This window comes from Accipiter gentilis, chromosome 12 (genome assembly GCF_929443795.1).
Source record: "Accipiter gentilis chromosome 12, bAccGen1.1, whole genome shotgun sequence".
NCBI lineage: Eukaryota > Metazoa > Chordata > Aves > Accipitriformes > Accipitridae > Astur > Astur gentilis.
In genome coordinates, this window is record NC_064891.1 from 31,649,422 (window position 1) to 31,781,512 (window position 132,091).

General features: G+C 44.5%; 1 protein-coding gene across 1 annotated transcript; it reads left to right on the forward strand.

The window, feature by feature from the left end:
* The first annotated feature begins 43,050 nt into the window (after nt 1–43,050).
* Nucleotides 43,051–120,613, forward strand: ELOVL6 (ELOVL fatty acid elongase 6). The gene is made up of 4 exons (XM_049815310.1): nt 43,051–43,181; nt 94,656–94,787; nt 115,812–115,963; nt 117,945–120,613. The coding sequence occupies exons 1-4, from the start codon at nt 43,093–43,095 to the stop codon at nt 118,367–118,369; spliced, it is 798 nt and encodes a 265-aa protein (XP_049671267.1). The 5' UTR covers nt 43,051–43,092; the 3' UTR covers nt 118,370–120,613.
* The last annotated feature ends 11,478 nt before the right edge of the window (nt 120,614–132,091 follow it).

Below are 132,091 nucleotides of genomic sequence, written 5' to 3' on the forward strand. Positions count from 1 at the left end.
GGAGAGGACAGTTTCTTCTCCCTGTTTGCTTCAGTGATCTTAATCACAACGGACGCCGCCGAGGTTGGTGCCAAACCCGGGCTGTGAGAAACGGGCCTCGGTCCGCTTGCAAAGCACCGCAGCCTGGCACCTCCTGGCCTGCAGACGCCCGGGGTGAATGGTCCAGGCTGGCAATGCCTCCTTTCTCTCTCAGTGTGCGCTGAGCTCTTCCCAGCCCGAAGGAGCCCTTGTAGCAGCTGCTTCCAGGAGGGCGACGCTTTTCCTCCGCTGCTGGGGCTGCCCTGCGCCGCAGAGGAGCTGCCTCCTCAGCCACAGCTGCAGGATACCAAATTAGACCTCCTGACCAAATTTAAGAATTAGCGGCGTCTAAAAAGAGTCTCCCTCTCCAAGCTCTGACCATTTCAGCCAAGAGTATGAAACTAAAAAAATCCTATTGATCTCTTTTTTGTCTCTTTCCCTCTGCTGTGCAAGCACGTATCATAAGGCTAAAATCTGGGCCGTGCTGAAGCAGGTGGTAAAATGTCTATTGACTTCAACAGAGCCTGGGTTTTACTTCAGAAATAAACTGCAGAGCTATGCAATAAATGAATTCAACATCCCAGATGCAAACTCATACGTTTTACTGGTTTAAATTGCATTACTCTGGGTTTATAGTAGTGCTATGGGAGCGTAAATTATTCCAGTGATTCCTATATATTATTGAAAATCAGATGCCAAACTTAATCTGCCTAAAATCCAAAACTAGTGACACACAATTCAATTATAAATTGCGTGCAAAATGTGCAAGCTGCCAAAAGTAGCTTCAGTCAAATATGTACCTAGGGGCCCAGTAATGGATACAATGTTATGCTTGCTAGTTTATTGCTGCCTGTACTTTCCTCAATGCATATATCCTTGATTTAGATTTTTACCTAACTGTAGGCTCATTTCTTTCTTCCTAAAATACTTAGAAGGGAACTGAAATGAGAAATTAAAATAATTGTCTAATTTTGTATGAGCAGAAGGCTCTTTGGCATAGATCTACAGTGAAACAGGCATTATTGACAGCTTTGTCAAGTTTCCCATATGGACAGTTTATGCTGATTTCCAGGCAGTTACAAATAATTGAAGTTAAAGATCTCTGTAGCTTGTCCGACAAGGCTGAAACAAGAAACATGTATGTGTCTGACTTAGGACAGCTTATCGTTTATGGTGCTGCTGGTTTGCTTCTCCAAGGAACTGGCAGGTTGTTTTCCAGCACAAAACAGCAGAGGCTAATTTGGGCCCACCAGGAATGATCACAGAAGAGGCTAATTTGGGACTACCAGAAATGATCACAAAGTGACTTTCATAAATGATCACATGATGCAGCCTGAGGAAAGCTGGTGAAATCTGGAAAGATGGAGCAAACCTTTATGTTCAGTATGTGTTCAGCAAGAGCCTGTTTCACCTGGTTTTGCTGTCCTAAATCTCATTTTCAATACGCAGTAAAAACAGTTCTAAGGAAAGGGAAGCTTGCCAGCCCGACTAGACATCTTTTATATGGTGAAGATTGCTATGGCAGTAAAAATCTGTTTATTAAAATCTCTGAGTATGTGTAATTATAGGGTACTGTGTGATGAATAAAGATGAAGTTGGGCATGACTTTTAAAAGACATAATGGTCTTTTAGACACTTTGGGATTGCAGTAACTGTTAGATACCTTGAAAGCTTCCTAGCTCTCATTGGCAATGTATGAACAAAATGGATGTCCCTTGATGACAAAAATTGGCAAAATTACACATGACCAAATCCAACAAGCAGAATCACCACAGCAATTATTCCTAATTTTTTTTGTGCGTACGTGTGACAAGGTTTGCATCATGTGTATTTTATATGTTTGCACCTCTCTTCTAAGTCAATAGGGGCAGGACTAAGAATCTACTGATAACTGATCTGTGTTGTAATTCTGTTGGGTCTGGTTTATGTCTAATGATAAGATTCCTGTGTTTATATAACTTAGACACCTGAAAAGAAAAATGGGAGTTTGGAGCCTCAGGAACTGAGATTTGTATAAGAAGGGAGTTTCTCTTTCTGCTGATTCATAGAAAATAATAGGGCTAAGGGTTGAGAGGTTATCTAGTCCATCCTCCTAAATCAGTGCAAGCCCAGTGCGTTTTGTGCAGACACTGTGGAATTGGGAACAGATGAAGAGCATTTGCATACTCGGAGGTTACTATCATGCTCATTCTTCAGTGTTCTTTTTTTAGACTGCTGCAGTAGTCTCTTCTACACCAGTGCTCCTAACCTTTTCTTCTTCCTCCATAAGGTTTATTAGGGGAGAAAAAACAGTCCAGAATCACCTACTGTTCTGGAAAAAAAGAATCCAAAGTTGATTTTTTTCAGAGAAAACAGATGCAAAATCTTGGATTTCTGCATCTTCAGTCAATACGTTTACCCTCGCATGTCAGACTGGTGCATTTATGGAATGTCACAACGTGCTGCCCTTGTTAGAGGTCTTTAAGGTTAGCTGGTTTGCTGCAAGAAATAGGAATTTTTATCTTCATTGACATATAAGCACTCAGTGAAGCTCAGGCTCATACCTCACTGGTAAGTTTTAATGGGAAACCATACTAGAAAAGTCCACCTCCCAGTAATACCAATGTGGTGCATTTGCTGATTGTTGGGAATGTTCTCTCTGAAAGAAAAGGTCTGAAATATCCATGTTTGCTGCTTAACTTTAAAAAGATGTAACACAGTATGTGGGGCAAGTATAGACAAATACGATGAGTTATTCTCCTGCATTTCTATCTGGCTAGGGACCCTTTGCCTTTTGTTTGTTCTGATAGAAATGTTGAAAATCATGAAACTGAGATAAATGTTATCTCATTTTCCAGGTTGCTGTTTCCCTTCTAGACCCACTACAAATGTATTGATTCAATTGAGTTGATGTAATTAAGAATCTGAAATTGCCTCCGAGCTGTGATACTGCTCAGTTCTTTGCTTCATCTCACAAATAGTCTCATGTTGGAGTTAGTTATATGTCTTATAAATGTATGGCATCTTCGGTAGCAATCGCTTCAACCAGCGCTACGTATGATTTAATTTGAACAGGAAATTCTAGGAGATTCTATGAAATCTAAGGCTAAGCGTAGTAAATAATAATAGTATTTCCTCATAAACCCACAGTCAAGGTGTCCTCTTACTCCTTGCAAACCTTGCCCTGGAGCATTTCTTCCAGTAAATTTTGATCACAACCTACTGAAACAAGTGAGAGTTTTTTGTGTGTACCACACAAAGGATGTGGTACAGTTGTCTTTGGACTACTCTGGTTTTATGTCTCCTCATTGTTGTTCTTAGCCTTCTCCTTCACCTCCTAAGACTTAGCCAGAGTTCTCTGCTGGCAATAAAAGTGCTGGCTTCTGCTAGGCTTCCCAGGGATGAATTTGGCCCACAACCTCAGAATGCTCTCTGAAGCATGTGACTTCTTTCCGAAGTCACTTTGATTGTCATAAAAATCTCATTCAAATATCTAAAAGCCTACTCGCCAGACTCTTAAAAGGCAAGCAGTGATGTAGATGTCCAGAGTTCATCCACTGGTTGCTGCCAGAGTTCAAGACCCAAATATCCTGATTAGCTGTACCTAATTGATGTCTGTAGAAAGAACTAGTGAGCCTTTATAGAGCCAGCACATTAAAAAATCACACTGCATCTTCTCTTCCTCACAAGTACAAATAACAGAATTGTAAACCATATTTTAAAAGTCATTAAAGATACAGAAAATTAACCAACCTAGGTTTTCATTTAGAAAATAATGTTATTTTAAAAAAATCACCTTTGCAAATCCGTTGGAGCAAATCCATCAGACTCATGCTTCTGCACTGCAAAATTTCACCTTAGTGTCTTATCACTTTACACATCAAAAGCAACCACCAAGTGTGTAATCCTTAATGGTTATGAGGAATTTCTCCCTTTCTGAGTCCTAACTTTACTTGCAAGGACCTGGAACGAAACTCTCCTCCACTAAGTGTTCTGTCTTTTAAAATAACTAAGTTTTCATTTAGCCTAAGATTAACTTCTCAAGTATATCATCTTCAGGACAGATAAGGCTTTGATCTCAAAGCAGTAAGTCATGAATCTCTTGCAAAGTCAGTGTGCATTTCCAGAACTCTTTGGGGTTTCCTTAATTTCTATCAATTAATGTATAAATTCTACATTTAATGTGTTTTCTTTTTTTCTCTTCCCTAAAACTTTGTACGTCTTTGTCTGCTGATGGTAATTTCTTTGTCTTTTCTTTACTTTTTGCTTCTTTGAGGAAATCAATTCTCAAGTTTTTAATTAATTCTCCTAGCACTGTCATTATAATTGGCATGACCTTTGAGATTTTACAGTTTTGGTTGATCTAATTGGCCAAGTGACACCTTCCTCATGTTTACTGAATTCCTCTCCTGACTGTAAAAACCCATTTGTTTTGTCTGGGTGACAGAGTTCTCTCAGCTGCAATCCTTGAAATCGTTTCAGAAGAGCTTTTTCTTTCTTATCACTCTCTTCATTCTTTCAAAATAGATTGTATTAATTAGTTTTTAAATCAGAAGTTTAAAGATCTCTGTGTAGTCTCATTCTTATCTCTCCATTCTTTACACTGAGGCTGTCCTCAATTAGGTTGTGATGACTATTTATATCACTCCTCAATGTTCATCTCCAATTATAAATCTGTACAAAGGCCAAGTCTGAATTTACATGGAACATACTTCAGCAGTTCTCATAATATAAATGAGTGAAACGTGTTTAAAGAAACTAAGAGAGACTTGTGAAGGCAATTTAAGGTTCTGTTGAAGTCATTTAAGTTACTGAAGTTCTATTAAAGTGATGAAATCAGAATTTGATGGCAGAATGGGGATTTTACATTAAATTTGGAATCCTAACTATCGGGCTGTGGATTTCTTTTCTGTAATATGGAAAAGAAATAAGAACAGATCTCTTAACATCATTGCACCTAGTTTACAAAAATGTTTTTGTTCATACATGCAAATATAAATGTTAAGATTTGGCTTGGGAATGGATTTTCTCCAGCTACATAAACTGGAAAAAAACTCTACCTGTCTCTTTTCTACCAGCTGAGTATCCATTAACCTCAGGTGACCTTCATATGGTCAGTGTTTTTATCATAAAGCATTTATTTTTAATTGAAAAGCTTGTTTTTAAATACACTACAAGTGAATGGCATGATACATTTAATCTAATAACCCTCTAGATAAAAGGTAGATGCAATCAATAGATTGAAGGCAAGTGAAATCAAGGTAAATGTACAAATGTGAATGGAAGGCAGTAGATTGATCCTCGGATTTCATTCTTGGTTTGTATAAATTATTTATATGGTATCCATTATTTGGATTCTATAAATAACACCCATTTACGTGTTGGTATAATGGCTCTACACAGCAGTATTTTCTCTCCTCCATAAACAATCTGAAGATTGTCTATAGGTGTTCAAACCTTATCATTCGTCTATATGATTAACCCACAGTTGCTTTTGTCTTGCAGTTTCAATGGTATGGAACATATATGTGTATTCTTCAGTCAGATTCTGTTGTGGAGGCTGATTTCAGGATTTCTATAGCAATCTAGAAATATCTACTGCACTGAGGTCTGCAGAGAATTTTAGCCAGAAAACTGCTTATTTCTGGACCCTGATTTCACTTAGGCACTGTCTAGAGCTGTTTTGCTCAGCTACGTCAAGACTGGGGGAACAGTGAAATATCTACGGACAAAATGTGCCTCCAGCATTAGTACCTAACTGCAAATTCAGGGCTTTAATTTTGAGTGCAGCCATCTACATGACACTTCACTCTTCAATCAGCTTTATCAGGTTTTTCCCTCTTTGAGACCTGGGTCTGTGTGCTTCCTTGATTAGGCTCAGGGTGAGGCAATTAGTCTAACTGAAGTTGTAGTAACTGGATAGCCCTAACCAATGGTTGTATTCCTGTGCCTAATGTCATTGGGATTACACCAGTGACTAATTTAATGCAAGTTTAACAAACATAGCCCAACTATAAAGATTGTCTTGTATAAAGCCGAAAATCCCTTCAGCCAGTTCATTAAACAACCTCCATATTGAAGAGCAGTTCAGTGACGCTTTTTTTCCATTTGTAAACATTTGCTTCTTGCTTTAAAAATTCCCATTTATAATGTATCCAATTGCAGATCTAATCTCCAGTCTAGGGTGAACTGTACAATAGCCCCCTTTAAACACTGCAATGTCTTCCCTCTAAGCACTGGATTGGTTCTCTTGTGTGCAAGTTCTGCAAGGACTGGGGACTGTTTTCTCTAACACTTTTCACTAGGTCATAGAATCTCCCTCTTGCTTTCCTGCTAAACAGGACCATGTCTGGGTTAGCATTGGTACTGAAGATAATTGTTGCCTGCTAATGAGGCGCCAGAAATTCTCACAGAATTCTTCAAATCGCAGAACTGTCTGGGAGTTCAGGTTTGTTCATAGTGCTCCCAGAAATATTTGCTTTTCTGGAGGGTTATAGTTATGATTTATATCTTCTTTATAGCTATCTTGAAATGACGGACTTCATGTGGACAATATTGTTCTATGAATGACAGAAAAAACCAGCAGCTGCACTAATAACCTTCTTATTTCTTATACTCCGAGTCAATGTGTCTCAGACAGTGTGTTTTGATCACTGGGGATCAAAGAGGAGGAGTCTGGGATCTTTACAATTGAGTCTAATATCCACCTTGGTGTGACTGATGTCCTGTCAGCAGTTAAAAGTAGCTTTTCTCCTGCTTGTGTAAACACTTAGAAAGGAAGGCACCGCAAAAGGAGATGCATCTGCAAAAGGTTTAAGGAATACTGCTTTAGAGTTTGTATAGAAAATGACACTGTTTCCTGAAAGCTGGTGTTCACGGTCTAAACTCAGAATAGATTCATACAGGTGACGAATCTGATATTAACTGTGAATTTAATGAAGGCAGCTAAAAAAATAAATCCTTGGGATCTATCTGAAATATCCTGATTGTAAATGTCTATTTTGAAGGCACTACTCATATATTTTCCCTTTATCTGTGAAGATCTACACTTGTTTTGATTTAGTACGGTTAACTAGACCAACACACTCTGAGTTCTAAATGGGCTCAGTTTATTTAAAGTTTTCTGAGCATTGAATCTCTAGTATATGAATAACATCAGGCAGTCCGATTTATCAGGAAGAACAACTCCAGTTACTTATTGTGTTTCTAAAATGGCATATATGTAAATGCAGGCTGTGAAAAATATCACTGCATAATAATGTTATGTAACTGTGTTTATCATAAAGAGGGCAATCTGCTATCTACTCTTAATTGCCACTTCCACTATAGTATCTTGGGGCACAGATCTCTTTCTTTCAGCAATACTACTTGTTTGCTAAAACAGTGACTCCCAGTCAGATAAATGGTGCTGTCACCATTATTACAACCTCACAGTCATTTTGTATGTGTAGTATTGGGGCAGGACTTCAAACTACTTATTTAGCCACATGTGTTTCCCTTGTGAGTAGCTGTGCTTCTGGGAATGGCTAATACGCAGTGATGGACTGTATTTTGTTGATAGTGGCTTTTTTTGCATTAACCTCTCTTCAGTTTTATGGGGGTCTGCCTATGGGCAGCTCACGGCAAAGCAAAAGGTTAGACTTTGCAAAGTATGTTGCAGATAAAAGCTATTTGTAGATATTAAGTATTTCTTATTCTGTATTTTCTGTAGTATCTGCATAGTGTGATCACTCCTCTGGCTCTAGTCATCTGTCTGGAGCAGGCAAAAAAAAAAGGAATTCCAGGGAAAAGTAAGCTGAGAGCAAACTGTGGCACGTGGGAGGCCATTTCAAACCATTTTCCTTTAAAAAGAAATGCAGCAAAATTCCTGTCTTTGTATTTGCCTGAAACAGGAGGTGAGCCTTCACAGTGCTGAGATTTCTGCTCTTTCACATCCAACTCCCTATTGGCAAATGTAGTCTTGGTGCCGTGGACTAAGCTCTTATCAATGCCTCTTCAGAGAGACAAGTTGCACTGTCCCAAAGGCACAAACTTCAAGCACATGTAGAGCTCCAAGGATTTCCAGAGAGTGCTGATCCTGTGTTGTCTTCCCTCAATAGACATTGGCTTTGCAGGGAAGTTTGGCTCTCTTTACCTACTTATTTCCTTTGGAGCACCTAGTGCAATGTATTGGGAGGCCCAAACAAGACCACAGCAGCAAAACATTTCATTAGCTGATCTTCCTAGTTCTGTTGAGGAGGAAAAGATGCTTTGAGTGAAGTTTTCCTACATGAGACAGGTCAGAAGCAGAGACAGATGTTCCCACCAAACTAGCGGGGCTACCCCTGCCGTGTCCTTGTGCGCAAGAGCCTCCCTCTCTCAGTTGTCCCTATGGCTAAGACCAGCTAAGACATCAGGAATCCCTCAAAACCCCTCTACAAGTCAGCCAAAACTGAGATGTCACTGTTCAGGGCTATAGCTGCCCATCTTGCAGATCCTATCTGCATTGCTTTCTTAGGGATGTGTTGGTTAAGATAGTACCATAGGATAGGCAGATCCTGCAGAGTGTCCTGGAGTCTGAATCTGGGGCTTTATGGGACATGCTGTGACTCTTCCCTGCAAGGGACTTGGATTTCTCCTGATAAGAAGGACTCTTGCAGCCTCGTTGCTGCACCAGATCCTGCCCATGCCTGGGAAGGGATCACTGAAGACAAGTGGACTTTCTAAGTGAAGACCTTCCTGGTGGCTTTGAATCTGTAGCTGAATCAACAAGGACCATTGTCCTCTGTTAAAACTTAATAAAATAAGCTATTAAACCTAAAGGTTTATTTTATGAGTGATCAAAAATGTGGCCATGTGCTGCTGCCGCTATTGTGCTTATTCACTTGACTCTCTTTCCTACAACTTCCTTGAGATTTATTCTCTTGGTGCCACCATTGAATGGGAAAGCCTGAGACTGTTTGTTGTTTTTATAACTTGACAGTAGGTAGAAAAGGATTATTTTAACACTTGGACATTTAAAACCATTTCTTAAATTTCTGACTTTCAAGAAAGAAAAAAAAATCCATCCCACAAACTCTTAGAATCATAGAGTAGTTTGAGTTGGAAAGGACCTTTAAAGGTCATCTAGTCCAACCCCCCTGCAACGAGCAGGGACAGCTTCAACTAGATCAGGTTGCTCAGAGCCCCGTCCAGCCTGACCTTGAACGTTTCCAGGGTTGGGGCATCTACCGCCTCTCTGGGCAACCTGTCCCAGTGTTTCACCACCCTCATCATAAAAATTTCTTGCTTAGATCTAGTCTAAATCTACTCTCTTTTAGTTTAAAACCATCACCCCTTGTCCTATTGCAACAGGCCCTGCTGAAATGTCTGTCCCCACCTTTCTTATACTCCCTCTTTAAGCTGTGAAAGGCTGCAATAAGGTCTCCCCGGAGCCTTCTCTTCTCCAGGCTGAACAACCCCAACTCTCTCAGCCTACCCTCACAGCAGAGGTGTTCCATCCCGCTGATCATCTTCACGGCCCTCCTCTGGCCCTGCTCTGACAGGTCCACGTCTTTCTTATGTTGAGGGCCTCCAGAGCTGAAGGCAGTACTCCAGGTGGGGTCTCACCAGAGCAGAGTAGAGGGGCAGAATCCCCTCCCTCGACCTGCTGGCCACGCTTCTTTTGATGCAGTCCGGGATATGGTTGGCCTTCTGGGCTGCAAGTGCACATCGCCCACTTATGTCCAGGTTCTCACCCACCAGTACCCCCAAGTCCTTCTCCTCAGGCCTGCTCTCACTCCCTTCATCCCCCATCTTCTATTGACACCGAGGGTTGCCCGACCCAGGTGCAGGACTTGGCCTTGTTGAACCTCATGAGGTTCACATGGGCCCACTTCTTGAGCTTGTCCAGGTCCTTCTGGAGGGCATCCTATCCCTCAAGCATGCCAACCGCACCACCTGGCTTGGTGTTGTGAATCTTAATTTAATTTAATCTCTTGCATCTTAATTTATTCAGCTGGGACTAGATCTCATTGAAGTACTCCAAAGATGTTGACTGTGCTTTTGTCCATAAGGAACAGTTCCCTTCCTCTTAAAATATGATAGTATAGTGCATATTTGCAAAAGGAACTTAGCTGCATTCTAAGCTGGATTCTTTTGGACAAACATAGAGAGAGTCGGGATTTCTGCAAATAGAATAAAACCGTACCTGAAAATATAGTTTAGTGCAAGAATACAAGCTGAGTTATAAAAATATTATTTTTTACAGCTAGTGGGAATTAAACTTTAATTAAATAAAACAGGGAAGGAATTGCTAACTGTAATACACATTAAATTAGCAATGCATCTGACAAAGATACATAATATTCTGGACTATCTTTGCGATTTATAACTACCTAAATTGTTGTTTCACTATTAAGAGGGCTCAGCAAGGTAAAGAGAAGTGGCACAGGAGCAGAAAGCTGAAGGAAAAAAGAGTAAAGGTGAAAGGAGAGAGGAGAGAAAAGCAAGTTATGCAGTAGCAAAAGGAGGGAAGGAGGCCGCCACCAATTCAGCTGAATATACAGCAGCTTGAAAAAAAATATGTTCAAGCTGTGAAAGGCAGCCTCCTATTGGCATCATCAGTGGCCTTTAAAGACACAAGGGAGAAAGGAGGAAAGCTGTCGTGCATCATCCCTTGCCATACCGATTCATACCTGCTGCTGGGGACAGCCCAGCTGGCAGTGGCAGCTGTCTCGGTGGCAAAGAGGTGCTGCTCTGGTTTGTGCTTCTGTCCCTCGAGGCTGGCAAAAGGAGCTGTGGAACAGCGGCTGTGTGACCCTGGGTGCGCCGGACCGAGGGAGTTCCCTTTCACTGAGGGCAAAGTTACTTTCTCCTCAGTTTCACCAGGCTTATGCAGGTGGTGGTTTGGGGGTTTTTGGTGGGGTTTTTTTAAGCTTACGGTGAAAATAGGTCAGTGCAGGAAACAGCTATTATGTCAACTCCTGAGAAATTATTTTTGGATACCGAAACTCTCAGAGTTTTCAAAAAGCAGCTGAGAGAAGAGCTGGTGCTGCAGTATGTGATCAACTTTGTCATTGTCAGAGCTTTCTTCTTATCAACATCTTTGATAACCTTATTTACAAAGGAGTAGTAAAAGTTAATGTTCAGTGTATGGTTTGAATTTCAGCACTGTCAAAATATTACTTTTTTTAGCAGACTTGCAGCTACTTTTCAAGTGTTACCATCAAAGATTCAAGGCAAGTGCCAGAAAGCGGATAGTCAAAACACATATCAGGGTCTTTTGTAGGCTCCACAAAGGCAGGCGTAGCAGTGTCAGACACTGGTGGATGCGGAGGTGACCAGAGCAGCTCCTACTGCCCTGCTCTGCGGCGTTCCTCGAGCAGGTCAGCCAGCTCCTTCTCCCACCCACCCTATCCTGCCTTCTTTGGGGCAGTGGCTGTCCCTTATCATGTGCTTCTGGTGTCCTGCACCACGGGACTCTTAGAGACGCAACTGTGCTACGTCTGGAGTTTTGGAAGGAGTCAGGACGGGTAAGGTAACTTCAGCTATAACACTTTCATTTAGGTGCATTATCACCTCTTGTCTCTAAGCTATATTAAATCTAAGGGCCTCTCTGCCTTATCTGCTGCCAAATAAAAAGGGAGTCCAGATATTCTGGCAAGGTTTATAGGCAGGCTGTAGGATAAAATCTAAAGAAATACAGGCAAAAAAAGCTAGAGACAGCATATTACCAGCCCCTTTTTGATTAAGTTGCTTTACTGGAGAAAATGGTTTATTTTAGGTCATTCCATCTTTCCTCTGTCTCTTGGACGGCAGAGCTGCAGGCAGACAGTAGTAGTCGTAAATGCCAACCTCCTCCTTCCACTGAATTAGCAGAAAGGCAGCATGTCTGCCAGGTGAGTACAATAGAAGAAATTTCTAAGACGGTTTTGAAACGTTCAGTGAGATTGCAGAACCCGGAATGGCAATGCTTCCACAGGCCCCTTAGCACCAGTTTCCTGCTTCACTCAAATAAATTTGTACATTTTAGTCTCCTCCTGCATATTGTGCCCAGTGATCGTAGCAGTAGGTCTTTGCTACCTGCCTACATCCATTTTTAGCAGCTGAGCAGTACCCTTCTGTTTTGAGTTGCATTTTGAAGTAGGAGACAATCTCATGGGAAGCTTCAGCAATCTGAAAGAGCAGTAAGTTAGTTAGTAGTCATGAGATGCTGCTCTGAAGAAATGTAATCCCCACAATTTAAATATTCAAAACACAGCCCTGCAGTTTTGATCAGAAAACAATCTTTCAATTTAGATTGTGCTTCCATCCAGACAGTGGCACAATTTTGGCCGCAAGGGAGGGCCACGGTTTTGCTTTAGCAGAGATGCAAGCAAGGCAGAAGGAAACAAAGCCAAATACTTTACCACACTATTTCCTATTGCTTTTTTAATAGGTCTCCCTAGATTTGATATAGTACGGGTGCTGGAATCAGCCATGCATTTAGCCAGTCCTATAAACCTGTTCAAGGAAACAGAGTAGACCAGATGTAACTCTTCATACTTTTTGCACTTAGTTGTCTGATAGTAAAGAGAATTTGCCACCTATTGTTATCTGATTATATAAAGCAAGCTTGGTAGTACTGCTAGGCACTGATTTAAAGCTGAGATATTCAAGGTCACAAATCCACCATTTACTTATGCGGTCTGTCAAGTGTGGAGGCATATTTATGGGAAAGTGTGGGAGGAAGTCTGTGCATTTCCAGTGACTCTCTCAGACTGTCGGTCAAGGAGCTTTGAACACAAAATTAATTTGATTTTATTTTTAATCCCATTCATTTCTGCCACTGCAGAAGTGTTTGTTTCTCAGATAAGCTTTTGAAACAAGCAGTCATACTGAGGGGAAGACGTGAGGGGCTTGCATTTATTTGAGGCCATTGACCTCCCAGGCTCCCTGTCATTCACACTGATGGAAGTGTGCAAAGAATTAACCCTGGTTCAAATTTCCATCATACTTTGCAGCCTTTTTTTTGTAATCAAATCTGGAAGTTGCTTAGCCACAAATATCTTCATGTCCTGGAAAAAAGCAAATGCACCTTCTTACTGATTATGGATAAATGTTGTGATAAGCATCTCTGGAGGTTTTTTTAAAGGAGAAGAAGATTGATAGTCAACTTTTAAGTGGAAAGATCTCAATGAGTCAGACAAGCTTTGATGCCAAGTTCTGTAATGGAAGTAGGACATACTATCATTTCCGAAGTATTATTACTTTACTCCTTAATTGACAGCACCATGCACATGGGTGAAATCCACCTTCCCCACTAGAACTATATAATAAAAGTCGGGTTGTAGTTTTGTCAGGACAGTGGAGCAGGAGTTATGGCAGCAAAAGGGTGCTTTGCATACTTGAATCAAAATGTAAATATCTAACTGACCTAAAGCAAAGAAGGTAGTCACTCATACTGAAGAGCATGTTCACTCTGGGAAAAGAAGGAAAGTGTCATTGATTTAACTCCAACTCAAAATATTTAACTAACTAATAGTTAATAGTTAATTGCATTCCACTTAAAACACTGTAGGAGATATTGGAATGAAACAGCATTTAGCTGTATCTAGTGTACGGTGATCTAGCATAATATCCTTCAGCTGTATACAGTATCCAGCTGTATATTGGGATTTTTTTAATTTCAGTGTGCAATTTGGGAGGAGAAAAGTGGGCAACAATTCTAGCAGTGTAATTTCCCTTTCATTACTCAATCTTCTCATATATTTTTTCTCCAGTTAGCATCCTATTCTGTCTTAAACACACGAGCAAGTAGTGGGATCAGCTCCAAAATGCCTATTTGTAATTAGCAGCAACGTCGAGTTCCAGCCACCAATTTTTTTGGGATCACCCATGGATAATCAGCACTAGCACTCCCAGGGGAAGCTATGGGCACTGTCCTGCAAGAGCAGCTAATTCAGTTCCAGCCCCAGTTCTGACTGTTACATTAAGCTGTCTGCTTTAACTGCAAAAACCCCTTATTTTTGAGTACAACTTGGAGCAGAATATCTACCCTGTGATATTCACTTTGCATTTTTTTCTGGAAATGGGAATGGAGCTGGGCCAACAACAGCAAAAATCAGCTTTTTGTTTAAGACGTTTCTGTAAACAGAGGGGTAGAGTGCTGGGCATATACATTTCTAAATAGCTAATGAAGCGTGCTTGAAAGATACTATCTCAAGAGCAGGTAAGAAGGGGCTGGGGTCTCCCTTGGCATGTTGTTCTTGGCAAGGCACAGACAGAGCTCTGTGACTCAGCTTCCTTGCTCTGCTGGAAAGATAGGACAAGTCCTCGGTAGATCCAAAGTGCTATTCTCCCTGTGCCTAGGCGGCTCCAAAGACAAACTCAGTTTGTCATGCAGGCTTCTGCCCAGACCACAGTTCTCTCTCTCTACCTACTTACACGGGAGATGGAGTGCTGTCAGCATTATGTTGTATAACTGGCACCATGGTTTTCCCATACTGCTACTGCCAAGGCAAAATCCATTGACTAAAACTGTAACTCAGGGATCTTTGTTCCCCTTAGACTGCTTAAACTGCTTGCTGAAAATGAAATACGTAGTCTGTATGGACACAGGCATTTATGACTGACTGGTGATACCAAGTCTTCAGAGAGAAACATTACACAAGCAGATGGTAGCTGCTTTAAGTTGTCCTTAACCAGAAGAAGAAGGGACCAGCTGGAGTCTTACTAGTGCTTGAAAAGTAAAGGCAGACACTCATTGACATTTCTCTGAACCACCTAGTTTCCAGCAAAATGATTTTTAATGTCTGTTCTGCAGTGCAGTGTTCCAGCTAGGAGCTAGAGCCCAGCATGCAGAAAGGGAAGAAGAGGTTTTATCAGCAGAGACTGATACTGACGTCGTCACTGGCTATGAGCAGAGAAGTTAATTGCCATATAGTTATATGAGAAAGAGACATCTAATTCATGAATTAATTCTTAGCCAGGCATCCCACTGACAACTGTAAAGTGCTGACCGGACTTCTACACTGAAATGTGCAGTAGTTCAAAAGTAGCTAGCATGTGCCTCACGCAATCCCAATTCCCCTAGTGTAGGGTGGCTTGCTTTTTTTTTCAGACTGAAAACTGAACAGCAGCCTAATTTTTTTATACGTTACTCAGGAGTCTCAAAATTTCTCTGATAGTTTAGTGCTCTTTGCAAATTGTTATGCTGCATACGAATGGCTGGTTGCAATAGGGAAAAAATTCCACCGAAACTGGGACTGCTTGGAATTCGAGCACACAGGTTACTTCAATTATATTCTTTTTTTAAAAAAAGAGGATTTTACCTTTTAATTTGGACAGTCCCCTCTCTTCACCAAGCATCATGTATGCCAGGGCCAGCCTAGGAGCAAATCCCAGTCCCTTCCCTTTCTGCTCGCAGTACTTCTAATGAATCCAGGCAGTATTTTGGCCTCTGTTGAAGTACAGCTTTTTAAAGTAATAGAATGGATAATTTTGGAAAATGGCTGGCAGAAGTTCACATGTATATATGCAAGGGCACTGGGCAGATATTGCCAGTTCAGAAATACTGCCAGCGTCCACTTGACTGCTGTCTGGAGAGCAGGCTTCTGCTCCGCTCTTTTGGAAGCTGCGAAGCCGCGGCTGGAGGAGCTCTGCTGCAGTGCTGTGCTCTTCTGTAAAGCCTCTCTGTAGTGTGTGCACCTCATCACTTGCATAACCAATGCCCAGTTGACCACCAGATGGCCTTCGCAGAAGCAAGAAGATAAGGTCAAGGTTTTTATTTCTGATTTGTGGGTAGACACCGTTTCCAGTCCTGCATAATCAGATTGTCTGTGCACCAGCTGATTTCCTAAGGCATAATGTGATTGATGAGTAGAAAATTGCTTACGTTATTATCCTCAAAGCACTACAAAGGTAAGCAACAATCCTCAGTATCCTTCTTGTACACAGGCAGAATAGAGACATGAATTGTTAATCACAGAGGTTCTCCATTCACTCCCAATAGGCACTGCAGGGCAGCGGCATCTCCAGCTGGCTCAGGAGGGCTTAGTTTGCAACAGAGCGGATAACATCTGTGTGTTGTACCCACAATATCATGGAGTGCAGAACGTGCTGCAAAATGGGTTGGAGAAGCTGAATGAGTAACAGAGTGGTTACTCCAACACTGAGTTTTATGCTGCAGTGGCAAAACTGCTGCAGCAACTGCTGCAGCAATAGCTAACCTAAAGGATTCTAACTTAGGTACATCTGCACTATTCTGTCGTTGTGTCAGTGGTGCCTGCCCAAGTGGCAGGGACAGGAATAAAACCCAGGTCATCCAAGTCACTGTCAGGAAGCTAATTACTGAGCTGTGCAACTTTTAGTCTTGGTAATGATAACGATGCTGTACCTCAGCGTTTAGCTCTGCTGTATGTGGAAAACAGCATATACAGGATTGTAGCGGAAGGACTTGTGTCTGGTTTCAGGGAACTAGATGCTGAAAAGCATTTTCAGGTGCTTCCAGCCCCAGTTAGAAGTTGCCCTTCCTGTGCCAGACTGGCACAAGGCTTCCACTCCTCCTCCCACTGGTCCCCTCAGGTCTAGAGAATCCCAAATCCTTCTCTGTTCCCGTCTCACTCTTGCCTCTGCTGCAGCTTGAAGCCATCAGTCTGTGTGTGCATGTGTGTAGGTGAGTGTGCAGTACTACCTCCCACAGCAGCGCCAGGTACCGTGGATGAATAGGTGTGCTATTTCATCAATCAGTTTGCTCAAGGGCTATTTCTTTCTTCCTCACTCCAGGTGAGGCAAAGGATGCTTGCGACTCCGTGTTTGTGTCGCACCGCGTGCTGCTGGGTGACAGACATGACATTTCTGGTTGTGCTCATTCAGCAGACGCGGTGAAGAGAGGAGGATGCTTGGTGTACCCAGAACTATCTTTGTCTTTTTCCTCAATGCTGACAGGTTAGCAGTTACCTTAAAGCCTTCAGAGACTCACAGCGAAGGGCGGACTTGAAAACACACTAACAAATTAGATCCAATTGTCAGCTTCAAATTAGATGGCAGGAATAGTCTTCAGCTCCTCATCAGGGTTCAGGGAAAAGGCAGACCAAAATATTGATGGATTTTGCCTTTCACCATCAATGGAGACTTGTGAAATGCTCTTGTATGTCCTGTAACTATGGGTCACATCTTTTGTTGAAGTAAATCGCCACCCATTTCTTGCCATTGCCAGAAATAGACCACTTTACACAAAGCCCAGATGAGTAGCACTACTTCTGAACATATACATATGCACATATTCACATCAATACATGTTGATTACTGTATTGTTATACATTTCTGTGCCTTTTCAGTCCTCCATTTCCAATCTCTACAGACTGTAATAATGCTGTTTTGTAAATTAAACACTGCTTTACTCAATTCCTTAGTACATTTTAGAAAATGTTAAATGCTTTGTTCAAAATTAGTTGGCATTTGTGATAGCTGCAGAAACTACTCAAGATTCAGAAGAAAAAGTATCAAGCTGTAAGGACCAAGCTGAAGCAGAGCTGTTTCTCACAGCACCCTGGCTGGGGTAGGTTAGCCATTCCATGGGAGCGAGGAGTTTCAGTTCTAGAGGTGCAGGAATAGGTTAAAGCATTATACCTTTGTCAGAGAGTTGTAGACCCAGTGAGCAGTGGAGCTTACATGCATGCAGAAAGCTACAGGTCAGGCTTTAGCAAGGTAGTCATCGGTGGTGGTCTCATTGAATATACCCCCCAAAGAAAGTGGGGCCGAGGGCTATGGAGGAGCCGCCAGTGGTCTCCTGCAGAACCAGGAAGAAAGTAAGAAATGTATGCATCCCCCTCCCAGAATACCACCATCACAGAAAAGGAGAGGGTCATGGTGTATCTCATGAGAAAAGGTGTTTTTACAGTATTCCTTCCCACACAGGTTGAGATGTCAAACCCAAATCATGTCTATTAAATGAATAAAAGTGAGAGTCCTGAGCAGGAGCTATTGTAATGGCTGGATTGACAGGTCAAATCTGCTTAATTCTGTGCCATCACTGATTGTTGCCTTGTAGGGTGCAATCAGGCGTTGGGTGAACAAAGCCAAGAACAGGGTCTTTACTTGTGTAAAACAATCACGTGCTTTTTGCTAGGTGACAGATCAAAAGCATGGTAGGTATTTATGGTTTTTTCCAGCTCCACTTAGAGCCCTGTTTTGGCACAAAATCAGGACATACCTCATTCAGATCTTTGGCCAGCCAGGAAATTTCACCTTTGGTTTCTGACCCAGCCACAGTTCTCCTCATTTCTTTTCCTTCTCCAAGCCAAGTTTCAGCACATCATGGGCAGAGACTCAGGCCCCACATGACAGCATTTAGCTCAGTGTGGAAACCACGGGGGATTGCTGGGTGACAAGAACTGCTAGATAGTCCCTGGGAACTAGTGCAGAAAGAAGAATCGAGGAGCAAAGGAGAAGTTTGTGTGGCTTGCCTCCACACGGGCATACATAAGCCTGTTCTCAGTTGCAGTAGCTGCAGTTGTTCCTGCTACCAAGTCTCAGCTGAAACCATCTGGTTTTACAGTTGAGAAAGGCTGTTTGTGCAAAGTCAAACAGTTGAAGCGTAACATGTTTGGGTAATTTTTGTCCTCACTTTTTGTGTACTATACGTTTTGTGAAAGCAATCCCTTATAAATCTCCATTATGTAAGGCTGTTTTAAAACACTCTTAAGCTCCATGCAGAAAAAATCTCTTTTAATTACATGATCAACTTCTTCCTTTAGTATGCTTTTTTTGCACACTGCATACCTTTCTTTCTACCACATTATCTTCATGGGAGGGTGAAGAATAGCGCTATTTATTGTTCTAGGATGGCAGTTCCATAAATAAAACATATAGTGAGAATTACCATGTCTAAATAGGATTAACATTATTTTTCTACTTATTTCTTAGGTGGATTATTTTTATATAATTTACTCTCATTCACCCTTTCTGTAGCAGCAAAACAGCTTTAAGCTCCTCTAACCTCTTCTCCCCTTCCCCTGCCTGCTGAACATTTTCTTAACACAGAAGTCGCTGAATAAAGCCAGTGGCCAGGTCATGTATGAAACAGGATCTGAAACCTTTTTTTTTTTTTTTTTATCTGGAGCCATAAACTTAAAAGTCTATATCTCTCTCATCCTTTGCTTGTGCTTCCAGCCAGGAAATATGCACTAAATGGGGAGTTCAGGTGGGGAAAAGTGCCCTTCCCGAGGCTGAATTCCCAGGAGAGCTTTTACAGGCTGTGCCAGGAGCATGCTGACGGCAGGGCTGCGTGCATCCTAGGCCCCCCTAGAAAGCTGGACCGTAAGCAGTGGGAAGGGGGTCCTTGCTAGGCCTTGGTCCCAGCTGTGGGAACGGATGCTTTAGGGAGTGCAGCTTGAAGCCTTCACCTCATTTTAAATCCAGGCTGGTGGGAAGCCATTTGAGACACTCCAAGCAGGAACATCGCCCGGAGATAAGGACCACAACTAGCTCCTGTCTCACCAAATCAAACAGAAAAGCCCCAAGGAGCTGGTGCCTTTGCCTTTCACACCACAGGTCACCTCCCTGGAAAGGGTGTATGCAGGCCTCAGACCCCGCACTGAGCTTTGTGCAAGGCCCAGACTAAACGGGCTGTTGGGAGATGCCTGGCGTGTTTGTTCAGGGAACACCTGGGAGAGCTCGTTTTGCAAGTATGATACCCGAGCAAAAATGCCAGTTTGATGGTTTAGAGGGGATTAGTCCCAGAAAGAGAATACAGATGCAATGGGGACACTGCTGCTTCCACGGGTAAGTGGCAATGCCAAGAAATCTTGAGGTCACCTACCCGAAACATAAAACTATCAGTGATAGTTTTGTTAGACAGTCTCTCTGTGTTCCCAGACAAGTCTGAGACATCTTAGACAAAAACTTTGTTAGAAATCTCCATTAAAATGGGAGAAAGAAACTATTTTGCATTCTTGACATCCAGGAGTTTTAAATGAGCTGGTTGAGGACCTTGGTATTTCTAGGATGAATTTTAAATAACTCTTTAGACAAAGAAGAATCTCCAGCGCTATGCCAATGTTTACAATCAGAAGATGGCACGATCCAGATGCTTTCAGCTGCTATTTCTCATTCTGACACTCACTCTGGGTAAAATATTTTAAATGGGATGCAATAAGAAAATAGAGGGGAGAATTAATGGGTTTATAATTATTACTTCTTACTATTTATTAAAGAGCTTAAATGGATAGTTTCATATTTGGAGTAGATTGCTAGATAAAGGTAGGATAAATTTGGATAGCATTGGGGCTATAATGTACTTAGACATCTGGTAAGACATTGACTAGATCTTACATAATATTTTGAATAATAAATAAGAATGCCACAAAATTACCATAGCACATCTTAAAAGTAAGGTGGATGACAGGTCATCAGTCATGGCTATAAGCAGGTAACCATGAACAAGCATATCTGCTTCTAGAGTGGTCAGCTGGTAACTGCTTCTTGGCCATTGACTAACTCCCACTAACCAATAAGGTTTACAACGACAGCAATGTTGGGCTTTGTAAAAGCCATACAGAACGACATGGTTCTCTGGAGAAACTGAGAATAAGCTAAACAATGTAGGCCTTAACCTGGAGTTTATTACACAGATACATGATCTGGGTGCAATTTAGAGTAAAAATGAGCAGAGGAAAGCTTCCTGCATCCCAGAAAGCCGCATCTCTGTAAAGGATTGGAAGGGTGATTTGAGCTGCTTGGGTAATAAGCTCCTCCTTGTCAGGGTAGTGTCTAATGCAGTCCTTGGCTGTATAAACAGAGGTAGCTCAAAGCTCAGTCAAGTGATGATATTTGTGTTGGCACTGGAGAGAGCACTAATGGAATACTGTGTCCAGTTCGGTCATCTGCAGTTCAAGAAGGATATTGGCAAACTGAAATGGGTTCAGAGAAGAGCTATGAGAACAATTAAAAACTGGAAAATATTTATTATGGGCAGAACATCCTGGATCTAGGAGCTAGCATCTATTTTATAAAAAGAAACTTAAAGGGTGACTTATTTGCAGTCCATAAGAGCTTACAAGGGAGGAAATCTTTGGTGATGGGTGTCTGCAGTCTTGAAGCCAGAAAAATGGGACTAGAAATAAGACACAGGATTTAACAGTGAGGCTCTCATTAAGATTTATGGTGGCAATTTGTAAAACTTTTGGTTTTTTTGTCTTACAGGTACACTTAAATGAGAGCTAACATGGGGGAGTGCTGCTCAAGAATCATCCCTGTTGACCTCAGGAGCTATGAATCTGAGAAAACTACTGAGAGTATTTCAAACAATACGTGAGTTAAAATTGCATGATCATTCACACACTCATAAGTACAAGCACGGGGTCAGGGTCTTACCTAAAATCAATTCTTTGCACTGCTTTGAATGTTGAGAAAATTGTTCTAGACTGCTCACATGTACATCGAAAACAGGCACTTTGCAGCACACCAGCTGTCATGAAAGATATAAGAAGGTTCCAGTGTTTGAAGCTAAAATGAAAAAGGAATCCAATATTGGAAGTGAACAGGGTTTGTTGGGCAAATAACACGGGTAGAGTGTGGAGCAATGAGAGTAGTAGAGAAGCCAAGTAACTTCCTGCCATGCCAGGAGGTCTGAGAGGAGTGGGGTTTCACACAAACACTTGAGGGTGAAATGAATCCTAAAAGGAAAATGAATGAGGTAGGGATTTGTGTTAGGCTTGCTTTTTATGCAGGTGTCCTCATTAATGTGAAAGTAAGGGAAACTGCAGATGATGTGAAAGTATAACTGCCCTGGAGGAAATAGAAAAGAAGAGACAAAAAAGCTGTAGAGGATAACAACATGGGCATAGAATAACAGTGTGAGATTCGGGGTGAAAATATGTAAATTAACTCATTGAGGCAGAGGAAGAGATGGAAATAATCCAAAGGAAGGAAAAATCGTTCAGAGCAGCTAGGCTGAAAGATAAGAAATGTGCAAAGATGGGAGCACAGAGCCAGTGAAATGAGTCTGCAGTGTGATACGGTGGCATAAAAGATGGTGTTAGTTCTGCATTTCAGATGTAAAAACACAAGCTCAGAGTCTAGGGTCTACCTGTAGGAAGGTCTGCTGCCAGTTCCCAGGCACAGCATAAGGTAAAGTTGCCCTGCTGATATTCTGCTTTCCTGGGAACAGAAATACCCCTCTGCAAGTTGAAATATCAATAATATAAGGCAGTTTTGGAGTCACTGAAGTGAGTTTGACCAGGACCCAGATGTGGGTCGAGGTATGTTTGGATCAGAATTTATCTGGGGTATTTTGATATTAGACTGGCTTTAGCCAAACTCCCCTTCGCACGTGGAAAAGTGATGTGGATTAGTTTGAGGCATGTTGCTGGAAGTTATTGGCTGAAACTGGGGGAAAATGAAGCTGAAACTGATCTGGAAATCTGGGCCTTCCTTGGTTGTCAGACAAGGGATTTCCCTAGAAAATTTCTAATGACATTTTCACCAGCTTAGATACAGCACTAGCAAAATGTGCAATAAAGAAAAACCTTTCAAAGGCAGGGAGATGGATTAGATGACCCACTAGGCTTTTTCCATCTTTAACTTGCAATGACTTTATGAAAGCACTTTGTCAGCTCTTCACTAACTACTGTGTACTTAGCTCTGATCAGTCCTGTCAGACTATGGTTTGGGAAGTTAGATTTAGCTATAAATTCCTATCTGAATCTCTCTGAAATCTAAAAATAGAATAGTTGAGAATGTATGGGCTGAATTATGGATCAAATGTGTCACTGCAGGAATCAAGGACACAATGTGTGACATTAAACTGATGTCAAAGAAAAATTCTCTACTTGACTACTTCTCTACTCATGGAGTACATTTTTCATGCACAGAGCTCTGTCAAGACATTAGCTAATTAATTCTCACAGGACATCAGTGGGTCATTACTTACACCTCCATTTTTCAGACAGAGAAGAAAGTTTAGAGAATCTTTCCATGTTACAGCTGAAATCAGGAATAGGAGTATCTTGCCCATTGCCCCATGCTGAAGTCTCCAGTCCATACTGCCACCTAATGCCTGTCTAATATATGTGAGAAAACGCAGCAGGTGCTTTGAAAAACAGATGAAGTAGATATTTTCAAACTATCCGCAATGTTTAATAGTTTAAAAAAATTATGATACCCAAATTGATTTCAGGGAGGGAAAAGCAGGAGAATGTCTGATATGAGGTTGATGGGAGTTGCACGGAGAAGCATTGTTTCCTCCCGTAAGAGGTAGCAGACAGCCATCCTGTGCTGGTTTGGTACGAATGTGACCCCTAGCAGCACAGCACACAGCTCAGGCTCTTCTTGCCTTTTTGAACATCGCTAATGGATTACCCTGATACCTCCTGGTTGGGGCGAGCAGTGATTGGGAGAACTTTCCTCATCACTTAGGGGACTTCAGGATTGATATTCCCCACCATTGCTGAGGCAAGCATTGGCATATGAGCTCCTCCTTTCCGGTAGAGGGGGAAACTAGGCCAGCCTGTGAATTGCGAGTCTTCTCGGAGACCTCAGGAGCCCAGGAACCCCAAGCCGTCATTTGCGATTACAGCAGCTGCTTTGCCCTACATACTGATGAGGCCACAAACTTGTCATGGGACCACAATGCCGAATTGCTGCTCCCTCCACAGCAGCAACTTCTATTGCATCATCAGTCACAATTTCATCAGTTTTCAGATCTGCCACAAACAGTTACGGTATCTATTATTCACAGATTCAGCCATAGCGTGGTAATATTCATAGCTACACAGACCTCTGTGTTGCCCCTAGATTGTTTGCAGCTGCTGAAGCAGACGGATGCATCCGCACTGGCACTGGACCAGTAGCAGACAGTTTACGCAGCCGTTGACTGGACACCTGCAAGATGTAAGTGTCCTTGAAACAAAAAGATGTGGCATACTTGTTGCGTTGAGTTAACATTACAGCTCGCTCTCATTACATACCTACCCTCTAGACTAGCTAAGGAAGCATGCTTATAACTAGAGGGTGCAATTAGCAGTTGCTCAGAGGCAGTATAAAGCAATCATACCTCTTTTTGCTCAAATTCTGTAGCAGCTAGAATACTCCATTAACAGTAATATTTGCATGGTCTTGCTACTCATTCAGCAATTTTCCTGTAACTATTAGGTTTTGTTAGCATTAGTTAATAAATCCTGCTATTTTATTGTCCAGGCAGTGCTAACAGCTTTGCCACTGGAAGAAAATAACAAGGGAAAATAAAATGATTTTGTCATCTTGTTGCCATTGTTATGGAGGGGAAATTCTGTTTTGCTATGGTTGATTAACCTTTAAATAGAGGAAAAAATCAGACCTATGCAAGCACTCTGTGTTTTTAAATACAGTATGCTGAATGGAGGGGTTTGCTGACAAGCAGGGGAGCCTTTCATAGTGAAAGCCAAGCTTTTACAATTGCAGACTATTTCTAATTGCCTTTCTGACCATCATTCAGAAATCCCTTATTAATGTAATTAGTGACTTGTCCAAAAGTAGAAATCTATGAGGAGAAATGTAATTCTATGCCTTCGAGGATTTGGAGATTTCACAGTTTGGTTTTACCTTAATTCAAGTGGAAAACCAAAACATTTTGAATCCCCCATGTCAGCACTGAAGGCATCCTTACCCTTGACTAATGTCATCCGCATAGCAGACTCTGCTAGAGCATTCAGTCCCGGAAGTCCCCAAAATTTTGGCCTGCCAGGGATCTGTATGCCAGGCAGACTATCTTCCCTGGCATCTTTTTCACAGGGAAGAGAGCTGCCAAGTGACGGGGAAGTGGGACAAGCAAGAAATCTGCCAAAGAAATCTTGCTTGCTTGCTTTCTAAATTTCACTGGCATGGGCACACATTTGCAAAGCATTTCAGGTTCAGTTAATTCAGCAACTTGTAGTGAGAAGAGAGTTTTCTCTGTTCTGCCCTCCCCCCGGTGGTTCTAATCTTACCAGAAGACGGCTAAAATTACTGATTATCAACTTTCATTAGAAAATGTCAAAGAGAAAAATTCTTAGCCTAATTTTTAAAAGGTAATGACTGCAAACTTTCCCACTGGAATGCTCATACCCCAAGAAATTAGGTTATTTTCCTGTTTCAGTATCTTCCAAAATAGGCCAAATTCAGCTCTGGAGGAAGTAACTGTATTTATTGCAGGAGAATTCAGGTTCATGGGACGTCAGTGGTTTTTTCCAGGACAGCCTTATGTCGTCGTCGTCGTCATCGTCGTTGTTGTTATTGTTATTATTATTCTGTATGGCAGTCCCGCTATGCTACGTAATATAAGAGCACCTAAGAAAAAATACCCTCTACCTCAAAGAAGGTAGATCCCAAGCAGACAAGAGCAGGGAAAGGAGAGGAAGAGAAATTGAAGTTCTTGCATAGGATCATGTGTATAGGCCTTATCGGTCCTTATCGGTCTTCTTCCAACTTTCCCCCACTGCCACTTGAGTTTAAAAAGCAAACGTTTTTGATGGCATCCACCCGCGCCTCAGAGTGCCACAGCGAAGGAGGTGGCGTGTCAGTGCTCTGCTGCCAGGTTTCCAAGTGCATTCCCAAGCAGCCAATTAAAGCAGACAAGATAGGTACCAAAGGAAAAAATAAATATTTGTAAGCCGCCGCCTCGTTACGGAATCCAAGCGCCTGCCTCCTGTCAGAATCACTGAAAGGTTTTTGTAAATGTGTAAGTGCATAAATTGTGTCTGTGTGATTATAGCTACCGTTGCTCCTGGAGAAGCACTGTGCATCTTACTAACTTGCTTTTTAAGTGTAATAATTAAAGGCCTAAGTGAGGACTGTGCAAAATTCAGAGATACTGAAACTAGAACATGGACTTTTACAATCTTAAAGGTGCTGCTGTCCTCCACATTTCTTGGTGGATACCATCCTTTGCCCAGTCATTTGCATTCAGCTGTTTACTAGACCTGGGACAGACTGAATTCAGGAAGAAGCAAAATCGTGGTTTTGCCTAAGAGTGCAGACCCGATTTCTTGCTTGCACAGTCAGGTAGATGCAGTAGTCACTCAAATGTTGAGACTTAGGTACATCAAAAAATCCCTCAGAAGAATAATATCCTATACCTGTGAGGCAGCAGACTTCAACTTGGATTAATTATCAGGGATCAGCTGTAGTTAGCATAAGGGGTATATGCTAGGCTTGGTCATTTTATTGCTGAAGTTATGTGGATACTTGTATTTGTATAATAGGAATACTATGCTTTTTGATTTGCTGCTATTGCTAAACCCAGTACGTAATAGTGTGATTTGTACTGAAATAGCAACTGTGGTGTGTAGACCTCCCCTCTCCCCGTTGAGCAGAAGGTGGGACAGAGGGTATTTCAGACTGATTTCTCCTAAGGCCTTTAATTGTTACTATTTTGTGCTTAGAGGTAAGTTAGAAAGAATATGTATTTCTGAGCCTGACAAAAGAAGCTGAGATCAAATGGTGGATCTTTTTCCTTCTTAGTTACATTGCTGTAACTAACTATGTTACCTGGGAATGCAAAGACAACAGATACAGCAAATGGATTGGAAATGTTCCCAGAATACCTTAATGAAATTAGAAACAAAATAAGCGTTTAAGCAACACACTCATCATCTCTCACAAAGTCATGCACAACAGTTAGTGTGCAGTGCAAAATACAGGAGGAGGGAGTTCTTACAACAGTGACCAGCTTCCATTAAGGAATAAAAAACTAATAACGGAAGGTGTTTGCCTCAACTTCACCATTGATGAGCCTTATTAACAGCAGTGAAGCTTCTCATGAAACTTCAGGTTTCTCAGGTCATTTCAGGGAATAGCAGAAGGCAAAATCTTTCCATTAGGTCGTTGGTTTAAATATAATCCCAGCTGTTAGTGACCAGAGTGCATCACTCTGACAACTGCCTGCTGGCACACATGGCCAACGCTGGCAACCCGGCTCCGATGAGATGAATGTCCAGATCCCAGAGATCACCATGACTGGCTTTACTTCTGCTTTCAAGGAACAGTTGTAGCTGGAAACTGATCTGCCTTTCCACTTGTGGAGGCCAGTAGGATCATGCACATGTCTTTTACTATTTCTTTTCTCTAGACGGCCTTTGGTCCTGAAGTCCGAGACCCTCAAGGACACCTTGCTGCCTCGCTGAAGGGAAAATGCCAGTGCAATAATAGTGAGAAGAAGGAGTCCATTTCATTTGCAAGTGTGCAAGGAATCTGGCTGTAAAAAATAATACCCACAGACCTTTGCAGAATGAGTAAAAACATGCTTTCTGTGCCAAAATTCAAATGCCACCTAGCATTTTGTCTTAAAAGTTGACATTCAGGAAATACTGACCAATTCAAACAGGAACCCACTATTATTAAATGAAATGGAAAATATGTTTGCTTCCCTCAGCACTTAAGAGGAATTGAGGTACCCATTAAAGCTATTGCTTGCTTCAGCTCCTGCATTCAGTGGAGAAAAACATGGTTTCCCCCACAACCTTCTAACTCTATGGCTCCTTATAACCATAACCCTTACAGACTGAGTATCCCATCATAATGCAGTAGGAACATAACAGTTCCTCAACTCTGCCAGTTCCCAGGTGCTTTCATGTAGCTCTTAAAAGCCTGGCACCTTTGGCAGCAAAACCCTCCTTTGTAAAATCTGGGTTGCTGATTTTCCTGGCAGAGCTGAGAAAGTTGTCGGCGGCTGAGCTGCACAGGAGAGCACCTTATTGTTCTGCTTGTCAGATACGATGCCGGGATCATTGCCTGCACGCTTCAGTGCACACCTCACAAATTATAGCTGTACCTGCATGCTGGTTTAATTAGGTACATTCGCGTACAGGGAAGAAGAAATGTTTCAGTGCTGGCTCTGGCAGTACCTATTCCCAGCAATCTGACGTGGAAAGACAGAGTAAAAGGACTCCTTTTCACAAGAGAGCAGAAGAACCAGAAAGGAAATGCACAGTTAAAGCTGGTCAGTGCTTGCTGTTGTAATATCTACAGTGCGGGCTGAAAGATCCAGGGTAGTAGCAGGGGCCTGAGGCATGCACAAGCCATGAGGAAGGCAGGAGAGGAGTGCCAGTGGCACTGCAGGGACGCCACGGCAGGCATGCAGGGCCAGAGAGACATTGGGAACAGAAGCAATGAGCTTGAGGCTGGTCTACAATGGTCTTTTTTTTCCCCCAAATAAAAGAATGGAACCACAAATGAGTATTTCTCTGGTTTTCTGGTAACTGTAGCCTTTAATTTTGAGCTGAAAAGCAAAAAGGAAAACCTTTTCAGAATGAAAATTTGAACCTTTAGGTTTCAAAGGTCTTGAGATGGAATTTTGTATATCCTAAAATAAGTTATTGGGGGCAGAGGGGAGCGCAGGATCCAACCTAATTCAGCTGAATTCATGTGTGATCACCTGAGACTGAATTCTCTATTACACTTAGCTGTGTTTGCTAACAAAATTTCATCCAGCCTTGCCTTTCCCCCCCCCCCCCCCCCCCATAATTAATGTTTATGGTACAACTGTGCTCATGCTGTAGTCTAGAGAGATCCCACATGTCTATGCCTGGCTCTAATGTTACTGCTCATAAATTTGCACTCCTTTTTATTTTTTATTTCTTTCTATTTAACTGAAAATGATTTCTGATCTGAAATACTTTTAGATGTTGAAGAAAAGGTGTTATAAAAAGGACACATTGCATGTTTGAAGATTTGATTTCGGTAAAGACAGATGGGTTTAAAAAGCATTAGCACTTGCTTTGGTCAAATTAGACAAATCTTAACGGAAGATCCAAGAAATATTTCTACCTAGGTGGTGAGGTGTGCTTATAATCTATAGAGCAGGATTTGCCCTTGAAGTGTCTTCTGCAGTTAAGGTCCTTATGCGACTTGTATTTATGAATTATTTGAATAAATGAGATATCAACAAACAGGTCATGGCTTCAGTTCCTTAACATCTGACTGAAGTCACCATTTGTCAGCCAGGCTCTGAAAAGGAGAAGAAAGTGAAGAAACAGATGCTGGAGTAAGGCGGAGATTATTATGGCCAGCAGGAGCACAGGGGCTACAGATACGCTATAAAAGTCCGAAACCTGCATTTCCGTCATCATACTGTACTTGGACTCAGTCTTCCCTGCAGCTTGAGCTACCACACAGCTTTTTTGCAGAGAGGGTTTGTCCTGTTAGAAAAAAAGGGTGGTGACCTTCCAGGCTGAAATTGCAGATGAATGCCTTTCAAAAGGCAGTAGGAAAACTGTCCTTAGTTTCAGCTGTCAAAAATAAAAGGCGTGTCTGTATTACCCATGATATATGCAGGTATATACAGCACTGAATCGATCTCTGGTCCTACTTCATTGCAGTGTTACAAACAGGTAACAATATACAAAGTACTATTTTGTTGCTTGCTACATTGTATTTTACAAAATACCTAGGAGATATTTTACATTAGAGGTAAATGTTGTTTACCTTTAATAAGGTGTATGGTAAAGTAACGTGCATGGTCGTTTAAAACACAGACGTAGAAAAAAAAAATTTTCATTAAGTATTTCTATGCACAATATCAGTGGTGACAAAGTTGAATGAATACAGTTGTTCATCACTCTTCCAAGAATAATTCCCCTTTTCCTCCAGTTTCCTTTCTCTCCTCTCTTCCCGGATCCTCAGTAGTTTTTGTCCCTGCTCTTTGTCTTCTAGTTCAGAGCATAGGCTCCCCTGCGGAGAAAACAGGAGATGAGAAGAGTTTTGCTGTTGATTTCAGAAGGGGCTTGATTTGACTCCAGATCATCTTCCTGGCCATCACAACACAAGAGTAAGGGCCAAAAGATAAAGTCTAGGAGCTTTTATGGAAGTTCAGGGCTTTATTCTAAATGCACTTGGGTGTAGCGTTTCACAGGAAATTTCCAAGGGTCCAGCCAGGCGATACAAATCAAAAGTACGGTCTCACAGCCAGTCTGACCACTTTGCCTGAGACTCAAAATGATGAGGATTTCCTTCAAGCAGTGCTGATCTCAACAAGTGCATCAGGCCTTTGAGGTTAAATGTAGCCCTTGTGAAAGCCAGTCATTAATGTCACTGGAGTTATACCGAGAATGTATTTAGGCCAATGTGCTTGGAAAAATTTGTGATGTAGAAGTACAAAATGCCAAGTGTGGTTGAAAGGTTCTGGGGCATGTATGTGCAGATGGGTAGAAAGATGTGATTTCTTTCTGCTCTGTTTGGTATTTGTTTATTTTATTTTATTAAATTTTTAGAGTAACAATGTATTCTATACAGTATGTAGTGCTGTTTGTCACCTTTATTCCCTCAACTATTCCAAAATCAAGGCTTACTAGTTCTGGGTGAATTGAGAGGTGACAGGTTTCAGGTCACTAAATTGGGAAATAAAACAAAACTGGAAAGTCTGTAGGAGAAAACCACCAGCAAAAAATTCCTAAAAGACTGCTATTATCAGAGCACTGAAGAACAAATATAGAAAAAATATGTCTGTGTTTCCCATTTATCCGAGTGAAACAGCGACGGTGACATACGTAAGCTGTGGGCCTGATACGCTACAAGATCTGTTTACCTAGGCACCAACCCCAGCATGGACACACAGAGCACTGGCTTCAGGGCTCCTGAGGGGACGCTTTAGACTGTCCACAACCAGTCAGTCTGGAAGCTTTCATTTATAGATGCCAGAACGCTATTAATATGGGAGGATTTTCCAGTATCACTCTGCAATTGGATCGAAATCTCTCCCATTGCTATGCATAGACCATAGTAATTGTGTGTGTGCATGAATATTAACTTTCATGGAGCACAATTTCCCTACGAGGAGTCATCCTTTGAAAACGCTTTACTATTCTAAGGTAAATTCAAGGTGGTCCCACACCCCTTCTTGTATGTGAGAGCAGAAACTATCCCCAAAATGCAGATCACGTGCATCAATAAAGGCATCTCAGAGAGACTAAGTCAGTAACACTTTTTATTATTCACTTTGGTCTCTAGGAGGCCTTTGCAAAACCATTTAATGAAAACATGATTTGGGATGTTTGTGCTGGATGTGAAGGTGAAATAGAGTCCTTCCCTACATTGCAGTCAGCAGAGGAAAAACCTGTGATGGAGTTCATAGCAGACTCGGACCAGCTGATGTAACCTGCCCTACCTCCGCTGACTTCCACACAGCTAAAGTGGTTGACCCTCGGTAAAAATCTGCCCCAGTAATTCTGGCCCTCACCCAAATCTCTCTCTTATTAGGAAATGAATTTCATGAATTACCTTCATCCACTTTGTGCCCCTCTTCCTACCTAACCATTTTCCAGAGTAGGACATCCTTCAGTAGAACACATTTCACTAGATTCATTCCCCTAAGGTTTATAAGCAATAAGTCGCACAGGCAGAGCATTGTGTTTGCTGTATCTGTCTGCTTTGTTTAACTCTGCGTGAGCTGTGTTTCCCTGCACAGAAGGAAATAGCTTGCAAGTACCTAACAATACTCAGGACAGCACAAAAGGTGGTACTGAGTGACAAACTCAGCACAGCTCAAACATCCAGTGAAGCCTTGACAAAAGCCTCCCACAGTCCGCATCTTACAGAGCCGAACTCCAAATTACTTCTTGGTGCAACAGTCTTGATTCTCTCTGCCAAATCGAGGAGGAAGCAACACTATGAGCTAGCTCGGCAGCAGGTCCCACTTATCAGGGTTTCCCAGTCCCACGACTGACGCTTGCTTTCCCTCTATTCAATGCAGGAGAGAGATGGAGTGGGCAGCGGGAACGAAAGTGTGCTAGCAGGCTGGAAATTGCTGTACAGAGTGCAGGAATTAATTAAACCCCCACTGGAGAAGAGAGGCACCAACAGAGACTGTTTCTGCTTTCTGTGCCTAAAACTCACCTGGGAGCAGGGCGCCGGAGCTCAGTTGCCTGCCCCTAGGGTTGGTGGGGGGTTTAACCAGCGACCCTCCCGCATCCACCAGTGACACCATTGCAACCAAGAGGCACTTAAAAGTGGCACAGTCGCCCCATCCCTGAAGCAGCAGCCTAGGGAAGCACAGCCTACCTGGCCCTCGGGGGCAGAGGCTGGTAGGAGGGAAGGGGGGCTGTGGATGGCTTCCCTGGACTTTAGCACTGACTGGCACCTTTGCCCAAGCCTGGTTTGGGGGCTGGTCCTTAGGCAGCAGTGTCCAAACCGCAGGCTCCACCAGAGGGCACAGCCACCCAGCAGAAGTGGGGAGCTGGGGCAGTGGCAGAGGCAGCAGCCAGCAGGAGGAGGATGCTCCTGGGAGCAGAGATCCCCCAGCAATTAGCAGGGCTGGCTCCTGCCCACCCCAGCTGCATCCTAAAAGGAGCTGGCGTCCTCTTTTAAAAACACGCTGGTCCCTGCCACTTTCAAAAGAGGCGCAGCATCTGCTTTTGGCTCTGGAGCACATGATCACCTGGTCTGAGAAGGTGAAAGGAAGCTAGCACGGCCAGAATGGCACTTTTTTGCAGTGTTACATTTGATCTTATTCCGGATACATGCACCATGCAGGCTTCTTGAGGTAGCAACCGAGGGTTACCATTTCTTCTCATTGACGTGTTATTAGATCCAGGGGTAACTGATACGAGGTCAGGATTAATGACCGAGATCAGAATTTGGCCCTCATTCTTTATTTGCAAAAACTTCCACTAATTTGGTGACCAGTGTGCTTCAATGATTAACTTTCTCGCATTGCAAGAAACAGAAAAACCACCAGCTCTATCTTATAAGATGACAATTTTTTGTAGCTGTTGTGCCTAGTCCACCTGTGAGCCATGGGGCTGAGGGAAGGGGGGCACAGAGACTTTTCCTCTCTGAGCTGGGACAGCTCTGCCCCCTTTCCCCTCCATTAGCCTGTGCAGCATTTCAAAGGGACCAAAGCAGAGGAAGGGCATCCCTCCTTTTGAGCCAGCATGTGCAGGGAAACTGATATACAACCTTCAGGGAGGTACAAATCAGAGATGCGCCCTCCTTGGGCGAAGGAGAGCTCAGGGATCCCGTCTTCCTAGGATACCTCCCAATGCTCATTTTAGCACTGTGTCCTCCCCAGTCAGGGCTCTCCCTCTGCAGCATAACTAAGCACACTTGTGTTTTCTCCACTTGTCTCAGAAGATCGTCATGGCAAGTACAATCCTCATATTGTACAACATGACAGTATTTAACACCTAGCTACAGCGTGCTAGCATCTTGATCTTTCTTCAGTGATGACCACAAACCACAGACAAGCATTTACACTATTAACAGTATGAATATGGCACATTTTAATTTTGTGGACAATGTATATGGCAGATAAGCAACATAATAATTATGCTTTGTACATAAAGTAACACTTTCCTTCTAAGGCTCTCCAAACTTTTAACACTCAGTAATGAATTTAGTCTCACTGTATCTGCTGTGATGTTGAGAGTTGTTAGTATTGCTCTTCAGAGAAAAATGGAAGCAGAGAAATGACTTGTCAGAAGCATCTTGGAAACTATGCCATTGACTCATTTAGGCTCAGTGAATAAAAATCTTTACGTTCACAGTTTTGGTGTATAACCATAAATTGTGTTTGTGCATGTCTGCTTCTGGGGCCTGACCGAAGTCCAACAAATACTCTGTTGATTCCTGTAATTAAGAATAAGCAGTTTGACCTTTGAAGGCCAAATTATGAGTTTCTGGTGACACAAGTTATACACATATGAAGCAAGTGATGAAATTTCCTGTCTTCTGTGTGTTGGCTTGAACAGATGAATTGCTCAGATAAGAAATGCATTGACTCACTGTCCTTCCTAAGGAAGCTAGTGAAGTACCCTGGATGGAAATGCAAAGAAGCTTCCTTTGGTCAGGTTCTCATGGTGATCAGTGGTCATATCTGACCATATTTGACCTATCAAATCTTCATTTGATAATCATGTGAGCATGCCAGAAAACTCATCTCTCTTCTTTGGATTGTCCTGGAAAAGGGAGAGGGAAATGACTAGGAAAAGGAGTATGGGATCAAAGACAGTGGTATATTTCTGTATCTTCCTATGGAAATGCAATTCTTATCCCTGGAAAGATCTTTCCCAATATCTGCACCTTTAAAAATGCTGAATAAAATCATAGTTCCAGATTTTGTCACCCTTTTTTTCATATTCAATAATACTTAAACAGATATATTCACATCCTACCTTATGTCCATGTGACAGCTTATGGCTTAACCCCTAGTACCAGAACTCTGAAACCCTTAATTTCCAAACCAGGATCACTTCAAACGGAGCCCTCTCCGACATCAACTGCAAGATCAAGCCGAGCAAACGTGAACTTGCCTCTTTCTGGTCAGAGTAGCTGGCCTAGGGCTAATCTGTTTCAAGCATTCTGCTCCTACTAGTGAGAAATTGTTTCTGCCGTAAGCTTGCACTGCTGCAGGCTTATCCCTGGACAACACTTGGCTATAGCAATACTCATTTCCCAATTTACAGATTGGTAGATAGATGACCACTGAAGCCATAAAACAAGATAAAAGATAAAAACAGATAGCTGAAACTGAGAAACAACCTGCTCAGGAATGTATAAAACCCCAACAGAATTAACACTTCACATTTTAGCATCCTTGCCATACTTAGCAGGTGGTCTTCCTTCCCCTGCTCTTCCTGCAGCCCCTGGGCCAAGCTCACTGTTGCAAGAGTTGGCCACTGTAGCCCGCTGGCTCGCTCAGCCCCTTTGAGAGAGAATGCAAGGGGGCATCCCAACTCTAGCTCCACGGCCAGCCACACTACTCACCGCCTCCATGAGCCAGACCTGACCCTTCAGGGAGTCAATGCAATTCACTACCAAAGCTATTTACTTCCTTTTTTTTTTTTTTTAAGATGAGTTACCCACCCACTGTAGTGTGCTGAATAAGCTGACGGAAGGGTCAGGGGAGTGCCAGGGGCAGGGAAGCAGGGGGAGTGCATGACCAACGGGAGAGCTGGGAGCAGAAACTCCCCATCTGTGGTAACCAGGCTGGCTCAGCCCTTCCACTCTGGCAGTCTCTGCCTGCTAGTGTGGCAATCGCTTGGAGGGCAGAGAGCAGGATGACCTGTTACTTTGGAACACTCCTCAAATAGCATTCATCCTCCAGATGACTGGCAGCCTCCAGAAGAGTCATCCCTGCGGTTCCTCTGTTGGAACGCAAAGAGCTTGCAGCACACAAGCATGGTCATGTATGCAACTGCAGGTGTCTTCTTCCATGGGTAGGTGGGCAAGGGTATCCAGCACATCCCTGAGGCCAGGGATTTAGGGGAACAGCTGCTGGAGGCCAGGAAGAATACTGGAACAGCAGTACCAGACGCCCATCTCTCTGAAAATGAGTTGAGACTGAAGCGACTGATGTCAGAGTCCTCGGCAATGACAAAACGTAGCTCCAGCTACACTGATAAAACTGCCTGGGAGATGGGGTCCACCTAGGCTTGAGTAGCAGTGGCAGAGCCTGCCCACAGACTTCCCCATACCTCTGAAAGAGTAACGGCAGATTGAATATACAGCTGGGTACACAGGCTTCCCCTTGACCCTGTCGACTTCCTACAAAAATCGTCTTATCGTCTTAATTTCTTCCTATTTCTTCATGTATTCAATCTAATGCTAACATAGACCACTTTTTTATGCCAACAAAAGCACTTCTGAGGCCAAAAAATACCTCTGTAGTTTAGAAGATGTTCAAAGATGCGTTTAAAAATCAAAGGCAGTCCTTTAAAAACAGGTTCTCTGTGCAACTGTGCAACTACTTTTCTGTACGACTTTTCTTTCTTGTACTCTAAAGTGCACGCGACTCTAAATTGCAAAGTAAAGTTCTTTCATAGGCTATTTTTGTACAGATTCCAGATGGCACAGAGCAAGTGACTTTGCTATGTAAAGCTAAAGATTTTAGAGAAGGTGACTATAAAGATTTACTCAGCTTTTGTACCCCCTTCATCATTGACTGCAGTATTAGTCCAACTGATGAAGTGAAAGAACAAGAGAAAAGCTCAGCAATCATTTCCCATTTACAGGTTTGAAGAATCAGCCTAGGTATCGTTGTATCTTTCTTTCTTTCTATTTTTTTTTTTTTTTTTTGTAAATCCCTAACATAGAATGCAATCAATATTTGTACAGTTAAATGTCACATTGTTACATGCAAGAGTGACGCCTTTTTCCCCTTTCTAATCAGTGAGCCTTTGTGCATACCTGTATGATCTCAGCAGCAGCAGGGAGATTATGCAGCATAATTGATGACTGAGTATTGTCCTTCATTTTAATAATCTCTGCATGGGATTTGTGTAGCACATTCACATTTGATTTAATAACAGTGGTAAGTAATAGTAATCTTAACCATAATAGTTAAGATGAATTAATCCTGTATTGCCTTCCTGTAAATTGCCTTGGGCAAAAAGCCCAAGTGATCGCTTTCATTTTCAAGTGGGCAGCAAGTGGGCTGAGCGCTATGTCCAAATCCCATCCCTGACTCCATTGCCTCAGACAACAAGTGTGTCGCCACAACTCATCCCTGCTGAGGTTAGCAGGAGTTTCCAGGGCCACTGCAAGACACACCACAAAAGCCTGTAGCAGAATCACGATCTGTACGTACTGCAAGCTGTGACAGTTGTGATAGAGCCTATGAGCCCTTTGGCAATACCACTGTTGCATTATCAGGTTTTTTTTAAGGAACGGAGTGAACTGATTTTTTCAGGAGAGAGCACAATATCGGTTGTGCTGGCTCTGGAAGCGGCTAAACCTGCACAGAACAGAAGCAGGTGAAGAGTCCAGGCCTGCTTGATGACACTTTCCTAATCACACTTGGCAAGCAAGCTCCGTGCTAGAGGCTGGAGAAGAGAAGAGGAAGAGGAAGAGGAAGAGGAAGAGAGAGAAGAGAAGAGAAGAGAAGAGAAGAGAAGAGAAGAGAGAAGAGAGAAGAGAGAAGAGAGAAGAGAGAAGAGAGAAGAGAGAAGAGAGAAGAGAGAAGAGAAGAGAAGAGAAGAGAAGAGAAGAGAAGAGAAGAGAAAAGAAAAACCTGACTACAAGATTTTCAGGGTGCCCAGTATTTTGCTCTGCAGCCACTTCATCAAAGTGCCTGTCAGCTTTTTGCTCACTTTCCAAGATCGTGAAATATGCAGAAACAGGCTTTTGAGAAATTCAAAGCATAAAAAATTGTGGAAAGTTAAGGTTGAAGTACACACACTTGTTGTTACTTTTGTATCTCTCCACTCATCACCCAAAATTTACACATACCCACCCATAAATAGACACCTGTAATAACAGCACCAATCACTTGAAGCAGTGCTTTTTGGCTCATTTGTACTGCAAAGTAAAATTAAATTAGTCTTTAGAACGTGATTGCACAGACCCGATGATTTCAACCACTTTTTCCATTTTTAACCTAATTCAATCAAAAACTAATATGTAGGAATGTCAAGCAAACATATGGAGTGACATCGAACACGATAAAAGTCAACTCCTCTTCCAACCTCTACAGTAGACCTTTAGCATGACCTCAGCATGCAAACTTAGGTGGTTCAGTGTAGGCATCCAGCTCCAAACTGACATGCCCGTGTTTGAACTTTTTGCCTTTCGCTTCTTCATCTTGCCTCCTTCTCTTAAAAAACAGATTATTTTTGTTGATCTCTCAGCAATGAAAGGCAATTTATTTTCTCTCAGATTTACTGATATCGTCCAACACAAGGTTGTAGGGAAGGAATTACACTGTTGGTGTCGTGCTCTCCCCGGCTTGTAGGGACGAAGCACTCCACAAGTCTGCAGATGTACTGGCAGATAATGTAGGAAAAAACTCCTGTCTTTTGTCTATGAACGGATACCATCTGGGATATGCTTAGAACTGCTACTAGTGTACGCAAAGATGGGAAATTAAAATTCTGTGATTTATATGAAAATGGCTGTAATGAGGGAGGTCTTGCAGTTGGATTGCATTTTATACACAAGACTTCATGTCCTTCGAAACCACAGAGATTTTCCACTTCTTGCCACAAACCGTGGCCTGGAGCTTCAGCATGAATTGAAAAATGCCTCAGCTTCTTCTGGCTGTGAAGAAAATACTGAGAGGGTCTGAGGAGGTGAACCGTGTGAAGACAAAGATATAATGACCCCACTTGCAACCACAGTGAGGTTTTATCAAGCCAATCTATGCCATAGCCCTGACAATGAGGAGGGGAAGGTTGCCGCAAGGGCTGCACCCTGGAGCTGCTGCCTGGCCCCTGCGGTGCACTCTGCAGCTTGCTTCTGCCCGTCGTCTTTTCTGTTGTAACTGGCATGAGCTGCATTAAAAATATTGCATGAGAGCTTAGACCGAGGTGGTTTCAGAGCACACGGGTGATTTTTCAGTGTGTGATCAAGCCGAAGGCCCTGGGTACTGTAGCACAACGGAACGGGAGTACGTTGAGACATGGATTATTTTATAGACCTGAAAGATTACACAATAATTCTGCTTTAAATTCCCTTATAACATTTTAATACTGATTAGCGCTTACTATTGATTTATTATGAGCTGACACTTCCTGAGAACAAAAATTTGTTTATAGGGCTTGCTTCGGCTTACCACGGCATCTGTCCAAGCAGCTTCCCAGCTGTCTGCGGTTGAGTCCAGGCATAATGCAGTGGCACACACTAACCCGATTTGCAGGCCTGACTTGCCAGGTAGACTTGGGCTGCCCATAAACGTTCCTTGGCCATTTTTTATTTATTCCCTGGCACTTGATGAAACCTTTCATTTTGTTAGGGCCAGTCAGGACCAGCTAGTAGTCCTAGAGAGGTCCCTTACTCATTCTTGATACCAACTCCCATTATCTTATCCGAGGGAACCACCTAATTGTTTCTAGATTATGGGGTATATAGGAGAACCCAGTTTTCCATGGCTTCCATCATTTGTACGTCGATATGCTTTTGAGTATGGCAAAATCAGAGACAGAAGAGATTCAATCCTTTAATGCATTAATTGATACAGCTGGAAAAAAAGCTTTCAAGCACACAAGCCTCCTTCAAGTTTTTGTTTGTTTTAGTAATTGATGTTATGTTTAAATCACAATGTCAACTCTCATTGCCACTTACTATACCTTATGTTGACTTGTCAGCAATATAGCATCTCGTTTCCCAGCAGCTGCTAAGAGTTTAGTTGAGACTTAGCTATACATCAGTACGACAAACTATTCAAAATTACTCTTACAGCAATAGAAGCCTAATGGTTTTTGCAATAAATTAACGCTGTGACAGGGAGGGAGAAAGTATTTGCTTAGTAACAGGAATGATAATGGTAAGGTGCCCAACCTGATTAGATAGTTCTTTGTAAATCCTGAATGAACCTGCTTGCATTATTCAACCGAAGGCTCTTGGGTAAAATGGAAATGGCGTTAACATATATCTGGTAGAAAATGCAGCATTTAGCTGCTACGCCTTCTATACAGCCTTAGGAGACATCCTAAATAAGGGGAATAAAAAGTAATGCTCAATAACTATCCATTTACTGAACAAGATGGGCACCCTATAGAAAAAAAAAAAAAAAAAGAAGGCATGAACATGAATGTGTGCAGAGGCTAAGGCTGTATTCCCTGCCTCTTGAAACGATATCATTCCCTCCACATCCTTTCTCCCGAAAGGTATTTACAACTTTCACTTCAAGTTCCTGCTTTTATGTGGGACTTAATTAAAAGACTTCAAAAATGGTTACATAAAAATTATTTCCCCTTAAAATCGACTATATATTTTTGTTTACTGTTCTTGACTGCAATTGATATAAGCAACTAGAAGCAGGGCTTGCAAACTCCTCAAGGCCAAGAAGATCTTATACTTCTTCCATTGTCCGCACAGATTTTGTGAGTGACCCCAAGCTTTGGTATTACCTTGCAGGTAGTCATGTGCTAGGGGGAATTTTCAGGCAGCCCCCATGAGACTGGGACAGGAAGGGAAGAAGGATCCATTGCAGATTGTTTAACCTATGTAGAAGTCCTGTGAGCTATAGAAAACCTGGAGAAGTCCCTGATGAGCTTTTAAGACTCAGGAATCCCAGTAGGTTTTAGCATTTCGAGGCTGTTACTCTATTTCCTGAAACTGTTACGGCTGATTTTCAAGCGTCGCTGGGGCTTAACTTCTGTGTGATGCCTGCAGTCAGCACTCGCTGATGAGCGCCGAACACCACATAGATGCTTTGTGAGTCTGGGTGGCAGCTGAACTTCCAGGGTAGATATTTCCAGACAGAAACCCTGCGGGCAATAGTCAACCTCATCTGAAGCCCCATGGCCATCCTAACCCTAGAGGAGCCCTTGCCATAGCATTTTATAACCTTCAGCGTCATCCTGTGCACCTCGCCAGCTCTGGCACTCGCTTTGGGAAGCCACCAGTGTAAGGGAGCAGGTCCCAGACCTTCTGGCTAATCTGCCACTTCAGGGTTTCTAAAGTCCATCCATGCAGTCTGGAAACTTTGCATTTGGGGCAATTCTCTTCTGAACAACTGTTCTCCGGGGCAAAGAAACTCCCAGACCGTAAACTTCAACCCACCAGATACTCATGAAATCTTCAGATGGGATAAGCCATTAAGCTACCCAAGTTTCTAATCCAAAAGAGTTTGGAGTTGCAGAAAAAGGGATGTTGATTTGTTGATTTCTGCCCCCCCCCCCCCCCCCCCCCCTTAAAATTTCTGGTAACTGCCTCTCTGTAACAACTCTTAAGACAGAAAAAGTATTTTGCCATTCATGGGACTAAATGTACCAGACACACAAATATTCTCTCAAACTTGGGGTCCAGATTTCCTTGTTTATTTCCTAGTCATTTTTGACCAAAGAGCATTGAAAGACACCAGCATTTGTTGTTTCACACATTAATTTCTCTGCATCTCTGTATTAATATTCAGATGGATGAGCAATATCACCTGAAGCCTTTAACGGAGCAAGTGCTGACGCATGGTGTGGTGAGGGCACCACCAGGAGATATTTCAGCTGGAGGTGGCACATCCATGTATAATCCTACAGAAAGCGCATCCGGAACAGGCTGATGCCTGCCGTGGGGCAGCATTTATCCTCCAGCATGATGGCAAGGAGCAGTCCCGTGGCTCAGAGCCCAAGCATTGCAGCTTGATGAGAGGCGAGGAGCCCTTCAGCCCGTGCTTCATCCAGCCACACCAGGTCATCTGTGGCTGTGCTGGAGATTTCTCCATTCATCTTCCCCCATCTGCCTTCAGGTCCCTGTCCACTGAAACTGCCTGCCGGTGGGGATTTGGAAGACTAACGTGTATCTTTAGGGGCAGCTCTTTTGGAGCAGGAGTGCAAATGAAGTCAGCTTTGCCCAAACACCGCTCCACAAGCCAGTTCAGGGGCCGTAGAAAGGTGAAGTGAAGCAGTTTTGAAAACGCCTGCAGCTCTCTGAGGTTTCTCCATCTGGAAGCGACACTAGGACCGTTTCTCTTCGCCTTTATCTTGTCTATACAGACAGTAATCTCTTTGAGAAAAGGACTATGGGACCTTGATCTGTTGGGGGCCTCTGGGTACAATAGTAATAAATAATAATTTAGCACCGCCTTGCAGTTTCAGCGTGAGCAGCATGACGTTCGGTGCTTTGCTTAAACCCCCCAGTCAGAGGACAATGTGAGAAACTCAGCCCTCATTAGGAAAAAAGAAAAGTTCTAACTGTCAGGAAAAAGGAAGAGAAAAGCTGAAAAACATGCCTCTGAAGAGCATAATAATCAAAATACAAGCAGGAACATCAGGTTAGCTGTTGACGTCCCAAAACTTGAGAGCTCTCTTTTTTTTTTTTTTCTTCTCAGTGCTGGGGTTTAGTGACGTTAAGCACTTCCATGTCAATGAGAACTGAAGTCCACGAGAGTCAAGAGCATGCTGACCTGTGCCGGATCTGCTCGCTTATGGCTGGCTTTCTTGACACAAAAGCTGTTCTTCCTCCTGCCTTCAGCTTGCAAGCTCGGTGGGGGCTGGGACCTCTATTTTAGCCCGGCTCCCACTGTAAAGCACGTCCAGGATGCTGCCGGAGTCAGAGGAGCTCAGCTGGAAACATCAGCATGTGGCAGATGAGACGGGAAGGCGAAATTAAGGATCCGTAAACACGGCGTGCCCTAGCCGCCAGAGGAGCTGAGCGGGTGATAATTCCACTCGGGGGCTCTGCCCCATGCTCCACCAGCCCCCTCCGTCCGAAAACATCCGAAAGGGTGACTCTGCACCGTGGGGAGCCTGGGGCTGCCTCTCGGCAGCGTCCCCCGCGTGGGGACACCCCGCTGCAGCCCCGTCCCCCTGCAGCACTGCCCGGGCACTGGGGGGAGACGGTCGACCCCCGCGGGGGGGGTGGGCAGTCACAGCAGGTGCTCGTGTTGAATTTACATGCAGAAAAGACGGGGGGAGGGAGGGCAGGGTTTTTTTTTTTTTGGGGGGGGGGGCGCATGGGTCGCTTTTCTGGCTAAACCTCAGCTTGCGCTTCTTTATTTTCCCGCGGGGGGGTGGGGGTGGGCAGTCACAGCAGGTGCTCGTGTTGAATTTACATGCAGAAAAGACGGGGGGAGGGAGGGCAGGGTTTTTTTTTTTTTTGGGGGGGGGGGCGCATGGGTCGCTTTTCTGGCTAAACCTCAGCTTGCGCTTCTTTATTTTCCCGCGGGGGGGTGGGGGTGGGCAGTCACAGCAGGTGCTCGTGTTGGATTTACATGCAGAAAAGACGGGGGGAGGGAGGGCAGGGTTTTTTTTTTGGGGGGGGGCTGGGCGCATGGGTCGCTTTTCTGGCTAAACCTCAGCTTGCGCTTCTTTATTTCCCCGGGGGGGGGGGGGGGGGTAGGGCGCGCAGGGCGATTCAGCTCAGGGGTGGGGGGGCTTCCTATTTTCGTAGTGATTTTTGCCGGCCTGGGGCGGCGGGGGGGGGTGGGGGGTGGGGGTGCGGGAAAGTCCTCGGGGCCAGGCCGGAGCGCAGCGCCGGTGCGAAGCGGCTGGGGGTGTGCGAGGGGCGGGTGTCCCGGTCGGCGGCGGGCGGGCACTAAGACCGCGCCGCCCCCCGGGCGCTGCGCGGCGGCCGCAGAAGAGGAGGAGACCGGCGGGCCCGGGAGGAGAGGCGCGGAGGGGAGCGGAGCTATGCTAAACCCGGGGTACCGCTGAGGCGGGGCGGGCCAGGCCAGAGGCGGGGGCTCTCCGGCGGCGGGCGCGCAAGGGGCCCGGCTCCCGAGGCGGCGGCAGGCAGCATTTCGGCGCGGGGAGCGGCTCCGCAGCCACCGGGCCAATGAACATGTCAGTGTTGACTTTGCAGGAATACGAATTCGAGAAGCAGTTCAACGAGCATGCGGCCATCCAGTGGATGCAGGAGAACTGGTGAGTGCCTTCCTCCGGGCCCCGCCGCCCGCCCGGATCGGCGGGGAGGCGCTGAGCCCATCCGGGTGCCGGCTCGGCTCGGCTCGGCTCGGCTCGGCTCGGCTCTGCGCCGCCGTGCTCGGGCACACGGGCGCTGCCGCCGGCTCTACCTGCGCGCCCGGGCGGGGGGCCGACCCGCCGCCTACCCCGCCGGGTTACGCAAGGCCGGGGCATCCTGCCGGCGGGGCGGTGCGGGGCGGTGCGGGCCCCGAGCCCCGCCGCCGCCGCCCCCTCCCGCCGCGCCCCGGCCCTCCGGCTTGCCCGGCGGCGCGGAGCCGCACACGTGCCCCGGTTCTACCCGCGGCCTCCCCCGCCCGTCCCTCCCGCTCCCCGCGCCCCGTCGGACAAGTTACGCGTGTGCTCCCCGCGGAGCCCCTTCTCCTCCCCGCGCCCCCCCCCCCCCCCCTCCCCCAGCTCCTCCGAAAACTTCATTTGCAGCCATGCGGCTATTAACTTTCCCGGCGTGTGCGTGCGGCCGGGGAGCCGGGGCGAGCCGAGCCGCGGCGGGAACCGCCGTGCCGGGGCAGGGGGGCTGGGGGCTGCGCAGAGACCCGCCGGGGCTCCCCGGGCCGCGGCGGCGGCGGCGGCGGCGGCGGCGGCGGGACGGAGCCCCCGCGGACACGCACACGGACGCAGGCACGCAGCCTTGCCCGCCGAAGGGGAGGGCTGCCCCGGGGGCATCCCCGGTCCCGGGCGCGGTCCACGCCGCTCCCCGGGCCGCGGCCGGTAGGGGTGGAGGGAGCGCCTCAGCCCCCTCCCGCGGCGTCTCCCGGGCTGCCCTCGGGGCCGGGATCCTCCTCTCCATCGCGTCCGCCCACGCCTTCCTCCCGGTCCTCGGCCTGGCTTCGTCCACCTGCGCGGGCCTTGCGTTCACGCCTTGCCCGGGCTCACCCACGCCTCGCTGCTGCACCAGCCCCGGCCACCCTCGCCTGGAGCCCGGTCTCGCCCTTCCTGCTGCCGCCGCCGCCGTTGTCTCCCTCCTCAGCTTGCCCCCGACGTTCCCATTGCCCGCGTGCCGTCCCTCGGCGGTGCCCTCTCGGGCTCCCTCGTTCCTGTATGTCCCGAGTGAGGACCTTCCCCGTGCCACCCTCGCGTGACCATGACGGGATAGGACTGTCTCTGGGTCCAAGCCTTGGCGCCTACATTTGCAAGGCAGAACGGTCCCAGATCCTAGGTGGATCTCAGCCAGGGACCTGCTAGAATCCTCCAGTGACTCGTCCGGGGACTTTTAAGGGCAGTATAATTGAAATGACCGTTTCAGTGTGTGTACGTCTCCCTCCGTTCTCCTGCAGGTGAGCTCGTTAGCTCTTGTGGGGTGCCTAGTGTTGCTTATGTTTCAGGAGAAAGAAGATCCCGTAGATATTCTTGGGCTGGGACTGCTGGGTGCTTCCCTTTTTTTTCCACGTTCCAGAAGAAAACCGGCATCGGAATAGGACAAACTGGTAAAAGAGGATGGAGGGAGTGATACTCGAGTGTATATAACAGCCAAATAACCCCGGAGAGAGGCAGTTTAGATTAAAGTACGTGACTAGGAACCAGGACTCCTGCGTCGTCTTCTTGGCTCTCCTGTGCTTCATGGCGTGACCTTGGGAACATTACATAACCTCTCTTAGGCCTCAGTTTCCCCAGCAGGGGAAGACTGAGGGGGGTGACGGTTAGTAATGCTGAAATGCCCTCATGAGGCACTTTGATGACTTAGGTAACGCTTGTCGAGCGCCTTGAAGATGTCAGGTACTATATAAATGCTAAGCAGTGTTATTAAAGACTCCCTGACAGTCTCATGGGCTGCAGAGGTCGCCAGCTGGGACTCCCATAACGCCAGGCTCCTACTTCCCAGGTTCAAAGGAGGAGACCGTCAGTTTTATGCTGCTGCTGTACAGCTAAAGAGACACGGTGATCTGTGCGTGAGTGTTTTTTGGTCTGGGTTTGCCTTCTCTAAGGGAACTGATGAATTAATACCTTTGATTCACGTGAAGGTAAAGGAGAGCGATCTGCTTGTGGCCTGGGAATGTTTCTGGAAACAAAACGGAGTTGTGCCTGCTGAGGTCCCTGTTGTGGCAGGCTTTTCCTGAAAACACTGCTGAAGACTCTTCTGAGTTTCGGGTTAAATTGTGCATTTTTATCTTCAGGAGGTTCGCTCGCCTAATGAAACAGGTCCTGTTCCAGCACTAGAATTTTGAAGGTGAGCGGGGTGAAATACAGCAGCTGAGGGCCGTACAAGAAGGCTTTTCTACTTCATAGCAGGGTGACACAATAGCTTTGCTTACGCAGACATCAGTGGCGGTATGTGGCTTCTCGACTTTGTATGCGTAGCCTTAACGTACACATCATTAATGTAAGGGCCTCCTAAGATGAGGTTGTTAAGTAGTAGTGCGTAGGGATAAACGTGGTTGGTTGTCCTTTGGGCAGAATCGTGGACTTGCTTCAGGAAAGACTGTGGCAGGATTTTGTACTGTCATCGCTGCTTAAATTAGGATGCAAAACCATTACAATGCCTGACATGGAGGTAAACAAATTCTATAGGTGTGGCATTTGTTATTTTACTTCATCTCAGAAATATTTCTTGATATCTTACAAGGCCAAAACAAAAAGGCTGTAGTGTGTTAGGGGGGGATGAAGTGGCTCTAGGGAGTTGACCCTATCTTTGGGATTTTGAGAAGCGTCTTTGGAATCTGACTAGGTCCCATATGGAGACGTAGCCCAGTTTGAGGAAGGACATGAAGCCCTTTACATACCCTCTGGGTTCTGAGCTGGTTAAAGCACTGACAAGCCCTTTTAATTATAACTGCGTAAACCTAAAGCTGGAAAAGCTTGAACGCAAAGCCTAAGGGTAGCGGCATACCCCTAGGTACCGGTATGGTTGGTCTGGATGGATCACGGCGCAAGGAATGAAGTGGCTAGTTCTGTTCAGCCAAGGCTTGCCCCTCCTTTGCCTCTGTCCTCCGAGCCTGCTCCAAGCTCCATCGCTCCCTGGGTCAAGTGCGTGCCCTCTGCACTCGCCGGTCGCTGGCACCCTGGCTTTTCTTCAGCACATCCCCATCCTAGGGTTTGTTTCCTCGCTGTCATCTGCTCCTGGAAAAAATCCCTCTGAGGCTGACATGAATGGAGGCTGGCTGATGGTGAGTCGGTCTAACGGCAGTGACGGAGGTCGTCCTTGCTTCATGCCAGGTGTTCCCGCTTCGCTTTAGGGAGGCCCCTATCCTGCAGCGTGCATCGCGCCGGGACCCTCTTTAGAGCCTGGGCCTAGATTAGCAGTGCTGTAAAGAGGCTACTGTTTTGACACAGGAAAAAGGAATAGTCTGTTCCCTGATACTTATAAGCTGACGGGTTTTGTGCCTCCCTGAATGCTTGGCTTTATGTGTATGCACACCCTTATGGTATAGCCCCCAGACTGCCTGGTTCTCCTGCGGGGAGGCACGAATGGCAGAGTGAGGTTGCAGGCTGCAAAGGCAGACCTGCAGCCTGCTGCTTTCAGGGCGAGAGCCGCCAATTAGTTGTCTTCCCTAAACAAGCAACGACAGGTTTGCAGGAGGTTAAAGAACTAACAGGTCCATTTACTCTCATGAAACTTCTTACGCTTTATGTCGTGGGAAAGCTGTTGCTGTACATTTACGTATAGTGCCATCAGGTAGCTTTTAATGTAAGATACAGTATTGCTTTAAGATAAGATACATTATTTGCACCGTGGGAGGTTTGAGTTCAGTACGATCAGGATTAAGTCAAGTGTTTATTAAAATAATTCCTTAAAATGATTTCTGAAATCAAACTCTCCCAGCACCTCCTCCCAAACTTCTTCAAAGAGGGAAGAGGGATGAAGTAAATAATCTGCAGAGGATTTTTTTTCTTTTTTTTTTTTTTTGCCTTAAACTGCTGCATGAGGATTAATGCAGCTCTAGTCCTTTATTTCTTGTGAATAAATACCTCACTATTTTTGCAGAACATTTGCAGTTCAGTCAGACATACAGCAAAAAGGGTTGCAGCGCTGAGATGCTGATTCCCAGCTGCAGCCAGTGAGGTAGCAAAAACCAGCCGGTGCTTAGGAAAGCAAAAGTGACAGAAATGCATGGACGGAGCGGTGACCGCCGGGGTCCTTCCCCATCGTGCTGCAGAGCGCCAGGTTCGGGCATCAGCACGAAGTGACAGTTGTTCCTGTTATAATTGTCTGGCCAATAATAATTATCTTCAGATGTCTGCTGACGAGGGGCTCGCCAATGGGGAGGCAGGAGGCCTGTGCTGACTGCGCCGAGATTATCTGGGCGAGATGACGTCACGCGAGGGCTTGCCTAAAATCACAGAAACTTTTCCTCTGCTGCTCCGCCGGCTGCTGCAGAGCCCCGGCCATCCCTGCCCCTGGCGCTGCTACCCTCCTGCTGGATGCTGCAGAGCTCGGGCAAGCTCCCCTCGCTCCTTTCTTTTGCCTGTCCTGGCTTTCTCCCCGAAAAGCCAAGGTTTAAGCCTTGGCAGCTGGCAGCGTGCTCGCAGGTAGAAGCGGGAGCCGAGTCGGAGCGAAGGGAGACAAGCGGGATGAAAGCGGGGCTGGTTATTTCCCACAGATGCTGTGGGACTCTGCTGCAGAAACTGGCCGTTGCCGTTAATGAGCTTTCGGTGAAGAGAGAAGCACTGCGTAAGGGCATCTTTTGGGTTTAAAGGGCTGTGGCAACTCAAACTTGACTCTGAAATTGACTTTGTGAACCTTAGATGAGTGTACGTGTTTGTGTATTTGAAAAAAACATCCTGGTGCAGGAAGTTATTTTTAACCTTTTGTTACCAAAACTTTTATGTGGCAAGAGGCAGAGAGTGCAGCCAATGCTGAGAGAAATTTATCCTTGGTGTGATTCTCTTTCGAGTCAAAACTGGGGATAGATGTGGAAGAGCAGAGGGTCAGCTAATTTGGATTTGAAAATGCCCTTGCCTTTTAATAATTCACACAAGCACCATCGTCCTAGACACGTTTGTTTCCTAAATGCAGAACAAGCTCCTCTCGTCCACTTAAGCTACTCTTACCTCATGCAGGAATCAAGAGTGAGAGGCTCTGTGCGTATCTCTCCAGGCATACGTGCTTGGCAGCCAAAAACCGATGTAAATTACTTTTTTTTTTTTTTTTTTTTTTTTTTTTTTCCCTCGTCCCCTGAGCTCTTGCTAAATGCCAGTGAAGGATGTGGAAGGGACGCTGCAGTCGCCCTGTCCTTTTCTCTGTGCTGTGGCAAGGACTCAAAGGGAAGATGTATGAGTTGCTCTTTACCACAGAGAGACTATTTTACTTGAGCAAAATTCAGTCAGCCCAACAATTTAGCCTACCTCCACATTTCATCCCTCAGAGGGGTTTTTTGCTGCTCTCTTGTGCAAACTGGCCATAAAGCTGACAGGGCCACCAGTGCATGGCAGCTTTGGTGCTGCAGAGATTAGAGGGTACCTGCTCCTTTGCCTTTCCTCCATCCCACAGGCCTTTCTGAGCAAAAGACCCATGTGTTGGAGTGTCACGGAGCTTTGGCTCCTTGAAAATACAAGGATGGAGTCTATGGGGAATAACAGTACACGTCCTTTCAGAGTTCGGGTATTTTCTGTCTGTGTGTGTGCTTGGAAAACAAAAAAGAAAAAAAAGGTGGTGGCACAAAAATGTCATTCTGAAGATAAATACAATGGTGTCTTCTGGATTCAGCCTACCACTGAAACATAGGCATTGGCCTTTTGCTTACTCTATCCCTAGAGTATGAACACATCTCTCCTCATGTTGCTTCATTAATTTTTAAGCCTCTGAGAGTGAAGACATCTCTTCTACTTTGTGAAACACCATGTGCTTGTGGGAATAATAAACTTGTAAGAATAGAGGAAGAAGTAATTTAGGAGCTTGCCACCACTTTCAAAAGTGAATATGGACATTCGGGAGCATTTTGGTTTGGGGTAAGAGGTAGGACACTGAATTATTTTGGTACTTTTGAAAAAGTAGCTCATATCCTCAACTAGGCGTACATTGTGAAAGCAGAGAGGTGTTGGTGCAAGCACAGGCTGAGTAGCAAATGGTGGCATGAACCTCTGGAGTCAGTGTGCTTTTTGTGGATGGGTGCGATGGGAAGAATCTGATTTCACCTGGGACTGGGGTGCAGAGTGCCCAGCTATCTCGTTCCTCCTCTAAATCCCCTAGCCCTGTTGAATCACAGGGAGTTTGTCCCTTGGAAGATGGTATTTTCACCTCTGTGACTATTTCTGCTAGCTTGTAGATACAGGCACCCGTGCAGAGACAGACAGACAGACTCCTTCCCTGGATAAATCCACGCGACGTCGATGGGAGGAGGCACCCTGCGCGCTGGTCCAACTTTCCAGTTTGCCAAGCCATAGCTTCACAAGGATACGGTGTTAGGGCTGTTGGGGCAGAGCGAGGCGGATATCCTTTCTGTTACGTGGTAACGTCTCTGCTTGATCAGTCCTGGCAAAAGTGCAACCTGAAATCAACTTCCACAGGCTCTTCTGCACCCCGGGCGAAGGCTGTCTGAGCGCAAAGCGCGTCTTTGGCCAAGGTCATTACCCCACCCGCATAGGACAGCAGTTTGTATGACGACACATGAGTTGCCGTTGGCTGTTTTGCTGTCAGGTTGCACACGCTTCTGGGCTCTTCCTAGGCATCACAGTGGCGTGCCTTTCCCGATTGCCAAATTTGAATCCTACCTTGATGATGAGCCACTGTTATTTAGGTTGGTGCACTTTTTCCTCCTGTTAGTTTGTCTGAGGCGGACGCTACGTGAGCGTGTCCCTTGCAACCTAGAAATCTTTATAAAATGTCTTCTTTAAAAGCAATGAATAAAATTTACCTGAGGACAGCTTCCTCATTCTCCTCCTCCCTCAAAGAGGTGCAGTCTGGTTGTCCATAATCTGGTAAGAGAAGCACTGTAGACAGGCTACAATAATTTGTTAGATTCTGGTCTTTTAACGAAGTTTGTGCTGGTAGGTGTTGCCTTTTAATGGGGCTCAGGGTAAGCAGGAGATCGCTGTGTGTAACTCATTGCGTGGTTAGGGGGTCTCGATTACTCCGTTTTCTGCAATGCCTGACATAACTGGCCTTTTCCCTGACCTCCCTGCTGAAAACACAGGGAGCATTCATGTCCAGTACATCTACTGCTTCTTAAAAAGTCAAACGTGGTTACGTTCCAATTGGTCTCAGCAGAGAAAGGTCTGGCTGAGTATTTAACTCTCAAATTTATGTGCTGCATTTGCCGTCGGTCTCTTCTCCACAGCTATCTGTAGTGGTACTGGGTATAAAAGGATGTTTTGTACTTTTTTTATTCCTTTATGTCATTGCGGAGTCTCTGCCCCTTGCTCAAGAGTCTATCCCAAGCCCTTTTCAGCTGACTTTGATCTGCTGACTCTTAGCGATAAATACAGAGATAAAAAGGGGGAAAAATTTGTAAGGGAAAGGCTGTAGTATTTCTGTCTTCATGACTGTGTTAGCTGGTACCCCTGGTGTGTTGGGAGTCTAGGGCGAAGGGACAGACTGATGGGGAATGCAGAGGCCCTTCTCTGCAAAGGTGGTGTCAGTACAGAGCTGGAGACGTTGGAGGGTTTCTGGGATTTCTTTTTTTTTGCTTCAAGGGTAAACTTTTATTAGTGTTTATGTAGCTTTCCACAGCTTGGAGAATTTTTGTAGTACAGGGTCCACTGGGGCTGCACAAGGCAAGATGACGTAAAACGCTTTTTGGAAGGCTTAATCAAGAGAGAGTTTAGGTGCTTTTTCTTTTAATGGAAATGGGCAGAGGTTAAAACCTATTTTAAAATGTAAATTAGCATCAGCTAAAATGTAAAATAAACTTATAACTGACTCAGGCTATATCAACACGTGAGCTGTTTGTGTAACCATTTTACCTGCGTACTGCTACCCAATACTTTTTTTTCTTGTCAACCGATTTGTCAGCCCACTTCAGCCTTGTCCTGGGCTGGAGCAGAAGGGGTTTGTGTTGACTGTGTGTCTACACAGCACCTAGCACAGCGGTGCCTTATCCCTGACCAAAGCGTCCCAGACTGCTGCTACTACAAGCCATGCTGTTCCTGTTCGTGTCTCAGCATCCCATCCCCTGGGGCTGGGTTTGCTGGGGGAGGCTGCTGCAGCCTGGTGGGGTGCTCTGCGGGGACAGCCAGGTTAGCGTTATGCAAGCTGGCATCAGGACAGCAAACAGTGGGGCTGGGATTGCACCCAGGCTAATTCAAGGAGAAAATTGTATCTCTTCACGTGCAGGGTTTGCCAATGTGGTTATTATTGCTTTCAGATCCAAAGTAGCAACGGTACCTGATATTGCCTTTCATCGTGTGCCTTGCACTGTGTGCTCCATTGCAAACCTTTAACTTGTTGACTTTTGTGAGGACATCTCACCCTTTGATTGCTGCAAGTCTTACAGACTTAGGAGCAAGTTGGAGGGACTCCAAAACCAACGTGACCTCGGTTTGGCTAGAGAAGGGACCCAGATCCTGCAGAGCAGACATGCCATGAAGTGATGACACGGCGGGCAGCTCTTGCATCTGCTCAGCAGTCTTTGACCTCCTGTGGGAAGACCTGGTATTTGGAGTGGCGAGGAAGAGGGGGTGATGCAAGTCAACAGTTTACCTCATGCCCGGGGTACTGGGGGCTTTGCAGAGTACATGTAGTGGTTTGTGCACTACGTGGCATCAGGGGAATGATGATTGAGACATCTCGAAGGACGTGGGGAGCCTGACTTCAAACTGAACGCAGCCATGGCCACCTTGTACAAGTCAGGCATCAGTCAGTCAGGCACAGTTCATTGGAAAGTGACGAAATCCCACGATTTCAATGGAAATCAGGGACCTTTGTCGTCTCTGAAAATTGCTCTTTGTGCCTTAGTTCCTCAGCTGTAAAATGGGGAACGATGCCTTTCTGGGGATATTCAAAGCTGGTTTTTTACTATGTCACACAGGCGATCCTGAGGTGGTAAGACCTGTGTGAGTAACTACATTAAAACAGTACAGAAAACGTAACGGTGTTACAGTATTACTATGCAGCTTTACGCTTGTACTAGCACTGAAGAATACTTTATTCTTGCCAAGGATGTGGGGCAAAGTTTGTTTCCTTGATTGCGGTAACCAAGGAGTAAGAAGAGCTGCTATAGTATTGGGGAGGCAAGGCAGGTTATTGTTGGTATTATGGGATTAAACTGCAAAAGTCCAGACCATTCTTAATTGCAAATTTATGGAAGGAACTGTCCTTCAAATAGTCCAATAAAACTTCAGACTATTCAACATCTTCTAATGATAACTTTTAAATAGAAAATTTTGAATTTGTTGGTAATTAGTTTCAGCATATGAAGCCTGTAAACTGAGTGAAAAATGAATTGGACGTCATCCATGATTATGAGCTCCTCAAATTGAATGTGTTGGGTTTGATATCTAAAGGCCTCAGTTACCCCTGGACATAAAACTTTAGGTTGGTCAAGAGCATTATTAAGGACAAATATCTGTCCTATACGTCTTGAGCCAGCCGTAGTCTAAATGCACCTGGAAAGAGCAATCCCAGGGACTGTCAATTAACATTTTAAGGGGAAGAAACAATGGGCCAAGTTCATCTCAGTAAAAACACCAGAATGATGATATTGAGGAGTCTGATCTTGTGGCTAATAAAATTGTCTGGTTTTCTTTTTTTTTTTTTTTTTTTTTTCCATCTTTTATTTTTTATTTAGAACCATTAAGAGGTACTTAAGATGATAGTAAAATCCCCTAAGTATAAACAAAAGCAGGATGCCAAAGTTGTTGCACTGTCCCATTCAGATAGTGGGTTTATTAAACAAGTCTTTACGAAGTCCAGCTTTTTTCTTATGTAATTTTCCTTTTAGCTTTAATTGGGAATTTTCTCTCTAGGTCTCCTCTTGTGCATCTGCTGAATGCAGGTCCTCTGTAAACATTAATGGGAATTTTATGGTTTCCAACAATACAAAATCTCTAGGCAGCTGAAAATCATGGAATCGTTTAGGTTGGAAAAGACCTTTAAGATCATCGAGTCCAACCGTCAACCTAACACCACCATGCCCACCAAACCATGTCCTGAAGTGCCTTGTCTACATGTTTTTTGAATACCTCCAGGGATGGTGACACCACCACTTCCCTGGGCAGCCTGTTCCAAATCCTGGGGTTTCTTCCTTTTTGTTCTCCTGGAAGGGGCTGGCTGTCCAACTCCTTTTCCACAACTTTGCAGATCACAACCAAGGAGGATGTTGGTTATTAGCAGGATATTCTGTGGAGACCTTACATTACAATTCCTTCTTGTTTCTTCATCCTTCTTGGCTTGAGATCCAAGCAGAAAACTCCAGGCTATTTTGTACACCGTGATGATGTCTGGATCCTCTGGTCTTCGTTGGCTATCTTCACTTTCACGAAAACCTTTGCTCCTTTGACATGGTATCTCTGGGGCTGACCGCTGCCTGGGCCCATGTTAGACTTCAAGGTCTCAGCATCAGGGGTGCTTGCTGGGTTCCCCCTTCTGGGTGTGGACAGGGACCCAGCTTTTGGGCATGGGCATCTCCATGCTCATGGGTGACTGACCCAAACCCAGCAGAATCCGCTGGTGATTTCACTGTGTTTCCTAGGTAAAAGCTGAAGCTGTGAGGATGTGCTAAGTGGAACTGCTGATGAGAGTGCACGGCATTGATTGCAGACCCCTGATGAAACAGGTTGTTTAACAGGTAGAAGTATTTTGAGATGCATGATGTTGTCTTTATATTATTTTGTGAGGGTATTGCCCAGTTACATTTTTTCATAAGGTATTGCTGTTGGCCACTGTCTGAAACAAGATACTGACCTAGTTCAACCTTTGATCTGACCTGATCGCTCCTGTGTGCTTAAATACCCTTTTTTGATCACATGTGTCATAAAGAAAATACTATTTTTGGTACCAGTCATGCCAGAACTGTCTGGGAGTGACATTCCCATTTGCAATGGCTCTGTGTACACAGACTGTCAGTTTATTTTGTGAAATGATTATTTGTTGTATGAGAACTCTATAAATACTGTGGAGTTAAATCCATTATTTTTAAATCTTGGATTGGCAGTTCATGCTGAAAATGCCCAGCAATCCTACATACCGCAACATTTCTGGGGGGCTGGTGTTGGCAAGATTCTCCCTGTGCAAGGCACTGCCCGTGGATGCTGTGAAAAACTCTGTCTTGTCCCTAACAGCATGTAGGTTTAGTTTAAGACCAGTAGTACCCCAGGCAGACAAAGCTCATTCTTATTTTTGAAAAGGTTTAGATAAATTATTGCTTGGACTGTGAGAGCCAGATCTGTGCAGCTACAATTGCCACCGTCTCTGTGACCCAGTGGGGAGTTTTGCATCTGTCCCAGCGGAGGGAGGGTGGCTCCAGACAGCCAAACACCAGGAGCAGAAATAATGTTATAGCACTGAAAGGAATCCTCAGTTAATGCGTCCTTGGTCACTGACTTCTCGTATCACATCTGAAATGTATTTTTTTCATTTTTAACAATTTCCCATAAGCCTTCCAGCATTTTCCAAGAGCTCCCCTCCTACATCAGTGCTTACATCATGGACAAATTTCAAAATTTAGTTTGAAAGCTAGGATCAACACCAGGTGTTCCGATTGCAACACTTCGAGCCAGACTGTCACAAGGCTGTTGTACCCAGGATGCTCGTGCTGGTTAGGAAATGAAAGAAAATGTTTTACTGAAGGAAACATTTTGAAAACCTGGCCCTAGATGTTCGTGAGAGGTGGTCCTTGTGTAACGGTACCCCTGTATAAAGGTGGACATGCCTTTCCCAGATTCCTCCACATATGTCTTTTGATCCTGCTCGGGGGGTTTACATGTCCGGGATCCTGGTATTTGGTGATTACAGACGGTTTATATTACTGTTCACTTATTCAGTCCTTTGAGCACTCAGCAGGCACTGGTGATGGGATTTGTCTGACCACACATAGTCGCCTGCTACATAAGGTGTCTGAGTCATCTCATCCTGAAATAGGGAGCTGAGAGAGATAAGTTGCATCCTAAAACTACTTCCTTCTCTGCACCGAATATAGAGAAACTCCAGGGAGCTAATCGGACCATAGTTATTTCCATCCGTCCTCCTTCTTTTCTCCCCCACCATGCATTTTCTTCTTTTTCAAGATATTGACTTGATTTTTCCTTTTTATCACCCTTTCCCCCTCCCTCTTTCATTTTCTGTATATCTTTTTCCCATTTAGGAACAGTCAAGCCAGCAGCGTGGGTGGCTGGGGAAGCCCTGTATGCCTGCATAAAACAGGCTGTGCAGTGGGAAACAGCTGGCGTATGTTTTGGTGCTGGGCTGATGGAGCTGGGCAGTGCAGGCCTGGCCCTGAGCTGTCTTCAGATGAACAGAAAAAGTCCTGCATTGGGGTAGTCCCGCTGCCACCTTCCGATGAAGTCTCTTGGTGCTTGATTTCTGGAATAGGGCAATAACAAAAGAAGAAGAGCGCTTGCTTGTAGCTTTCCTCAGCCCCCATCATATCCTGCTACAGAAGAGGCCTCTCTTTTAAAAGCCGCTTCACAGTCATTAGCCAGAAAAATCCTACGTGAAGTCTACAGTAAAATTTCTGTTGGTTTCAGTGTAAGAGACTTAGTTCCTAAACTTGTATGTGTTGGCTAAATGTAATGTAGCATCTGGTATGTAAAATGATGATGACAATTCACATATTTTGAAATGGCCGTTACTGAAAATGGAATAATTGGAAAAGATGCTAGAAGAACACTAAGAAAAAAGAGATTGTGTCTACATTTAGGAAAAAAATACACACCAGGCTGATAATATGGGCAGTCCAGAGATTAGAGACAAACAGTAATTATAAGAGTTACCACAGCTTTTTAATGTGTAGTGAACAAGCAGAGCTCCTCCCCATGCTTTCTGTAGCAGCATGCCCTTGATCAAGAAGAAAAATGGACTAGGGTAACAAAAAGGGATCTGTTAGCATCTACCGTGTATCGGCGCTAAAGCTGTGAATGCAGATTTTGACCTCGGGCTTTCCAAATGCTCTTCTTGCCTTAGCAGTCCCCATGACTTCGGCTGTTGTGTCACGGAGCATCTTCCCTAACGAATGCTGGTGGCTTCAGGGTAGGCATGTAAGATACTGAGGGTGGTCCTTTGGTTTATCTCAGTGAACTCTTGCGAGTATGGTGAGCAGTTTTGTATTGCATCAATTAAAATAGCATATACAACTGAGGGAGGCTTTTGACAGACCACAGGTACCTTGCTTACACTTTTCCTTTACGATTGGGTTCCACCATTTCAGCTTCAGAGGCTGCATCCTGATGACCTTAGTTATGATCCATATTTATTGCTGGCAGAGAGTTAGGCCCCTTTGCATTCAACTAGATCGTGTTTTATCTGTTTACAGGGGACATGAATTTGGCTTCAGACATCTTTAACCCATTTGCCTTGTTTAAATTTTCAAGAATGAGTCTTGATTTGGTGGAATTTCAAATAGCTCTTGTGTTGTTATGATAGCTGCATACTTGAAAGAGGGACACCTGTGTTCGCTGTATTACTGTGGAGAGTTACGGTATTTTAGTATCTTTTTGCTCTTTGCTAAGGTCTAGACTGAATCCCACAGTCACATTCTTGGTGAATTAGATACTTTAATGACAGAAAGCTCTATAATGTAACATTTCTAACAACAGGAGGAATGCCTTGAAAGTGGTAGATCTGCCCAGCTAGCAGGGCTGCTCTGAGAGCTGCCAGAAGCCATTGCAACTGGAAGTCTTGCCAGATTAGAATGACCAATTCCACTGACTTTCGGCTGAGGTCTACCTCCTTAGCTCCCAAGTCCTGTATGACATTAAAAGAAAGCAAGACTTTGGTTCCCAGCACTTTTGAGAGCCTCCCATTCCATGTGCAGTAAGGCAAAGCACATCAGACAAACTTGGTACCGTCATGCATTTTCCCTGGCTGCTGGATGAAATTCTGCCACTTGAATGTCAGCCAGCCTGTGGGGCAACAGGGACAGCCTCCCCGTCACCCAGTTTGCACAAGGGGGTGATGTCAAGGTGGGTTGCCTTGGGTTTGCTGGCGCCGGAGTAGCTTCCCAGGGCTGAACTTTTGCCCTATGCCGTGTAGATGCAACCACTGCTACTGTTACGTCAACTGGCTGCTTGCGCCAGGGCTGCCTGTCGCGACTTCTGGGGACGTGACCTCCTGTGGTGGAGCAGAAGGGACTGACGGAGGCAGTAAATTGTCAAACTGCTCCAGCTGCCTTGCTCGGAGGCTGCCTGCGTGGCCCTCCTGAAAGCAGTCCTGGAGACAGCACGGTGCGGAGATGATGCGTCCTTTGGTATGTGGTACCCGTAAGAGCATGCATGCTGAGATGCTAAGTGGCTTGTGCCCAAAATGTTGCACCCATGCAGTCTGAGGGGTTTCCTTCTAGCTGCGTGAGTGGGGACAAATACTCTAAAGTTGTGAATTAGACAAACACCCCTCTCTAACTGGATCTCACAGTCTGCTATGATAACGCCCGGCGGTCTGGTCCCTAGACTATCCTTCTCAACCTGCTTCGTTCAAAGAGTGGGTAAGGCACCTGTCTGGAGAACTACAGAATTTCAAGGACCTTCACTACTAAAATTGGGGTCTGGGATTCATCCAAGTCGGTGGGAGACATGCCTGTGACTTGAATGGGAAGATGATATAAATTTTTCTGCATCAGTACATGAGGTGGCTCTGGAATTAGCCATAACTTTAATTCAGAGAGAGGTATGAGTGCTACTGAAGTTGGAATAAGCCTCGATCCTGCAGGCTTCCTGCAGGAATACCGATGAAGAGGATGTAAACACAAGATGCGGCTATGGAGTCAATGGTAATATGTAGGGGATCACAAGAAAGCATGAAGATTAAACTTAAAAGGGCTTGTTTCCCAGAGATTGGCTTACGTGCGGTCCTCCCTGTGCAAGGGCTCCTCTTCCAGAATAAAACTACCCGTCTCCAATGTTGAACTAGTTAATGCAAGCAGAGGCTTCTGCCATGCTCTGGGTAGTGGCGGTACACTGGAGAAAGCCTTACAGAACAGAAAGGGGAAAGAAATGTCGGTTTGAGGCAGGGTGTGTTGACTCATAGGAGACATTTTGAAGGTTACGGAGATATGTTAAGCAGGTATTAAATAGCTCTTGCTTTATAAATATCATTTACACCAGCAACTATCCTCTTCAGGGCGCCAGAGTGTACAAGAATATGAGTTAATTAGAGTCTGTGTTTTCAAAGTGGCAGAAAACCAGGATTTAGATCGGAAAAACTGCAACCAAGTTTGCTGGTGAGTTGCTATCCGGTGACTTTTGTAAAACTTCCGGGCCTCATACGTTGCTTTTTCTTCCCACTCGCTGCTTTCTGCAGCTGTGTCCATTGAACTCGCTGTAGTTGTTTGTGATCTGTGTGACCTGAGAGAGGAGAGGTTCAGACCTGCCGTCCGATGGCTGGCTGGCTGCAGAGGGACAGGTCCACCCGCTGATGGGGGCATGTTGCGGTGGTCCTCCGAGGCACTAAGTCACTTGTTTTGCAGACAATTGCGGGCTGGCAGGACGATGAGCCAGACTACAGGGTAATTTGTAAACAGGCTCAGCGGAGCATTTCACGGCCTGCAAAGTGACCGGGCTAATCCTGGAAACCTGCAGCCTTTATCATTACACCTGACACAGCAGCACAGCCAGCCTCCTCTGCTTTACCAGATTTCCACGCTCACCTCTCCATCTTTCTAAACATGGCACAGATTTTTCTCCTTTCCCGGACTTGAGGGGGGGCGATGGAAGAAATCTGCATTAAAGCCTTCCCCAAACCAGTAGGAGAATGCAGAGGCCTCTTTGCGAAAGGGAGGGGGGCCCTCACGCTAGTGAGGTGTGCTGTCCAGGTTATCGGAGACGTCACTTTGTCTGTAGCATAAACAACCTCACGGTGCATTCAGAAATGCTCGCCTGACTAACATATTGCTTGCATTTGCTGACTCACTCTTGCACTGCCTTTTTCTTTCTTGTTCCCTGGATGTGTTGATTTTTATCTCTGTTACTAGGGCTGTGCCCCAGACACTGTATAATCAGCGTGTTTGTGTTTGGCTCCCATGGCGGTGGGAGGTATCTACATTTGGATATAAATGTTAATATAATTCACCCGCAAGTGAATAATAGCAACAAAATACAGGGGCCTGAATCTCCCCGCTCTGCGTGGGAGGGAGGGCTGTGAAACGCTCTCGGGGCAGGGCCACCCCAGCATCACAGCCTGGGACTTCGCGTCCCCAGCTGCACGCGGTCTTACTGTCTCTTCGGGTCCTGCTCCCCGGTGCTGTTTTGACCGATTAATTTAAATTCTGCCTCGCGCTTTCACCTGTAGAAGACACCAACACGGGCAGCCTGTGTCTGAAAGCACTTTCCGGGTGGGAGCCGTACAGGGGCATGGCTGAGAACCCCGCTGCTGGGTCCCCGCTGTCTTGCTTTTCCAGGAGGCGTGTGGGTGATCAAAGGCCCTGCTGACCACCTGCCCTGGTCATAGGGTGCTCCTGGAAGGGCTTCATCCAGCTCCTCTTCTCCGGGTGAGCTGCACCCTCGCAGCCCTGCTTGTTTTCCCACTTTGATCTTTCACCTGGAGCCATTAAGCGTCTGTGTCTCTTGCCACTTCAAAGGATGTCTGCTCTTGATGCGCAGTGCTCGTGTACTTCTGGAGGTACGGCTCATTCCCTGCATGTCTTCTCAAATACCAGCGGTCTTAAGCGATGCTCCTAAAGTGTTTGAGGATCCAGGTTAGGATGCAAGGACAATTATGTCTTCAGGTCCTTTCCCTTTAAAGCCCTGGCTCTTAGATTTTGTGTATAGGTATCCCAGATGGTTGCGACTGTCTTGTCTTCTCAATCTCTTCTGAACAGGCCACCATTTATTTTTCTTGTCCAGCATGCTTAGGGCTCGTTTGAAGCCCATCTCCTTAAGTTGCCGTCACGTAACGCTCTTTTCCCTCTTTTTAATCACATGATGTCCACTGTTTTCCCAGCAATCCTCATGCAAGGAATGACATTACATGGCCAATTACCAGGGAACTAATTAGCAGACAACTTCTTCCCTCGTGATTCAAAGAGCCTTACGCATGCGTTCCCGGGAGGTCGTACCACACAGCATCACCTTGCAGCAGCATTGCTGTGAGCGAAGAGTGCTTTTTCCTTCTGTGCCTTTTCCCGCTCATCTATTTTGTGTCAGACTGGGAGCAGACAGATGGTGCTCCCCAACGTCGCCAAGCAGAATCCAGCACCGATGGTGCCTTCAAAACCATCCCTGCCTTGAAACCACGGCCCCTGTGTGGCGGTTCTGCACGGCAGCAGCTGAACAGAGGCACCCTTCTGAGTGCCTGGGCATGGTAAAGCTCTGCTTTAAGGAAATGCAACCTAGAAAGGGCCGCTTTTTTGGTTCTTTTTAGGCACAATTGCTTTTCTCAAGCTAACCAGTATTTATGGCATTTCTTGTTGCAGGTTTCAGTATTCCAGGTTCGGCAAAATCAGTGGTATTTAGCATTTGCAAACAGAAATTCTAGGTTTGAAAATCTTGGCATTTTTGATTGTGACTTTTGTAAGTGCTGGAGGGCATTAAACATGCAGCTTCTCTGGTGTCTTTTCCTGTTAGCTGTTCCTTCGTAGTGGAAATGACTGTCAGCTTCTTGAACCAAGCTCTGAAAGCTCTCCAAACATTTCAGTGGCAATGCCAAGGATTTGTGACCAGCTTTACTCACTTTTGGATTTACGTTTTCGTCATTGATTCTGAAAACATATTGGGCCAAATACATATATGCAAACAATATCAGGAGGGTGTGTGCTGGTACTCTCCCCACTTATTTTCACTGATCCTCAAAAGCAGTGCCAGGCACCTTGGAGCCGTGCGGTGAGGACTAAATGATGAGCAGAGCTGTTGTTTTTCATTAAATTAGTCCATCTTCTCTACCCCAGCTTCCTCTGGATTTGTGCTATATTTACTGGCAAAGAGCATCTGGCATCACCTATTTGTAAATCATAAATTTAGATTTATTTTACCCAAGTAAACAGAAACCAGTCCCAGAACAGACAATAATACGAGAGCTTTAAAAAAGATGCCTTATCTTTATCGGTAAGTGGTAGTGCATACTCTGTTGAGATCTGGTCTACTAAAGTATTTCTTCATCTCTGTCGCCTATGGTGAGCAATAAGCTTTCTCTTGAGCATGGCACTCTGTCACAGGACGGGGTGAGCAGTGGTACCGGAGCAGATTAACTCCAGACTGCAACACCTGCTCCTGGTAACATTTTCATGTCCCCTTGTGCAGCTGCATGATGAGTTTCTGGGATGAATAGCTGCTTCGGTGCAGAGTTTAAAATGGAAACCAGGACTCTGCCACCCAACTTTCAAATCCCCTCTTTTAGAGAGTCGAGGAAGAGGCTCCACTGCTTTGCCAGAGTACCCTTGCAGGCTGGAAACCCTAAGCCTTCTCCCACCCTTGTTGGCCCCCAAACTGCTGGCCCTATGGCTTCATGCCATATCCCCTCCTCAGCCCAAAGCCGGCCACTTGGCTGTTTGCTTAAGATAAGGGAAGAGATTTGTACCTCCGTAAGATGCTTTGGTCTGTGGGCAGAGTTAAGGAAGTATCCATATATTAGTTGTATGGATAGTTAGGCCAGATTTTCCAGCTGTTTATTTTATAAGCATGTTGAGACATCTTAATGCAGTTAGAGGTTATTAAGTCTAAGTTGTTAAGTTAATTTTAATGACTTTAATAGACCTTTAGCATTCATCTTTAATCCAGTACTACTTATTGGCCTACATGGTATGTTGATACTTTTTAAAGCTTCAGACTTGGCAGCTTTCTGAAAGAGCACTTGTATTTCCCAGATACTTGGATGAATTTCTTTCTGCTGTTAACCAACGTAGACTTCAGCTCTGCATTTGGACTAAAATTTAAAACCATCTGCAGAAGGGAGCCTGATGCTGTAGTTAGCAGCATCACCGGCTGACTTTGAAGAGGGTGCCTGTGTCTGCCAGGCAGAGGCATTGGGTGGAAGGCTGATGGAGAGAGAGAGAGAAACAGATTTGGTTTAGCTCAAATGAGGCATAAAACATTGTAACAGCCAAGAGGTCTTCTGAGAAGCTGCCCAACAGACCATATGACCTTGTTCACTGAAATGAAGCCTAGCTCAGGATGCTTCCAGCCTTCTTCAGATTCCCCGGGAGAAACATCCTGCTGGTTACAGCACAAACAGAATAAGTATCAGCCACCACTTTATTCTGTGTTGTTTGAACGTCTTTTCTTTTGGCATAAGAGTGCTTCTCCAGCAATTTAACGAAGTTTCAAAGTTTCTGGACTACATTAACGTTTAATCTGCCCTCTATTAGCTGGCAATTTCTGCCCTGATTTGCAGTGATTAAAAATTAATCTAGCTAGGATTTGGTGGTACTCCAGGATTCAGGCATTTTGATCTTGTAAGTCAGGTTTTAAACTAAATGCACATTACATGTACGTCTGCTTTATTTAAAAAATAGAATTGGTTTTTCATTTTTAAAGTAAAGGTTATTCATGATTTCCTGGTTTATTCAGAATTGCAGGTGTATCACTGCAGCTGAACAATCAGAGAGCATCTTCCAATTGACTGTTCAGCTCTTTGGAGGGATATGTTTTGTGGTTGGTATCAGAAACATGTACAAAAGCAGCTTTTAAGTCTCTAGCTGTGACTGCTATGTTTTTGGTACTGTGTTTCAGGAAGCAAACCCAACCCTGCCATGCTTTGCTGAGGCAAAGCTTCCACTAATGCCATAGGACAAGTTTTCTTCTTTACCATGAGCAGCTGTAAAAGAATGCTAACTTAAAAAGAGAAGAGATTCAAAGCCGTATAAAGACTTGATTCTCTTACAGAGATAATCCTTATGCGATTTTCCTAAATATTTTGTCAAGTTTTTCCGTCTCTTGTTCTCTTAAGTGTACGTTGGCACTAAATGCTTGCTGAACTTCCTTGGATCAGCTTTCATCGTCTAATAACTTAAGGTAATGTGTGCAAATCCTGGGATTTACATATTTGACTGATTTATGAGTAAATACCTCTCAGTCTCTGTTTAAATCTGCTTGAGTCTAAAGAGTTGCTGATGTAGATACCACACAGATGTATTGCAGTCACATTGCAGGTACTTGCACATGACAGATTTTGTTCATTAACTCTTCCCCAACTATGACAAAATACTTTTGCACCAAGTGGAAGCACCAGTTTGGGTATTTTCCATCAGATCTGTGCAGGTTTTGTGGAAGTTGTACTAAACCTGTTCTTCTGCAAATATTAACACAATTCTGGTTCTTTACAAGTATACCATAATTAGTATGCCTCTAAATTCTTCCTGCCAGTTTATTAGCTCATGAAGGGCTACAGCATTTTCACTAGTTAAATTCAGTGGTGAAGGCATATGTGATAAAACCTGTCTAACCAAAGCTGGAGTCTTTGGTTCCTGGTGTTGGCGCTCTGTCCAGATGACTTTCTTGGCTTGCTCCTTGCCTTTTTCAGTTTATGATCTCTTTAGCTTAAAACATCTTTTGATCTTTGGCTTGTAAACAAAAGCAATAAACACTTCTGTAAAGTGTCCAGGGCTTTGTGGGGAGAGGTGTCCAGTTGTGCCATTAGGTTGCTGTTTTGTGAAATAGCTTATCCCAGTAGACATTGAAATGTACTTAAATGGTAATCCTATTTCTAACCCAAGGTAGGTAAATGACTATGTTTTGTATTTGGACTCCTCACCAAAGGTTAGTGTGTTATGCAGTAGTAGGCTGCAGTCACACTAATGACAAACGTCGTTTTATCACCCTTGAGTAGAAAGTAGTACCATCCTTGAGTAGCACCATGCAGTGTCTCAATTCTATAGAATCATAGAATCATTCAGGTTGGAAAAGACCTTTAAGATCGAGTCCAACCATCAACCGTGCCCACTAAGCCATGTCCTGAAGTGCCTCGTCTATGTGTTTTTTGAACACCTCCAGGGATGGTGACTCCACCACTTCCCTGGGCAGCCTGTTCCAATGCCTGACAACCCTTTCAGTAAAGAAATTTTTCCTAATATCCAATCTAAACCTCCCCTGCTGCAACTTGAGGCCATTTCTTCTCGTCCTATCACTAGTTGCTTGATAGAAGAGACCAGCAGCCACCTCGCTACAACCTCCTTTCAGGCGGTTGTAGAGAGCGATAAGGTCTCCCCTCAGCCTCCTTTTCTCCGGACTAAACAGCCCCAGTTCCCTCAGCCGCTCCTCATCAGACTTGTGCTCTAGACCCTTCACCAGCTTCGCTCCAGCACCTCAATGTCTTTCTTATAGTGGGAGGCCCAAAACTGAACACAGCACTTGAGGTGTGGTCTGACTGGTGCTGAGTACAGGGGAACCATCGCTTCCCTGCTCCTGCTGGCCACACTATTTCTGATACATTTTATGGCGCTGCTCAAAAGCAAATGTAATGAGCATTGCTTTGTTGAGGCTTACCGCACCCGCAGTCACTGACATACGGAGATAAACCCCCGTTTCCTCTTCGCTATGTGTTGTGCGTACTCCATGTTTTACAGCGTTGCATTTTATTTGATACCAGCCTGGACTGTTGTCCTGCGTGAGGTGGTACCCTTCCTCTGACTTCTGGGACCTGCTTCCAGTTCACCTCAGGATGAATATCCAGCGAATTGGCATGCACAAAGGGAAAGGTTCAGGCCCAGGTTTCAAGTATATTAGAGTTTTTGAATATTGAAAATCTTTGATTTTGATTCTTATTCATCTCTTACAGTGAATGTGAACTAGAGCTAAAATCCCAACATGCTGTACATTTTAAAGTTCAGATGAGTTCATTTCACCGAATGCAGAGGTTTCAAACCTTGCAGCGTTACTTTTTCCAACTGAAATGTAGAACAACCACTGTTCCTGTTCTTTTCTATATAATTTTGTTCTGTAACTTCTCCAGCAATATGTTAGGACGGTACATTTTTGGTGTCACTTCGGTAACCATCCTAAGTCTGATAAGAGGTTAATTTGGGAGACCTAAAACAATTCTTAAACTTGTGCCATTGTGGCAATGTGAGCTGGAATGTAGTAGCAAAGTTTTCAGCATTTCACTTTAATGCTTTTCTGCAGATATATTCATAAGTCAGGACCATGTTTTAAGTCAAATAAGTAGGAAGTGAAGCATAAAGTACAGACTTCCAGAAGCAAAAAGCACAAGACCATTTCAGGTTTTAATGAGATGTGAAATGTTCTCACCTTGCAGAAAAAGCTCTCCAAAGAAGGATCACCGTTGTCTTTAGGTTATTCTGTGGGTAGAGTTGTATTCTCTCTACTAACAGCTGATCTTTAATGCAATTCCTGTTCAGTTATAAAATAATCATTTTACTTGAGTCATCAGTGCTTTCTTCTCTTATTTAGTACTTCTTTTTGGTCTCCATGGATGGACCATAATAGCTGTCCTAACCGTACAACAGACATAGCAGACCAAATACAGGTGTAGTAGTCTTTTCCCAAAGCAAAGGTTTTCCTACAGATTGAATAAGGAAAAATAAGATAGCCAAGTCCCTGAAAGCATTGAAATTGCAACACATGGGAACACGTGGGAATCTGGATTGTCTTCATGGCACTTTGCGTGTGAAGACACACTTAGCTCTGTATTTAAATGGTAGCCTTTTAGAAGGTAATAAAATCGTATCTGAGCTTTTACATAAGCTATTCCGCAGTAACAACAGGCGCTGCGGCAACCTGCACAGGCTGGTGTGACCAGACTGGAGTACCCAATACAGAATTACAATAATGCTGTTCTTTACTATTTACCAGTAGAAGAACAATGGACGACCCCAGCTGCAAACTCATGTAGACACTGGGCACTCTTTCCCCAGTCCCACGCTTGCAGAACTGCGCAGAGATCCATCTGTTGTTCTCTGCGCTTCGGTGTCTGTGTGGGGAGAGAAAAATCACAGGTTTGTGATGTTCTTAGGGTCAATCACAGTTTTCACAAAAGGCAAATTCTGATGTCGTTTTTGAAGATCATAATGAATGAATCGGCTGGCTCTGTACTTTTTAGTTGTTGTTAGGATGATTACATAATTCTGTATTAGATTTCGTTCAATTCAGTATAGTTTAGGCAGTTAAAATAGCAGGGAAATAAACAGGAAGACTGGAGAATGAGTCCAGGAAAAAAAAAGTCATCAAAACCTCCTGGTCAACATCACAAAGGCTTAGAAAACTAGCTTCTTTGCAAGGGACTTCAAGCTGCCATTTCCTGCAAGGCCAGGAGGAATTTGCTGTATTCTGTCTACTTTTTTGGATCATTCCTCGTGGCTCCCAAGTGTAAAGATGGCTAAACCTAAATGTCCTTCGTGGTGAGTAGAAAAGGGCCTTGTGTATTGAAACCTATTCCCCTGAGCCCAGGACAGAGAGAATTTAAAAGAGAAGAAGCAGACAGTCTTTGAGGCATAGTCTGGACCTCTCTTTGCAGACCTGATTAACCTGGGCAGCTCTTGGCAATTATGGTGTTTGCCTTTATAGGGTCCCTTCAAGGCTGGGTTTCGTGTAAACAGGAAGCAATTAGAGAATAAATGTGGTGCTCTATTTCTGTTGCATTTCCTGTGTAAAACTATGGGCTGAGCCACTTGGGAATTTTCCCCTTAATTGCGCCCCTGGTTGTGTGAGGTGTGTTGATTGACTTTATGTGATGCCCCCACGCACATCTGCTTGGAACTGATTCAGGCAACCTGCGTTGTGTAATGAAAGGTATTTCAGCTTAGTTTGCTGCCTAAAAATACTGAGGGCTGGATTCAGTCCTCGGTTACGCAAGAGGAGTTGCAGAGAGATTGTGCCCGTCTTGCCAGCTGCGGGAGGGAGGCGGGATGGTGTGGGCTGGCTACGGGCTCAGCACCATCCTCCTCGCAGGCATTCCCAGAGAAGGATCGGCACGCTTAGGTAGCCACACTGCGTGCTTGGGGAACCCGAGCTGCCTGCACCAGCCCTTTGGTCACACAGGATGTTTTGTGTGTTGCACAAAAACATTATCGCGTCTAATCCTCTGAGCTCTGCGGGACGCGCTGCTCTGCTTGCTGCGGGGCTCCCCGTTTGTTGCCCCTGTCACAGGAGTAATGCTGTAGCTCCAAATCAGAAGACGACCACCTGAGGCAGGCAAGTCCTTTGAAAGTGTAGGAAGTGCCAGTGAAATGAAATGAGGATGTCAAGATATCCATAAACCCTTGAAAGTTCAAGGAATTTGTGCGTAATTAATAGCAGTAACCAAGCAGAGCAGCAGGTGAACACAAGTCTGGGCTTTCTTTGGCAACTACTTGGTATGTCCATTTTCTTGACTGAAAAGAAGCGAGACCAGAGGCAGGTTTAAATGCTCTCAAACTCTGCTCAGGATGCCACCGGTAAGTTTTATCCCTGGTGAAGATCTCAGAATTGTATTGTACTTTCATTTGGCCTCAGAGAAGCATTAGCTCTGAGGCATCTGGTAGAGGAATTTGACTGCATGTACAGGAGCCAGAAAGCTTCTGGAATTGCCCAGGAGGATTAAGATCTTTCCAGAACTGGGTAGTGCTAATTCAGAGCAAGACACAGGCAATGGTTCTCTAAGTCCCCCTGTAAGTCTGCAATTAAAAACTATAGGTTTTTGTAATACTTGCTGGATTATTCATCTGGATTACTCAGATGTAGCTGTGACATATGGATGGATGGATGTATGCATGTAAACTTCCGAAACAATGAAATAACATGGTAGGGGGTTACTCCCCCAAAATGCTTTATAAGCCACAGAAAAGGAAAGATCAAATAAATACCATGTTCTAACTCAGAATCAATTTTTTCTTTTTCTTTTTGTTTGGCTGGTGATATGTGCACTTTTTGGCAAGGTGATTCTTCTCAGTATGATTGAGATATGTGTTTGTAGATACCGTGGTTGGGCTTAGAAGTTTCCCTGTGAAGTGCCACTTTGCTCCTGCCCCATAAATTTTCATTAGAAATCACTTTATGATTATCCAACATGAAATATGAGATTGGATTGATAATATATCCACAGCTACAGAAAAGGATGCCTTTTGAATCTATATGCGTGGTGCAGAATTTGTCTTTTTACGTAGTTGTATTGGAGCAATAGTACTTAAATTACAGCCTAGAATAATTACAGGAAAGCAAACAATTACATTTATGCATCTAACATTTTAGAAGTTCAGTTTCTTACATACATGTGCTGAATAAAAGTCACCTTGCTGGAACTTGCATAACCAGGTGATGTGTCCACTTGCACAATCAAGAGCAATTCAAACAAGCAAGAGGACAAAGATAAAATTGGTTTTGTAATGATAAAGCTAAAGGCCTTTATTTTTGTGCAATTAAAGTTTCACCTCGAAATTGGGTAGGAAGCTGTTTGCACAGCATTTCCTTTGATTCTTCAGCCATCTTACCCCGAGAAGGATGCGTAAAAGATGTGTTAAGCAGGTGCTGAGCTGCAGTTTGTTTGGAGCCCTTCTGGGCCTTGGTGCTTACTTCTGATGAGGTAGTGGTTAAGGTTGTAGGGTATGCTTTTAGTTGTAGCCATCCAAAGTTTTTCTTCTTTGATATTTCTTCCCAAGGGCTGAGAATGACCTCCAGTCAAACATTTGTGGGTATCTTAACCGTTTTTCAGTTTGTCTTGTGCCGCTCAGCCAGTGAGTGCTTTGGTATTTGTTTTTTATAGCCAAGAAGGAAGAAATCCTAGCTTTTCTTGATGCTTTTAGTCTTTGGTAAAGTGTCTTGTAGAGCAAACAAGCACACACAGCCAGTGTTTATGGGCTTTAATGTGCATACAGGAGTACTTGGGGGTCCCATGATTTCAAACAGCTTTTTTGGAGGATGTATCTGTGCATTAGCTGTTACTATTTCAGGCAGGTCAGGTTTTTCCTTCCACAGAACATGCTTGAGTCAATGTCCAAAGAAGCAAACATGGAAGAAAGGCAAAAGATTGTTTTGGATATTGAAAAAAATATTATCCGTGTTTCCAGCATTGACAATGTTTTCGGGAAGATTGGAGAAGTTGTTGAAGAGGTCCCAGATGATTCAGGGGCCACTGAAGATGCCATCTGAGGAAAAATGTAAGCTTTTATCTCGTGATTTTATCCAAAATCGGCATGTTAACACCAGAAAGGAAAGAAAACACTGAGCGCTAAAGAGCTCTTCCATCTTGAAAAGGTAGGCTGAACAAGGGGCTGTGCCTGGGAGGTGAAGTCCTATGCACAGCAGTTGTGACTAGTCGTAAGTCTGATTATGCATTGGAGCGAGTTAGTAAGGGAATTGGTGCATTCCTATCACTGGATTTCTTCCTCTCAAGAGCAGGTGTCCGCCTGGAAGATATGCCTTAGCCAAACCCAGGTTCTTGAGCTCGGTGTAGGAGTTCCTAGATTAAATGTGAAGACATGAGATACTCGGAAGGTCTGATGAGATGGTGGTCCATTCTGGCCTTGAAGCTGTGAATAAATGACTGATTTTGAACCCAAAGTGTTGTCTTGATCACTGTAATATAAACACACACCAATCAGTTTAGTAAACAAGTGGAAAGCTACATAAGGAAAGCATTATAAAATGTTTGTCACCTTGGAAGATTTTGCCCTTTCCAGAAGCGTTTCCTGTCAACTCTTCTTGAGATGGTCACATCTTTAGAAAAAGCATGTACTGTAAGTCCCTACGTAGAAGCCTTTAATGTTGAGTTTCTGGAATTTCTTGACTGAAACAAGGTAAAAAAATTGTAGTAATCTATCTGACATATATGTTTTTTTCATTCATAGCATTTCATGCATAATCAGTATTGGTGGTGGCATCTCTGGGAGATAAGGCTCGTTGCCACGTAAACAGCTGCTGGAGGCAAGCTGCATCTCTTTCTTTGCTCTTGCTCGCTGTCATTCACAGGATCAGCTTAAGTGTACGTTTAATCTGTTACCTATGTAGTTTTATTACATGCTATGGATGTAGCAATAGTTATGGATACCATTGCCTTGCATTTCCCACTGGATTGTCATGTTCATTTACTTATACCTTTGCCCAGATTAATCAGCCAGAAGGCAAAGCTCTGAAAATGAAGAATCAAAAAATACTGTGGCCACTGAGCTGTGGTTATGGATAGCAAGCCATTTTTTTTCTGAAAGCAAAAAGCATCGGCCGTGGGTAAAGCCAAAGCATGACACGTTTTTGATCAGTTACTGCTTCTCAGACCTGCCACTTGGGTTTCAGAAACCAAATTTTCAGATAAGATAGAACTAAATCCTTGAAAAGAAAATGATTAAACCCTTGTGAAGTAAGTTTGCATCAACATGCAATTTTCTGCCTGATAGCTTGAACTGAATTGAGTGCTGCCTAGTTTCTTTTCCATAAGGCACCAGTTCTGAAGTTTAATGATAGCAATTTAAAGGCATCTTTGCTGATTCCTTTGTGGGCAAACACAAAAGAAGTAGGCTGGGGGCTTCGCGTCTGAATGCTGCCTCGCCATCACGGGAGTGATGAGTTGAGTCTGAGAAAACAGTTTGGGGTTTTCTTCCAATTAAATGCCCTCTCCTCCCAGTACTTCCCAATATCAGTATATATACAGTGTGTATATGCAGCGTATGCATCCCTTTCGCACAGTGCAAGAGGCGTAGACGGTACAGATAGTAAATTCTGCGAGCTTATCTTTCCTAAATATGCCTGTTAATAAAAAGCCCATTATTGGCAGGAAATTTTATGGCAGGCAGAGGAGAGGAGAGGAGAGGAGCCTGCCTCTTATGTAAAAGACATTGCCCAGTCCGGCTCAGCTCTGGGCCCTCCCTGCTGGTGCTCTGATCTAGCAGCAAGTGACCTCATGCTCTCTGCAGGGACGCAGTGACTCAGGAGCAGACAGATCCCATATAAACACCGTAGTGCTGATTGGCGGGCGGTCAAACACAGCAGCCAGCAGGGATTTGAACACAGTGTCTGCACTTGAGAAAATGAATCAGAGGCGAAGAAGGAAAAAAAACCAAACTAAATTGCTGGAAATTTTTAAAAAAAACCCTCCACACAACAACCTTAGCCCAACATTGGTTTGCTTATTGAGGTGGTATCTGTGTCTCTCTGTCTCTCTTTCTAGTAATCTCATTCACTGTTACTTGATATGTCTGATTTTTGAAAGACTAGGATTTTTTTTTTAATAAGAAACTAACAAAATCAGTATGTTAATTAGTCAATTGTTGTGAAAGCAGGCTGCTTATTTTAGTTTATTGTAGGAGTAAAATATGCAGTTAGGTCAGCAGAGACTAGCTAAGCCTTGTAAAGCTGCTTACGTTGTATTAGAGAACCTGTAAAGTAAGGGGAGGCTCATTATTTCTTCTTCAAAGTTATTTCAGGAACGTCACTATGAAGTGCAGAAGATCCCACTTTAGAAGAATCTTGCATACTAAAAAAACATAGAAAAGTTGTCACTGCAAACAGTAAAAAGATCTGTCAGTCAGAAAGCAGTGCCATAGCTTGCTGTTTGAGGAAAAACAAAAATAGACAATAAAATGCCACATTTCTAGAGAATCAAAGCCTAGTATTCCAGCAGTGCTATTAAAAGTGCACTTCTTTCTGAATTCAGACAGATTCAGTTTTGCTACATCGAGGTAATCCTTCTGTCACCTTTGCCTTGTAATGTCAATATATTTCAGAAGCTGCCATCCAATCTGTTTGGATTAAGTATTAAAGTCAATAAACAAATAATTTGAATGAGGTTGTACTTAAGATGACAACACTGACTGACAGCGTGGCTTCCTAGATAAAAGTACCAGCCACTCATCAAGTTGCAGTAGTTAGTCAAAGGGTGTTTGGTTTGAGCCTTTTTTAGCGTTGAGGGTTTTACCGAGAGAGTCTGTCCCAGGCTGGCTGCAATCCGGGGTTTAGTCAGGGACCGCAGGGGTGACTCCATATCCCAGCTGGAGATGGTCAAGTGAAAGCACGGAGCAGCTGGGTTGTTACTGAAGGGTGCATGCATAACATGGGGAAAACCACGTTTGGTTTTGTCGGTGTGGGGTTTGGAGGGTTCTTAACTAATTAAAGAATTGTTTGTTTGGATCTCATATGTAACATTCATCACTCTGCTGCACATATTTGTGTGAAAGCTGGAAATAGAGGAAAAAGTCTGCTCCTGAGTGGGCCAATAACTACGGAGTTAAGGCTACAGGATGGAATATGAAAGTTTCCCTTTGGAACGTGAATGAAGTGAGAGGCTTAACCTTGCGTATCTACTGCTGTCTCAAGGTTTCTGAAGTGACTAATGGTTATAATACCTCCGCAGTAGGTTCCTAGTCAGAAACACCTTACAAGAGTCTGGTTTGCAAAAGGTACTGGGCAGCTCCACTCTAAAAACCAGACTCGCTGCAAAGATTTTGACATCTGAAAACTGCAGGCGTGTGCAGTCACTGTTCCCTGTGAAATCTAAGACAACACTGCTCAATAAACTCTTCTTGGCTCTTTCATGTATTGCCTATTGCTGATGCCCAGTCGTGTGTGTATATATATGTATGTATACGTAAATATGCGACAGCTGCCTCGTTAGATGAGTGACTGATTTTTATCCAAGCTGTGACACTTTAAAAAAAAAAAAAAAGAATAAGCTAGAATTACTATGATGTGACTTTCAAAGAAATGAGCGCAAAACTGAAGCCTAAGTCTTGATCGTTATTTTTAAAATTTCATGGAATACCAGTCCCCTACAAGCATTTCATTTATCCTACATCTGCACACATGGACATTTGAAGACCATAGACCATAACTACATTTGAAATGGTGCTCCCATCAGGGTGTCAAATCCACACAGGCCTGGGTGTCACTCAGCAGTTTTAATTTCATTTTCCATTGTCATGAAGAATGGCGAGGGTTTGTGAGATCTCTCACTAGTGATCTCTTGCTGAAGATAATCTAGTCCAAATGAAACTATATTCTTAGGAGACTAAAAAAGGGGAAAGCTAAGGTAAGCTAGGAAATTGCATTTATTGCACATATTGTGTGTATTTTTTTGCATTTATTGCACATATTGCAGTGCTTCAGGAGGGGGCTTGTTCAGGATTCCTTATGTGGCCGTGTTGTGACTCAATGTAAAGGCAGGAGTCGGATGGCAATGCAGAGGAATATGGTGCTGGAGATATCATCCTGTTAGTGAGACGAGTAACCTCGGTCAAGCCCATGTGCAGTCATAGGAGAAGGGTTGCCAGCTTGAGTGCACTGTTTGAATTTCTGTATGAGTAATTACGTTGTGCCTACCCTTCCTAAAGTTCCCCATGAAAACTTAATCGGTCCTGGTTCCTCTAAGTCCTTGAACAAATAATTTTGTGGTTTGTCACATTTTACTGTCTGTGAAGAGGTAGCAATAATTTTTAAGGCTCGCGCTGGTGTGCTGTCAGGATTAATTTGGGGATGTGCTTATGTATGGTCTGAATTATATCACTACCCAAAGAGAAGAGCATCATTTTTTAAAAGAGTGGATGCAGTATGTGTTGGCCACTATTGAAGGTCACGTGTAACCTTTTGGTTTCCTGGAGTGGCGATAGGGAACAATGTATCAGGAATAACAGGGGTCACCTCTGAAATGCTTTTCTGAACTTAATGAGTGACCGGCTAAAACTTAGAAACACCAAGTATTATGGGTTTAGTATTTATTTATTTTTCCAGTTCTCCTTAGAAGTGTGCAAAAAGTAAACAATCTGCAGGAGTGAGTCAGAGAGGCTAATTGTATCTCACACAAAAAATCCACAAGCTTTTTCAACTCAAATTATTTCTCTTCTACCTTCATTGAATTCATTGCTGGTGAAAGGTGCTGGGTGAACAGTCATAACGACTGAAATTTTCTGACCACAGCTATGTAAAAGTAGCACACTGCAGTGACCTTTCTCTGCTTTGCTTTTCTGCTGAGAGCAAATTGTAAGGCCGTTTCTTGCTAAGCATGGGCTTAATGCTACCAACTCGTCTCTCACTGATTATCCAATAGTCTTCAGGTAGTAATGACCTTTGCTCATGGTGGACATGGGCCAGATCTGAACTAACAAACTGTAAAAGGATCTATATCCCATTACCAGAGCACTATCCGGTCTTACTCATTAACATTTCAGTGGCAAAAGTTCAAATGAGTTATTTCATTAATAGTCATGAAACTAATTACATTGAAGTGCATCTGTCAGTAGTAAAGGCAACTGACTTCTGTGCTTCTGAATAAATTCAGTCTGCGTTAGGAAATGTTATTCTGCCTCTAAATGAGAGAAATGCATTGCAAATCATGAAGAGGTATTAAAAAGGAGAATGCAGATGTGTCCTAAATGTGATGTGCTTGATGTTGAAGTTCCCTAATGCAATCAATTAATGAAATGAATAATCAGAAGTGTGTTTGAGCAGAGGAAGGGTCTTGGGCAATATTTTGTTCCGTTTTTCCTCCCTCAGACACTGAAAAGTCTGCAGGATAAGAAGGGTTGGGGGACAGGAGGGTTGTCATTGACTTGGATAAAAATCAAACAACGCAGTATCAAGATTAGTTTGGATATGTCGAAATGAGACGTGGATATACTGAGGAGATCTGACCAGAGCCCACAAGGTATCTATTCAAGTGATTTCCATAGGAATTTAGCATCTGATTGTGACTAAGGACATGGTCGGATCTTCTTTGCTCAGGATCACAGGAACAGTTTGTGATGGAGCAGCTCTAGTTTCCTGAGCTCTAACCTGGCAGCCCAACACTGCAACGACTCCGGTTTGCTGACGGTGTGTGAATTTGTCCACCACATCTCTCCTGTACCCAGTATAAGCAGGTCTGGTCCCACTGCCGCTGCAAGGACTGTTGTTTGCTGTTGCTGTCATCCCTCCTTTCCCATGTCTTCCTGAACGTGCATGTGCTCTACAAGACGTCGTGGAGGTACACACTGGAGGTACCTGCTGCTTTTAAGAATGAAAAACAAAGACATTCTCATCATGTGGTCAGTTATGGTCCGAGAGGTGTTTAGCAGGGCCGGTGAAACAGCCTGTTCCTCTGCTTGGGTGCAGGTAGATGGGGGAGCAGCTCCATGTGAGACCCAGGAATAGGTGTAGGCTAAAAGTGGTTTGTAGACAAGTTTCTAAACCGTGAAGTTGTTCCTCTGCAGTCACAGATTGAGAGTTGACCACATTGACCCCAAAGAGAGAGTTCTTTGCCAAGGATCATCCAAGAGCACCGTATTTATAATCCTAGACCCTGTGAGAAATTATTTGCTCTACAGTCTAAGATATGTTTATCTCTTTCCTGGGGTGAGTGAGTGGAGGGGAAGAAGAAGTCATAAATCAGTTTCTGCTAATTCTTACCACTGGACAGCATTCCCCCACATGAGGGACTCAAAAGCAAAGATGAGAATGTGGCCCGCTCTATTTTTGTACCTCTGTCTCCTGTCTGTAAAATTTCACAGTCCTTTTCTGGAGAGACCTGAAAACATTCAAGAGTGTGAGCAGTAACAGGGTTACACTGGTATTTAAGGTAGATGAACCAGTTTGTATATGAACCAGTAATTATGGCCTGAAGTCAGCGGCATTTACAAACAGCCCTCTGTTAGTTAGGGAAAGTGCTGTATATGAGTGTACAGTACACATATATGAGTATATAGTAAAAGTAACTGCTAGTTATGACTGTGAATCTATCCATATTAACATGTCTTTATGTGTCCCATAATGCTGTGGCATTCTGCACAGGTATGAGAAGTTAGGGACAGTTTTCCCCCTTGGCTTTGCTATCTATTATTTTTGTGTTGTTCACAGGCACATTGCAGGAGACAGCGTATCTAAAGTTTAAGAAGACAAGGCAGACATTGCAAATATCATTATGTATTTGTTTTAAATCCAAGCAACTAAACTGAGATACTTCAAGTGACCTACAATGAAGTTAATGAGGTGCTACTTATATATATATAACATACAGACTGCATCCAATGAGCTGTCATTGTAAACCAAAGATGAAGCTTAGTTACTTTTGCTCCTTGTAAGTTCTGGTTTTATTTCTGTTCTTTAGACATCCGCTAGAGTCGTGTTGCAAGAGAAAGCTGCGCTAGAGTAACTATAATGAAGGAGTTACTCACAATGCAGACAACCTGGCACCGGTGCAAATACGGTCTTGTAGTACTGCCACGAATGCCAATGAACTGAACTGTAATGGGCTCAGCTGTGTTGGAGAGGCCAAAAATTAATAGAAGGGGACAAATTGGGTATTTTCTTTAGTAGAGAGCACCTTGCTCTTACTTTGTGTGCAATGTTCCTCAGCAGCCTTGGGTCTTCTCAGCTTGTCTCGAGAAGAAGCTAAGCTGTAGCAGGACCAGGGTGACACCACCCGCATGCAGCAAGTGGTCGTCACGCAAGCATGATCGCCAGGAATCAGGAAGGCAAGCCTGCAGGGCTACCTCCTTCTCGCTCCCTGCTAAGGACCGGTGTAAGAACGCAGAGGTTCTAAGTGGCTTGAATTGACTCCTTCAGTTGACCAAAGCAGGAACATGGTCAGATGTGTAGTGTAGTTCTTCTCTTCAGATAGATACCTTTGTTTAACTCACTCTTGGAAACGGGGTCATGTGAACGTTTTAGATGAGGAATAGCTTTTTAAAATGTTTCTTTTTCGTTTAGTAAACGATATAGATATAGTTAACACACCTAGATAGGGAGTGGCAGTCTTGCCAAGCAAGTCAGCAAAGACCAGTATTGAACACTTTAGAGATACTGCAAGGAGCCCCGGGGAAGTGAGACAGACATTCAGTGCACCTCTGCTGGTGAAGAGGTTGCACAGAAGGAGAGATCACTGAAAGCTGATCTGTCCTGTGAGAAAGGTTGCTTAATCAAGAAAAAATTTTGGATGAGGGACTTGGGGGAGCAAGGAATAAAATAAGATTGTTAAAGCTGTGAAGTTTTGCTGTCTGAGTTAGGGCTGGCAAATGACAAACCCAATATCCACCAATGAATATGCAACTTTTCCAAAGTGCTCTGAAATAGTAGGGAATTTTCCATTAATGCCCCTGAGCTCTGGACCACACCTAAGCACATCTCTGGCAGTAGGAGAAAGGTGCAATCTCTCCCAGCTTCTCTGCAGTTTCACCACGTATTTTGGCAGTGTTTGGCCTCCTCGCTCTGTTATTTCCCACTGGGCCTGTGCAGATAACGAGGACAGGATACAAATATGTTTGTTATTTGACAGGCAGTAGAGCAGCTTTGCCTGCAGCATTTATGTTTGGCTTGGAGTTGCTGAGTTGTATTTCCCGGCTGTAGAAATAGATGCTTTCTGCCCTGCTTATGCCCTAAGCAAGGGTTGTTCCCTCCCCTCCCTGCCCAGTAAGTTGCAGTAACCTACGCTACTGCTACTTGTTCTTGACACATGTACGGTCACAGCTAGAGAATTATGTGGAAAAGCACAGAGTGTGCTGCTTCTATGTGTGAATTTACAACTGGGAGCAAACACCAGCTTGGCAGCCCTGTTGGGCTTCCCGTGCGGGTTGAGCAGCGCAGGTCTCTCCATACCACCTCAGTCGTGACCTGGGCTGACCTGACCTGGAGTGACTCAGTTAATTCCCCTTCAGCCCTTTTGGTGGCCGCTGCAGCGATGGCTGAGGCTGCCAAGTGCCATCAGTGCAGTGTTGTCCTTTAGGAAGTCTCTTGGGAAGGGGCTTGAGACTACCAAAGACTTATCAGCATCAGCTGGTAAAAACTTTTAGTCACCAAAAACTTCCAGCTCAGATAAAGACTTCTGTCTCTAAGAACGAGGCTCCCTTTCTCTCTCCTTTCTGCACACAAAGCGTAGGACCAACCCCTGCAATCTTTCCCCTCTTCTCACTCTGTGGCAATGCATAATGCACGCCACTGATCCAAACCAAGCCAAACAAAACCATGCTCTTATGACAAGTGACATATTTACTAGAAACGGGCTAGCAAATAGTTTACCGCTTAGTTCCCAGAAATACACTGATGTCAGCCAAATCAATGCACTGATGCAGCAAAGCATTTCAGCAAAATAAAACGAAAAAGGAATGCATGCATGGGCACAGCTCGGTAAGGTTTTCCAAGTGAGGGGTTTAGGCATTTTGGTTTGAGTTGCCTTCCGAACCGGAGCCCTTTAAACCAGTTGTGTAGCTACAGGGGTGTGGAGTGCTAAGCAAAGCCAGGCTTGACTTGGGGTGATGGGGAGCCTGGTCTCAGGTAAACTGCAGTGCTTCGTCGTTCTGTGGGTGAGGGAGATGAGCACGTGGGGGAAGGGAAATGCGGGCTAGTAAAAAGACTACACTTCTGCTATGAGTCAGCCCCAAAGGAATGCTCATTTTAATTTATTTGGTTTGGGTTGAGCCACCAGCATTTATCAGGGCAGCCAAAACCCCTGGGTCTAGAGTGCTGTGCCAGAGGCAGGCTCGGTACCTTGCCAAGGGACTGCTTTGGGATCCCCGCTGCCCCTGCTGCCAGAGCAGCTGCAGCCGCTCCAGCCCATCCCAGGGGCCGGAGTAATGATGGATGTCCCAGGTCTGCCCAGCTCCTGGGCACTGTGTCGGGGTGGTTTAGACAGCCCTGGTCTTCTGGGGCCCTGGGGACAGAGACCAGCCTTTGCCGCCGGGGCTACAGGGATGCAAAAGGGATGCGGAAGAGGGTGTAGCGACTGGGCTGGGTTGACAGTCGTTATATGGCTGTGCGAGGGCAGACATAATCTCTCTGTCCCTTAATGCTCGCAAACTTTCCTTTCCTTCTTCCCTTCTCTGAATTTCTTTTCCTTGCTGCTAACTCCGCAGCTCTCCTCAGGGTGCGGTTTGTAGGAAGGTGCTGCGCAGAGAATGGCTTTATATCGTTGTATCCATGCCGTCGTGCTGCGCGGGAGTCTCGGTCAGGGTTTCACTGTGTACATCTTGCTCAACAAGTCCCAGCCTTGCAGCCTGGGGGGTGTTGCGTTGGCACCGCAAGTGCCAGAAAGCAAGGGAGAAGCTTTTCAAATCGGAAGGTGCCAGGTTTGCAGGGTTCTCAACTCTGCGGTGGGGTGGTAGAGGTGAGACTTCTCTGCCACCTCCATGCATTGCACCCAGCCGTACCAAGCACCGTTGAGCCGTTCCTCTCCCGGGTCTGTGTTCCCAGTGACCACTTTCAGTACAGTCATCCTGGAAGTGTTGGGGTGTAGGCAGGAGTACCCAAGCCCAAGCCCGGTTTTATTCTGTAAGGGACCTGCAGGGTCATGCAGCCCCTCACCTGGTCTTTAATTTTTTTTCCCAAAACTTGCCAAGCCCCACCTTTGAAGCAGGCAAACCTTTTTGCACTTGGAAAACAGAGTCTTCCAGAGTTGGGATGTCCTAATGGTTGGGAGTAATTTTCCTGCCTATGAGTAGTGGTGGCTGGAGTCTGCAGATTTGTTCTGGTTCCAAGAAAACTGGAGAGATTATATACCTTCCTCACCTTCCCCCTTGCATGACAGCAAACTCGACCTGCTAGGTTTTTTTAATAGACATGTAGCGGGGAAGAGCCGAGAGATCTTTTTTTTTTTTTTTTTTTTTTAATTTAAAGCACGTGTGGTTAGCACACGCTGAGGATCAAGACAGTTTTTCAGTCCTTGTGAGATCAGCCACCCGCTGTGTTTGTTGTGATAGATTTGCCCCAGCCTGTGTGCTGGAGACTGTTGCTCACTGTTATTTTGTTAGTGTTTATCATTTAATATGGATGCAGATATCCTCAATCTTTAGACACTTGCTCGTTCCCCCTCTCCCTCCCAAATTAAACAAGGCTGAAAAGTAAGACTGTATTTAAGCAGAGGCAGCAAAGCCTTTCCCCAGTCTTAAAAATGGAAATGGGTTGCATAAGGCAGCTGCGGCATTTTTTTTTTTAAATGCAGAGAAGGATGTTTCCTTTTCATTGTTAATTATAAAAGAAAATTCACCAAGGAGAGTCTCGTTAAACAAGTCTGGCATTGAAGGAGAGAAAGAAAGAAAAGAAAAGGACCTGCCTTCACTGTAGCTGGTAGACCCGACTCACAACCATGACCTGAATTTACTTTCCTTCAGATTTATGTTTCCATATTTTTCCTCCATTTTTTTAGTCCAGTCCTGACAGCTGCAGGAAGGATGGCAGAGGCCTGCGTTTTGCCCCCAGGCACACCATGAAAATGACAATTTAGAAGCTCAAGCATCAGGTATGGACTTATTTCATGCGACACACACTTGCAGCCCAGGGAGCCCCAGGAGCAGTGGTGGGCGCCCATTGCTGGCAGGTGCCTGCAGGGACTTTAATTTCCCAGCCTTCTCACTGCCTGTCTGCTAGGACCTTCCTCAGACTCGTCAGAGCCAAATATTTCCCCAGCCCAGTTTACCTCTTTGTAAAATGTTTAATCTGGGGGAAGCGGGGATTTTTTTCCCAGACACACTAAGAGGCGATGGAGGTTGGAGCATTCGAGCAGTGCTGGGTGAGCTGCCGTTGCAGAAGGCTGACCTGAAGTCGCTGAAATGTCTCATGCAGAGCTTTGACTTGTGTGAGGAAAGAACTACAGCTCTTGGTCTAAAATTGTGCCCCCAGAGAGGCTGTTCGGAGAGCTCATGAGTTTTGCTGGGGAACCAACTAAACAGTGAAGGAGCCCTGGTCCTGTTGGGTTCAGGGAGCCCTGGATGCGGGGAGTTTTCCAGGACTGTTCACGCTGTCCAAAATGGACTAACATAAAAGAATAAGCCATGCCAGCATCTCTCAGGACATCAAGCCTGTATTCTGTCACTTTTCAGTTACATTAGCTGCAGGACGATAGAGTTTCATACCAGGACTTTCACATTTTTATTTTGGCTGCAGGACGTACGCCAGAAGGTTGCTTAATATGCCACCCCTATGATTTAAAATGCTTCAGTATACCGCGGTGAGAAAGAGAAGCAGCTGCTTGAGAACATTTCTGCATTACTCTGTTGGATAACCGCAGCCACTAAATTCGGATAAGCCCATCATTAGCAGCTTTTTCTTGGTCCCAAGGAGCTCCCAAACTCTTGCTTATTAACACCGCCTGTTATCTGTAGGTTTTAGGAGGTCTGATAGAACCAATTCATTTTCTTGAGCTTTCTCAGAAAGGTGTCGGCTTAGCACAGGCTGTGAGCACCAAATTTAGCTGAATCATTTGAATGAATATAGTTGTACTTGAAGTTTATGGTCTTTCTGTAAACGCAAATGTAGCAGTGCTGTTGAGTTAAGTTTCAATTACGTGGGGCCACATTCTCATGTACTTACCTGTTTTGCGAGTGAACCCATTTTCTTTATTATTTAACAGGATCGTTTAGCGTGTTACCGGTAGTAGTATTATCAGTACAATTTGGTTTTTATCAGTAGTATTGCTATTATTTAACCGGAGTGAGTGGGAAGTGGAAGTGGGATTTATTCTTTCCGCCATCCAAGCAAACAAGAGCACATCGGAGACATGAATAAAATCTGTTACAGTGCTATAGAGAGTTTTTGGTGTATATCAGCACAATATTTAAATACACAGACAGAAGAAGAAAGAAGCACAAGCTAATGTGAGTAATAAGGACTGGTACTGTTGTGACTGAAGTCTGCTTGGGTCCATCATCTGGTTTGTAGCCACGTAACACCCTTGTTTTATTTAGGGCAAAAGCTGCCGGGGTGCGGCAGGATGGGTGGAGTGGTGGCTATAGCACGGATCCAGCATTATTCAGAAATGTGTATGAGAAGCTCAAATCTGTATTTATAAGAATTCAACCCCCAAAAGAAGAAACTTTTGCGACTGCAGGTTTGATACGTCTTTAAACAGGTCGCCAGTGTCGTGTGAGACTGTTAAACATCTAAGGCTGAGAGATGCTTATTCTTTTTGCTGATACACTAGGTAGCTGGAGGGACTAAACCGTAAACTGTAAGCTGAAAACAAATTATTTACAATGAATCACAAAACTGAATGTGTTTTTGCTTGGCCCAACCTGTCATGCTTGCTAGCCTCCCTTCGGGTGAGGGATGCAGGAGCTCTGCTGCGATTGCTGGTCCGGGAGCGGCACGCTGGGCTCTGCCCACTCACGAGGGGCTCTGCACTGGCTGTGCTGCCAACGGGGCTGAAACTGCTGAACCGAAAGGCACTTTGAGCACGGACTTTGTGCCTTCTTGGTAAAAAACAGAAGACACGAGCTATTTTTCATCAGAGACCCTTCTCTGCCGCTCATCCCTCTGCACATGCAGCCACGTCAGTGATTCAGGCCTGCGAGAAGGAGCAAAATGAAGGGCTGCATTGGGTATTTCCACGTGAGCCAGTGCACCCGTGCGCTGTGCTGACCGCGTGGAGATAGCAGCTCAGAGCCCCAAAGCAGCAAAGCAGAGGTTGTGCCCGAGACCATTACTGCTGGCTCTCGGCACAGGTATGGGCTGGCCCCGACACGGCAGTACCGCAGCCAGGACGCAGGCAAACACAGGGGCACGTGTCCGTGTTTTTCAGTCATTGTTGGTGCAGGTCATGGTCTCTAAAATATTTTTGTTTTCAGTGGGCCAGAGTCCCAGTGAGCCAGAGAAATTAAAGTAGAAAAAACCTTGCAATGGGGCAGGAGGTGAATCACTGGCATAGGTCCCTAAAACATGAGTAAACTCTTTCCCCTTGGCATTTTGAATTCCAAGACGGGCTGCCTTTTGGAAAACATGCTGCAGTGAAATCTTGGTCCAGACACAGAGTAGTTGTGAAACTCTCTGATATGCATTTATAGGGTGCTTACACTCATGAATCTCAAAGCAGGCTACAGCTAAAGGCAAAAAAAAAAAAAAAAAAAAATCCAAACCCAAAAGCAGTAAACATTTGCTCCGGGGTATCATGAAAGTGGAAAAACTTGTTGAATACACAGTGTTACAACGTTTTCTTTGGGCACTTAGGTTAGCTGGGTGGCAAATATGCAGTGGTGTTGATCATTACCAACCTCAAAGAGATAGCATTTACCTTTCCCAAGCAGAGAGGCTTGTAAAAGCAAGCTATTGTTAATGTGTACTTAATGCACAGAAACTGCAGTGCCCAGCCCATGGAGACTGTGGTAGGCGCTTGGATCACGCTGGTTTAGCAAGAAGGCGTCAAGATGCCCAGTCTCAAGATTGTGAGTTGTGTGACAGGGCTGCCGGGTGCGGGGTCAGCAAGGGTGACCAGCGCCTGGGCAGTTTTGTGGTTCAGCTGCGGGCATGGGCTGTGGTGGAGTGATGCAAAGTGCTGGAGCATCTCAGGGAAAATAGTTTCTTTGGGAAGATCACTTTCTTCCCCCTCTCTGTTGCCCACGAGATCCTGCACATGGGTGCCAAGGGACTCTTGTATTGCCTTTACAAATGAAAGAAGAAACAGAGCAACAGAGCATCCTTGAATGAGATAGTGATGTAAACAAGTTCATGTGTAGTTACGACATCTGATCATAACATGACAGAGACAGTGAGCAGATGCAAGAGGCAGATTTATTGGTGCTCTTACCACAGCCACATGAAAGAAAAGTGGTAAGAATAGGTGATGAGAATACAGGGTATTCTACTATACTAGCCGTGTGATACAGAAATTAATTTAGGAGTAGTCTGGCTTTTTACTAGAACAATTTTTTTTTTAACCTCTTTATGGACAAGCCATGAGTTAGCAAACCTGCCGTGGAGAGAAGTTGGAGCAAAATCCACAAGTTACAGAGGTAATAAGTGGTGGACAATCCAATTAAGAAAAAGAATAGGAAAAGGAATATGTTTGGAGATGTAAAACAAATTTTGATTATGTGAGCATTGAGAAAAAACAACGGTCAGATCATTTATTTATTTGCTCTACCTTCATGGGAGGCTACATTCTGTTTAAAAAAAAATCTGAAATGGTATCACTGACATGCTGACAGGCTTTCCCATTCATTTGCAGTAACCTGGTTCTCCCTTTTGCCCCTTAATGACCATGGCCATTAACTTCTGACTGTTGTTGTATTTGAATTGTTTAAAAACGTATTCATATTTATGCTCTTGCTTTGCTCCATTTGTCTGCCTGTCCAGAAGAGCTGAATGTCAATTACTGCTCGCTCCTTGTAATGCTCCTTTTCCTTCTTGTGGTGAGTATGCAGCCACTTCCACTGTAGTCCAGATTCATCGCCTTGTTTGTCCATGGTTTCTTTCCTTTTGGCATCTCTTTTTAACAAGTCCCCTGTGACCAAGATTTAGCAGAGTCTAGGACAGGCAACTCTCTGTGTATATATAACACTTTAATGTTATACTTGGTAATCCTTTAGTAACCTGGGCTCTTTATACCATGGTGGAAAGTGAAATACTGCTAAGCAGTTTAGTATCCCATCTAATTAGGTGAGGGGGTGGCTAAGGGCAGGATGCAGTCAGCCGAGCCCTCGCGACTGGAAGCAAGAAAGACCCAGACTCTTTAGTTCGGGATTGTTGGCGGGTCCTGCCGCCTCGAGAGAGACATGAGGGTGCCCATGCCAAGGGTGAAGCTGTAGGCAGAGGTGGCAAACCAGAACAAGCTGTCACAAACATATTGCTGACAGGATAGAGATAAGCTACGTTAACGCCGCGTACTTTGTACTTCCTTGTGCCGCTCCTGCTGGTCTATTCCGATTGTTTCGGGCTGGTTCAGGACTGCAAGTGGGATGTCTGCAGGAAATGCCCGAAAACCAGCTGGGCTGGGATATTTAGTTGAGGAACGGGTGCTGGTGGTTGTAACGGTGTTTGGTACGTTCCTCTGTCCCATCTTCATTTCTACTACAGGTTTAGGAATGTCATCCTGCCTCTTAAATTTTGTCTGTATCACATCCTGAAAACTCTGACAGTAATTAGAAAGTTACTTCTGATGGTTTGTCATTCGCAGTATTTCTCACGGTGGCTTACGTTCTCTCCTCAAATAATTTGAGTTGGATTCAGGGCAGTTTGCCTTTTCCTTTATCTTTGAAAGGGTCTGCTTTAGAGGTACTGCCTTGACTGATTTCAGGTAGAGCGATTCTGGATTTAACGAAGAAGCTATAGGTCATGGTCAATGACATGGGAATCATGACAGATTGAAAGTACTGGGAAATTTAGTAGCAGATTAGTCTGGGGACTGAAGCCTCCACTGGGAATGAAAAGCATAAAGTTCTTGTGTAAGTAGTGGCGAGGTTTAGTTCATGAAAATGCCCTTTGATAATGATAACGTAGCCAGCCAAGGCGCAGGGCTGCCTTCTCCGCTGGTGGACGCGTTGGGCAAGCTGCGAAGCATCGTGTCGTAAGGCGGTAGCAGCATGTCAACCTGCCTCCTAGCTACTCTGAACTGTTCCCTGTTGCAAGTTTTGAGCACTGCTGAAACACCTTTGTATTTGTCCTGACCTGCTTCCCAGTTGATTAAGAAGGAAAATGGCTGTTTGGCAGGGCTCTGTTTTAGAGAGATGGTTGAAAAGATTATGGCAAGATTGCCCCATTTTTTTCTGGATTTGCTAGTTTTCTATCACTCAAGAGTTAGGGCCAGGTTCACTGCAGTGTTTCCATTAGCGTCCTTTGTCACTTGATCGCTCAGCACTAGACAAAGATCAGATGTCCTTGAAGATTTTATTAGATACATCAAGCAGTCCTTGACATCATGTATCAAAAAGTACCACGGGACCAGTCAGTGCAGGCAGTTGTTCTCCACACGACCTGATTTTTCTTCACTAAGGGATGCTGGAAAATATTCTTTCATTTGTTTCTCTACCAAAATGTCCTTTTTTATGAGCTCCATTCAGTCCCTTCTCTTCCACAGGGCATGTGAACATTTACAGGGTTTGAAAGCGAGACATTTTATTCTGCAGTTCCATTACTCCAATGTCGCTGGTACCAGTACCCCCTTTTAATCAGACCTGGGCCGCAGAATGGCATTGCTGGCTTGCTCCAATCTGTCTATATGATTTGGGGTCTTTAGATGGGGAGGAGAAGGGTGGTAAGTGTATATTCTAATTCATGATGCTTTTCAGGCATCCCCTCAGTTTGGTTTGCTCCAGGATAATTTAAGGTTTTCCAGCACTGAAAGAGTATGAAGTGATCCTTTCCATAACGTGGTCGCCAAGTCCTAGCAGTGAGGGCTTATTTGTACATGACTTTTGGCTGCCCTGTTTCTAAGGTTGTGCTCTGCTCCACAGGAGAGTCTTGCATGTCTTTTTTGGCTGGGAATGCTCTCAGGAAAATAAGAATGGTTTTTGTTTGTGTTTTGCAATCCAGTGGCAGTTGTAGCAACATCGTTTTCTGAGGTGGTATTGCAGAAGGCTGGAAAGGAGCAACATCTGCTGGAATGTCTTTTAGGGTGGATAGACAGAAAAACAACACACTGCTTGCTTGCAGGCCCTGCATTTTCCATGTTTCATTTTGAATGACTGCTTTTTTTCCACTTAAAATTTATTTTTTGAGATCCAACAGACATTATTTCCAAGACTGTTTACAAGTTGCATCTGCAATGGTAGAGAAACCTGACCACGCCACTGTGGTGCATAGGCTTTCCTGCGGATGCAGGGGCAAAGGTAGCTTTAGTAAAGTATTCTTACTGATGTGTTACTTGTAGTGTTGTGTTGTGTCCTGTAAAGTAAATAAATATCTGTCCCCAAAGCAGTGAAAAAAGCAGCACTTCTCTATAAATAACATTTGTGAGTTGCTTCAGGGATCTTTCTGGTTCTGAAGGCCTTAAGCTGATGTACTCCTTTAAGTGTAAACTTATTGAATGTCGTAACCATTGATTGATTTGATCAGATACAGCAGCTCAAATGAGTGAGGCGGTGTGGAGATCTAGTTATTTTCATGCTAAGCCTGTATGACATACCTCCACTAGCATCTCATTAACTGCTTTCAGGTGAGACGTGGGTACAAACAGAATGACTTCAACTGGGAGAGATGTAGGTTAGTAGTCCCCAAGTTCAGTTGCAGTTGTGTTTACTAGCTCCAGGTCTTTACTGTGGAGGGCAGACGTTTAAATTTACATTGATGAAATTAGAAGTGAAAGTACTGTAGCTTTTCTTCCGAACTGCAGTGCCTGTGACCTACATTAGGTTCCACTGCTCTCTGCCGTCTCTCCACCAACTGCCTGAAAGCCCCAGCAAAGCCTGGAGAAACCCGTGGTGGGTCCAAGGGGACAGTGGGACACCCTACTGTGTCAGCTCTCATGACCCCAAGTCTTTGTATTAAGAACTAGGTACGTTGTCAGAGCGATACGGATGGGTGTAGCAGAGGCTCCTGGTAGAAGAGGAGTTTCTCTGACTACACTAACCTGCTATGAAAATTATTAACAGGGGTGGGGATGGTCATCATTTTGCTGGTGGGCTCCTATGATTCTTCTGGGGCTAGATTCACTTCTTAGCTCTGGTGACATAAATCTTGGGGGATTCGTGCAAAAATGTTACTTATCATCAGTGTCAGTAACAGTGAGGTCAGATGCTGGCCCATCCCTGGGGAGGAATGGAGACATTGTGACGTTGCTTATATTTGGGATTGTAGCTTATGGGTTTTTAAGGGTTTATGATTCGTTCCATTAAGCCTATATGAGGCTTATAAAGAACAAGGGACTTCATGTACTTTAGAGCTGAGTTTGCCTCTTCTACCTGAAAAAAAAAAATTGTCCCTGTATTTTAACTTCATTTTCTCACCCTAACGCTTTTCTTACATTTTCCTACTACAAAGGGAAAGCAAGAAAAATTTACTGCTGCTGTTTTCGTCCCTAGCCGCACACTTTTTAGTTTATGGCTAATACTGTGTAACGCTTATATTCTACAAGCGTGAGTGTGACAAACTACCGGCCAACACATTTCAACAAAACAAATACAACCATCAGGGAGGTGCGGGACATGAGCCATATTCCCCCGTGCCTCCACACTGCCGTGCCCTTGTTTCTCCTCTCTGTAGCTTTAGGGCTGTCGCCTGCCCTGCCAACAGCATGAGGTGGGAGCGCTTTCCTGCTCCTGGCTCTGATTGAATGCCATGGGGGGGGGGGGAGGCTCGGCTGGTCACAGCCTCTTGCTCCCCAAGGAGGATGCCCGTGTAGGCTGGCTGGTGGGGAACTGAGGCTGTCTCCAGCCAGGTCTATGGATACACCACAGCAGGCTGTGACCTGGTGATACGCCACAAAAACCCAGTTGCTCTACCCTTCAGAGGTAGCCGGCCTCCGGCTCTCCGGGGAGCGGTTCCCGCTCCGACTTGAGCAATGGGGGACGTGGGCTTCAGGCTACGCCTCAGCTCAGCTGTTAGCACTCGTGGAGCGAGGAGCGTACACGCAAGTCCTTCTCCTCCTCCATCCTTCCCAGCCAAGTGGAGCTTCGGACAGTTCCTGCAGCAGTCCCTCTGGCAGCCTCCCCGCGCCGTGTTTCCTTCCTTTCCGTGGGTTAAGGAGTCAGGCTGATGATACAGGTACTGTCAGTAATGACATGGATTGGGAGACGGGAACAGGACCCCAGAGAAAAGGCAGAAGTGGGGGAATAGTACTCCCTGGCCATGACTCCTCTTCCCTTGCTCCCAGCAGGGAGAGGGGTGCTTGGGGAGCTGCCCTGGCCTCGGGGGGAGCGCAGAGCTGCGTACCCGACAGTACCTGCCACGAGGAGGCTGAAACAGCCCTTTGAGAGAGAGGCTTTAGAAATCGAGGGATCAGATGATCGGTATGAGATACATCCCTGTTTACTCTCTGATAGCTTGTTACGTCAAAGACCATCATCAGTGAGTCACCTACTCGTGTGTGTGACTGTCGTCATTGCTGTTCTAAATATAAATGTCAGAGGATATTGAGCTGTAGAAATAAATCAGAGTGTGCTGGCATGTGTGTATCAGACAGGTCTTCTGCATGTCCTTCTCTCTCCGTTATTAAGGCTGGTACGGTCAATGGGAAACAGCTGCAGAAACTTAAAGCCAAGAGTACAGGTTATATTTTCATATGCAGATCTGGCATATCCACACATTGGATCTCTTCTTGCTGATTCTGTCAAAATTATGTCTTGGAAGACAGAGAGAAAGGTTTGCTTTGACAGTATTTCTGAGGTAGAAACACTGAGAGACTGAGAAGCGTTTTCACACCCTTTTTTATACATACAGAATGTGTGATTTTTAAATAAGCACCAGTGAGAAAGTAACTTTGCCAAGGCTACCAGCCACTGCTTGTGAGCTGCGGACACGGGTATGCTGTGTGATTTACACTGGTTCAGGTTAAAGCACTTTAATCAGACTCTCAAGTTAGGAGTTTCAATTCTAAACGCAAGTGGTAGTTGTTTTCTGTTGAAAGCTGGGAAAAATGGGTAAGAAAAATCCCTTTGCTTTCACCTTACCAAGCATCATTTTTTTTTCTTTTTTTTTTTTTTTCTTTTTCCCCCAGTAAAATCTGTTTTTTTAAGTCAGTAAAATGCTGATGAAGAAGGCCAAAAGAAAAACATCAGGAGCCTGAAATTGCCTGTTTACTTGCCAGAAGCACTCTGCTCTGGCAACTGCAGTGTTTTGTTTCTTTTACCTGTTGCTCTCTTTACAGCATATGAAGACGTGGTAATGAATTTAAGAATGACCTCTGCCTTTGCAAAGGAAATACATCTTGATAAAAAAACGTTTTTAAAGCCCTATAGAATGTAAATAGAGGGGGCTAACACTGCTTCACTTTACTACTCCCCTACTGAATGCTGTTATGAGGATAATCCTGTATTACATGATAGAGGGTAGTTAAAAGATCTATGATAAGGTTGTCCTTTCTGCATTTCTATAAGGATTTTCCTTAATGATTAAAGAAAATGCTATGGAAATATTAAATTTTATCGCACGTATCTATATCTGTTTCATTTTACTCATTAACATCAGAGAACTCTACAATAATGACTCAGGCTGCTATTTTCAGGGGAAAAATGATAGCAGTGCATCTGGGCTGAAACCACCTCCTTCAGCAGCACTGCAATATTCAGGGCTATTTCGCTTTGAATCAGAGAGACCAGGATGTCTTGCGCTGCTGCGCGTGAGGCCCACCCTCAGGCTTTGGCCCCTTATTTTAGAATGCTGTGGTAATTCTTACACTTTTGGTATTTTATAAAGAACATATTTCTGGGGGAGTCAGGATTTCTTACTCCTTAGCCATCTGTTTACTGTTGCTTTCTACTTTGGATTATTTGCTGCCCCTTTCCGTGTTGTGTTTTCCTGCCTGAGACTGGATGGCAGATCTCTCCCTGTCACCCCTTGGTGCCTGAGTGGGCTTTCCTGGGTGGGACTCCCTGGTGGGAGTTGTTCCTGGTGGGGGGGGATTTCCTCTGTCTTCCTTTATCAGCCCCAGTTTCTGCCTCCCGCTTCTCAATTATACTTCTTTTCATTTTCTTCTTTCTTCTCTCCATCCCTCTGCCACAGGGCAGACCTAATAAAGGATTTCAGCTTCTAAAAAACATGAGTGCCCAAACCTTCATCCATCCTCGATAAAACACATCACCTGCCTATAGTTTACATAGTGCAGAGGGACAAGCAGAACCTGTGGGCTGTGGTCCAGGGGATGATAATACCACCTGTCCCCGTTGTAGGATTTTCACAGGAGAGTGATCAAAGCTCTGTGTTCAGCGTGGGTAGCCTGAGCCCATTGGTGTGCCTATGGGTGCAAGAAGCATCCTTGCAGGGGCTTCAGCAGAGAAAGGACTTCAAGCCTCCTTCCCTTCCATGCTGTCCCAGCTTCACGTCCATCTCTTGGCCACCAGCTCCCCTCATTTGCTGCCCCGCTTACCATTCATCCTTCCTCTTCTGTTTCTCCCATCGCGTCAGCTGCTTCTGCCTGTCCCCTTGCCTCGTGATGTAGCCACCTCAGTGCTAGCGTCCTGCAAGATCTGCCTCACATCTTCAGCCTGTCGCCCCAAATTCTTGCTTCCCTTTCTTGTAGTAACCCCCAGCCCAAGCAGAGCGTTGTAGGTTCTCCAGAAAATTCCCCTGCCTCCCTTCTGGGGGAAAGAACTGGCAACTTTTGACGGGGAAACATGGAGTTGTATTCAGTAGAGATAGTACTTAGTCCCTGAAGTCTGAAAATGTAGGAAGGTGGGAGACAACTGTGAGAAACAGAAATGCCAGAAAAATATGGAGGATTTGGCAGCCCTGTCTTTATGTCTACTGTGTTACCCTGCAGAACAAAATTGAAGACAAACACATGAATGTGCTAACGTTAAAGTTATTGGATGCGAGTCTGCTACTGAATTACTTTGGGGGATTTTTTTATTTTTTTAGTTTCAAGGTTAATTTTTTTTGTCGTCGTTCTGCTCTATTTAGTTTCTCTTCAGATAACAGTAATGAGAAGTTACAGTGCTCCAGAACAACTCCAAAACCCTGTCTTTAAAAATGCTCATTTGATATTAACTTCCTTTGGCTAAAACCATATCAGATTTAATTGAATGCTGTCAGATTGCCATTGCTTTGTGTCACCAGCCCAGGAACCAGACTGTAGTCATGAACCTTTCAGGAAAATCCATCATAAAAACACTGGCAGGAAGCTGGTTAATACCAGTCTAATGCAGTTAACCAGATTATCTTAAGAGTACATACCTCTGCAACCCCTTTATAACTATATCATCTGGACTACCCAGTCCTTTTAACCATTATTATGCTCCAAAGAGGGGAAAATTCCAAGTCCTTTGGATGCAAAAAGTTATCAAAAGTTGTCAGCAGGTGTCAAAACAGAGAGGTGATTTCAAAATCAGCCTAGTCATTATTCAGTATTGTGCTTACCTCTGATAGGAGATAATACAACTGCATCTCTCCTTGTCTGCTTACAGCTGCTCTCTGCAGTTCACATCACGCCTGCAGTCAAATCTTCTTCTGTCTGCCACTGCCAATACAAAGCTGTATACTGTGGGAATACCATTTACCATCATTGCAAGTAACGCTAAACTCATTACAAAGCTGTTAAAAGTGACCTAAAATTTATCTTTTGTTCTAATTAGTATAATGTAGCTATTGGCCTCCACAGACTTGACTGAACTCACACAAAATAGTTTCAGTAGTAAGAAACAAAATGAAACGTTACTTGGTGTAAATATATGGAGTATCTTGCCCAGGAAGAAGGGAGTCAAACAGAGCACAGAGCTGAGCTGCTAACTCATTCAGACTGGTCTTTTCTTCTTGAATTGGAACTGAAGTCGAACCATTACTTTGAAGTCTTGGCTGTATTTGATCCAGAACTGAACTGCTTCCTGCCCACCTGCCTTCCTGCAAAGCATCTCTAGCTACTGCCCTTAAATCCTAACCTCCTCCCGTGCCAGCCCGCGGAGCCCGTGTCCTCTTGGCAGCTGCGTGGCGGTACTGTCGCAGTTTTTTCCCCTGGACAGAGATGCCGTCCTGCCCTGCTCGAGATGTCAGCCCGCACTGCTCTCGGTTGCTGTGGAGCTCCTTGCATGGACCAGTGCAAGACAAACCTTTCCTGCCTCTGGTGTGAGGGATTCCCACTGCGGTGCCGTACGGCGGGGGGGGTTTGCACCTCCCTCGTGGCGTGGGGCTGTAGGGTCCCTCCCGTGGGGCCCCTGCGCAGGACCTGAGCGGCCCTACATGTGTATGCGTATCTCCGTACCTCCTTGTCTGCATTGCTGCGTGTCTGCGCTGGGCGCTGTGAGCCCAAACTTTTGTGGGATCGAAGGGGCAGAAGCACGCAGAGCGGGTGTCTCTCCCGATGCCCTGGGGCAGCCAGGACAGCGCCGCGGGCTGCGGTGCAGCCCCAAAACACTCCCTCTGCCTTCCCTCGCCCACGCACGGGTTGGCGATGGGCTGCTCTGCGCACCGCTGCTGAAGAGGCTGCGGAGGGAAGGAGATGGGAACACGGTCCGACCTCTCGCACTGAGAGTCTGCTCCTGTCTCGTAACCTATAAAACTTATCTTAACAGTTAGGTGGTTCGGTATGAGCAAGTTTGAGGTGGTTCATCGCTATCCAAACTGGTTAACAAATATTTACTGACCTCCAGCCAAGCTAAACAGCAATCACGCTATTCAAATGTGGTAAGTCTGCCCCTTCCCTGACTGTGAAATTCAAGACCATAGAAGTGAAAATGAATGATTTTTTTCTTTATTATGCGATGAAATAAGAGTTGAGGCTTTGTGGGTTTCAAAACCCGGTTGTGATAACCATTGCCACGGCAATTAGACCATCTCAGTGCGCAAGGTGAGAGGGTGCTGGCTCTGTGGTCACCCTGGGGCTCGTTGCCAGTGCAGATGCTAAAGCTCACCCAGGGGACCACAGGCACTGGCTCCACCCTTCTCGGTGCAGAGCACCAGTCGGATTTTCATGCAATTACCCGTGTTTTGCAACACAGAGCTATAAACATGTCAAGAGAGACAGAGGCGTTTCTAGTGGGCAGAAAATGGTGTGCTGCTGCAGGCATACTGATATGGCTTTGTCTCTTTGGATTTCGCTTTTACTTGGCTTTCAAACTCATATAAAACTCATTTATCTCCAGTGAAGGCCGCATGTGCTTTCTTCGTACTTCCAATCGGATGCGCTACTACAGCTTTTCTTAGTTTTCGTGGACCTCATGGGAAGACCCTTGTCTATCGAGAAGCTTGCGATCCATGTTGCAGTTGCCTTGAGCCTGCGCAGACACGCGCTGCGCCGTGCCGTACCGTTCTGCACGTATTGCTTGGCCTTCGGGACCGTGCTGTGCTGTACGTATCCCTTGCCAAAAGGGAGAAGATTTTAGAGAAAAATCTGTTCCTAAGTATATGCCCATCCAGTTAGGCCACCATTAATGCTGTACATCATTAAGTCTTAGTCAGTGTAATATTGTGCCGTGTGGGAAGGAATCCAGGCTGAATCTATTTTTGACCTCTAATGGTTGATGTACAATGAGTTATAGTAGCAGAGTTCAAATGTTTGCTGATTATTGCTGGCTGGACTACTATCAGGCAGTTTTAAAAATAAAAATCGCGGTTCTAAAAGTATCACTGAAGTTCCTGAACAGAGCCCTGCTTGACCTTTCAGCAAATTCACTGGATTTCCTGAACCGGCATTCACAGGGAGGGCTTGTGCAGCAGGACGATGCCACGCTGCTTAATGGGGTCGCTGCTTAATGGGGCTACTGACCTCTCCTCGCTGGTTCGCCACTTTTCCTGAGGCTCTTCATGTTGTGTTGCAGTGCTCAAGTTTAAGTGTCTTCTTGGAGGAAACAATGGGAAACTAAATTGCCAGGTAGCAAGGAGCCTGCGGGAAACAAAAATTGATATGAAAAAGATAAATGAGCTACAAAACGTGATCAGCTGGTTCAAGTATCAACCGTGTTGTGCTTGCAGAAAAGTGTCTGGGCTCTGCAATATCTATTCTGTTTCTCACAGAAGGTCAGTCTTCGGAAACTGGGGAAGAATGGGAGCCAAATTTGGCTGTCCTTTTTCAGAACTTCCCCAGCGTCAGCTTTGCCTGCACCTGGCCCTGGCCCTGTGTGCAGGCATGTAGGTTCATACACTAACGATAATCTCAACGGGGCTGCAGGAGTGTCTTCGAAAGAGTTTCCTTTCAAGGAAACAAGCCCTTGGCAGTTATGTCCAGATGCGACTCTGCTGTGTATCTAATAGTAATTAAATACTTGACAGGTGTCTTTTGGTTTTGTTTTGCAGGAAGAAATCCTTCCTCTTTTCAGCTCTGTATGCTGCCTTTATATTTGGTGGTCGGCACCTAATGAACAAACGAGCAAAATTTGAACTGAGGAAACCACTAGTGCTCTGGTCCCTGAGCCTTGCCGTCTTCAGGTAGGCATTTCTTCACACCATCTGCCTTTGACAGTAGTCCGTGAAGAGGGTTTGGGGTTCTTCACATACACCAGCACTGCTAACGTGACAACAGGCTCACACAGAAATGGCATTTCTTTAGTTCTGCTATTCAGAGTTATGTCCTGATCCGCTCCTCGCCATTGAAATGGTCCCCTTTGACTTGCCAGATCATTCGGCGTTTGAAGAGGAGAGAAATCAATAACCTTCTTGAAGAGCAAAGGTGAAAATAAAGTGAAGACACGAGAAAAAGCACTTATCATTGCAATAAATTTATCATGGAATAGACAAATGGAAATAAACACATTAAGATGTTAGTCTGGTTCTCACTTACGAGTTAGTATTAACATTTATATGGCTGCATATATGGAATATTTAGTAAAGACTCTCATCTCCATTACAGTGAGGTAAACCTAAAGTCACTGCTTAGATGACAGGTAAATCAGGTCACTGTAATTGAAACCAGTATCTGGCTTCTGGTTATTCCATCGCAAAGAGCTTGTGAATATAGCGAAAGGGTGGCTCCATAGGGAAAGGCTATTTTTTAGTGATGCACATCTCTCTAGCTGTGTGTTGATTCTGTATCATCGAGTATGGGGAAAGTCAGGTTCAGCTTCTGGATAGTTGCTGAAGCCAGGAGTAAAACTGACCAACCTGAAATCCACTTTATCTGCTTAATATGCTAATTTTTAATGAGGCTGAAGATAAACAAACAAATGAACAAATGCTTATAAAAATAACCCTTACAAACACACAAACTTCTGGTACAATTTACTAATAACGGTACACGGAAGACCTGAAGATTATCCTTTATTTCAGTCCCTATTGGGAGTGTAAGTTATAGTTCACTCAACAGCATAGAAACCATTTGCAAACCGTTAACAAGCATTGATACCTGTATCTTTTTCTAATATCAATATAATAATTACTGATTTTTTAGTTCACAAGTACATAAAACATGTTTGCTTACTGAGCAGCTGTGAATGGCGCGTGATTTTTCACAGGATGGGAATAGTTTGAGCAGAGAGCTTCTACAGAGTAAAATAAAGCAGGAATGGAGAAGTTTGCTTTATTTTATGGTCTTTGCTTTTTTTGCCCAAAATTGTTCTATCACATTGACACTGTCTAAAAACTCTGGCAGGTAAAAATAAATTATATTTCTAAGTTGTCTCATCCAGCTAGGACATGCTAACAGAAGAACTTTATGCTGGCTTGGTTTTCATAATTCATCGATAACTTTTAAAAAAAAAGCCTAGTGCAGACAAAACTTTGAGCGATCTGGATAACGCTGAGAGCAAGTTCTAACAGTGTGAAAATTTATAATTTTCATCTGCTTGCATTTGGCGCTGTACTGGTGGCTGCATGTCTGACATAGTTCTGCTGTTAGGGTCCTGTAAGCAATTGTCATCGTTTGTCCCAGAAACAGCTGAATTTCAGCAGCTGTTGAAGTGGTTCCTAGATGGCATGTCATTTGTGGATCAGTTGGTAAAGTGATTTGTAGCAAGCAGGTTCCCAAAATGCATATTCCAATTACACTTTCTTATTGAATGTAGACACTAGAAACTAGCTGACTTAAGCAAAGCATTTGTACTTTAATTCCCAGTCAGAGGGGGGGAAGCATGATTTCAGAACTGTGCTTTGCAGAAGGTGTCTAGGATGAATTTTAAAATCACATTCTTTTGAGATGGGTCTGTGGCTGACATTCACAGTGTGGGGCTTTTAAGCAATTTCACTAATTCATTTCCTCCCCAAATCATAAGCAACGCACTGATCAACGAATAGCAAGAATATACACTACACTGTGAAAGTGCCGTCTAGGTGGACTTTAAAATCAACACATTCATTACTTGCTGATTGGAGTTTCCCATCATAATCATATGAAATAGCTAATGCATGGCCAGCGTGAGCTGCAGAGCGATGATGCCGGGTGAAATCTAAAATGTGGACTTCGTGTTTTTGAAGCTACAAGTTGCCAGGATGAATCTGCCACGGAGACCACCTCTTGCTGTGCCCCAGGGTGCAGGCACTTGAGGTGAGCTCTACTTGTGCAGATAAGAGGCAGTGGCCAGAAGGGCGCAGTTTGAGAGGGATTCACCACTGCAGGGTTTGCTTTCTCCATCAGTTCAAATAGCACTGTTCAGGGACAAGTGTTCCCCAAGCGCTGCAGAACTCACCCCTTCCTCTGCACGTCGGGAAATGAGACAGCAGGATTGAGAGGGGAGGGATGAACAGGAGCGTGAGATGTTCGGACTACACGGAAGCAGTGAGCATTTAAGCTGCTGGATTTACTAGTGGGACCAGTTGGTTAGGAAAATTGTATGTCTGTGCTTAGAAAGCTTTGCTCTTGTGAGGCACTGAGTAGTATGCAGAAGAGTGAAGTAGCGAAGGGGAAAAATGACCCAAAATGTTTGCAGTAAGACAGAGCGTGAAACCTCTGTAGCTTCCATAGTAACATGCAATCCCATACAAAACCAACCCAAACACAAAACCCCTTGACTTCTTGCCTGGAAAACAGAGGAAATGCAGAATATTCATTAAAACTCGAGATGAAGACTTCTTATAAAAAGTGTTAATTGGAACATGCATTTCCTGGTGTTTCACCACCACTGTCCTTTCTAGGGCCATCGGTCATTCCCAGCCTTATTGACTCTCTTAGCAAGCTGTATTAGACTTTGAATGCTGTAAACTTTCCAAGTAACTTGGATTTTTTTTTTTTCTGGCTCCTCGCATGACTAGGTGGTTCATTTTCATAAGCTTGGCCTGAAAGACATTTCTGCTTCCTCTGAAGGTCAATTCAGATAGATTTAGATGCCAATGTTCTGCCTGTAGACTTACTATGGATCCTTAACTTTAAAAAGACTTCCTCTTTGGCTTTCTGGGATGCTAAAATGCTATGACTTTTATACAATAGCTTGCAGAAATTCTAAGTAATATATTTGTCTGCCGTGAGTGGTTGTACTGAGGAAGAAAAGCCTGTCTGGAGAGCCCTCAGTATTCTGCCTCAAGGTCAGTGTGAGGCTTTTTTCCAGACTCCTTGTTTATCTCCCTTCTAGCTCTCCTACCATTTTACGTGCTTCAAATATCCGCAGAAATAATGACACTTAGCAGAGGCTGGAAAGATGTGTTTGGGCCTTAAAAAAAAAAGGAAATTGTCTGCCAGGCAACGACATGGTCCTTCTTCAGAATGTATCCCGTACGCCTTGCTCTTGCCAAGATCGTTTAAATGTGGTAGCAGCTACAGTAGGAAAGTGGCCATGCTTATAAATAAACAAAACAACTACACCACCCTACTGAGCTTGCTGAGCATTCAGGAGCTCGGTCAAGAGTGAGTTTTGTGTCAACACTGGCAGCCAGCAGGATTTCTGAGGCAGAAAAGCAGCTTTATTTCCCTTTGGAAGCATCAACTAGTTTTGAACATTTTGTCTCTGGAATAAGGTTACCACTTCTCAGTGAAAGCTTCTGTAGGAGCGATGACAGTACATCTTGCTTTTCACTTGGAAACCACTGTGAAAACGTGGTCTCCTGAAATCTTTTGCTGAGAAATTAGTTCAGGATATTTTTCTTGGGTTATTGGGTTGGGTTTTTTTTCTTCCTAGCAGGTTTGTTGACTTATTTCAAGCATTGAAGATTTATTGGTGTCTGAAATGTTTTCAGTCTTTTGTTTTGTTTTGTTTTCCACACTTCAGTTAAGAGTTTTTGCCCAGCCTGGTTATGTACTGACGTCCTGGAGGAGCAGCTCTGTGCTGCTCCGTGTCAGCAGGAACCCACTGTTAGGAAGCTGACAGAAAAGCTCGTTTTTCAGTCTCGTAAGACCCCAAGGAAACTGTTGCTGATTCACCTACACATCAAAGTGACAGTCAGCCCCGTATTTCTGAATATTTCCTGGGGTTAAAAATCTGCAAAAACACACTGAATCTGGGTTGCCAGTTTTATACTGATGCCACTTTGAACATAAAGTTAGGTCATTCATTGAATTTTTTACCTGGAGTATATCAAAAGTGTCACGCTGGCATCTCTAGGAACCAGCAAAGCTGAGACCAGGACTCTCACAGAAGGATATGAAATCATTAATTCATGTTTTCATTATATCTCAGCTGGATTTTTGTAGGCTGTAGAGTCTGTGTAAGGGCAGCATCGCTATCACGGAGCTTAAACACAAGGCAGCAGCATGGCACTGTTTTCGCTTGCTCTCCATCGTTAAGGGGCTGCCAACAGAAGTCTCAGGGTCAAAGCACTAACAAATAATAATAAAAGGTTGTCTTCCCTAGGGAGTACTGTCACGTCAGTACGGGAAACGAAGAAGCTAAAACATCCAATGTGACGCAGTCATTTGTAGGCTGAGGCTAAGCCTAACCATGACTGGTGCAGTGAAAGGAGGGATTTGTCTCTGTCTAGCCAAATCACACAACCATAACGCTATTATCATCACCCGAGGTGACGTGGATTCTAATCCAAATTCAGCTATGCTTTGTGGCAGTGGTAGAAATCAGTTGATGTCAATACAAGGTTTCCAAATGTCTTTCTTCCTGGGACACAGTTTCTCTCAAAGTAGAAGAAATGGTATCAAACATAGCTGGAAGGTCACTAGCTGCTTGCCACAAAGCTATTCGGAGCCTCAAAAGTGAAGTATCCCAACAGCAACAGGTCTTCTATTTGAAAGACAAAACCAAAAAGGCTCACTGGAAGAAGGTGACTCGCTTTGCTTTTCTGAAACTGGTGTAATTGATTTATTACTGCAAGCACAGCAGCATTTTATAGAAGGGTTTGCACTTGTTCAACAGAGAGCTCCTTGACAAGGCAGTCCGAAACACGTCTTTATGTGAGGAGCTCAGTCCTGAGCTGAACCGAATGGAAAAGACTAAACATAAGTTTAAAGAGAGGATTTCAATTGCTTGGATTTGTGACTCTGAAATGCATTCTAGTTATCATGCTTATCAGTAGGAAAATTGATGAAAAATGATTCAAATTTACATCCTATCTCAAGAGCTGCCATTCACAGATACTTGCCCTGGAGATTTAAAACACAACTTCATTTCATAAGTTGCTGAGCAACCCATCAAAATCTTAAAATACTCCAAAATTTTATAAAGGTCCTGACAGTACATTCAAAGAGAAACTGAATTACTGAAAAGAGCGATATTTGCCAAATAACATTAAAATTAATGAGCAGCATTTAAGGTGAAGTAATAATCTTCTCTCTTATAAATTTAAAAGCAAGTGAATTCCATTTGAAACATTCCCTATATTTGTAAAGCATTAATGCATATTCTCAGTAGGACATTTCTCAGAACCTAAATTAGTAAAATGCTTAATATATACCTACTTAACAATTTATTTCTATAGGACCATGTTCATCTTTAAGTACTTATCTGATTTGCTTATATAACAGATACTGGAAACATCTTTTTAATTACCATTTTGGAGGAGAAGTTGAAAGTTGGGTGAACAGTAGGAGTTCAAAATGGTCGAAGAGAAGACAAAAATCCCTTGGATGAGACTTTAGAGTTTAAGAAGAAAAAATGCTTTTCTGTAAGCTGAACTGTAATCCCTATAGGGAAATACAAAGAGTCCTATGTAGGGTGAATTCATACATTGCAAAACAAATGCTAGCTGCCATTAAAAAAACAGTGTAGAGGTGATAAAAATATATAGACTAACAACAATAAAGTACTGTCACGAAGATGTATCTCCAATATGTACCTTATTTATTCCAAGTAGGAAGAGCATCCCTCGACAGGTACCTTAATTCCCAGAATTGTAATTGATGCCATGTGACAAAATGCCGTGCCCATCCTCTTCCGAAATCTCACGTCTTCATTCACTCTGCTGTTACTGCTGTGGACTCTGTTGTGTCCATCAAAGTAATTTTGAATGTAAATTGGTTTTACTCTTTTTACCTAATCAGGCCTAATGAAAAGTAAGCCAAGGATTCACTGGGAGACCTGGCTGATGCTACTGTACTGGAGATATGGATAGGAAAGGCTAAAAATTCCTATGAAAATCTGTTTTTTCAGTGCTAAGCTGGGCTTCCTTTCTTTAAAAACTTCTCCTTTTTTTCTTTGACTGTTCGCTTGCTTGCCTTTATTGCTGGAAAACCGAACATCTTAGCGAAGTGAATTCAATACATTATTTGGAAAGCAGCTGTTGCTCTCGTTTTTGCCCCTATTCCCTCCCCACTCTCACGATCAACGAGAGTGTTCACACTCAGTTTTTCACCTTGAATTTTACCTTTCTCATGAGATTACCCTGTCCCAGCCCATGGGAGCCCTCACAGGCCACCACTCAGCCTGAATGTTGCACTCAAAGTAGAGACCGCTGGGAGTGACGCTTTTCCTCGCCATTTTAAGTGGAGAGCAGACTGAAAAGTGTATTTGAGGAATAAAGAACATCTGTCTGGTGGCTTAAGAAGGGAACTGTACTAGAGAGAAAACAGATAATTCATTCAAAAGAAATCAAACCTCCCATCTGTCTCCCTAGGGCGGCACTTCTGCATTTTACTCAGCCTCGGTACTTGGTTCACGTGCCTGGTAAAAGATCCTCCTCCGTGCAGAAATCCCAGGGGAACAGAAATCGCCATGTAGTTTCTTCTGAGGAAGTCCCCAACAGCTTGTGCTGGTTGGAGACAGTGGGAATAAAACACTGAGAGGTGTTAACTTGCATGACCTATCAAATCCAACGTTGCATCTGCGGATGAGTTTGTTAATAAACACTGCCAAACCGAGCAGCGTTCACACGCAGGGGTGCGTATGGGTGTCGAGCCATGGTTAAGCGAAGTCACCGTTTTGCGACGAGTTTAACTTCTTCTGAACGAATGTGCATCCTCATGCCTGTACCGTTCAACATCTTCCCTAGGTTGCTGAATAAATAAAATATATTTATTATTTACCAACTGTAGGCGAATCCCTGAGATCTGAACTTCTTTAGATGCTTGCAGGACTACTGCCCCGGGGAGGACAGAGTGAAAAAGGAAGATCAATGGCTCCACGCCTGCAATTGCCATTAAATTTACGGATCTGAGCAGCTCATTACAGCTCTATTAAAACTTCTGGCTTCTTTAAGCCTTCTTTATTCTGTCAAATGCTAGTCTTTTTCTGTAACTTAGATTTTGCTTACTTTGTTATCTGCCTGTTTTACAGCTTTAGTGATGGCTAGCTCCATTGGTTGGCTTGATTCTCTGCTAAATCTTGTACTTTATTACTTTTTGGCTTTATTTGCCTAGGATAATTTCAAACTCCTGAATACATACATTTCAGTGCTCTACATGACAGTTACTCTAACAACTTGATACATTTGATCCTGTAAGTATCTTGAATTTATCCTGCAGAAATAGATACGCTACTTTCTTCGGGTTATCATTTAAATCACTGCAATATTACAGTTATTCTAAAATTTTCTTGAGATAATGTTGGATGCTGAGAATAATTTCAGTGATGACACAGGAACAAGTGCAAAAGCTCCTGAAGCATTCATTAAGGATTGCTTAAGAGGTACACTGTGCTTATGAATCCTCATGGGCTACTTTAGAAATCCTGAGATGGATTCCTTAATTCTTATGAGATTTTGCACCAAACACAGGGCTTAATTTGAAAAGTAATTTTTTTTTTTTTCTTTTTAGTAATTTAGCCACGGTCCAAACTTGATGAAATAAATATCTATGAACTAGGAAGTGGTTTTGACAGAACATCTCACCGAGTATACAGCCTTCACGGGGTGCCAGGGATCTTCAGCTGCAACAGAAGGCCAATTATTATTTAGTGATAGAAGAGTGGGTTATTGCTCGAGAAATAACAGCTTTCGTCAAGAAATGTTGTTCCTGCAAGTTCCTACCATCCATGTGCCAGATAATCAGGGAGCAGCATCAGGTAACAACAGCACATGGAGGAGGGCAAGACCATGTGATAGGTAATTACTATTGATTAGCTTGTAACTGACTCTTTGGAAGTCAGATGAGATGCAGGGAGCTGAGAAATTCTTTTTCATTCATTGAAAGAAAACAGTTACATGTTTTTCAATGGTGTATGGTTACGCAGGTGTCCCTGTAAGCAATTTATGCTATTCTCTCATGTTCCTGGGGTAATGAGTGAGTGCAACTGCCCTTCAGCCTGACCATTGCGCCTTGTTTATCTCTACCAAAACCCAGTGGGCCTCGTATAGCCACCGAGTGCTCTGTGTAAGACTCTCCTTGCAAGTATAACCCTTTTTACCTCTGCCAATTATCTTCTCCTCTGTTGCAAAGACTACTTGTAGGACTGTAGCCCTGGCATTTGTTTTTCTCCCATGCTTTGTAAGCGGTGCAGGTTCTTCCACCGGCTCACGAAGCTTCGCTTTATTGATCATTTTTGTACTCTGCTCCTCAGGATCGTCTGAATATAGCTAATCCCGATCATAAAGAAGGCAGGTCTGGGGGATCAAATTGCATTTCCTGGAGAGGGAATTCAGGCTCCGTGAGGGGGGACTGAAAAGCAGTAGCTGTGGTAGATTGATTTTTGTCCACACATATAAATAAGGCTTCTGAGTAGAAGTTGCAGCAATTGGCAGAAGTGTTGAGCTTGCCACTTTAGCAAGGGAGAATCAGATGGATTTTACTCTGCTGTGGTGTTAATGTGATTAAAGTCTCCAGATGACAGTGTCCATTGATCCGGAGCCCTGCAGAGATGCCACTGTTTGGGTGTGCTTAATGAGGTCCCTGGAGAGGGAAGGAAATAAGTTAAGCCTGGTTTTCTTTCCAGTTTTGTCAATAAAAAGGACAAAGAAATGGTTTTGGGAGCCAGGTGAGTTGTGACTAGGAAATCTGCTGACAAGAGGGAAGGGCTGAAGGGAGTTGGCCCCACATAGAGGGATTTATTGCCGAGGAGAAAAAAAGGACTGATGCAAGGAGCACAGTATCTGCCCTCACTTGAAAACCACAAAGCGAGCTGTCACTTTAATATACCTCATTTCCCTCCCCAAAATTTATCACACGGGAAACTAATAACCACCCAGGCATGTATGCATATGCTTATGGATATATAAACCTGCACAAATGATATATTATTTCTTAGAGCCATGTCAAATATTTGCACAATTTTTAAATCATTCTGAGCTGGCCTGGCTTCAGGTTTTGGTCCCAACTGAAAGCTCAAAATTATTTGCATTGAAAAGCTTACTGGAGAGACATCTGGATCAGATACAGTAGAAGGGTCTGAAAAGGAGGGCTTCTGTGTTTGGTTCAGTGATGGGGGTCTTTTTCAGAGATGGAAGGGGAATTCTCTCAATTTTGCGTTGGGATTTTGATAGGACTGAACCCAAACCTCAAATTATTCGTGAACTTGCGAAAAGGAAGGTCTTCTGCCAAAGAGAGTGATAAAAACTGCAAAGATCAGCACAACTTTTGCTCACACACGGTATGGAGAGCTAGAGCACCCTATTATAAAACAGTTCCAGTACTGCTGACCACCAGGTTTCAGGGTAAGCGAGCGCCACACTGAAAAAAGCATGTGTTATTCCTCATCTCTCCCTTTTCTTACCTTTGTTTTTTAACAATACCGTGGCTTGGACTCCACCCTAAACTCTGTCATCTTCAAGGAGGGCAAGGGAGGACTGTGGGTGAGCTGCAAGACACGTCTGTTCTCCTTCCCCGTCAGGAGATGGGCAGGGGGAGAGGCTGAGGAGCAGCTGGGCAGCAAGACGTTAGAAGGAAGGTTTTGCTGTTGGAGCTTGTTAAATGCTCTGAAGGAACCATATTTGAAACAAGATCCAGCAGCGAGTGGCAAACCACTGCCTTAAATGCCTTTTCAATGGCTTCCTAGAGCAGAGTAGCTGCTCTGAGCATGGTGCCGCATTTTTACTCCGTAGTGCCAAGGCTGGCTGGAAGGGCTCCTGCCTTCCCCAGTCTCGTTTCCCTGCTGTGACTGAGAGCAATGCAATCATGTCATTAAAAAAAGAGAAATGGAGGAGAGCCTATTTTAGCTGCATCATTCACCAGTCTAGTTAAACAGCGCGGCCATGCAACCAGCCAAATCGGCGGGGACGTGGAGGCAGCAGCCTGCCTGCAGAGTGAGTGGTGGAGTAGCTCCAGTGCGGGAGGACCAGCGGAGCTCACTGTGGGATGCTCAAAGCGGAGAAGAGCCACAGAGGGTGCCCGTCGCTAGTTATCGCATACACTTCATCGAAGAAAATGAACGTTTTCAAAGAACACGTTCCCTCAGCTGGAGAGGTAAAATTGCAAGTGGGAACAAAAGCGTTAGTCATTTCAAGCTTTCAGGGAGTCGGGGAAGCTAAAACCATTTCTTAGTCTAAAAAAATTTGTGAAAATTGTGCACTTAATTACAGTAGTTTAGTCATTTTGAAGAATATAGACACCTTACGGCCTTTCAGACACATGGGCTGAAGAGGATGAGTTCTGTGTTCTTTTTAAAGAATGAGATTAACGTAAGTGCTCTTAAATGACTTTTTGTTAATTTTTGAAAATGTTCTTTTAAAGGTGTTCAGTTACCGTGGGAAGAAGGTATATCATGGGACCAAGGTGCTTTTTCCATAATTTTTTCTTGTTCCCACCCATTGTAAGAGAATAAGTAATGGTCCCAAATAATTTTATCAATAGGCTGGGCCTTGAAGGACACTAGCTCGAGGGAGTTACTGTGCTTTCAGTTACCTGCTAGCAACTGGATTGTGGTAACTGAGCACGTGGTTGTCTAAACACGGTTACAAAGGGATAAAATATGGTAGCACAAACCTCCTTCTCTGATTTTACAGTTTTACACTAAAATTGCTATAGACATAATGAGCATGTAAATAGTTACCATAGTTCATCAGCACCAGAGAAGACTTGGTAACATGTTTTCACATCTGTGCCTGAAGTTAGTTTTATTAAAGGAAAATATGGGGAAATGATAGCCAATGTGATTTTTTTCCCAGTGAAATGAAACAATATGGGTCAGAAAGGAGTTCGACTTAGGTGCACAGCAACGTCATGCTAGTCCTAAATCCCAAACATACAAGCATTGCATACAAGCATTCCATACAAACAAGCATTGCAGTCCTCTGCAAGACTGACTTTGAAATAATGAGATTTTTTTTATTTTACAGTGAGAGTTTAGGGTTCTGGTTTTGTCCATGGTTGACTCACTGGCTAGGTCTTCCAGCTTTTCCTTCATACACTTGGGTAGATAGAAGAGTTTTAAAATGAACTTCCCACAGAATCGGTTCCTGCTGAATGGGATTAAAGCCTGCATCTTTGTAGTTTTATCAACTGAGGGCATTAGTAAAGGAAAACAGGAGTTCTTAAGAATATTGGCATTGAATTTTCCACCTCACTAGTGTGTTTTTTTGTACCTGCGCATGTCGCAAGGAATTAGGCACCCCCCACTGTGGATTCTGATCCATACCTGATTTTCTTCTGGAGTTCACTGGTGCGAGTAAGGGGATCAGCAGGGAGCATTAATACAAAACAACTACAATAGTTAGAACAGCTGCAAAAATTCCACGAGGGAGAAGAATCTAAGTATTTTCTCCTATGGCAAGGTCAGCTGCTGGGGTCTGGTCCTATGCAAATTCAAGGGGTGGGACAGTGGGGAGGAGATAGAAGCAGGGATGCTCTTAAAAGTCACTCCGTAGGTTCACATTCTCTGTGGCTTGCGTCCAACTGTGTCAGGCCAAATCCACCCTGGCATTTGCCTAATATGTGGAGGCAAAACAGAGGGAAAGCAATGAGTCTGTGGAAGGCACGTCTTGCTCTTATCTAGTCTTCTGACTAGGTCGGGAAGTTTTCAGGTGTTTGTGTTTCTAGGACAGCACGGCTTTGTAAACTCGCGCTGTATGTCTCTGCGTATTTTTAGGTCTTGAAAGTATGCAGCCGAAATATCAGATGTGTAGACAATGAAAATGTGGTGCTAAGAGGTGTAACAGCTTTTATGTCTATAAACTACTTATCTTTAAAGATATAGGTGTACCTTGGGTAATCAAGATGGAGGGTTTGGGACTTGAAGGTTTATAAGGTAACTTTAAAAAGTGAAAAGAAAATCTATAGTAGGTCAAAGGACTCTGAAGAAAATTCCTCCTACTGGAGCGTGTTTACTGTTAATTCAATAATACTGTTTTCACTGCTACGGAGTGAGGTCAGACCTCTTTCTGCTTACATCAAACGGACCTCATGGGTAGGGCACTGAACCACAACTCATGATGTTGCACAGCATTTCTCATCCTGGCTCAGACACAGATTTTTGACAGGACACTTAACTTTCAGTTTGCCTCATCTCTTTGTCTCTGAAATGGGTCTTACGCTTAGCTAGCTACTTCATGAAGCTGTCACAAGAATAAGGGCCATTAAGGACTGTGAAATATTCACAAATACAATGCTAAGGGTCTTGGAGTTGCCAACACGGACAGAAGAAGTCTGAAGGAAGTTAGGTCTGAACCTGAAGAGACCCCCACTTAGAAACAGCTTTGTACTTAGCAGTTCTTCACACGGGGTTGTCTGAGCTAAAGCGGTTGCTAGCCTGAATATTGTTGAGGCGTTGGTAATTCTGGGACAGCCCAAGCTGGAGGTGGTAGGTCACTTGGTTGTCGTAAAGCAGGCAAGACCAAAATTTTGGTGTGGCAACAGGAAGGTCTGCTCTGTGGAGAGAATGGAGATGTCCTTTTCATCACGGGTGGATTCGATGAGGAGACGGGGTCTTCCAGGGAGGTACCTGGATCGGTTCTGGGAGGTGAAACAGGGAAGTGCTTTACAAGTGTTTTGTAAGAACAGTCTTTCTGCAGGGTTGGGTCTCCCTCTCTCCACCACTAACTTTGGTGTTGCTTGAAAGCACTTCAGGAATGTTGAAGGATGACGAAACAAAAGCCCAATTACATTCATTTGCTTTGCCATTTCTTATAAAAATAACAGTTGGGCTAAGTTCATCAGCTCTAATTTGAACAAGTGTCTCTAGGATTTCAAGGTAACGCACTATTAAGAAGTCTTCTCTTTTAAATGCTTGTAAAATGCCTCATAAATGTTACATTTAGAGTTAAGAGAGACCGAATCCATAGTCAGTACCATTCTTTTTCAAACTTTTTTATCACTTAGATTAATACCGTATCGCTGTGTATCCTTCACTGACCAAGAGACTGATTCATTTAATTTGGAAAATGTAACCCTCAGTTCCATAAACCTAGCAAAATACTTTTAATAACCAGGTGCAGACTTACAAAGCTGGTTCTTCTAGTCATTTATTAATATATATGAATATTTTGTGTAGGCTGTCCTTGTGTCACATTGACTATTTAGGATGTTGGGTGCCAGATCCTTTTCTAGGCTGCTTTTCTGTGAGATTAGAGGACATGTCATATTGCACTGACTTAGCCACAGTTCTCATTAACTCCTTGAGATCAAAATAAGAGCCATTAATTCCAGGTAGGTTACCGAACAATAGCCAAATGGTATCCTTCAGTCATTGCCCACATTTCATTTGTACTTAATGATCAGGATTTTAGTGTATTGTTTCTCACTGTACAGTAAGAATACCATGATTTTGCAAAGATGAGCCTAAAGCAACCTTATAGTTTCTACACCTGTTTAAATACAAGAAGATCCACCATTTTATGGAACTGCGTTTGAATACAATCAATACAAACTAAGACAGGAGTCACATCTGAGAGAACATTTAGGTAGTCTGACAATCTTTTAGTGAACCTATCTATTAAAATTGCCATAGGCTTAATTAATTCCTCCTCTCTTGTGGAGAATTTATTCCATCTGGAACATCCAACTTTTTTTTAATATTGCACCATCACGTATTGCACATTGCCCAGTGGAGGTTGTACTGCTCCTCCCTTCCTCCTGCAAAGCTGGCCAGATGTGGATGAATGTGCACATCACTGGGATAAAAACATGAAAAGAGTTAAGAGGTGATTCATTTTTAAAAAAAATAGGGGGAGGAACAGCTGCAATGAAATCTAGACAGTCCACAAACAGCTAGGAGCAGCTTGGGTGTCAGAAGGCAGAGCAAAGCAATTGCAAATTCTGGTGGGTTTGTGCTGCTCCTTTGCTACATTCCTGCACACGTTCACCCCCCCACAGCCCCCACCCACCCAAAAAAAAGGGGGGGGCCCACAGGATCCGCTTTCACTCTCTGTGAACATGTGCCCATGGACTCCTAAGTTTAAGGAAGCTTAATTAGCCAGGAAACGTAATTCTCACTCGCCCTTTGCTTCCGTATGCTGGAAGGTTGGTATGTCATGGCAGGTCTCGCCAGTCACCTCCCTGCGGTGGAACGAATGCTGTTTCTGTTGGGCAGGCTCTTGGGGAGGCTACTCTTACGGTTTTAATTCTTCTCCCAGCCTTGAAACAGTCTGGCACGTCTACCCACAAAACACTTTTGGAACAATAGGCTTTAAATAAGCACCCAGGCACCAGTAAAAGTCAGTAGGCTGTTGACCTGGTTTGTGGTCAGCACAAACTAGACCCTAATATCCTTTCCTCATTTGACACTACCCAGATAAACACTTTAACCTGGACATTCCCTTTCATTTTGGCTCAACTATATAAAGAAAATACCCTCACTACAGCCGCATCCTAGGAGAACTGAGGAAGGAAAATGCAATTTCATATTTTTTTACAGATTATGAGGGCAGGCTCCCATAAACCTCCTGATTTAGCTACTAAAATTTTGTTTGACGGTCTTCTCTTTTTGATGCAAAGGTTAGCAATTTCCCAGAGTGCTCCTGCGGGACCTGAAGCCTCTGCAAAATGTAAGCACAGATTTTAGGTTGAGAGCAGGCCAACGGTTCATTAAATCTTCCATCTTTCCCACTGGTTTGATAGTATAATCACCACAGCAGTAGCAAAGCAGCAAGCACACTGTGATCTGACTACCTCACCTGTCTACACAGAAAATAGTTTAGGTGTATCTTCTTATAATACAGCTGTATGTATAGCGTGCGGTCGCCATACAAATGCATGTTCCCAGAATTCCTGCCCTGTTTGCTATGAAGGACCTATCCTTATGTGCTTCCTCCATGGAAAGGGCCATTTCCCAGCACTGGTCTGCCAACTTTATCTGAAGTCACCAAGGAAAAAATAATTCTGTGGCAAAATTGGAAAAAAACCTTCCCTCTGCTGGTTTGCAAGGCAAGTGGCCCCTTCGACGCTTGCCTCCTCCAGAGGTGCCTCTGGGTCTTTTGAGTCAGCCAAAACTACTGTTCCTTTTCACAGGGGCAAAGCGGGGTTTTGTGGGAGACGGATAGAAATCTCCTACGAAACAGTTTAATTTCCGGTAACAAAATCCATCAGTTTCTAAAGCAAGCTGTCACCTAGCCCTGCCCCTGCTGTGTCATCCACTTGGCACGTAGCATTGGTGGACTGGTACTCTGGGACCACGTTTCACGAGGCTGCAGAAGGTAAGAGCGATTTGAAAGAAGCTCGCCCTTAGCAGGTGGAGAAGAAAAGCTGTATAAATACTTCCAAAGAACTACAAAACAAACCTACCAGTCATGTCACAAACTTATTTTTAGGAATTAATCAAAGAGCACAGTGAGCAAATGGCTGAAAGATGTGAGACGTTCCTTCACATGGAGATGCACCCACCTTGGTCCATGCTGCTTGATAATACCAGGAGTTTCTGAGTTTCTTTACTGATTTGGGGATAACGGCCCCGTTGGGGAGTTCCGATGAAGGCGGCTTTAGCTGCATTTCTTTTCAAGAAACTTAGTTCCCAGAGTTGTTTCTCTTCTAGATGTTTTCTCTGTGCGTTTTCCCAGTATCGGTTCATATTCTACATGTTTTCTGTTGCTTGGCTAAGCACAGGAATATTCTGTTGCCCTTTTATAGGAACTGCCTTCCCCAGGCGTGCTGCCAGATCACCCTGCCGCTCTGACCTGTCAGTCCGAGGGGTCGCTGTGCATCCCGCGCTCCTGTGCCCCAGCATTAGCAGCACAACTTATTCCTCTTTTCCGAGGACCGTGCGTTTTAAACTGGAAGGGCACAGAAAGGCCATTCTATTGTGTTAAGAGACCAGCTCTTCAGCAGCAGAAGGGAAGCTTGATATGACCACTGAAATACTCACAGAAGGGTGAACGCGGTTTGATTTCTCATGAAAGAAGCGGTAGGAAGCTCTGCGTTCTTCATCTGCTGACCTTTAACCATTTCTTTTGAATTCAGAGTGCTTCCTCTGTAAATATTTTGCATGCTAAAATGCAAAAAAAAAAAGAAAAAAGCCCCAAACACCAAAAAAAGTGCTTCCTTTTTTTGTTACCCTTACGGTACAAGCAGGCTGCAGTCTGGGAGCTGTGACTCCACACGTGAGGTGATCTCGGCCGCTCTCCCAGGACCACCGTCTGTTCGATGTGGCTTTCACAGAGGAGGACCACGCGCTCTCCACCATCTCCCTGTGCTCTTGGGGCACAGACTCACCTGCTGGGACTCCTGTGAGTCGCCATGTAAGCGGGTTGGGGCAGAATTAAGATTTCTTCTCTCCTCCAGCCAGGCCCCAGGCTGGGAGCTGGAGCTGGAGCCGGACCCGTGGGAGCTCTGGCTATGTGCCCGGTGGGCTCGCTGCTGGACTAGCCCAACACACCCATGGCAGAGGATAGTCCGGCACCTTGGAGACTGGTTAAACCAGCTGGGCACTTGTGGTTTGGGCCGTGTTGAACAGCCTGTGGGCCTGGATGAGGAGAGCTCTGCTTGAAGTCCCTACCAGCCCTTAATTTTGCGAAGCGCAGCTGGGTCTTGCTGTCTACAGGCTCCCTGCTGCTCTCTGCTGGTGCTGTGTACGCAGGGTGGCAGGCTTTTGAACGTAAACATACTCCACTTTTGACACGTAGCTTGTAGCTAACATATTTTACATTCACCTTTGCCGTAGTCAAGGCTTTTATCCCCTTCAGTGCCATCTTCACCTAGTTCTGCAGGCAGTTTGCATCATGCGTTTGGTTAGTTTAAGGGTTTTTTTAAGACTTAAACTGGAGCAGAGAATTTCCGCTCTGCGATTATCACAGCACTAAAATCCTTTAGAAAATCTTGCTATATTCTGTGCTGAACTTTTAATATGTATATATTTTTTTTTTATGTGTAAGTCACATTTGCTGCTCAATTCTGCAGTGTTGATCCTGGACCGGGATGTCCAGAGGTGCCAGGAGCCAAGTGCAGGGATGGGTCTGCATAGAAAGCAGCCCTAGCAAAAATGAGCAGTGTCCTCCTCACTGCGAGAAGGAGCTGAGCCTGCTACAGTGGCAGCTGGGGTTGAACTGAAGTCCTGACGTACCTGCTGCCCTCTTTTGAGGGCTTTTGAGAAACCAGTACTTCGCTCCCTCCTGGTAAGTAGGCTGGAGGGAGCGGAAAGCATTAATAGGCTTCGGCCACTAATGCCTGCTTTGTTTTGCCATCAGCCAGCTGCCCAGCCCTCAGTTTCCCTCCTTCTTAATGCTGTACCTAATGCATGCATGAAATGTGTTTTGAGGCCCTTGTCTGAAAACGAGTTTGTGAGGGAAAAGTGTTGGGTTTTATTTTACTCACGGATATATTTTGATCGTATTACGGACAGTAAAATAACAATTGGGCATTTGTTAGTCTACCAGAGAAGTCACTGCCTGAAGGGAGGAGAATGTAGGACATTTTGAGTCTGAATAGATGAGAAAGCTGCATTAACCAGTGCAGTGTGTTTCTGATCAGTCTCTCTAGTTGCAAAAGGCTGTAATTGTACAGTAATTCACTGCCACCTTATTTCTAAAATCCCTGCAGATGATTCCCACCAGACAGACTGCTTTGGTAAGCAGTTCATTACAATACCTCACAAAAGCTACAGCAGAGAGCAGGGCGAGGACAAAATGAAGCAGAAGTGATTTACTGAGCAAGCAATGTCATCACTCTGCTGCTCATCATGTCTTTGCAAGACAGAAATTTGTCGGTCGATCTTACCTTACAGAACAAACAAGATGAAGTGGCAGAGGCACAAAAAGCAGTCCTGGCTCTCTGGGTCCAAGGCATATTTGCAGGCGTGCATTAGATCTTTTTCTGTCTCTGGTGGCGTGTGCTTGTTGGCAAGGTAGTGTTCTGGCATGCAGCTTACCTCATAAACAGCTACCTGCTCGTGGCATCTGTTTAGGTAATCGAATCAGTTACTTCCAGTTTGCCATCCTCTTTATTTATAAAGCCTTCCCTTGTGAATTATGCAAAAATGTAACTTGGTTTTTACTGATAAAAAATTCAGATTAGTCTGACTCACACCATGTAGAGCAGTAGCTGGAGTCACTTCTTCTAGACTCATGGAACCAGAGGAAGCCACAGTGCTGTGAAATTCCAGAAAAGCGTGTGAGCGCGAGTGAGTGTGTGTGCACATGCACTCCAAGGAGAGCTCTGCAGTAGTTGCTAAACAGAAAGATGGGAAGAATTACATGATAATCTCAAGGGCAGCACAGTGAAACTCTCTAATCCCCACAGGGCAAATACTCTTTGGCTCTGTTATCAGTCCACATTAAATCCCTGGGTGTCCATACTCAACCACTTGCAGTTAAGTCAGTGTTTGCCTGTTGCTCAAACAAGCACTCGTCTCATCTGAGTTTGTGTTCATGGCACAGAATTCTCTTTGGTTTTAAAACTTTAATAATAAATGATATTTTAAAACAAACAGTACAGCTTCTGTACAAGGAAAGGCGTATTGCTTGCAGCTGTTTAATTTCGTAATTTAAAATTTCCTTTTTTTCCTCCATTTTAATGTCAGTACTGAGGTATTTGCTAATGGGAGAACCAGCGTAGCATTAGATATTCTGCCCGATCTTCCTCCACCCAGTTTTGCCACCACCCAAAACATAGGAGCAAGCAGCAGCCTGCCCTGGCTAGCTTGAGGAGTTCACTGCCTCAGGAAGTGATCAGATCACATCTCTGTCAGGATCTCCTGTCTTCTTGGGAATGAGAAATGCTACTCCTGAGAAAAAAAAAGGGCATGTGTTAAATGCCAGAAAGAAGACACAATGCGTTGCACCTCATTTGAAAATTCCTCCTGCGGGCTTTGGCACTCTCTGCCAAGTTAAAAGGACCGATCCCCAAAAGATGTGAGAAAAGCATAATGAGTGAGCATTTCTGGGAGGGAAAAACCCTCCACAGAGAGGATGCACGATGGTCTGCATAGATGCCAAGAATACTGCACTATCTCTTCTGCATGCAGGGGTGGATGAACAAACGTGAGAGACTGCAATAGCTATCTTGCCTAAGCCTGGGAATATGTGCATTGCTTTGGGCAGTATTAACGAGAAACCCAGATTCAGCTAAAGTCCACAGCAGGATGGGGGTTTTTTTTCACATAGCACAAGAGGACTCATCTGGCAGTAGAGCCCATGAGCAAATACCACCGTACAAATAGCAGATAATAATAGTAGCTTCTTCAGTGCTCACTGTTGTCTGAATTTCCTCATGGCATAGGGAAACCTCGGGCATCAAAACGTAATGGTGCAGGAGCCAGGACGTAACACTTCTCCCCAGGTGTGACCTGACTGCAGAGCCCCACCTGTGATGCCACTGACGGAGCCAGGAGAGCACCAGGCAGCGTGGTGCTCCACTTGGTTGCAGAATGCGTGCAGTGGACAGGGGAGAGCGAGGTGCATTGCTCCTTAGCAGCAGGCAGGTTTGACTGGGTATATCAATGCTGCAGATTTGGAAATCTAAATACTTTGTGCAAAAAATATAAAAAGTTAGGTCAACAGTTTTTGCGCTCGTCAAGCTTACTTGAACCTTCTAGTCTGACCAAGTGACATAAGAACTGCCATAGAGCTCAACTTTTGAGGCTGCCTTGATGATTTTAAAACACTTTTTTTGAAGAATACTGACTTCACTAGACAAGGACAAGTAACAGAGAATCTCTAATTTCAGATGAAATGTTCCTTATTTCACACACTTTGCCTAAATGGTAGCTTGCATTGTCCACATGTGTCTACACATCAATTTTAGGTCGCTTGGTTTGGTTGCAGCCGTGCGATCGTCACGAAAGACCAGGGCAGAGCAGGAACCAGAGGATTCATGAGTAGGACAAGGTCACAAAGAAGTTAGAGAGGAGATAAGATGGAGCTGGGTAGAGGCACAGGGATATATGATGTAGGCATAAAGTAAGATATACTCAACCCCAAAGGAGATCGGGTCTTTCTTTGCTCCATTTTGCCGAAAGCTGCTTGTTTCACCCAGTATTCATCAGAGCTTTTGAAGGGCCAACAAGCTACAATGGTAGATAGTGGGCAAGCATGTTCTTGCTGTAAAACAGTGAGGCAATTCCTTCTGCCGAGCTCCTCACTGCTGAGGCAGAAGCCTTTGTTCCTTACATCAGGTGGATGTCTTTTGTTATCTGAACCTATCCCCTTTGTAATTGCGCTAATTAATAGCATTGCAAATCTCTTGACGTTTCTCATTTACAGAACACCGTCACCTTGCATCTCACTTGGATGAGGTGAGGGTGAATCTGCTGTTTGCGACTCAATTCAACTCGTTGATTCCTCTGTTAGCAATGACCTGTTAAGAGATGAAGCATGAAGTCAGCATGTGCACCAAAATACCAGCCCTGACTGAGAACACCGGTCAAAATCCGTGCGCCCTACCTGGGTTTGTCTGTGCTCAGAGCTCCTGTGGGTGTAACAAACACAGCGAGACAAGAGGAAATCCCGAGGAAGTCGGAAGAGGGAATTGTCCCGATTATGTTGATGACAGCTCTCTATGAACTCGATTCTTGGAGTCTCCAGCTGTCAGCGTCAAAACTCTGCATGGTGTTTTCAGCTGAAGTAGATGTCTCCCACTGCTCCTGAAAACTGAAAGATCATTCCTGTAGTAATGAAATAAAAAACATAGACGTTACCATTCCAGACTTTCACCAGGGGATACGCCTGCAGTCCAGTTTAGAAATCTGAGTTCAGAATAACTTCCTAGAAGCCAGCAGAGTTGCTCCAGCTTTAAGGCTGTCTCCAAGTTAATATTTCAGCACATTGATGGCCTTTTTCTCATAATGATTTGAAGTGAGGGCATGTAGATTTCAAGTGTCCACTCAACTTTCTTCATTTTCTCTTTTTGTTTTAAAGTATATTCGGTGCTGTTCGAACTGGTGCTTATATGCTGTACATTTTGATGACCAAAGGCCTGAAGCAGTCAGTGTGTGACCAGAGTTTTTACATTGGACCTGTCAGCAAATTCTGGGCATATGCATTTGTGCTAAGCAAAGCACCCGAACTAGGTGAGTACCCTCTCTCCATTTTCTCTCGTTATGCGTATTGAGAGCAGAAATGTCTGTGCAGGAAGCACAAGAAGGGTCTCAGTGCTGTTGAAATACGTTTTAGTCTTAGAAAAACTGAGTAAACAAAACCAGCCCCAAACTTTGCATGTTCTAGTCTCTAGAGATTAAGTTCAGCTTGGCTGAAGTTAGAGAAATGTGCAGTTGAATAAGACCATTCCCAGCCCAGGAATAAACTGCAGTAATTATACACAGCAGGGCAGTCAAGAGGAAGGAATCTGGTCCATACCTTTTCCTCAAAAGGCAAATAGGAGTAGCGTAATCAGCAGTCGCTCACCCCGTGGGTACAGAACTGAAGGGTGGGCTACAGCAGCTGTGTCAGCAAGAAGCTTTGAGTCAGATTCTGCCTCCATTCTGCAGCATTCGTCCTTAAATACACATGTAGGCGTACAGTTATGAACAGTAAAGTGCTTCCTCCCTAAACATTGAAAGCTGTGGCTGTCTGCTTCCTTCAAATAGAAACCAGTTTCCCATAATATCCCTAGCTTTTCCAGTCCTGATTCTTATAAACTCCTGTCTCTCCAGCAGTTTTTTTGGTAAGGATACTTATGATATACATGCCAAAGCCAACTTAATAGCCAGTCTGCATGTGTTCTCGTCCCGTGGCTTATTAGTGTAAGAAAGGATTGTTTTAATGGGAAGGAGGAGGCAGCGATTTAGCAGCCCTCTAAGCTTTCATTTCAGAGGATGCCCTTACTAAACCTCAGAGGTCTGCAGCACTTACTGTGTTCAGGTGCACAGCAAAAATAAGTCTTTACCTATCAGCAGAGAATTTGATTCAGCAAATTACAGGACAGCAGTTCATCAGCATAAAAACTGGAAAGAGAGAGACACCAGTTGCCTTGGTGTGTCAGAATCCCTTGGTTTCCTGCTGCTTAAATTACTGCAAACCCATGAAAATTTAGTTGTTAAAACTGGAAAAAACCAGCTAGAACTGCACAGCAACAATAAATCGAACATATGATTACTTATTAAAATGTGAGTCAACACCTTGCAGCTAACGAAGCAAACAGTAGTATTAGGGCTTGTTACAGACCTTGTGCAGACAGTGCAGTTTTGGTTCCACCCATCACTAATGTTCATGATTTGGACTTCCTGGGATACAAATACGTAGAAATAAGTCCCCAGATTCCAAACTCAGGGACCTTTTTGGAAACTGTGTCTATAACAACAGAAAACAAGTAGCGTGCTTATATACATATATCTAATTGAGATGCTCAGTGCAATTGTGAGAAGCAGAAGGAAGAAAAAAAGCAGGAAAGAGAGATAAAATTTACTTTTCTACAATAGCAACATGTTTTTGCAGAAAAGGACGTGTATTTCAACATAAGCCAAATTTCTTTCTAGAACCATTTTTTTCTGGCAATTACATGCCTTTCAGTACTGCAGGTTGCATATGCAATAGCTTTTTGCATAGTAGCTCAAAAGGCGCTACTGAATTTAACTAAGTTCAGTTTGCAGGTAGGCATTTGAATCGGAGGACACCGTGCTGCTGCTTCTTCAGGCTTTCTGCTCTCTGTCGAGCTGCGTTTCTCTTCTAGTCACAGTATATAACGGACAGCCTCACGGTCGGAGGCGATACACGTACATCCACCCACCTCATGTCAGACTTTCAGAGATTATGTTTGCAGCAAAGGGCTACCAAGTAAACCTGTGGAGTTTTCGAACAGGGCTTTTCCACACAGGAAAATGGGGATATGTTGGTTTTCCAGAGACTGCATAGAGATTAGGAGCCAAGCTGGCTCTCAGATCAGACAGGGTCTCAGATCTAGAGCCGAGGTGGTTTTTCGTGCTCCAAAATAGTGTCTACTCCAGCAACAGCAAAGGGAAGAGAGCACTGCAGTAATTATGGAATTGTTCAATATGTTTCTCATTTCCTTTCCTCCCCTCCTTTTTTTTTTGTTTTTTTTTTCTTTTGTTACAGGTGATACAATATTCATTATTCTTAGGAAACAGAAGCTCATCTTCTTACACTGGTACCATCACATTACTGTGTTACTTTATTCTTGGTATTCCTACAAGGACATGGTGGCTGGCGGTGGCTGGTTCATGACCATGAACTATGGAGTACACGCCGTTATGTACTCTTACTATGCCTTGCGGGCTGCTGGCTTCAGAGTCTCACGCAAGTTTGCCATGTTCATCACCTTGTCGCAGATCACTCAGATGTTGATCGGTTGCGTGATCAATTACCTGGTCTTCTCCTGGATGCAGCAGGGCCAGTGCCATTCCCACGTGCAGAACATCATCTGGTCCTCCCTCATGTACCTCAGCTACTTTGTGCTCTTCTGCCATTTTTTCTTTGAGGCCTATATCGGCAAAACCAGAAAAGAAAGGAAGGTTGACTAGTGGTAGAAACACGCAGCTATAGCTCAGGGTCATCAAGAAAAACAAAATTATAAGAAAAGAAAATGGCACAAGGAAACACATATATGAATGGTGCAGCTAAAACTTGGCAGCTTAGGGTAAGTTAGCTTGGTTTAACCCAGTAAGTTTATGATCCTATCATGGTGAGGACTCACTGAATTCTACTCTATCTCAAAGGACTGCTGCTGAAAGACAACTTCCTTCTTGTACCTGTCTGCTCTAGAAAAGAAAGGAGAAAAGAAAGAAGAGAAAAAAGAAAAGAAAAAAAAAGAAAGAAAAAAGGAGAAGAAAAGACAGAAGAAAAGAGAAAAGGAATAATGTTGAGGGAAAAAAAAAGTTTATTAAATAAGCAGTGTGTTTCCCCAGGGTGGAGGAGAGACTTTTATTTTTTAAAAAAAAGTTTCTAAATCCTTTCTAATAATTTTTCAGCGGTAAACTTGAACAAAGCAAAACAGAGAGGTGACAAACAACCTGTCCAGGATAACAGTAAGATTGCAAAATTAAAATCTTTTCCACAGAAGGTTGATACCTTTAGCCAAAATGAAACTCAAAGGGATGTTTCCTGCATGGAAAGTGGCTGAACTCCACGCTGTGGTCATGAACGGAAAAGAGAAGAGATTGATTTCTCCGCTATGTACTCTGCCAGGGGAGCAGATCTGGGATGCAGAGTGGCCTCCCTCAGAAGGCAGAAAGGAGCAGTACTTTTACAAGAGTTTAATGTGAAAAGATGCACTGTTGCAATACATATCTCAGCGAGTGCATTTTCCAAGTGCATTTTTCAGTTAAAGGCAAGGAATTTCTGCAGCAGGCTAAGTCATAGAGGGTTAAATCAATCAATGTTTGCTAAATTACCAGGGGCTAATAGCAGAGGGATGTTCAGGAAGGAGAGGGAGACAACTCCCCTCACGTGATTTTTAGGAATTATCCGTTAATCTCAATTTAACCCACAGCAACACTGAATTAAATGGGGGAAATTGGAAGAAATCCTGGTTAGCGAGAAGAGAGTGATATATCTGCCCATTGTTTGGAGAACAAAGCCCTGTGGTACGATATGGATTCTGTATTTTTGTGGACACAAGAATACCTGCCTGGGTGGGAAGAGGTGGCAGGACTGCGCGACATTGGGTAACACTGTGCTTCTGCATCTGCCTCCTGGGCAGTGCAAAGATGTTCAAAGTGCCCTCCTCTGGTCATGTGGAGATACTACTACAAAACATACTTGGAATAGGTTTTTCTTGAGATTTGTATAGAAAAAATTAGTCTAAATGGAGTAATTTTGCTGCAACAGCTTAACTCTAAAGTCCAGAGAGAATTATCCTTCATTAAATAAATATCTCTCTCTCTGCAGAATCTGTACTGTAACATCAGACTGACCACTTAAGAAGACACTCTTTCTTCTCTGAAGTCAGCTGCAGATGTAAGGAGAAACGTATTTCACTCTGAACCTTAGAGAGTTAGTTGAGAACAGCCATATTCTTTCAAAGACAAGTAGATTGCATTATCTGTGATATTCCAGTCCTTACAAAGCCAAATAAAATGTGTAAAAGTTCCTAGTATTTCAAAGACGCAAGTATGTAAACTTGATGTTAAATGTGTTAATGTAGTATTCTAAATTGTATCAGTTAGGTAGTTTAACTAAACAATTAGAAGAACTAGATCAACAAAATAGGGACTGCTGTTCTGCATAGGATATACACACACCTATAACTACACCCATATACACATTCTGTGAATTGTCAACAAGAAAAAAAAGCCCAATGGCAGAGAATCACGTTTCCTGGCTAATGCAAAAGATTGTCATTATCTTTCTTGCTTTAATTTGAGATTGTACAGTACAAAGGGTTTTTTTGTTTTTAATTATGATTTTTAGCTTTGATTGTGCTGTCATTCATGGAACAGAGCTGCTTTAGTATCCTGTTAAGAGATGACAAGGGCTTTCGGTGTCTCATTATATACAAAAGAAAAACAAATAAAGTTACATTCCATGTTATGTGAATGGTCTTACAAATCAAAAAGCCTTTGAAGGCTAAAATCATAATTATAACAAGCAGAAAATGAGTTTACATTTGTGTTATTTAAGTTATCGATGTGCTGACGTTACTTTATGGTACACAACAAATAGCAAAATGTGATATGCAGTAATGAAGCTACGATATTCATTAATAGGACTACTGTATACGTGGAAATATTAGACAAAACCAATTAAATGTGTAAACCATTTTGTTACACAGCTTGGGAGCAGATAATTATAATGCTGAATAAGCCTTTTTCCTCATGTTTAATTTTGCCCTGGCTAAGAAGCAGGTTAAGACGACCAGTTAAGAGTGGAAAAGGCAAAATTAAAGCGTTGGTAGAAGCCCACCATTGTGCCATTTAGACCCTCAGTCCCGCGTATCGTAGGTCTCTCGAATAAAGCAAGAGAGGGTGGAAGTGGCCCAGCGTCCGGAGCTGAAGCCGGAGCAGAAATCTTGGACCCTGTGAAGTCAGTGGAGGCTTTGCTCTGCTTTGAACAGAGCTGGTGTGTCCGGCTGCCTTTTATCGGAGCACACACGACTCCTGCTAATTTGAGGCTTATGGCTAATGACTTTGAAAGCCCCATAAACTTTATCAATAAGAAGCGACACCACAGCAAGGCAAGCAAGGACTCCCCAGCTTAACACAGGCAGAAAACAGAGCGTGGTGCAAACAACCTACCATGTTTCATACGCTATTTTCCTTAATCGCATGAGAGGAAAAACCCCACACCTGTGCACGCTGGATGGCAACGCTGGCAATGCCGACACTGACTTCAACGGAGCAAGAATTTTCACCCGCTCTTATTTCACCCAAAGTTCATCCAAAGCCCTCGTGGGTGCTGCTCCACCGTTCCCAGCGCCTGCTCCCTGACGTGCCCACCGCCCCACCAGCCGGGGCCGGGCAGGCCAGGGCCACCTCCCTTACTGCCTGGGAAGCGGCTCCCGTGCAGAAACCAGCCTGAGCGACCTCCTCAAAAACGCAGGGCGGGCGTTCCCCGGGCGTGCGGGGGGAACTCGGCGCTGAATTCAGCGGCCGTCCTGGCGGGTGATAAGGCTGCCGGCGAGCATATGTGTAGGGAAGGGGCGGCAGGATCAGGCACGCGAGGGACAGTGGTAAATTAGAGTACAGTTATCGTCACGCTGGAAAGCGGCGGTCACGCTGCCGTTCGCTTCAGGAGATGACACATCACACGGGCATTCACGCGGGTCCCGTGGCCCTACTGTAGCACTGGGCCTTCCCTCTGAGGTTTTCCACTGGAGTCAAGTGTGGTAACTGGCATTAAAGAAATTGAGGATAAGGCCAAAAGCAACTTACACTGGTTTTCTTACCTTTTTCTTTTTTTCTTCCTAAAACATGCACGTATGATATTTAGACATCCCATTTAACCCACTGACATGCGCTTGAACACTGAGCCAGTCAACCCTAATGTAATGACACCTCAGCAATACTCCAGCGGTTCCAACCTACAAGCCACAAATAGAAACACAGCTAATTGAGTCCTATTTATTTCCCCTGGTTTGAGCCTTGGGGTCCCACTTTCAAATTTTTCGGTCCACTATCAGAACCTTTTCTTCCTAATTTTAAATAAAGCTGTAATTCTGTTGCATTCACACACACCGTGGGGAACTCAAACTTTATATAAATTACCAAGCATTATGGGACCTGTGACAACCACCACAGATGCTGGAAATGCTGGTACAGGATTCACTAAAGTCAGGAGAGTTACGCTGGTGATAAGGTCAGTCTGCCAGGGTCGAAGTCTGTGTTTTATGTTTTGATGCATTAGTTCAATGTACTGAAATAATACCAGAAAGGTTAGTATGGATTTACACTTAGGCAGCTGTGAGCAGAATTTGCCTCTTCCTGAGCACAACTTCTCTGTAGGGAATGCTTTAAGGAAAATATCTTCAGCTAGTTAGTGGAAGAACAAAAACCTGGGTAATTCTGCAGCCTCTTTAATTTGTGCCTGTGATGGGAAGGAAACCCCTCGTGCTTACAGACCTTCTGTAACTCGCAGTCACAAGTTATTTATGTCTGGGCTCACCGATAACACCCAACTAAAAGCAGCTGGCTCGAAAAGAGACCTCTCACCAGAATCTCGCAGTAAACCAATACAAGCTTTTACTTAGAAGATAAGGGCCAAAGCGCGCAAAAGGAATCACTCGAAAGAGCCAAGCTGGGTAGCAGGAATACGGTATTGCGCACAAGTTGCCAGAGACGCAAGGAGGGAGAAGACCTATTCCGTATCCCAGGAGAAAGTATTTCCAGGCTGAACGCTCCCTCCATCCCAAGATGAGGAAAGGCAGAGCAGGAGGAGGGTGGGCTGCAAAGTGCCAGGCGCTCGGGATGGGGTGGCTGGTGGAATAAGGCTTGTGTGGAAGCTGTGGGTCCCTGCTGTGGAAGTTAATTACGCAGTGGCTCCCCGAGTGCAAGCGTGGGTCTGTGGATTCGTTTGGAGGAACATCTGTTGTCTAGCAACTTGTGACCTTCACGGCCTGGGTGTATTTCATTTTTCTCTTCTGAAAATAAAAACCTGGGACAACATATTAGTTAAGAGCAATGGTACCTCAGGAATCAATAGTCAGGGGGGTTTCAGGCAACAAAGCATAAGACACCAATTATTGTGACCGTGAAAGAGCAGCCTTTGTGAGCGGTGCCAGATAGAACATACTAGTGCAGTAGTATCTCTAGTAGTTGTAGTCTATCCTGTACTTCAGAACCAGTAACAGAAGTACCACGTGTTTTTATACAAATCATAAATACAGACATACCTTAAGTAATAAGAATGGCTTTGATCAATGAAGAAATCAAAGCGAATTGCAGACCGTACCGCGTAAGTTCAGGACGCGGTCCGATGCCTACTGAAAGTGAGATTGTTGGTGAGAAGTCCGGTGACTTCAGTGAGCTTTGCTTCAGCCTGCTGCAGCCCAGTTGCAGCGGGCGATGCAAGACCTAAATCCCCTTGTCGTTTCCTTCGTGGTGACACGAACCACTCGGGGCATCGCTCAGGCCCTGACAGGGCTCTTCAGTCATACTTTGCAGCCTAGCATCGACGAGCTCTCTAAAAGGGAAGAATTAAAACTAAGAATAGTCCATGGGTTTCTACTGGTTTACTTCAATAAATTTTCCATTCCATTTATTTTAGTAAAAGCAAGCTAAAAGGACAAGTCCCCGATCCTGCCGTCATAAATGCCCCGTTGCGGTCAGCGCAGCTATACACAGGCACAGAAACCTTTTGCTTACAGGGGTAAAGGCAGAATCGGTGCCCTGTTACACGCCTGATTTCTAGCAGAGCAAACGTGGCAGGGTAGGATTTGATTTCTTAAATTAAACCAACTGTACCAACACAAATAAGATTGGATCTGCGCAAGAACTCGACAGCTAAGGGGAACCAGGGCCCTCCCCAGCACATCATAAAGCTCAATAAAATGCTGCATGAAGTGGAGTTAGGGTGTATTTTCCAATGGCTATAAAATAATACTCGCCTGAAACAGTGACCTTCCTGAGAAGTCTCACTTCTGTCCAGTCCTGGACAGCTTCAAACAGGCCTGTCTGCTGAAACAACACAGCTCTGATTGACTTATCTGCTTTCTCAAAAGAGCCACTACATGCTTTAGGCTTTTTGGAGCCTTAAAGCTCAAGCTAGATTTATATTCAGAAAAAAAAACCAACCTTAAATATGTGTACAATAACTAGGAGAGAATAGTAGGAGAAATATCTTTATTTTACCATTTTCAAATGGCTATTTCACTACATAAAAGGAAGTTTTTATTTTTATTTTTGGGGGTATATTGATATTCCAAATAAAATTTTAACTTTTGGTTCAAAATAAAACCTGTCTCTGTGTTTTATTAATCCGTAACATCCATTTTGTTTTCTGTACTGCCACCAAGTCCAGCAATTGAAAAAGAGAAGCAGTTCTCCAGCTATGAGACTAGAGCGTGGCTGCTCTGTCTTTCACTTCTCGGCAAATCTCTATCAAGTTCATATTTTTGCATTATAGAAGATTAGAAGCATTATATGGTTTTTTATGTTTGTGTGCATGTGCGCACATGCATCTGTATGGTACGAGTGACCTAGAAGCATTATATGTTTTTTTTTTGTTTGTGTGCATGTGCGCACATGCATCTGTATGGTACGAGTGCATATCATACAGATAACTGGTGCTTGAATGCCCTGTTTCTACACACCTACGCTTTGGAAATCCAAATCTCTGGTAAGAAAAAAAATCCCTGTCCATCATGACACCTTCTGAGCGGGGGGACCGTGCAAACACAGCAGCAAGCGAGCGCAGCCAGCACTGTCATACAGCTTTCGATGGCACCGCCTGCTGTGTAACATTTCTGCCCCAGCCGTTTGCTGAATGATCATGTGTCCTTTGTGCCTGAACGTTACTTTTAGCCGTCCCTTGGCCTGCAGCACAACTCAGGCAGACGAGCACCCATGCTAAATGATGGGCATAGCCACCCCTGCTCTGCTCAGCAAGAGCATTTCATGGCTTGTTTTGCTTTTAAGATTTTGTAGTTAAACCAAGGCAGTCTATAAATGAAAATAAAAGCTTTGTTGTTCCATATACACAAATCAGTAAGGTGACTTGCATCTATCGCAGGAATAACCAAAGGCAGGATCCGAAGCGTAAGTGTTGGGGCTGCAGCATATCCCTTCTGGAACCCCACCGCTCCCCCCAAAAAGGTTTCCAGCCCCACAACAGGTTTCTGAGCAAAGGCAGCGTGAGCTGGAGGTGGGGGGAGGAGGGTAGAGCAGAGTGGGAAGCCCACGATGGGCACGCGTGGGACTGTGAGAGACCCCGGTGACCTTCCTGAGGACTGGTTTGGGAACCAGCCCAAAGAGCAGCCTGGAAGCGGAGCAGCAAGAAGAGGGAATTGGAGATACGGACGGGGAAGTGCTGCCGGGGAGAGTGGAAGAGCACGTGTAACAAAGCAGAGGGGGACTTCCAAGGCAGGTGCAGCTCTGCTGTTGGGAAGAACTCTAACAATAACCGGGAGGGGGAAAAAGTGAGGTGTGGGCAGTATAGGGTCGTTTCAGGCTTATGGCGGATACTACGTTTCCTTGGCTCCACTACCCACCTCTCTACGCTTCTGACAGCTACTTGTGACCCAGGCTGGATTACAGCTGGTTTTGAGGTAGGAGCAGAGATGAAGCATGTAAATCCTTCCTTTATTAAGATTCTGTGGAAAGCAAAAGGGTATACAGCCTTTGTGGACGTACTACACGCTCTGCCGGTACCTTTGGCAAGGCTGTGGGTAGGGAGGGTCACCCTTTATACCCCAAGGGGAAATGAACTCTCCTTTCTAGTTTCCTCTGTCAAGCTGCCATGACTTGCAATGACCCGGTGCCGAAAGTCCCCAGCAGAGTCGGTCATCCTGACGTCCCACCAAACCTGGGCTGCCGCTTACCGGGAAAGGTGATACGGAGACAAAAGAAATTGCATCATGCTTGTCCTTTAGCACTGTGTGGCCAGGCAGGTATCCATCACCACGTGGCTCCAGCAGCGCTCTGTTTGTTGCCAACCGGGCAAGAAGAAATGTTTTCTGGCCCGGAGCAGATGCCAGGCATGAATGACCAAAGCTGACCCCAATGCAGGAGCCCAGCCACAGCGGAGGGGAGCCGTGGGGCTGTAGCTGCTGCTCTCCTGCCTGCTTGTCTGGGAGCGTGGCACAGCCTTACCTTCAGCTACCTTTTTTCCCTCATGCGTAGCGATTGCCTCAAAGACAAAGCTGAAGCATTTGACCAACCTGATGGTAAGTCCCTGCAAGCAAACACAGATTTCACAGTGATGCTGGGCTTCCCCGAGGAGTTTCTCGAGTATTTGCCACATTGCTTAATGTGGAAATGGTGAATAAACATTCTTTGTCCGTTCTCCAAAGAGCTTGGTGCCCTCTGTGCTCCCTCAGAGTGATGTGCCCACAAAATCCCTTCTGGAAAAACCCACATAAATGCCTTCAGCTGCGTGTGCTCCGCCACCTCCCTGCCCTCCGGAGGCCTAAGGGCTTGGCAGGGAGCAAACCCTTGCTGCTGCTCTGTCACAAGCTCACCAGAGAAGGCTTAAAAGGAGTTCTAAATAACGTCTTTCACAGCAAAGGAGTAGGCTGCATTGCCTAAATTACTGACCTGGGGAAGACAGGTGAACCCAGAGGAAATCTGCCGGGGCACGGTGCTCTGTCTTGCCTCTCATCTACGCCGCTCTTCAGCTTTCCTCCCTGCTCTCCGCAACGAGCCTAAAGCCAGCCCTGGGCCCTGCTGCTTCAAGGATTTTGACGGTCTGCCCGTTCAGCCCAGGCTGAGCTCCACTGCTTTGCTCAACAGATTTGTCCTCGTTCCTGAGCTGCCCTGGGCTAGCCGCAAAGAAGAACATTTCCATCCAGCTGTGAGAGTGCCGGCTTCAGTCCCCATCCTGCTATCGCCAACCGCGGTTCCTTGAATTGCATTTGCAATTCATTGCTCAAATCCTTTCTGCTGCTGTGGTCACTGTAATGCTTCACGCCCCAGCAATGCCCCTCAGCTGCTGTCACCCAGCACCGCCGACACCGCCACCAACCCACGGGGCAGATGATGAAGAAAATTGCACTAAGCTTCTCCACGTCCTATTTTGCACCTCCAATAGGAATGAAATTGCAGACCGCGGTGTCACCTGTTCATATCATGCTGGTTTAGGGATGTTAGTGCGATTCACAGTTAATAGAAATACTGCGTTTCCATGTAAAATTATTAATGAAGTACCAACTTCAACTGTGCCAGCTGCAGTGTCAAATGATGTGGAAATTTAGTTTGACCTGTTAAAAACGAGCCATTCTTGTGTATTTTACGTCTAACTCGTCTAATCATAGAAATGGTAGTAGGTGAAGTTATAATAAAGGAAGCGGTAATAGAAAATATCGATTTTGGAATGTGTTATATAGACTACTTTATTTTTGCTAAAGGACCTTAAAGGTCACACGTAAAGGATTTCTCTGGGTCAGTATTTTTTTTTCCTTTTGAATTTTACTAGAAATACCAGGGATCCTAGGTTTGGTCAATACAATGCTGGCACTTACACCCAAATGGCGGCACGGGAAATGCTGAGGGTGCTTAAATCCTTTTTCCCAAGTTTTCATTAGACAGACAGCTAAATACAGTTAACAAAGACTTTGCTGTTCACCTCTTCTGGTTTTTCAGTAAAGCTTTTCTTTCAACACGGCTTTATCTATATAAGATAAACCCAGCACGCGTAGGCTGATGACCATTCAGGGTATCTGTCTGTAAGATAGGTAAGGTCACAGCTCTTTGGGGTAGTGCTTTTTGCCTGGGAACATTTTTTCTGTTGTGTCACAGAGGCTGGGTCTAGGGAGATAAAAGCAGTTCAGGCCTGTTACCACTTAAGAGAGTTATACATTTCACGAATGCGACTCTGTGCCATTTCGGAGTTTATTTCATGACTATCGATGCTTGTAGAGTTTTAGGCTAGAAGGATGTTGCCTCACTTCAAGCGCAGCGCATATAACTGTTGCTTCAGGTAGAGCTTTTGCAAGCTCCAAGTAAACATCACCTCGTTTGCCCCAACATCTGGTAACCAGCATGATACAAGCGTGGGGCCTGGAGCCACACGCAAAAACTTCGAGAGATGTGGGCAGCTCTGTCTGTGGGCAGCGACTCCCCCCCAGAGGGGTATGCGGGTGCTCCCAGGGAGCCCGGAGAAGACGTAGCCAGCCTTGGCCAGTGGGCTGAGCGCCAGGTACGGTCTGGGGGCTGGTCCTGGTGGGACTTCTGCCCCTTGGCTTGTCCCACGCAGCTGGTTTTTTAGGTTGACGGAAGAGGACCTTGACCTTGCAGAGGGACTGAAGCTGTAAGATGCAATTCGAGTGTGCGGCTGCTAATGCTGGTAGCATGTTGAGGACAGTATAGATGGTCATGCTCTTCACTGGGCTTTTTTAAAACAGAAAAGGAGGATACGTACAGGCAGCTCGGCTTCTCAGAAACATCTGCTGGTTTTAGCTGATGGGGCATTCAAGAGAAAACTGGGAAAACTGCAAAGACTCCAGCCTAAGGTCTTGGTTCTACCCGAGTTCCTCTGTGAACTCCCACCCCACTTTCCACCACTGCAGCCAGCCTTGTCAGTACTAAACCATCTGGTCCGAAAACGTCTTGTGGGGCACGAGAAAAATTTGTGTGAGTTAAACATCTGTAAGTATGACTGCACCCAGGGAACAAGCTTCCAGAATGTCTGCTCTTATGCAATATATATCCCTTTAAGAGGACACCTTTGAGCTGATATTTCCTCTGCTTGATCCTAGACTCGTTTGAATTCAAGCAGGCAAAGCCTGTTCGTTCAAGCAAAAGAAGAATACAGGAAATGAGATGTGGCAGTTGGCCAGGATCATTGCACGCAGTGTGTAATATTGGTGGCTTCTATGGATTTGCACACAGACGCTGGGAACACCCGGCTTGCGCAGTGTGAGTGGATCGGATAGAAATCCCTGGTAGACAACTACCAAGGACTCACGCAGCCTTGGCACGGGGTTGCTTTCTTCCCTGCAGCTGTAAGCATCTTTGACCTTCCTTTGCTAAATTGCTCCTCTCTGCTGTTGTAGGAGGTGGCGGGGAACACGCGGTAGCACTCTGGTACCCAGGGGCTGCTCGCTTCTTGCACTGCCTTGACAAAATATTGCTTGCTCCCTGCTGTGCAGCCTCAAGATGTGGCTTCTCTCTGTGCATCTGTGAGTGAGGCAAAGGGCTTTGCTCTCAACAGGAGAAATGGTTCATCTGTAGCAGCGAAGGAGGCGGCTGCTGTGTTAAATCTGTGTACCGTCCTGGCGAGCAGCAGGAGGGCTGGCGGCAGGTCCTGTGCGCTGCCTGTGGGACTGCTAGGGGCTTCAGGCCATGCGCAGGAAACGGCACGGCTCGGGGAAAGAAAACTTGGCAAGGAAATACTGCACGGGAGCCTCAGAAACAGAGACATCTTTCTCCTAGCGTCATACAACGCCCTAGGGAGGATCTAATGAAGGAGCCATCAAAACCTGGGCAAGAAAAAGGCTCCTTTCCCTTCCAGCTCCCTCAGTGGAGCAATGCTAATGAGCTTGAGGGCCTCACTCTGGGAAATAAAAGGACTAAATTGCTGAAAAAATTAAACAACTTCAGGTGTAAAACAGAGAAAAAAAAAACGCTGCTGGTATTTGGAAGAGGACAAACAGGTTGTCATCATTACCCAGACAGTCTTTCCTAAGCCTGCCTTTTTATAACTGCAGCTACAGCAAATCTGTCCCAAAGTCTCTGTCACAGCTTGGAAACCCAGCACAGCGTCTCCAGTACCGTGCATCGGTCCAGCCAGAGCCGCTTGCTCGCCCCGGGGAGGCTGAGCAGCGCCTGTGCCGGGGTCCCCGGCTGCCCGGGGCTGCTGCCCACCAGCGACTGCCCGCACGCGTCGCTTCTCCGTGGGGAGAGGTTTCCCGTCTTTTAAAGGAGTGAACTTCAACTGCACGCAGCTTCAGTAAGTCCAAGCTATACGAGGGTCTCTGGGAGATGCTCTTAATTGCTCTCAACTGTGGGGTTTTTTTTAATTTCTTTTTGGTTTTCACCTTCTCACCCTCCTCTGTGTAAGATAGTGACAGGACGAGGCACCAGGGGCTAACGTTATTGCTCAAATTCTGTAGAAATCTAGAAAACTCACCAAAAGTATGTGCATTTATATATAAAAATACCAAAATCTTAGCTACAAAGGTCTCCCAGGTGAATATTTGATGTATAAAAGTTTTTGGAGTTGTTTTCTTAAAAGGTAGCAACTGAGTTTGTTCTTGAAATCAGGAGATTTTTAAAGGAACATATAACTGTCACTTTGAATGACAGCTCACTGCTTGAGAGTATCCTATGCACGCTTTGAATTTGCAATGTTGCGAGCAGAGCTGTGAAATAGCAACCGAAGTGTAAAGTTTACAGAGATGGTTTTGTTCCAGATGCTGCCTGCAAAAAGGGCTTGTATAACTCTGTATGGAGCATGCACTTGCCACCCCTCCATGAATTCACTCGCCCAGTGGGAAGGTCTCAATAGTTCAAAACCCACAGTGCGTGTCAGCTGCCTGCAGAGTGAAGTGTGTTCATCAGACATCAACAACTCGGTTCTTTTGCAGCTGTCACTTTTTTAAAGTTAAACAATAATGGCAGTTTAAAAGGAAGAGTCCAGGCTATTGCTTCAAGTAAATTGTTCTTCGCTCCTACTGACAAGCTTAATGCTACAGTATGGCAGACACTCCAGGTTTAAGATCGGTATTGTATTTAGACCTTCCTTTGTAAACTCTTAACCACTGTTACTCTACACACGGCCCCCTGCTCCTGAGTCATCCCCTGCTGAAGGGGAGCGAAGCCCACAGGTTACACCTGGATTTGTGTCTACTGCTTTGAGCAAATGCTTCTCCCAAGTCTAGTTCCTCTATAACACACTGGCAAGGCTCAAAAAAAGGGGAAAAGGGGGGAGAGAGATGAGTTGTTTTCCCAGATGGTGCCTGATGGAATTGTAAAAGGCTCACCTGAACTCGCTTCACCTGTCTGAGAAGATGCAGGTACGGAGGCTGCTCGCGGTCGTCTCATCCCACGAGGGGTTCTGAAACGGCACCCGCATCTTCAGAGCCGGTGCCCGGACTGCCCAAGGGCCGGGCTGGCTGGGCGCTTGTCTCCTCTCTGCTGTGAGGAGTTAGAAAAAGTGAGTCTGAGGCGTGTCCCCAAACAAAGCCCGGCAATGAAAGTACTAAGAACAACAATAAGCAAAGGCTTTGCACGGGCAGTAGCCCCCCAGAGCTGTGGCGGTGACGTTGCAACGTACTGGACCAGTTCACTTACCCAACTCTGGATGTAGGATTATTTATATCCATGGCTTAATGACTCTGACTGCTTGGTGAGATGCGTGTAATTGCTTGTAGCTTGTCAGTTGCGAACCTGCTGTTAGCCACAATATGTTTGTTAATAGATTAATTTTTTCTTTTTTTTTCCTCCTGATAACACTGGGCTCAAGTGCAGTTGCTGATGAGCTCTCGACACCGATGGCCGCGTTTATATCAATGTACCGAACCCAGTTATCTTTACCTTCACAATCAGCGTTAATTAGACAGGTTAAACTTTTCAGACTTTCCCCTTTTTACTGAAATTGCCTAGATAAGACAGGCACCATCTGGTTGTAATTCTATGGGTCTCCAGAGCTTAAACCCTTTATTTAACTTTTCCCTAAAAATTCTGCTCAGGTATCTACAAACTACCTCTTTATTTCCTCATTTGTTACGCCTTTTGTTGGCATTCTCCCTTTAGATGCTTTTCACCGGTTCCAAAAAGTAAGATAATATTATCCACTGACTTTCATCTTTCTTTACAAGACCTGCAAGCGTGAAACTTCCAGTCCTGCTTGCTGTTTGGTTGAGCTATTCCAAGTCACACTTCCCTGTACCTACTGACGTCCATGGCAGTAGCCATAAATTGTACAAGAGTAGTACAAATAGTCCTTCTTGGATTCATAGAGACTGTTTATACTGTTAAGTAACATATACCTTATAGGGATTATAACTCTGTAGAGGGAGGAATAGTTAGAATAAGAAAGTCAAGTTAAACTATATAACTTTAGAAAGTAGCATTCGTTAGAGTGACTCATCAGTTCTTCCTTTACGCGTCTTCCACAGTCGCAGCTTGAGCCGAGTACTGTTATAATTATTA

Bases quoted from the DNA above. Each gene is read 5' to 3' on its own strand.
- ELOVL6 (XM_049815310.1), top strand. From the start codon at position 43,093: ATGAACATGTCAGTGTTGACTTTGCAGGAATACGAATTCGAGAAGCAG. The intron at 43,182-94,655 runs GTGAGTGCCTTC...TTTGTTTTGCAG, and splicing joins CAGTGGATGCAGGAGAACTG to GAAGAAATCCTTCCTCTTTT. The intron at 94,788-115,811 runs GTAGGCATTTCT...TTTGTTTTAAAG, and splicing joins CTGAGCCTTGCCGTCTTCAG to TATATTCGGTGCTGTTCGAA.